At 43.1% G+C, this 144,179-nt stretch overlaps 4 protein-coding genes across 5 annotated transcripts; 1 reads left to right on the forward strand and 3 right to left on the reverse strand.

Annotated features, from left to right (window-relative positions):
* Positions 1-20,460: 20,460 nt before the first annotated feature.
* On the reverse strand, positions 20,461-44,583 carry LOC140468065 (UV excision repair protein RAD23 homolog A-like). Of its 2 annotated transcripts, none has more exons than XM_072564250.1 (9): positions 44,306-44,583; positions 37,755-37,913; positions 34,784-34,926; positions 33,133-33,290; positions 31,226-31,353; positions 29,999-30,083; positions 28,775-28,905; positions 26,945-27,100; positions 20,461-21,368 (listed from the first exon to the last, which is right to left on the reverse strand). In XM_072564250.1, exons 1-9 carry the CDS (start codon positions 44,369-44,371, stop codon positions 21,255-21,257), a joined length of 1,140 nt encoding a protein of 379 aa, XP_072420351.1. In that variant the 5' UTR covers positions 44,372-44,583; the 3' UTR covers positions 20,461-21,254. The 2 variants fall into 2 exon arrangements, with proteins under 2 accessions (XP_072420351.1, XP_072420352.1); XM_072564251.1 differs by having other exon boundaries at positions 44,476-44,581.
* Positions 44,584-47,807: 3,224 nt separating this feature from the next.
* LOC140468064 (calreticulin-like) lies at positions 47,808-67,820 on the reverse strand. The gene is made up of 9 exons (XM_072564249.1): positions 67,559-67,820; positions 59,763-59,864; positions 55,937-56,140; positions 54,201-54,295; positions 53,120-53,329; positions 52,896-53,009; positions 51,722-51,865; positions 50,440-50,532; positions 47,808-49,117 (listed from the first exon to the last, which is right to left on the reverse strand). Exons 1-9 carry the CDS (start codon positions 67,644-67,646, stop codon positions 48,923-48,925), a joined length of 1,245 nt encoding a protein of 414 aa, XP_072420350.1. The 5' UTR covers positions 67,647-67,820; the 3' UTR covers positions 47,808-48,922.
* A 9,303-nt stretch (positions 67,821-77,123) lies between these two features.
* On the forward strand, positions 77,124-104,832 carry farsa (phenylalanyl-tRNA synthetase subunit alpha). Its single transcript, XM_072564252.1, has 13 exons — positions 77,124-77,301; positions 81,071-81,208; positions 81,381-81,479; positions 82,962-83,080; positions 85,890-85,982; positions 86,864-86,992; positions 87,561-87,676; positions 88,878-88,962; positions 90,374-90,473; positions 92,674-92,842; positions 93,682-93,759; positions 95,590-95,704; positions 104,085-104,832. The coding sequence occupies exons 1-13, from the start codon at positions 77,152-77,154 to the stop codon at positions 104,188-104,190; spliced, it is 1,497 nt and encodes a 498-aa protein (XP_072420353.1). The 5' UTR covers positions 77,124-77,151; the 3' UTR covers positions 104,191-104,832.
* Positions 104,833-105,217: 385 nt separating this feature from the next.
* LOC140467916 (small integral membrane protein 44-like) lies at positions 105,218-112,724 on the reverse strand. The gene is made up of 2 exons (XM_072563991.1): positions 112,173-112,724; positions 105,218-106,426 (listed from the first exon to the last, which is right to left on the reverse strand). Exons 1-2 carry the CDS (start codon positions 112,405-112,407, stop codon positions 106,278-106,280), a joined length of 384 nt encoding a protein of 127 aa, XP_072420092.1. The 5' UTR covers positions 112,408-112,724; the 3' UTR covers positions 105,218-106,277.
* Positions 112,725-144,179: the final 31,455 nt, after the last annotated feature.

Genomic DNA, 144,179 nt, shown 5'->3' on the forward strand with positions numbered 1-144,179 from the left:
TCCTCCATCTCCACACCCCTCCACTCCTTCAACCACTGCCCCATCCCCTCCATCCCCACACCCCTCCACTCCTTCAACCACTGCCCCCCATCCCCTCCATCCCCACACCTCTCCACTCCTTCAACCACTGCCCCCCATCCCCTCCATCTCCACACCCCTCCACTCCTTCAACCACTGCCCCCCATCCCCTCCATCCCCACACCTCTCCACTCCTTCAACCACTGCCCCCCATCCCCTCCATCTCCACATCTCTCCACTCCTTCAACCACTGCCCCATCCCCTCCATCCCCACACCCCTCCACTCCTTCAACCACTGCCCCATCCCCTCCATCTCCACACCTCTCCACTCCTTCAACCACTGCCCCCATCCCCTCCTTTTCCACACCCCGCCATTCCTTCAACCACTGCCCCTCCATCTCCACACCCTTCCACTCCTTCATCACCCAATCCTCCTTCCCCCAGATCCCTTCAGCATCCCCCCTTCCTTCACTCCATTCTTGATGATCTTCTCATTAGTCGTCTTTGCCCTCAGCTCTCAAATTCTCCCCCTCAAATACTCTGCCCCCCTGCTGCAATTCACCTTTAAGAGGTGTTGCTCTGTTTCTGATGTACTGCTGCGTCAGAGGTGTGTTATAAAATGTATGTTGGAAATGTAATCACATCTCTTAAAGGTATATTGTAACACACTGCCCCTCTCTCTTCTCCTTTAAGACTCCTGTCTTTGGCCAACCCTAATGTCTTGTTCCAGTTAGTGTGTGTTTTACAATCCAGCCCAGTCTCAGGACATTGCAGGTCGGAGTTCAAGTAATTATTGAGCCATAAAGAGCAGGAAGATCCCAGAAGAGTCAGGCCTGCGTTAGTATTGGGAGTAAGATTAGGTCTCAGTGCCCCGTGTAACTAATAGGTCAATTGCCCACTTCAGGTGGAATTTAAGATGGTGCATGAGGACAGGATCTAGGTTTGCAGTGATGCCACCTACAGTTCAATAGCTTACACATGGTCACTTGGGGGGGTGGGGGGGGAAGGCTGTGCAACAAGGGAGCTGAACAACCTGCCACATGATGTAAGGGAGATGATGAACAAAAATAAAATGAAACTAAACATTGTGTCAGCTCAGACAATGTGTAGAATCTTTACATTACTGCTATGTCAGGATGACCTATAAGGTTAATATCGTTACTCACCCAAACCACTGAGTCACTGATGCAATTCCTCTTTCAAAATGTAGATAAAAGCTGCCAGACCTGAAAAACAGGATCTCGAAGAGAAAAATCTCCTCGTGGGGAAATCACATACAGCAGGAGATTTATTTAACAGCACGAGATCAAACACAGAAAGACCGAATGAGAGACACATCAAAGCTGAACTCTAACCCCAACAGTTTTGCAGGTAGACACGGTGAATTCTCTTTCTTCCACCCCCCTGACCCCCACCCCGCCAGCACTACTTGCAGCAGAACTGATTTTAAAAGGTGCCAATTATTCCTGAAAAGGAATGTCACGGCAGCGACTTCAAGGAGCATAAGGCCAAGATTAGGCCAATTAGCATCTCAAGTCTATCCCATCATTCAACACAAATGTGGTTGCTCTGAAGACCCTTTGGATCTCTCTTCCCAACTTTAAACAGCCCTTCCAGTGTGGGAGATGTGATGATTGGGTGACTCAGATCTGGGACAGACAGAGGGTATGGGCAAGTTCTGAAGAGATGGGTGATTCTGGACATGAAACGTCAACTCTGCCTCTCCCTCCACAGATGCTGCCAGAGCTTCACCACCACTTCCTGCTTTAATTTCAGATTTCCGGCATCCGCGGTATTTCGCTTTCAGTAGAGGCGTGGGCATCATCTTGTTACAAGGATCACTGGACCTCCTCATCTTGCCTTTGTTTCATCAAATGCCCCAGCGCCACGACAATTTCCCAAAAATAGTTGAAATGCTAAAATAAAACAAAGAACTGTAGATACATAAGATCTAAAACACATCGGATTCGAAGTGTTAACTCTGTTTCGCTCTCTCCACAGTTTCTGACAGACCTGCTGAGTTTCTCCAACAATTTCTGCTTTTTGTAAAAGTTCAATATTCTGGATTTCACATTTCCCCTTTTTCTCTGTCAAATGTAAACTGGGTTCTCAAGTGGGGAAGGGGTACAATATTTGAGTGAAATTTCATCCTGTAGATATCCATCATGTCACATTTGCCCTGCAAGCGACAGTCCTGATAGTAAAGTTCAAACAATGCACAGAATAATGCCAACCCTGGCCGGGCATAATCCACGAGATATCATCAAAGAACCTTGCACCCGCAATTGCTCCTCTACCCAGACTCCTGCCACTGACCCCATGACATGTCAATCACCACAGATACCTTCCCGCCTTCCTAATTGACTTTGGAAACCAACACAGAGAACGCTGGTGAAACTCAGCAGGTCTGGTAGCATCTGTGGGGAGAGAAGATTAGATTCCCTAAAGTATGGAAACAGGCCCTTCAGCCCAACAAGTCCACACCGACCCTCCAAAGACTAACCCACCCGGACCCATTTCCCTAACACGATGGGCAATCTAGCATGGCCAATTCACCTGGCCTGCATATCTTTGGATTGTGGGAGGAAACTGGAGCACCCAGAGGATGGGAAACCCACGCTGACACAGGGAGAATATGCACACTCCACACAGACAGTCGCCCGAGGCTGGAATCAAACCTGGGACCCTGGCGCTGTGAGGCATCAGTGCTGACCATTGAGCCACAGTGGGAATGCTTTGAGTCCACTGTGACTCTTCATCAGAACACTTTGAAAATTTGGTCAGTGCTGCTGAAAACAATCCCAGATGGATTCGGGAAAGCCAGGGGATAAAAGTTGATTAGCTTTCATTGCAAAGGTGTTCTAATACTTGCATTAAACCCTGCAATTTCTTTTTTAAATTCATTCATTGTTGCTCCATAGGCCGATATTTATTGCCCATCCTTAATTGTCCACAAGGCAGTTAAGAGTCAACCTTGGCAGTATCTGAGGAGCAGGAGAGTCAACGTTTCAGGCAGGACCCTTCATCAGGAATTCTGACGATGGGTCCTACCCGAAACGTCAACTCTGCTGCTCCTCAGATGCTGCCTGACCTGCTGTGCTTTTTCCAGCACCGCGGTCTATCTACTCTGACCCTCCAGCATCTGCAGTCCTCTCTATCTCCTAGTTCAGAGCCGGCCACATTGCTGTGCGTCTGGTGTCATAGGTAGGACAGACCAATTGAGGATGGCAGACTTTCTTCCCTAATTAATGAACCAGACAGGTTTGTACAACAGTGTCCACCTTTAGGCCAAGTTTCTAATTGAATTCACCACCTGCTCTGATGAGATTCAAACCCTGTGACTGCTGTTCTGGATCACCAACCTAATGACATGAACACTACACCACTGTTATGAAGGGTTTTGGAGAGATCAGAACCAGAGCTTGTCTACAGTTTCCTCCTTGGCTTCAAGAGAGATGGGGGTAGGTTAGCTCAGTTGGTCGGATTGTGGTGCAATGTGACACTGACAGTGTGGGTTTATTCCCTGCATTAGTTGAGGGTACCTCCTGGGAACAGATTGAGTGAAATATGTTTTTACTCTCTTCAGGTGACCTAACTGTTTAAAAATCTGTCTGTGGACTGTGGGCATTGCTGGAAAAGGCAAATTAAAATATTAAAAAAACTCTTAGCTTTAATATAAATCGGTTAGCAAAGGCTTGTTGACTTTATAAAGAATGGAACACTCAGTCCAACATTGAAGGGGACGGAAGGGAGAGGGGTGTTGCTACCATGTAGCCCATAATATTTGATGTTTAAACCAACAACAACTTGCATTTCTACAGCACCCTTAGTGTGATTGGATAACTCCAAGGCAATTCACAGCAGTGTTACCTTACAAACTTTGAAACTAAGGAGTTAATACAGCCATGGACCCAGTGTCTGGTCAAAAAAAAAAGTCTGCTTTTGAAAAGTTTCTGAAGGGTGGAGAGAGAGAGTTGGAGGAGCATAGGGAGGAACATTCCAGAATCTAGGGGTAGGGCAGCTGAAGGCATTGCTGCCAATTCGAGAGAGAAGTAAGCAGTCAGGTTGGAAGAGGTCATCAGGATCGGGAGACGAGAGTTCATGGAGGCATTTGAACTCAAGAATCAGAGTCTTAAAATGGAAGCATTGATAGAATGGGAGCTAATGTAAGTTAGTGTGCACTGGGCTGATGGGTAGGTGAGACTTGGCACAAGTTTCGATATTTTACAGGGTAAGTCACCAGTAACTTTAACCTCATGGTTCTAGGGGAAAACGTCATTGCTTTAATGAAGGAGTGTAGTGATGAAATACACCTGGGAGTATACAGAAGCTTGTTTGTCTTCTTATAATTGTACCTTGACAGCAAGGTTACTAAAGTGCAATCTGACACTTGATTCACCTGTAGACATAAATGGACCCTATTTATTTGTCAGTTATTTTTATCTATTCTAATTTCTCTCTCTGACAATTTATGCCCTCCAGTCACCTTTCCCTAAGTTGGCATTCTTTAAAGGCAACTCTCGGCAGTCTATTTGACTGTGCCAGGCATCACCACTGAACTTGATCATGTAGGGGAGTCCAAAACTAGAAGGTATAGGATGAAGGTAAGAGGGGAAAGGTTTAAAAGGGGCAACTTTTTCAGGCAGAGGGTGGTGTGTGGATGGAATGAGCTGCCAGAGAAAGTGGTGGAGGCTGGTACAATTACAACATTTAAAAGGCATCTGAATGGGCAGCACGGTGGCTCAGTGGTTAGCACTGCTGCCTCACAGCACCAGGGACCTGGGTCAAACCCACCCTTGGGTGACTTTCTGTGTGGAGTTTGCACATTCTCCCCATATCTGCGTGAGTTTCCTCCCACAGTGTGCACAGATTGACTGTGCTAAATTGCCCGTAGTGTCCAAGGATGTGTAGGCTATGTGAGTTAGCCATGAGAAATGCAGGGCTATAGGGTCGTGGGGGTGGAATGCTCTTTGGAGGTTCGGTGTGGACTTGATGGGCTGAATGGCCTGTTTCCACACTGTAGGGATTCTGTGAATAAGAATGGTTAAGAGGGTCACTGGTCAAATGAGAGACTAGATTAATTTCGGATATCTTTAGATTAGGTTACTTACAGTGTGGAAACAGGCCCTTCGGCCCAACAAGTCCACACTGACCTGCCGAAGCGCAACCCACTCAGACCCATTCCCCTATATTTATCCCTTCACCTAACACTACGGTCAATTTAGCATGGCCAATTCACCTAACCTGCACATTTTTGGACTGTGGGAGGAAACTGGAGCAAACCCACGCAGACTCGGGGAGAATGTGCAAACTCCACACATTCAGTCGCCTGAGGTGGGAATTGAACCCGGGTCTCTGGTGCTGTGTGGTAGCAGTGCTAACCATGTACCACTGTGCCGCCCGTATCTGATTGGGATGGACAAGTTGGTCCGAAAGGTCTGTTTCCGCGCTGACCTTGACCCTTATGATGTATGCTTCATCCAGCAGGGGTGACTGGGACAACATTGGGAGTGGGAATTCAGCCTTCCTGTCTGATGCCACTCAACGGAATTGTGACTGAACTAGAGATGTCCAGTATATATGGTCTTAAAGTGCCAGGCATAATGCGTGATACAAATAAAACTGGATCCCACTTGATGTTATCATGCTGCAGCAACATTTCAAGAAAATGCAAGGACCATGTTTGTGTTGCCCTCCTGCAATGTGACCAGGTGGAGTGGGTAACCAACTTTTACTGAACTGAGTGAAAATTGGCAATTCGTCAGCACTTGACCAAATAACATCCTGCCACATATGCAGTAAAATTGAAAATGATATCTCAATGACTCTTGTTATGAAAACAAACACAGTAAGGGTGTCCTGGATGGTAAAGTTACTGTCATCACACTCGCTTGTTAGAGAAAGACAGAGATACATCTGACGGTGAGTTTAACCTGAGGGTCACCACACCTCAGGTGAGGTGCAAGGTTGAGAAGGTGGGGCCTTCAGGCTAACTTCAGACAGTGCAGGAATTGAACCCTCGCTGTCCGCGTCACTGCATCGCAAACCAGGCGACTGAGCTAACTGACCCTCAGTAAAGCCTGCAAAACCACCAAGAAATTGAACACGTGCTTAAAGGTGAAGAGGGGACTGATGGTCAGCGCTGTGGGGAAAACTGCTTCCTCTGTCGGAAGACAAGTCTGACCCCACAGTGCCCCAACCTCTCCCACAAGCCAGCAGGTTCCGAATGGATCCCAGCTGAAATGGGAAGCCAACTCCACTAATCTGACCCACATCGGGAAAACAGTGGGAAATCAGCCTTCCTGTCTAAGACTAACTACAGCACCCCTGGTGCCACTCAACGGAACCCAGGGAGTCCAGGTTGCTGCGACAGCAAACACTTTCACATTCGTGTTGAAGCGGTTAAGAGGTTCCACACTCGGTGGAAGGGTCACCGGGCTAAGGTTGCCCACGTTCTCATTAATAGCTTGATCCCTGCTGGGAGACAATAGACAATAGGTGCAGGAGTAGGCCATTCTGCCCTTCGAGCCTGCACCACTATTGAATATGATCATGGCTGAGCTGCTTCTGGGCCTCATACCAGGTGCAGCCCCAATGGGAGGAGATGGTTGTACCACCATTACTGAAATGGCAGGCCTTTGGCATAGGAACACCGGGCTGTGGGCTGCATTGGTTAGTGCTCTCACTGGCTCTCTGTCTGATATCTCTCCCATTGTTACAGTTCCAGCCTTTAGAGTGGGCATCATTATCCTGGAATAACATAATTTTGATTTGATTTTTATAACTTTCCCTTCCTAGTTTTAGTACTTTTCTGTTAACCTTTAAATGTTGTCTTGGTTGCAGTGTCGCACCAGGGGCTGTTGAATGGAAATGAATATTTTCTTCAAAAGAACAGAAACACTGGGATCGATGCCTGATCAACATATTTCCATCTGAAGAGTCAGGAAAGTATTGGATACCTCTAAGGCTTGGCTTCATCTTGTTTTAGAGTCAGAGAGATGTACAGCATAGTAACAAACCCTTCGACCCAACTCATTCATGCCGACCAGATATCCTAAATTAATTTAGTCCCATTTGCCAGCGCTTGGCCCATATCCCTCTAAACCCTTCCTATTCATATACCCATCCAGATGCCTTTTACATGTTGTAATTGCACCAGCCTCCCACCACTTCCTCTGGCAACTCATTCCATACACGTATCACCTGCTGCGTGAAAAAGTTGTCTCTTAAGGTCCAAATTATATCTTTCCCCTCTCACCTTAAACCTACACCTTCCAGTTCTAGACACCCCACCCCAGGGAAAAGACCTTGTCTATTCACCCTATCCATGCCCCTCATGATTTTGTAAACCTTTATAAGGTCACCCCTCAGCCTCTGACGCTCCAGTTTGAAGTTAGACATTTTGCAAAAGGATGCTCTTCAATATTTTCTAAGTGTATCTTTGAAGGAACCTAGGATCTGATAGACCTCCAAGAGACACACAGAAACCTCCGAAGGTGGAAGGGCAAGTTGAGAAGGCTGTGGAAAAGGTCTACAGGATACTTAACTTATCAATATTGAAGCAGAGGACAAAAGCATAGAAGCTATATTAATACCATAGAACCATAGAATCCCTACTGTGTGGAAACAGGCCATTTGGCCCGACAAGTCCACACTGACTCTCTAAAGAGTAACCCACCCAGACCCATTCCCCTACCCTATTACTCTACATTTACGCCTGACTAATGCACGTATCTTTGTATTGTAGGAGGAAACCAGAGCACCCAGAGGAAATCCACGCAGGAGAGAATGTACAAACTCCACACAGTCGCCCAAGGCTAGAATCAAACTCGGGTCCCTGGCGCTGTGAGACAGCAGTGCTAACCACTGAGCCATTGTGAATAAACATCTAGAGGAAGTGGTACCTTCTAAATCATTGGTAAACCTCACCCATAGCATTGTCTCCAATTCCTGAAACCAAAGTTTGGAATTAATATCAAGGCCTTCGTGAGGCTACAGAGAAGGTTTGTATAATTTCTTATTTATGTTTATTTTTGTTCATTCATGGAATATAGTATTGCCAGCTGGTACCACATTTAATGGCCATAACTAATTGCCCTGGAGCAGTGGTGGTGGTAAACACGTTTTGAACTGCCGCAGTCCTTAATTGGTAGGATTACCTACACAGTGACTGTTAGGGAAGGAGTTCCAAGCTTTTGACCCAGTGACACTGAAGGAACGGTGATATATTTCCAAGTCAGGATGGGGAGTGGTTTGGAGGGGAACCTGCAAGTGGTGGTGTCCCCATGTATCTGCTGCCTTTGTCCTTGGAGATGGTAGATATCACAGGTTTGAAAGATACTGTCAAAGGACCTTGTTGAATTATTCCTTTCCATCTTGTAGATAGTGTACATTGCTGAAGCTGTGTCTTTGTGTTGAAGAGAATTAATGTTGAAGTTAGTGGATGTGATGCCAATCAAGCAAGCTGCTTCGTCCTGGGATGGTATTAAGTTTCTTGAGCGTTGCTGGCCTGTACCCATTCAGATAAATTCTCTGCTGTACATTCACGATAAAAGCTACAAATCATGCAACACCAGGTTGTAGTCCAACAGGTTTAATTGGAAGCACTAGCTTTCGGAGCACTGCTCCTTCACCAGGTAGTTGTGGCTGATGAACCACCCGATGAAGGAGCAGTGCTCCAAAAGCTGGTGCTGCCAATTAAACCTGTTGGACAATAACCTGATGTTGTGTGATTTGTAACTTTGTACACCCCAGTCCAATACCGGCATCTCCAAATCACGATAAAAGTTGGTTCCCTTACCCATGACATGTAATTGTGGTATTTCATGATCCCATTTTAGCACCCACTCTCAAGTGCTGAGGCATTTCCTGTGTTTGAACAGTGACCAATGCCACTTAGGCAAAGGCAAACACAGGAATCAATAGCAACTCAGTGTCAGGAGGTGTATTTTGGTTATAGAAAATGTTACACCCATACATAATAGTTCTTGTTTGTTCAGCCTGCTTGTGAAAGAGAGGCGCATTTAACTTTGACTCAGTGTTTAGCTGCTCAGGTTTCAATCATTTAATTCCTATAGGTCACCCTGTGATATTTATGGCGCACATGAAAAAAAGGGTTAGCCAATGAGCTACTATCTGTTTTGTGGTTTACTTTGCAGGCTTTATCCCTCTGGCTTGGCTTCCCTTAATTTCACGCCACTCCCCCACTTCCTGGTCCAGTAGCCTCCTTCATCTTGTGAAATGTTTGCTGTTCAAATGTCCCTGGGTGGGGTGCGAGAGAGAAAGGCACATCTCCCTTTGATTATCTTGTCCACCCCAGATAGGTTGTTGAATCTCTTGTGGCCTGCCAGTGGGTTTAGGCAGACTTCAGGAATTGAATGGGAGTTGGTTAGTTCGGATGTCAAGCTTTGTGTACAAAATAATGCTTTTTTTAAAATTCATTCACAGGATGAGGGCATCATTGGCCAAGCAGCATTTATTACCCATCCCTAATTGCCCAGAGGGCAGTTAAGAGTCAACTACTAACATCCTTACCCACTTTGCGAAGAACGTTCTAGTGAAATGGGCGTTGGAAAAACCGCCAGGTCTTATGGGGTGGCATAGACTGGTGATGGAGCATCTCCCCCAAGATTACCTCACAAATATGGTACACCACAAAACAGAGCAGTTTTACAAGACGTGACAGCCGTTTCTAAATTATATTGATGCAGGCTTATTAGCAATATTAATTAGGGCCATGGTATAGCCATGGAAATCAGTATGGGTGCCTGTGGGGCCCTATGAGGGGGAGGCTGGGGGATAAAGAGTACGGGTACTATAACTAGTGCTCCCAGGGATGGGAGCCTCAGTGGAGGTGTGATGAGTGAGATAGAATAAAGTAGTGAGATATAATTTAATTTAAGTTACTTGAATTTAGTTTCAGTTAATATTTATTTAATTTGTAAGGTCCCAGGTTCGATTCCAGCCTAGGGTGACTGTCTGTGTAGAGTTTGCACATTCTCCCCGTGTCTGCGTGGGTTTCCTCCGGGTGCTCCGGTTTCCTCCCACAGTCCAAAGATGTGCAGGTCAGGTGAATTGGCCATGCTAAATTGCCCATCGTGTTAGGTGCATTAGTCAGGGGTGAATGGGTCTGGGTGGGTTACTCTTCGGAGGGTCGGTGTGGACTCGTTGGGCCGAAAGGCCTGTTTCCACACTGTAAGGAATCTAATCTAATGTGGATGTTCTGGTAGAATAGTAGGTGGTTCACTAATAATAGTATCACATTATGACTTTGTTGTACTGCCTGTACTTTTCTTTTTTTTTGGTGTTATTCTTTTATTGTATATAGATGTTTTGTAAAAGATTTGAAAAGGTCTTTAATAAAAATATTTATAAAAAAAGTCAACAACGTTGGATCTGGAGGGTGGGTCTGGAGTCACACATAGGCCAGACCAGGTAAAAACAATAGACAATTAATTCATGGTCATCACTCAGCTCTTCATTCCAAATTTTACTGAGTTCAAATTCCACAACCTGCCATGGCAGGATTTGAACCAAGGTCCCCACAACATTACCTGGATCTCTGGATTAACAGTCTAGCAATAAATAATACCACTAGGCCATTGCCTCCCCTCCGAATGATGGTTTAGTCCCTGTGCTGACTGCAGTAAGATCCCAGTATCTCTCACTGTTATGCTGCTGTGATATCGTGACACAAGCCATGATGAGAAATCCTTGGTTAATGAGGACAATACAGAGAGGGAGAGTTTGAGGGGCATGATATACAATGTTAAATATCTGAACTTAAGTCTTGTCATCATCAAATGCCATGTTCTTTCCAGCAGTGATCAGGAGTGGGAATCAGAGTGACTTTGCCCAGGATACTGATCAATTGTAATGTCCCATAAAGGTTCAACTACAAAGCAGAATTTAAACCTGCAATCTTCATCACCTACAATATGTCAGACTACATTTACTCATCAAGAAATCTACAGCTTGCTTCTCACTTTTAGGAGTTAAACTTTTGCTTTAAGATGCACAGTTAGCCTCCAAAATGTACAAAAGGCCTGGAACTGTCCCTGTGACATTCATTTTGTCAATATTGACTCCATGGTGGGAAGGGGATTTGACTGAATGAATTTTCTGCATGGTTTTCTGATAATCATGAAGGAAGAAAATCTTGCATTTGTGTCGCGCCTTTAATGACTTCAGGACACCCCTCAGCATTTGCAGCTAGCTAAATGCAGTGTTGTCACTGTTGTAACGTAGGCAATGTGACAGCCAAGTTGCAGGCAGCAAGTTTCCACAAACTGCAACATGATATTGACTGGGATAATCTTATTGGTTACAGGATAATTATTAGCCAAAACGCCTGGGTAACTCGCCGCCCTCTCTAAAATAGTGCCGTGAAGTATTTTATATCTACTTGGAAGGACAGATAAGGCCTCAGTCAATGTCTTATCTGAAAGATGGAATCCCTAGAAGTGCAGCATTCCTTTACCCTTACTTTGGGAGTGCCAGCCTAGGTGCTGTGCTCAACTCTCTGGAATGTTTATATATTGTCACTGATGTCTGCATTCCTTCAATTCTAGCCCCTTACAAGTTTACCATTTTAATTAATAGTTGTAATTTCAGTCACCTTGGCCCTAATCTTTAGATTTCATCCTGTAAGTCTCTCCATCTCCACCTCAATGCTCATGTGTTTAGTTATCTGTTCGGATTCCTTCTCCTGAGCCTGAGCATCTTTTAATGTTATCACTTTTCTTCCCTCACACGGCTGAGTGCCTTTGGAACACCTTGCCACAGAGAGCTGTGGGGACAGAGGCCTTGTGCATATTTAAAGCAGAAATAGATAGATTCTTGATCAGCAGGGGAATCAAGTGTTACGGGGGAAATGCAGGAAGGTATCATAGAATCCCTACAGTGTGGGAACAGGTCAGTCGGCCCAACAAGTCCACACTGACCCTCTGAAGAGTAACCCACCCAGACCCATTCCCCTACTACTCTACATTTACCCTGACTGATGCACCTAACCTACACATCCCTGAACACTAAAGGCAATTTAGCATGGTCAATTCACCTAACCTGCATATCTTTGGATTGCGGGAGGAAACTGGAGCACCAGGAGGAAACGCACGCAGACAATGTGCAAACTCCACGCAGACAGCTGCCCGAGAGTGGAACCGAACCTGGGTCCCCGGTGCTGTGAGGCAACCACTGCGCCACCATACCGAGATGTGATCTCAGACCACCCATGATCCTACTCAATAGTAGAGCAGGATCAAGGAACAAAACAAACACGTTTACCGTTATTGCTTTCCTTCTCTCATATGGTTGTGTTTCTTCAGAATATCTTGCAACAGAGAGCTGTGAGGACAGGGTGCTTGTGCATATTTAAAGCTGAAATTCTGTTCCTCGTTCTTACAGTCTAAGCATTTGGGACATTTTTCTATGTTAAATGTGTTACATAAATACACAATGGTGTTGTTGCTTGCTTGCTTCTGGACAAATGCAGCAGCCAACCTACACTCGAGGAATGAGACTCAAACCAGTTCATCTGTGTTTAATCTTGTGAAATGGGATTGATTGAGGGATTAATGCAGGTCAGGAGAACTCCTCGTCCAGAATGTGACACTCCCTCAGTCATGCACCACAATGTCATTTTAGATTAATTTCTCAAATGGAGGAGTGACATTTGACCCTATGATTTTCTGACTCATGGACAAAGTTGTTAAGCAGCTGTGATGAGCTTTCAAATGGATTTCAGAAACCAGGCCAGAAAATAAACATCAGAAATTATCAGAAATACGATAAAGCTTGCATTTATTTTTTCAGCAAAGGATTGCACTCAAATTGGTACACTCAGGTTTGCAGCATTCATAGAGTCATGGAGGCATACAGCACAGACACAGACCCTTCAGTCCAACTCATCCATGCTAACCCAAATTTCCCAAACTAGACTGGTTCCATTTGCCTGCATTAGGCCTATATACCTCTAAACCCTTCCTGTTCATGTATCCATCCAGATGCCTTTTAAATGTTATAGCTGTGCCTGCACCAACCACTTCCTCTGGCAGTTCATTCCACACATGGGCCACCCTCTGTGTGAAAGAATTGACTCTCAGATCCCTTTTAAATTTTTATCCTCTCACCTTAAAGCCACATCCTCTAGTTTTGAACACCCCTACCCTTTGGAAAAGACCTTTGCTATTCACCTTATCTATGCCCCTAATGATTTTATAAACCTCTATTAAGGTCATTTCTTCCTCTCCACTGAAAGAAATCCCAGCCTACCCAGCCTCTCGCTTTAACTCAAACCTTCGAGTCCTGGCAACATCCTGTAAATCTTTTCTGAACCTTTTCCAATTTCGTAACGCGTATCCTTCTTATAGCAGTGCGATCAAAACCGTACACAGTACTGTAAAACTGGCCTCGCCAATGTTCTGTACAACCTCAACATGATATCCCAATGGTCTGAGCAAGCATGTTAAATATCTCCTTGATGATCTTATCTGCCTGTGATGCAAATTTCAAAGAACAATTTGCCTGAACGCCTCGGTCTCTCTGTTTGGCAACACTCTCCAGGGCCTCACCACGAACTGTGTAGGTCCTGCCCATGTTTGTCTTACCATAATGCAACACCTTGCATTTATCTAAAATAAACTCCATCTGCTGCTCCTCAGCCCAAACGATCAATATGCCTGTGAAATCTTCGGTAACCTCTTCAGTCCTGCCCCAGAGTTTGAGCACAAATCAGTGGGATTACTTCAGTACAGTGATCAGTGAGTGCTGCATTGTCAATGGTGCTGAATTTCACAATAAGGTCACACCAACCTGCTTGGGTGGATGAAATCACGTGATTCCACATTCCTCTTTTAATTCAAATATTTTTCCATAAGATCCCAAGGTACTGTTTCATAACAGGGAAACGATCCCCACATTCAATACTTATCCCTCATTCAACATTACAAAAAAATATAGATTATTTCATCTTTAGTACATTGTTGTGCACAAACGGATGCTGTGTTTCAGAGTTATGGTGGCAGCGAAAACTGACAGCAAACAAGTCAATAACGATGGAAACAATAAAACATAGAAAATAGCTGCAGGAATAGGCCATTCGGCCCTTCGAGGAGGGGAAAGTGAAAACTGCAGATGCTGGAGATCAGAGTCAAGAGTGTGGTGCTGTCAGGAGAATCAACGCTTCAGGCAACAGCCCTTCATCAGGAATGAGGCTTTGTGAGCAGAGGGGGGTGGAGAGATAAACGAGAGGGGGTTGGAGCTGGGGGAAGGCAGCTCTGAGTGTGACAGATAGATCGAGGTGAGGGGTAATGGTGATAGGTCAGAGAGGAGGGTGGAGCGGATAGGTGGGGAGGAAGATGGACAGGTTATGAGGGTAGTGCCAAGTTGGAGAGCTGGATCTGGGATAAGGTGGGGGGAGGGGAAATGAGGAAACTGGTGAAGTCCACATTAAGCCTGCTCTGTCATTCAACATGCTCATGACTGATCCTTCATCACAATGCTTCGTTCCCGCTTTCTCTCCATACACCTTGGTGCCTTTAAGATCTAAAACTCAAATCTAAATTCTTTGCTTGAAGATGTTCAGCGACTTGGCCTCCAGCGCCTTCAGTGGTAAGGAGGGCCACAAAGCCACTACCCTCTGACTGAAGAAATCCTTCCTCATCTCAGTCCTAAATGGTCTCCCCTGTATTCCGAGACTGTCCCCTGCCAGGAAAAACATCTTCCCTGTACCTAGTCTGTCTAGCCCTGTCTGAATGTTATTAATTTCAATCACAGCCCCTCTCATTTTTCTAAACTCTGGTGAATACAGGCCCAGTCCATAGACCAGAAGATCTTGGATTCGATCATTCAGCTCATCAAGTCTGCTGTGCCAATCAAGCAGGTCATGTCTGATCTGATTATCCCCAACTCTACCTTTCTGCCTTTTCCCCACAACCTTTGATTCCTTTACTGATAAAAGATCTACCTCAGTCTTGAATTTGCTTAATCACAGAACCTCTGCATGCCCTTCAGCTTATCAAGTCCACACCAACCCTTCGAAGAGCATCCCACCCAGACCCACTCCTTCCCTGTAACCCTGCATTTCCCAAGGCTAATGCAGCTAACCTGAATGTCTCTGGACACGATGGGCAGTTTAAAATGGCCAATTCACATTTTGGACTCTTAGAACCCCTACAACATGGAAACAGGCCATTCAGCCCAACAAATCCACACCAACTCTCCAAACAGCATCCCAGCCTTTCCCTGTAACCCGACACCTCCCATTGCTAATCCACCTAGCCTACACATTCCTGGATACGATGGGCAATTTAGCATGGCTAATTCACCCTAACTTGCACATCTTCGGACTGTGGGAGGAAACCGGAGCACCCAGAGGAAACCCACACAGACATGGGGAGAATGTGCAAACTCACACAGACAGTCACCCGAGGGAGGAATTGAACCTGGGTCCCTGGCACTGTGAAGCACCAGTGCTAACCACTGAGCCACTGTGTCTTCCTAATGACTCAACAGCCCTCTGTGGTAAAGAAATCCACAGATTTACAACCCTCAGAGAAGGAATTCCTCCTTATTTGTCTTAACTGTATGATCCCTTATTCTAAGATTATTCCCTCTGCGCCTAGACTCCCTACAAGGGGACTCAACTTGTCCAAACAAACCCTGTCAAGTCCTCTAACCAGTCAAAACTTATCACTCCCCATAGGATAGTCCTGCATCCACGGTATCAGCCTAGTGAACCTCTGCTGCACACCCTCTAACACAAGTATATCCTCTCTTAGGTAGGCACACCAAAATTGCATGCAATAATCCAGCTGTGGTCTCAGCAAGGCTCTCTATAACTCCAGGTTATGAAGCTATCCAAACTTAATGTGATATTGTATTCTGAAAGTGGCCAGAAGAGGGAGCCCAAGGAAAACTTTCCTCCAATGCTTGGGTCCACTTCAGAAAGAAATGGACACTGTACAAGTTCCCTATTAAACCCACTCTGATACACACTATATGATAATGGTTTATTTTTATGAATCAGTAATGAAATAATGGGGGGAGGTGGCAATTCAGGCAATGGTATTGCATGAATGGGTAACTAATTAGACAGTTGTTAACTTAAGTCAACTTCTGAAACTTAATACACTTTGCCTGGCCCCTCTCAAGGTACAACTTTTATGGCTACACTAACTACTCAGGCTCTTCTCAATGCAGGAGTCTCATCTCAATATTCAACTGGGGGGGGGGGGGGGGGAAGAGATAAGGTCACTGCCACAAAACAGCAAAGCACTACAGGTGCTGGAAATCTGAAATAAAAACAACGCTGGTGAAACTCAACGGCAAGAGTAACGGAGTTAATGTTTCAAGCTTAAAGACTTTTCATTGGAACTGAAGGAAGATGAAAAATTATGGTTTTTTGCACTGTTGACAAAGGGGAAGGAGGAGCGAGTGGAACAGATGGTGAGGGCACCTAAGGCAAAAGACAACGGGAGTGCTAATGGAGGTATAGGTGTTAATGATGGGTTTGAATTAGACATAGTGAATTAGACCTGCTGGGAACAAGACATTTAAAAAAAGACAGCAGTCGTGGGGGTGGTGGAGAGAACCAACATGGAGGACAGTGTTCATGGTCTGAATTTCCAAAGCTGTAAACTGCTTAAGCAGAAAGTGAGGTGCGTTTCCTCCAGTTGATTTTGAGGATCCCTGGAACACTGCAGCAGGTCTAGGCTGGAAGCAGTAACTTGCGAGCAAGACGATTTATTGAAATGGAAAACGTGGAATCACAGCCAGGTTTGGCCTGATCTCCCCTCCAATATCTTTGTGCATGCATTTTCCAGCAAAGACCAAGAGTTCACAGCTCAGGTCCAAAAGGTGTGTAAATGCAAACAGCCATTCAGGGAACAAAAATATTTACCCCTTCCAGCACAGAGCACAGTACACCACAATGTGCTTCTACTTTCCATCAGAGATCATCAGGGATTCAGTCAACCCCTCGTTTAGTTTGGCAATCAACCAAACATTGTAGGAGAACTTGTGGCACAAGGGGTAGCAAACCTACATAGAAAATAGGTGCAGTAGTAGGCCATTCAGCCCTGCACCTTCATAACTGGTCATGCAATTTCATTATTCCACTCCCACTTTCTCTCCATACCCTTCAGCTGCAAGAGCCTCATCCAGCACCCTCTTGAATATATCTAAAGAACTGGCTCCAACTGCTTTCTGTGGTTGAGAATTCCACATGTTTGCAACTTTCTGGGTGAAGAAATTCTCCCTTGTCTCTGTCCTACCTCTGGGGTTAAAGCTTCATGTCTAAGTACCACAGCATGACTTGTGGACAGTGTTTGTCACGTGGTCTCGTGAGCTGATAATCAGCCTGGAAATCCTTCCATCACCAGCCAGAAGTTGTATGCAAATATGGAAAAAAAACTGTACTCTGCCCCCACCTGCTGGCTGACTGAGACAGGCCGAAGACAGCTCAGAGTCACACTATGTGACACTCTTATCCTACTGCAGTGGCTGGGACGTCCTGCAATCTCTCTGGTTAATAACAGTGCTACAGTTTTCTTAGAGCTGGGTACGTGAACGAGGTTCAGGAACAAATTACTGCAGATGCTGGAATCTATACTGAAAACAAATGCTGGAGATCACAGCGGGTCAGACAGCATCCATGCAGAGACAGCTGGGTGAACAAGGTTACATGTGCCTACCATGGCTGTAGGATACAGTTTTATCCTCAGCAATCAACATATTATAAAACAATGTAGCTGATGTTTGGATTGCACTGATTGTTTTTCTCTCCATCCTATTCTGCTTCTTGGAATCAAGTTGCAAGTTAGTTAGCGCTATATCTAGCTATTCCAAGGACAAATGCTTCAATAGTGGAAGTGACGGATTCAGGACGTGCATGCAGAATGAGCTGCTGTCATACTAAACCTTAAAAACTAGGAAGTCATGGTTTACTATCCAACCAATGTAAAACACCTGCTAATATCGCAGTAGGTGACCATTAGCTTAATGGACACAGTTGTAATTAATTAGAATGGCAGAACAGAGGTGATGGTAATTAGCTTTTCAAACACAATTGATCATTTGTAAGTGACAACTGGCCTGCTCAGCTAAACCTCTCTTTTACACATCATAGGTTTTTAAAAATATTTACCTGTTTGGACATGTTCTGATGCGTCTCAACGCCATCACATCCTGAGGTAGGACTTGAGCTAGGTCCACTACCATTGTACCACAAAACCCAACTTGCACATTATGTGAGCGAGACCAGCAGTTATAACCCCTCTCTAATTACCTTTCACTGCCATCTTTTTGACCCACCACCGGGTGTAGTGCCTCCCATGGTGATCAAGGGATTTCCAGGATTTTGACCCTGTGACACTGTAGGAATGGTGATTTGTACCAAGACAGGATGGTGCGTGACTTGGAAAGGAACTCACAGGCTGTTGCACTTCTTCTGGGTGGTGGAGGCACATATTTGGACAATGTTATCGACAGAGCCTTGGTGAGGTACCACAGTGTGTTATGTAGATGGTACGCACCGCTGCCATTGGTGGTGATGGATGCAAATGTTGAAGATGGTGGATAGGGCACCAATCTTGTTCACAGCCAGTGGAGGGAAAGCAGAGATCAGTAGATGGAGTGCTGATTAAGCTTCAACAGCTTTGTCCAGAATGATGTTGAGTTAAGGAAGTGCTGTTTGTGCAGTGCTCATCCATGCAAGTGAGAATTAATCCTAATTAACGGAAACCTAACACTTGAAAATTTTTCAGTTATGTTGGGCTGAAACAAACATCTTAAGTTTTCTTCATTACCAAATATTTCATCATGACCTGAAAAGTGTATGTTTTGTTTCACAACAGCAGTCCACTCTCTATCTTTATCACACTTATTAAAAATTAAACACTTGTTAATGGTTTAAATGTGAAAGGTTACCATTAAATATACCCTAGATGGCTTTTAAAGCAGTTCGGTAAGCAGAAAAATAAACAGCAGCAGAAAATGGAAAATGCTGCACACCGCAACACACTCAGGTTGCAACAGGACCCTTGTAAAATTCCCTTCGTTGTTGGGGGGGAATGAGTCGACAGTCATAGGCCCTGGAATTTAAACAGCCTGGAACTGGGGGTAAAAGAATTATAATAATCAAGATATCAAAATTGGAAGGGAATGAAGTTGCAGGGATATGGCAAAATAAAAAGTGGATTCAGGAATTAATTGGATAGATCTACCAAAAAGCTGTACAGGTAGGATAAGTCAAATACACTTTCCACGCAATAATTCTTTAAAGATCTAAAATAAACAGATTCTAGTAATGAACTTAACACTGTTAAAAATCACACAACACCAGGTTATAGTCCAACAGGTTTAACTGGAAGTACTACCTTTCGGAGCGCTGCTCCTTCATCAAGCGGTTGTGTGATTTTTAACTTTGTACACCCCAGTCCAACACCGGCATCTCCAAATCAGAACTTAACACTCTTATTATCAAATGTATAAAACAAACATTCAGTTTAGAGTCTTATTTTAGGCAGTTGATACGTTTGTTACTGGGTAAAACAATGTCGAAAAAAATTAGCTTGGAAATTCATTTGATTGATCGATCTCTCTATCTTTCGCTATGGTTCTTATGACTGAGAGAAAGTATTTTGTGAACAGTGGCATTGCTAACAGGGATGAAGGTGAACTCAATCTTGAATTCACAAGCTTGCACAGTTCCCCTGGCCTTTTATCTTGCTTAAGTGGATAAAGTGAGAGGAAAATGAAAGATTTCCCTCTACAATGCATCACTCAGGATGTCTCAAAATGCCACATTTCTGAAACAGTCATTGTTGAAACCCAGCAGCCAATTTACACGTAGCACGGTCCCACAAACAGCAAGACAACAATGACCAGATGATGTTTTAAAGTTGTTGATTGAGGGATAAGTGTCCAGAGCACCAGCATTAACATCCCCTGCACATCTTCACAAAGTCCAGTGATATCTATCTGGTGGTCTCTGAGGGCCTCAGTTTAACATCTAGAGTGTCAGCACAGATTTTGTGCTGGGGTTTCTGGACTAAGACATCAACCCATAGCCCTTTGACTCAGAAGTGAGAGTGCTACCATTGTGTGGCACAGCTAACATCTGTCTACAAGGAGAAAATATGGAAAACACTGGAATTCTAATACAAAAACACAAAATATTCAGCAGGCCAGGCTGCACCCATTTTCTCTCTCTGCAGATCTCTCTAAACTGCTGAATATTTCCAGCACTTTTGGTTTAATACCAATAGTACAGAAATTATTTAACACAAGGGACCACCTGTCTGAGCACTGCTGCTAACTTTTAACACCCATTCAAGATCACAGAATAGTGAGGAAGTCAGGCTATAAAAGTCCAGATTATTATAGATATTATGTGTCCTTTAATAAAACAGGCAAAAAGTCAACACACAAGCCATTTCCAAATTAATTAAAAATAACTTTTAATTACACAGAAACTCTTGAAGACAGGTGTCTTTGCCAATGACAAAGCAATAATGACACTGTAAAGAAAACAAAGTTCTATCCCATCAGTCTTAATCTATTTTAAGTGGGATAACAAGAAAAAAAAACATATTTCAAAGGTGCAGAGCCCATGCCCTTTTTCTAAGAAATAAACCACTTTGTAATGCGAATGCGATGACTTGGCTGTGCACAGTTACCACACGATGGTCCTGATGCAAGATAGTTCACTAAACACATACACACAAAAAAAAGGTGTACATGAAACAAAGGTGTGGAAGCTAAACTAGCAACAAGGTCCAGTCATGTACCCATTTTTGCTGCATACATTGAGAAGCATCTGCTATTAAAGCAGGTAGTTAGTGCACTGGTGCCCAGGGTTCTCAAACTTATGGTGAACCCTTTTAAATATTCAATTGAATATGGATCGTCTCACACCCTCATGCTCCCCATTTCTGAGCACTTAATTTTGTATCACTTCAGGTGAAAACAAATCTTTAAACCTAGTAAACAAGTTATATTTACACTTTTATTTTGCTTTAATATTGAAGATATTCTCTCCCAGTTTAATTTGCAGCCATTACAGGTTAAAATTAGTTGTGTTTCTAGCCCCACCTTAAACTGTAATGTACAGTCTCTAATAGTTACTTCTATCATTATTTACGTACACAGCTGAAAGACAGCATTTCAATTGAAGTTGGTTTGCGCACTGGAGAGCAGATAATCAAACTCTATGCCTAGAGTTTCTTCCCTGTTATTCATTCGTCGTCAAAGTTCTGCTGCAGCAAGAAGTTTGCAGCAAGATTTTCGTTCTTCTCACAGGCAAAGTAAGCCTGAATGACGAGGCCTTCAGGAAAACCCAAGGCTTTTAACTGTGCAAGAGACAGAAAAGGAAAAGCAAACGTCAGACAATAACAACTTGCATTTATGCAGCACCTTTGACACAGTCAAGCATCACAAGCTGCTTGTAGTACCCGTTTTTAAGCAAAATTTGATACCATACCACATAAGAAATTAGGACACTGTAGGTTTCGAAGACACCTTAGGAGAAAAAGAGGTGTAGAGCTGTAATGGTGGAGTGACAAGAAATCAGGAATGCTTCAGAGGCCAAAATTGAAGAGACACAGATATATCAGAGGAGCTGAGAGATTAGTGGGATTTGCAAATATGGGCAAGAATGTTTAAGATGATACAAAATTAAAATAAGTTCCAATCCACAAATACAACAAGTTGGGAGAACAAACACAGTTCAGGCCCACCAGAAAGGCTTAGTCTAGGCACCTTACATTACTTCTGAACAAGGTTTTTAATTGAAATATAGCCATCTTTTCAGATGCTGAAGTAAGATCTTTGTATAGAAGTTGTATTTAAATATTACACATTAACTGAACAATTTCCCTTCAATCATCATCTCTCTTTCGTTTTTAACAATCATAAATAGGTAGGAGTAAATTATGAATGTGTTACCAACTGCTTATAATGATCTACTGACAATAATCAGATCTCAATGCCAACAATTTATTGATGTACTGAATGGACCCTTGTGGACACGTCTGATCAATCACAGGTCTGTGACGACTCAGCTGATCTTATCTGGCATAGTTGGAGATGACACAGCAATTGTCTTTTGTTCCCATAGCAGGGTCAGAGCAGAAAATAATGCACGGCTACCATTTCAGTGATTAACCATAGGAAGTGATGTATACAGATGTCAGGAAAGAATATTAAATTATTTGTCTATCAAACTGTAATATGATAGTCCCTTAAAAAGCAGGATGGAGGGAAACTTTTGCCTCCACAACACTACTTTGGGGACAGGAAAGGAGCAAAAGGAATCAACTGAAGGTTTTATATTCTTGTTGGTAACCATTGTGATTTCAAACCCTGAAGAGGCCATAGTTCAATAAATTCTGGGCTGGCATAAGAACATGATCATGAAAACTGAGCATTTAGCTTTTTAACACTTATTCATGAATATACTCAGAAGGAAACCTGCCCATGTTTACCTGATCTTGATGTGTAAAAATTGCTCCTGCCTCTTAGCACCTTCTGCTTTGCTTTCTCCAAGAACTAATAAAGGAAAGTAAATAAACATACTACCCAGCCTTCATGCTGGTGACTCGTATCACCTGGTTATGCTCCAGCCTCATATTATCCTGCCATCTGTCCTGTCTCCTTTACTTAGCCTGTATTACCCAAGCCAGAGTGAGCCCATATGTTGCCTTTCAGCAACTATGCTTTGCAAGAGTAATACCTCTCATTGAGGGTTACTGCAGTATTACTGGACAATAGCCAAAACAAAAAAAACCGTTCCAATGTTCAGTCGAAAAACATGGTGCAGGTAAACACAGAAAAAAAGGAATATTATATTTGCAAGCATCTGTAAGGACTATTTCTACCTTAGTTGGTTACAAGAAATCTGAGTTTGAGATGTAATAGAAAGCTACAAAATCTCCACGAATTGCAGTCACAGCTAAATATTACCAAAAAGAGAAAGCTGCTTTCCTCACTACTGACTGACCCAACGAGTATCTCAGTTTGAAATGAAGAAATGCTTAGGACAGGCAAAAATACGATGTGGCCCCTAATTGTTTACTGCACTGTTAGTCTCTGCCAGAACAGCCATTTGGTTTTATCTCCCTTAAGGTAGAGAAAATAAAGGGATCATAGTTCCATCACATCCAAACAACAATCAGGAATATACTGTGCCAGGGATTAATGAACCCTGCACAAGCACAGTCCACTGTAAGGTGCATTGGCAGCAATCTTGAAGGAAGTGGGCAGTCTAACAAATAAGTTGTGCACAGCCAAGCGCATCAGTGGGAACACTGACTGTGGCACTGGTAGTGACGTACGTGCATTAATTGTGGGCAAGGTTAGGATGGGTTTGGCTATAACTGAATGTGTCAAGGTACTGGAAAATGTCAGGTGCTTTATGTAAACATAACTAACACAAGTCAGTAGCCTCACAAAAAAAAGGGGTAGGAAAGATAAAGAAATTGCATCACTTTTGAGAAATTTCCATCCTGATAATATTTGAAGAGTCAATGGAAACACAGGAAATTGAAGAAGTAGGCCATTTGGCCCTCAGATTAGATCATGCCTCAATGCCATTTTCCCCGCACCATCCCCATAACATCCCATTATCCCCTAATGTCATTAGCAATTAGAAATCTATTGATCTGCACATCCTGAACATACTGAATGGGTCTGCCTTCACAGTCCTCTGAGGTTGAGAATTCTAAAGATTTACCATGCTCAGAAGAAATCCCTCCTCAACTCAGTGTTAAACGGCCTGCCCCTTATTCTGAGATTGTGCTTCTTGTATCTCAATGCAATGCCCCATCCTGCTCCCCCAAACAACACAGCTGAGGAGAGAGAAATATTTGGTAATTTTCCCTTCACAGCCCATTATTAAACATTCAAAGAGATTTTGAACAAAAATAAGAATAAAAGAACTCGGAGTAGGAGTAAGCCATCTGGCCCCTCGAGTCTGCTCCGCCAGTCACTCAGATCATGGCTGATCCTTTTGTGGCCTCAGCTCTACTTACTGCCCTCTCACCCTTCACTAAAATCTATCTTAGCTTTAAAACATTTACTGAAGAAGCGTCAACTACTTCACTGGGGAGGGAATTCCATAGATTCACAACCCTCTGGGTGAAGAAGTTCCTTTTCAATTCAGTCCTTAATCTACTCCTCCTAGTTTTAAGGCTATGCCCCCTAGTTTCAGTTTTACCTGTCAGTGGAAACATCTTCTCTACGTCTACGTTATCTACTCCCTTCATAATTTTATATATTTCTACAAGTTCCCCGCTCATTCTTCTAAATTCCAATGAATATAATCCCAGTCTACTCAGTCTATCCTCATAAGCCAAACCCTTCAACTCCAGAATCAATCTGGTGACCCTCCCCTGCACCCCCGAATACCAGTACATCCTTTCTCAAGTAAGGAGACCAAAACTGCACACAGCACTCCAGATGTGGCCTCACCAGCACCCTACACAGCTGCAACATAACCTCCTTCCTTTTAAACTCAATCCCATAAGCAATGAAGGAACAAAATTCCATTTGCCTTCCTGATTACCTGTTGCACCTGCAGACCAACCTTTTTTGATTCATGCACAAGGACTCCCAGGGTCCCTCTGCACAGCAGCACACTGCAATGTTTTACCATTTAAGTAATAATCCCTTTTACTGTTACTCCTAAGAAAATGGATGACTTCACATTTGTAAACATTGTATTCCATCTGCCAGACTTTGCCCACTCAAAGTATCTATGTTCATCTGCAAAGTTTCATAGTCTTCTGCACACTTTGCTCTGCCACTCATCTTAGTGTCATTCACAAACTTTGGCACATTACACATGGTCCCCAACTCCAAATCATCTATGTAAATTGTGAATAATTGCAGTCCCAACACTGGTCCGTGAGGCACACCACTAGTTACTGATTGCCAATCAGAATAACACTCATTTATCCCCATCCTTTGCTTTCTGTTAGCCAACCAATCCTCTATCCATGCTAATACTTTACCTGTAACACCATGCATCTTTATCTGATGCAGCAGCGTCTTGTGCAGCAACTTGTTGAAGGCCTTTTGGAAATCTAGGTACACCACATTACTGGGTCCCTGTTGTCCACCGTGCTCATAATGTCTTCATAGAATTCCAAAAGATTAGTTAAGCATGACCTGTCCTTCATGAACCTACGCTGAAGCCTTGGTATTTCTTCCTTGATAATAGGAAGCATCTTCCCTACTACAGAGGTTAAGCTAACTAGTCTTTAATTCCCCATCTTTTCTCTCCACCTTTTTTTAAACAGTGGTGTCACATATACTGTTTTCCAATCTGCTAGAACTGCCAGAGTCAAGCGAATTTTGGAAAATTACAACAAATGCACTGGCTATTTCTCCCGTATTCTCTTTTAGTACCCTGGGATGCATTCCATCTGGGCCAAAAGACTTGTCTATCCTTATCTCCATTAGCTTGCCCAATACTACCTCTTCCGTAATAATGATTGTTACCAGGTTCTCACTTACCTTTGTCTCTTTATCAATTACTGGCATGTTATTAGGATCCTCTGCTTTGAAGACCGACACAAAATACCTTTTCAGTGCCTCTGCCATTTCATCATATCCCATGAAAGATGTCCCTTCTCATCCTCTAAAGGTCCAAAGTTTACTTTAGCCACTTTTTTTTAATATATATTCATACAAACTTGTGCTATCTGTCTATATATTCTGTGCTAGTTTTTTCTCCTACTCGATCTTACTTTTCCTTTTTGCGGCTTTCTGTTAACCTTTGAAGCTTTCTCAATCTCTAATTTCCCACTGATCTTGGCCACTTTGTATGCCTTCTCTTTCAATTTGATAGCTTCCCTTATTTCCTTAGACACCCATGGCAGAATATCCCTTTTCTTACAGTCCTTCCTTTTCACTAAAATATACTTCTGCTGAACACATTAAAAAATTGATTTGCAAGCCTCCACTGCTCGCCAACTGTCCCAGGATAAAGTCTTTGTTTCCAGTCTACGTTAGTCAAGTTCTCCCTCATCCTATTATAGTTCCCTTGTTTAAGCACAGGACCCTGGTATTGGATTTTATTTTCATACTGTCCGTTTGTATTCTAAATTCAACCAGACTGTGATCGCTCCCTCAAAGAGGATCCCTAACTATCAGATGATTAATTATTCCTGTCTCATTACATAGGACCAGATCTCGGGTAGCTTGCTCCTTCATCAGTTCCATTACATACTATTCAAGAAAACTATCGCAGATACACTCAGCAAACTCCTCCTCAAGGCTACCCTGACTAAGCTGGTTCGACCAATCGACATATAGATGGAAATCCCCCCCATAATAATTGCCATACCATTTTTACAGGCATTAGTTATTTATTTGTTTATTGCCCATCCGAATGTGATGTTATTATTTGGTGGTATATAGACTACGCCTATCAGTGACATTTTCTGATTAGAATTTCTAATTTCCACCCAAATGGATTCAAACTTATTCTCCATAGAAACTGTATCATCTCTCAGCACTGCCCTGATGTTGTCCTACACTACCTCCCTTACCTTTCTGTCTGTCCTTCCGAATAGTCTGATACTCCTGGATATTTAACTACCAGTCATGACCAAACCGTAACCATGTCTCCGTAATGGCTACTTAATCATATTCGTTCGTGATGATTTGTGCTGTTAACTCATCAACCTTGTTACGAATGTTACAAGCATTTAGGAGAAGTGTCCTTATGCAAGTTTTCATACCCTCATGTTTTCCAACATCTCTAATATCCCCTGAGTTTTCCTTCCTTTTTACTTCCTTCACAAGTCTGCCTTGTACTTAAACCCTCCTGCACACATGCTAACTCCACAGTATGAAGTATGTTTTCAAAGTAATGAAAATATATTTTCTAATTTAGCAAAATTCTTTCATTGTGTTCACTGACCCGCTCTATGGCTTCTTTTTCTTGGGGCGTAACTTGAACGTAGCTTGACTGCGATGCATCTTCTCCAACTGCTCCCATCTCCCCTTCAATCTCAGTTACATCCTCTATAGGTTCATTGAGCATCTGGATGAAGTGTTCTTGGTGCTGGCTGATTTGCTGCAGGGAAGTCATTACCAATGATTATATTTGTGTTGATATAACATCCTATTACATTGGAACATCACAAAGCATTTCATATACATAAACCTGTCTTGAAATGGAATGACTCCTTTGACGTTTGTGAAGTATATATTGGTCTGAAGACAAGGAGAATATCTGGCTAAGAGCAGAAATGTACCATCAAGGCTACCACTTCAAGCTGAGAAAGGAAATTAAACCCTTTTGTTTATATATCGGCAGGATATATTTTACAATAATTCATTTTTGAAGATTAACGACTTTTATATTGACAAACAACAGCTAATTTTTCAATGGAAAGGTCCTACAAGTAGCAGCAACAGTTTTTGAAGGTGAGAGTTATATTTGGAATGCCCATGTTCTTCTGCAGGTAGTGTTATATGATCTCTTAAAATTCATTCAAAACCAGAAGGAACGTCAGCTTAATGTCTCAATCAAAAGACAGTTCATTTAGCGATGTAATAATGCCCCAGTGACATTCGAATGCAAGACTACAAAACATGCTGAAGCAGACAGTAAGGTTAAAGTGAATGTATGAATCCGAACAGGAATAGGTCACTCAGCCCCACAAGCAAGCCACCCCATTCTATAAAATCGAGGCTGATCTGACTACTCCACATTCCTGTTTACTCCCAATAAACTTTTAGTTCCATGTTTATCAAAAATCTATCAAAATCTACCTCAAAATATTAAAGCTTTTGCATCCACTGTCTTTTTAGGCAGAAGTTCCAAACTCTCAAGAGAGAAAAAAAAAACATTTTTTAAATGGGCAACCTTTATTTTTAAACAGTCATCTCCTCAGGCTACAATCTCCCACAAGAGGTAACATCCTCTCCAAACGCAGTCGTGTAAAACTACTCAGGATCTCGTATGTTTCAATCAATTCACCTCCTAATTTTTTTTAAACTCCAGCTAATACAGGCTAGTCTGTCCGACCCTTCCTCCTAAGACAATTTGCCCATTCCCAGTGTTAGATTAGTAAACCTTCTCTCAATTGCTTTCAATTCATTTACATCTTTCCATAAATAAGGAGACTAACACTGTACACATGACTCAAGATGTGGTTTATTGAAATGCCCTCACAATAAACAATAGCATTATATTAGTTTTCTAGTAACTTGCTGCAACTGCACATTGACCTTTTTGTGACTCAGGCAAACAGCGACCGACTAAGCTAAGTGATACTATAAAAAGACAGCACTGTAAGGCCACCCTTTCTAAATTATTTCGATTAATGCTGAAATCAGTGTTTTTGTGATTAAGGGGAAAATATGAAGTTTTTAACATTGTTCGGTTTCTCCAACTCATTCCTTAGCAAAACTAAGGCTTCTAATTTAATACAGTTGAGCACATATTGATTATATGTTGTTAACTGCACTAGGTTGAGAAACTACAGACTTAAGAAATATTGAGAAAGGTCACTGCTCTCTTAGCACAGTCAGATTAAAAACCTGACATTTTTTTCTTCGTCTCAGTCATAACATCAAACTTTTTCCTTACTTCACTCTTGTTACTAGACACATATCCATCCTAACACTTCAGTTTAACTTGAAGCATATCCACCTTCCTTGCACCATTAACTAATTTATATACCTCTCGAGTCAGATTGTTGTAAAGAATGCATTAAAGTGGCCAGCAGCTTTTCACTGTTACCTGCAGTAGTTGTGGGTTCTCTCTGCCCAGCTGTTGAAGCAGGGCTGGTAACATTGATGGATTCTGCTGAAGTACTTGTCTCATGTTTTGGAACTGAGGCAGATCCCGGAGGAAGTCCAAAGGGTTCTCAGCTGAGCAAGAAAAGACATTTTTAACATTTGAATCAGCAATGTGACTGGGAGTCTACAAGCAGCAAATGTGCACTCTGTAACAAACTGCTAAGTTCCTCAACTCATGTCAGTGCAAAGAACAAACAAGGCAGGAGGGAAAAGACAGAAAATTAGTTCTGAAGAAGGATCACTGAACACAAAACGTTAACTCTGATTTCTCTCCACAGATGCTGCCAGACCTGCTAAGGTTTTCCAGCTATTTCTGCTTTTGTTTCTGATTTCTAGCATCCGCAGTTCTGTTTATTTTAAAACACAGTTACCCTCCTCCTATTGGCTGTTTTCAGGGCATTGTTGACAAGAGGCTTGAACTCTGGTCCTGGAGCAATTGTGACACAGGATGCAACCATTTGGCCCATCTTGTCCATACTGCCTCTACTGGGCATAAATGAATTGCCTGGTGAAGCACCACCACAGACACATTGACTCCCTAGACCTACTAATATGCACTCCAAGGCGGCAACAGTGGGGTCACAAGAAAGATTTTGGTGCCTTCAATTTCCCTGACACGAAAAAAAAAGGCTAGGGCTCACACTCCTATCCTAATCCAGTGACCTCATGGGAACTCAGCAGTGATGCTCCCCAGGCTTTACTGTTCACTGTTGAGGTCCCAGCTTGCAATGAACACTGTCACACAAGGAAGAAATACCAGCAGTGAGTATGCAAATCTCAGCAAGGACACAAGCAAAATCAGTTCCAGCATCAATCATCATGCGGTGACATTATACATCTGGCTATCATGTTTACTGAATGCCCTAGTCAGATAACCGATCATCTTCAATGTCCCGACTTATGCATAAATAATAATCACACAGAGGCTCCACAGTGTCTATGGCACCCCCATCCCAGAACCTACAGCACTGTACTCCAGCAAGGAGACACTGCACCAAGAAACACTCAAATATTTCAGCATGGTAATCAAGGAGCAGCTTTGTCAAATAAAAGAGCAAATGCTGAAAATACTCTTTGAAGAGAAAAAAAAACAGGATTAATGTTTCAGGTCAATGATTTTCATCAGACGTTGCTCATCAGCAAAATTGCACACAGTGTCCTTTACCTTGTTGTTCTGGCATTGATAGTGGACCAGAATCGTGACTATCATGGGACATCGCACTCTCCTGCACTGGACTATGGGGTATACCCTGTAAAGATTAAAATGGAGGCAAGACAGATTCAATTCAGCTCTACAGCAAGGTCAATTAAATACTTTTACAACATTAGATCTAATGATACAGCATAAATACTGCATTCTCCCGTCATTCCCTCTCCCACTTTCAGTTATACCATTGTGGTAGCCTATACAAGAAGAAAACATACAAAATGTACAAATCTATTGATTATTATTGAGAAAAATGCACTGTAAACACAGGAAAGATTACAACACTTCTTCATTGTCAAGCACAATATTACAATTTAAACATGGTCGATATAGTTAATATACAAAGAAAAACCACTTAGATGAGCTATTTTTCCTTCCTTTTCATTTATATATTTTTCACAGATCATGAGCATGACTGGCTAGGCCAACACTTGATGCCCGTCCTTTATTGCCGTCGAGAAGGTTATGGTGAGCTGCCTCTTTGAACTGTTGCAATCCATGTGATTTAGTTCGATCCACAGTGCTGTTAGGGGGAGGGTTCCAGACATTTGACCCAGTGAGAGTGAAGGAACAGCCAACATTGATCCAAATTAAGTTTTATTTCACCTCTTATTCACTACCACCTTTGTGTGACTACAGGTTAATTTACTTTCCACAGACTTAAATTAAAAAATTCAAAAGAAACCGCTTTACACAAAATGTGTAGGGGGCCCTCTTGTGGCGCAGTGGTAGTCCCCCCACACCTGGACCAGGAGGCCCAGGTTCAAGTCCACCTGTTCCAGAGATGTGTTATAACATCTCAGTACAGGTGGATTAGAAAAATATAGGTTTTTTTCTTTAAATTAAGAATGGGAAACTCAGTACCACAGGGAATGTTTAAAGCAAATACTATACAAACATTTAAAGGAAAGGTATGCAAGGATGAGGGAGAAGGAAAAAGGGGATTACAATGGGAGGCAGATGAAGTGGACCACTATTCAGGTGATCTGAATGATCATTGTTTCTATGCTTCATATCTTATGTATTCTTATATAACTAATGGCAAGTTAACTAATACCCCTTTCTGAGGACAGCAGCCAAAACCTTCCATCCCCGCAAAATCCCATTACTTTGTCAGGTATAGTCCGATAAACGTGCAGCAAATGGGGTGTACCGCACCCACCCGTGTCTACACACACCCCCTACCGTTAGCAGGTACTCTACAGCTCTGTGCGGGTTGTTGAAGCTTGCCCTTAATGCTGCCACCACCTGTTCACGCTCATAACCCATTGATATAATTTCTGACAGCATGGTTTCGTAAGCAGTGTCCGTCACTGAAAAGGAGAAAGTGAACATTTTATTATAAAAACAAGACTTGTGTGGTGTAATGGCAATTGTCTACAAAATCACAATCTTCTTTATAACCACCAACATTCAGCATTAACAAAGGGCAACAAACTAGTCAATGATCAACATGACTCTCATCAGTTAACAGATAGAATACATACATACACCAACAAACCTTCCATGATGCTGCCCAACGTCTTAAAATAATGTTATGACACAGGGTGAACCACGCCCCACACCCAGTTAATTTAAACTAGCAACACAGAAATTATTTAACCCAAGGTTCGTGAAGGTTTGTAGCTCAGGTTGAGGTTTACTCGCTGAGCTGTAGGTTTGATATCTAGATGTTTCATTACCTGGCTAGGTAGCATCATCAGTGGCGACATCCAAGTGAAGCGAAGCTGTTGTCTCCTGCTTTCTATTTATATCTTTCTCCTGGATGGGGTTTGTGGTGATGTCATTTCCTGTTAATTTTCTGAGGGGTTGATAGATGGCATCGAGATCTATGTGCTAGATCTATATAGATCTAGATGCCATCTTTCAACCCCTCAGAAAACGAACAGGAAATGACATCACCACAAACCCCAGGAACCCCATCCAGGAGAAAGATATAAATAGAAAGCAGGAGACAACAGCTTCGCTTCACTTGGAGGTCACCACTGATGATGTTACCTAGCCAGGTAATGAAACGTCTGGATATCAAACCTACAGTTCAGCAAGCAAACCTACACCCTAAATGATTTAACCCATGCTGTAATCCGCTACAATTCAAGAGGCCAAGAACTACACAAACGGTCACTATTTAAAGTAGAAATTAACAACTTTTTTTTAGAAAAGTCTAACAGAATAATTAACTAGCAACTATTTACAACTCCTTTGTCTAACCTATCTTTTACTTTCCCTTCTATAATACTGGTCCAATAAAACCCTTGATTAAGTTTTACCAAAAATTTCAAATTGCAAAACCAGCCAGCTGTCGAATCTTCTCTTTGCACCTTCTTGTCATCTTCTTAGGGTTTCTGTTTCAAAGGTCATTGATAGATAAAGGTACCTTTAAGACAGCTATTCTGCAGGCAGTCTGCATGTGTTGGTGGCTTGGCAGTTCTCCCACAACTGTTCAACTTGTTTAATATTTATACCCCAAAGCATCGGATCATTTCATTGGATTTAATATTGTCAAAATAATAAATTTAAACTTGATTGGATTTTAGTATCTTGTGGCATAATTTAAACTGATTGGCCAAATTTGAATTTGTTTTTGTCACATAGCAACCCAGGTACTGCTAACTGCTGGACCAAATGTTACATTGTAAATGCTCCAGCAGTCTGTGCGCTTACTAAGTCCTTCAATTCTTAAAAGTACAGAACCCCTTACACCTTCACAACAATAACAAGGCGTTACCTAGGATAGGAAGAGTGACCAGAAATAAAAGTGACACTGGAAACGGAAACTATAGCACAAGACTTTTCATATTTCATGGATCAGATCAAATTGATAAACAAGTTAAGCTCCTTCTACAAAGAGATCAGACCGTGCTGAATATTTAAAGTTCCCTCTCACAATTCATGATTGTAAAATTCTGCCATCATCTGATTTATGTTTATGCCAGTCGTGGAGGGCATTTCTCTATAATAGCAAATTGTAAGTTAACAATATGATTTCTAACAGTAAATATTTGTAGACTTTAGGTTTTCTCCCCACCCCCTAAGTCCTATTCTTTGTGTTTATTTATTTTAAAAAAAAGGAAAGTTGTGGATTTACTGACCTGTGGTTGTGTTAGCATCATCATGGGGCAGGTCCTCAGACATGTCACTCTGCAAACGCGGTTCTGACATTAAATCGATCATGGAAAGTTGAGCAGGGTGCAGATCACTAACTGACAACGGATTGGACAGTATGTCACTCCCTGAAGAAGGCATTGAACTGCAAATATAAATTTAAGATGCATCTTTAACCAACAGTTCAAATATTATTCTGAAGTTCTAATAGCATTGGTGCATATGATACAGAAGCAAAATTAGGCTATTTGGCCCATCATATCTGCTCCATTTGATCATAGCTGATAAGTTTCTCTTGCCTTTCCCCATAATCCTTTATCATCTTACTAATCAGCTTTATTCGCGATTCCACAATACCAATATCACTATATTGGCACTGGTATACTGCTCTCCCATCCTATGGTTGAATTACAGAATTGGGTATTTGAGAGGCAGATAATTTTGAAGGCAGGATAAGGGATCCAGGTTTAGTTAACATCGAGAGCTGACTCTCAGAGTCTTGTCTCCTCGAACTGATATAAATTACAAAGTATTGAAGATGTTGGAAATCCAAAATAAAGGCAGAAAATTCCAGAAATATTCGTGTCAGTAAGCACAGAACACTGACGGTTTTTATGAAACACATTCCTGTGCATTCAAATCCTAATGGCTGTAGCAGAGCCTACTGGAGAACTGCTACATCATCAACGGAATGTCTACTGTGCTTGCTATAACTGACTTCCACAAAACAACAGCCAAAAAGGAACCTTTTGAACCTACCCTAGACACAGTGTTCCCTCTTCCCTCTCTTTTCTCCACTCCTCTTGTAAAGGTGTTCACTGATGTAGGGCAGAGGTTTGTTGTTATTGGTTGCTTTCACTTGCTCAGACAGTAGGCATTTCTTATATTCATGCCAAAAATTATGTGCTACTTATCCATGGAAGGTACAAGAGCACAAACTGATTGCGACAATCACCCACTTCCCAACAACGGCGGTGGAATAGTGATCAGAAACCAGAAGCAGAGATCACTTCATTGTTCACTGCTCTAGACCAGGGCATGAAGGCTGAGTGTAGATAACTAAGATGACACTGCAATAGATTTTACCAAGGAACTTTCTAATATTGTTTCTAAATTCCTCCAAGCTCTGTCTCTCCCTATCTTGGAGATCTCCTCCGTCCTCAAAATCATTCAAGTGTCTGGACTCCTTTAATTCTGGCCTCTTATGCATTCCTAATAATAATTGCTTGACCAAAGTTGGCATGTCTTCAGTTATCTAGGCAACCCTCAGTACTAAAACTCCCCCGCAAAATCTCTCAATGTCGCTCCCTCCTTTACAGACTTCATAAAACCTACCTCTTTGAGCAAGTTTTGAGTGTCATATTTTATTTTACATTGCAGGCACAATATAAATGCAAGTTGGTAGTAGTGGTGTTGTAGTCTGCACAGCTCGGCAGTGTACCTGGGAGTGAACTTACCTACCGACCAAGATTCATAGCTTCCCCTGGAGACACTTAACAGTAAATCCGCAAGTGCCTCTACATTTTTCATCAAGTCTGAGTCTTTTCCACACCTTGGGAAAAAAACACATTAGAGCATTTTTCCTTTCTCTTCATGGGAAGCTGGGAGTTACTGCTAGATTTTGTTACTATCTTATACCTGGATATTGAAACAGAGCTGGTAATAGTCTGGGCCTGGCTTCCATCATCTGTATTCTGTCTCTCCTCTCCTTCTAGCTGCGACTGTGCGGAGGATGGCGCAACTGTAGAAACAGATCCAGTTTCTGCGGGGGTACTCTTAGGCTGCAAATTTGTAGAGAAAAGGTTGCACTTTTAATTAAGCATCTATTCAAAGTCATTGAATTAATTCAGAATTAGGCATCTAATAAGTATAAAGAATGCATAATTTTACTGCAATATTGTGTCAGTGATGAGACAAAGGTAGAAACTTGCAGAAAAAGAGACACAAATGCAGCTATTGAGATAAAACTCTTCAGTCTCTGAAGATAAAACTCTGCAAATACACAACACAGATATGCAGATTAAAGTGTGTTTCAAATCTGTAACAAAGGACAAGATCACCTCAACAACAGTACAAATAGTGAACGCTACAATAATGTATCAACTATTTGTCACGTTACTAATCATCACCTGATCTTGAATACACTTCCAAATATCCTGCTCAGGGGGTCATTTTGGAATGGGGTAGGTGGGATCTAGAAAATGATAATACATTTTTCATGTGGAGGTTCTGGAAATAACAGATGAGTCATGGAAAGGTGCCCTTCGATCTATCATGTCCACAACAGTCATCAAGCACCTATCTACTTTATTCCCATTTCCCAGCAATTAACCCACTGTCATGCTTGCTATTGTTTTTCAAGTGTTCATCTCAATACTTCTTGAACGTTGTAGTGGCTCCGGTCTCTACCACCCTTTAAGGCAATGAATTCCGGACAGGGAGATTATGCCAATGCCTCAGTGGTATTATCACTAAACTATTAATCCAGAGACCAAAGTAATGATCATGGGACCCAGGTTCGAATCCCTTCAGGGTAAATCTGGAACTAAGAGTACAATGATTATCATGAAACTGTTGTTAATTGTTGGAAAAATCTATCTGGTTCACTAATGTTCTATGAGTAAAGAAACTGCTATCCTTAGCCTACATGTGACTCCAGAATCAAAGCAATGTGATTTTGACTCTTAACTGCCTTCTGGTCAATTCGGGATAGGAAATAAATGTTGGCCTAGCCAGTGACACCTGCATCTCATGAATGAATTATAAAGAAGTATAAATTCCCCTTCAATCCCTTCTAAACCTCTTGCCCCTCACCTTAAATCTAAGCTGCTTGGTAATTAACACCTTTAGTAAGGGAATATACTCATGGGCTCAGTTGACAGGGTGGCTACTATGCAACAGAGTGATACCAACAGCATGGGTTCAATTTCCACACCAGCTGAGATTACCATGAAGGGCTCACCTGAGGCATGGTGACCCTCAGATTAAAATGCTACCAGTTGTCTTTCTAATGAGACAGGAAACCTGATGGTCCAACAGGGCTGTGGGGACTTTCTTTGCTCATTTTTCTGACCGTCATAAATTTTTAAAGTGTCAATCAGATCTCTCCTCAACCTTGACTGCTCCAATTAAAACAGCCTCAGTGTAGTTGCTTTTCACAGTTGAAACACCCCACCCGAGGCAACATTCTGGTGGATTTCTTCTGCACTCTCTCCAGTGTCATCACATCTTTCCTGGTAACCAGGACTGCACACACTACTCTAAGCAGGGGCCTAACTCATATCCTACACAGTCCCATCGTAACTGTCTTGCTCTTATATTCAATGCCTCACCTAATAAAGGCAAGAATTCTCCATGCTTTTTCAACCAACCTACCTACTTGTCTTGGTACCTTCAAGCTTGAAATTCTTGGTCCTTCTAAATCCTCAGCACTACACAGAATCTTACTATTCATTCCTTACACCTTGACTTGTCAGTCCTCTCAAAATGCATCACTTCACACTTTTCAGGATTAAATTCATATGCCACTGTTCTGTTCATCTGTCCAGCCCATCTATATTCTCTTGTCTAAAGCTTTCCCCTTCGCTCCTTACCACACCACTAACATCTGCAAACTTACTGACAAATTTTACAATATTCGTTTTGAAATCATTAATGTACACCATAGGCATCAAGGGATCAAGCACTAAACTCTGTGGTATGCCACTGGACACAGGATTCCAATCACCAAAACAACCTTCAACCAGCACCCTGTACCTCCTGTCATTAAACCAGTTTTGGATCCAATTGGCCAAACTGCCATGGATCCTAAAGACTCTTACCCAGTCTCCCATCCAACACCTTGTCAAAAGTCTACTGAGATTCATGTAGATCACATCAAATGCACTATGCTCAACCAGACATGTGGTGATCTCCTCAAAAAATTCAACTGAATTTGTTCGAATGATCTCCCCAATCAAAGAGACAACTTGGGAAGGTTCTGAGGGAATGAGCCAGAACACTAGCATAACCTCTCCTCTATGACATCTTATTTTTCAACTGATAAAGCAGGTATCAACACATTCTAAATACCTCACACAAAAGTCAGTGTTTCTACCCAGAAAGATGTTGTAGCACATAAGTCAGAGTTGTACAGTCATTATGGATCAGAATGCCAAACAAGTGCAGCTCTCTGCAGAGTAATCTAGTTAGTCCCTCAGCCCTATAAATTTATTTTCCTCAAATATCCATCTAATTGCCTTTCAAATTCATTAATTGCTTCAGTTTCTACCAGCCTTGCAGGCAATCATTACCATCAAATACATGACACATCACGATCACCCCGACCCCCTCATGCTCACATTCCTCCTTCATCTCCCATCCAAAGCCTTCAAAGTATACACCGGAATCTTGTACCATTAATTAATAGGAGCAGTTTTTCTTTGTTTATTTTTCCTAAACCAGTCACATAATCTTGTACACCATTAGATTTCCCCCTCAATCTCCTTTGTTGGAAGAGGAAATACCATAGCTTCTTCAACTTAACCTTGTAACGAAAATCCATCATCCCTGGAACTATTCTGGTAAGAAAAAGACACCCCACTGCTGGAAACCCAAAAATATTGCACACCTTTGTTACCATAACGACGACAAAATTCTTCTCGTCAATCTTGTATTCCTTGAGCCGCACATCGTTGCTTAGAATCTTTCCAGCATAAATGAGTTTCTGACCAGCAACAGGGAAACCAGTGCCCTTTTCTGCTTCAATACACTCTTTCAATGCTTGCACCTGCAAAGTGAAATTTTGTAAGGACAGGAATAAACAGTCAAGCACTAATGACATGACTAAGAATAACTTAGTCAAGAGGTCAAGCTAAACGTTTGAGACCTTAAACGCCGTACTTAACATTAACTTTATCCACTTCACAGACCTATTTTTTACAAATTTAAGAAGATACATTTCAGGCATCATTCGTCCAATTTCCATATTAGAAACACTCTATTTTAAAGAGCTACATCAACCAAAAGTTACCAGTTTCAATTTCTGGCCTCTACCAAGTTAGCTGACATCAAAGACACAGTCAGGAGCTCTATAACTGACTTCGATGTCAATGAGTGAGGATTAACCCAGGCCATGCTGACTGAAAACTCACAGGCAAATAGAACGGTAAACATAGACAAAATAGAATAGTGTTTAATACTGGTCGCTACATTATGGGAAGGATGTGGGAACTCTGGAGACAGTGCAGAAGAGGCTTAGAGGGGATTGAGCTACAATGAGAGGCTAGAAAAACTCAGGTTATTTTCCCTGGAGTGGCGGAGGCTGAGGGGAGACTTGATAGAAGTCAATAAAATTATGAGATGCATTGATAAGGTTGATGGTATGAATCTTTTTCCCAGAGTTGAAATATCTAATATTAGGGCACGTGCATTTAAGGTGAGCGGGGAATGTTCAAAGGAGATGTGAGTGGTCAGGTTTTATCTTACACAGCGAGTGGTAGGAGTCTGGAACGCGCTGCCAGGGGTGGTGGTGGAGGCAGATATGACAGGGACTTTTAGATAAGCACATGGATATGCCAGGAATGGAGGGATATGGACCATGGGCAAGCAGAAGGGATTATCTTAATTTGGCATCATATTTGGCATAACATCATGGGCTGAATGGCCTGTCCCTGTGTTGTACAGTTCTATGTTCTATTAACAGGGCTGTTGATGCCATTGCAATCATCACATAACAGGCTTCTCGACAGCAAGGGGAAAAATCCACAACTGGACAAAACATTATTTTAAAATCAGAAATACAATTTCAACAGAATAGTATTTAGTGCCAACTGGAAGTGAATTCCATTTGTTATTCTTCAAATGGTAATTTAAGAAATACATTCTTTCAAATACAGTTGGCACATAACGTGATGAACACTGTTTAAGGTGATTAATGCACTATTAAAACTACCAAACAAGCAATAATGATGCTGGCTCATTCAAGATCCTACACAATTTGTGCAAAGGAGAAATGAAAGGATGAGTAATTAATGTGTGAGAGTGTGTGTGTGTGTGTGTGTGTGTGTGTGTGTGTGTGTGTGCTATTTTGAGACTCACCCCCCCACCCGCCCTTAAAAGTCAGCAACAGCAACAGTCTTGTTGTTGGTTTCCGGGGGAGGGGGAGGGGGAGGGGGAGGGGGGAGGGGGAGGGGGAGGGGGGAGGGGGAGGGGGAGGGGGAGGGGGAGGGGGGAGGGGGAGGGGGGGACTGCACGCTGTATGCTGCTGCCTTGTTTCTGAACGGGGTGGACTTAACAAAACGCTCCTAGCTCCAGTGGAAAGGCATTTAATCGATTTACCAAATAATTGATTATCCAAATGAAATAGCGCCCGCCCATCTCCTGCAGATAATCGAGGTTCCTCTGTATATTGATTTGTGGGTAGAGGTGGATGGATTGGCAGGAGGTGAGTATGGATGAATAAGGCAGGTTTGGGGCGGGGGGGGGGGGGAGGTGGTTGTGGATGGGTGGGTGTCAGTGTGCACGGATTGGGGAGTGGGGTATGGATGGGGGTGGGTGGGGGGCAGTTAGGGGTTTACCTAGAGACATAGAGTTTTACGGCATGGAAAGATTCTTTAGTTGAACTCATCCGCGCCGACCAGAAATCCCAATCAGACCTAGTTCCATTTGCAAAATTTGGTCCATATCCCCCTAAACCTTTTCCATTCACATAACCATCCAGGTGCCTTTTAAAAGTAATCATACCAGCCTCTACCACTTTCTCTGGCAGTTCATTTCATACTTGTACCACCTCTTGTGAAAAAGTTACCCTGCTGGTCCTTTTTAAATCTTTCCCCTCTCACCTTAAACCTGTGTCCTCTAGCTTTGGACTTCTTCACCCGAGGAAAAAGATCTGGGTTATTTATTCTATCCATGCCCCTCATGATTTTATAAACCTCTATAAAGGTCACTCTTTAGACTCTGAAGCTCTGGGGAGAAAAGGCCCAAGTCTCTCGCTCGAGGTCAAAACCCTCCAGTCCCGCAACGTCTTTGTAGATCTTTTCTGCACACTCTCAAGTTTAACAACATTCTTTCTATAGAAGGGCGATCAAAATTATATTCAGTATTCCAAATATGGCCTCACCAATATACAGCTGCCACATGGTTGCCATCGTGTTATGACCAATAAAGGCAAGTGTACCAAAATGCCTTCTTCACCACCCTGCCTACCTATGACTCTAACTTTCAAGGAACAATGCACCTAGGTCTCTTTGTTAGGCAACTTGCCCCAGGACCCTTCCATTAACTGTACAAGTCTTGTCCTGGTTTGCCTCAATAAAATGCAACACCTCACATTTATATAAATTAAACTCCATCTGCCAGTCCTTGGCCCATTGGCTCATCTAATCAACAACCTGTTGTACTCTGAAATAATCTTCATGTCCACTACATCACCTATTTTGGCGTCATCAGCAAACTTACAAATCATACCTCCTATATTCATATCCAAATCATTTAATTAAATGACGAAAAACAGAGAACCAGCACTGATCCTTGTGGCATACCACTGGGTACTGGCCTCCAATCCAAAAATTAACCCTCAACCACCACCCTCCATCTCCTACCTTAAAGTCAATTTTGTATCCAATTGGTTAGCTCCCACTGCATGTCATGTGTCTAGCCTTGCTAACCAGTCTACATGCAGAACCTGGTCGAACACTTTGACGAAGTCCATACAGACAACACCTTCTGCTTAATCTTCATCAATCTTCTTTGTCACATCTTCAAAATATTCAATCAAGTTAGTGAGATGCTTAAAGCCATTCTGACTATCCCTAATCAGTCCTTGCCTTTCCAAACACATGTAAACATTGCCCCTGAGAATCCCCTTTAGCTACTTACCCAGCACTGATGTAAGGCTCATCAGTCTCTAGTTCCCTGGCTTTCCTTACAGCTTTTTTAAAGAGCAACACCACATTGGTCAACTTACTTGATCACCCATGGCTATTGATAATGCAAATATATCAGCAATCTCTTCCTAGCTTCCCACAAAGTTCAGGGAAACACTTGATCAGGTCCTGAGGATTTATCTTCTACCTTTATACATTTTAAGATCTCCAGCAACTCTTCTTCTGTAATATGAACTCCTTTCTAATGTCACTATTATTGTCATGTTATTGGACATGTGAGAGTGTGTTATTGTTGTGGGGGAATGGTGAGTGGTGCTGTTGTTGTTGTGGGAGCTTTTGAGTGCGTTGTTGTGGGGGTTTGTGAGTGTGTTGTTCTGTGGTGTGTGTGTTGTGGGGTGTGAGAGTGTGTTGTTTGGGGGGGGGGGGAAGAAGTGTGTTGTTGTTGGGGGGTGAGAGTATTGCTGTGGGTGTGAGTGTTGTGTGGGGGTGTGTGAGTGTTGTTGTGCGGGGGGGGTGAGAGTGTTGTTGTGCGGGGGGGGGTGAGAGTGTTGTTGTGCGGGGGGGGGGTGAGAGTGTTGTTGTGCGGGGGTGTGTGTGTTGTTGTGAGGCTGTGTGTGTGAGTGTTGTTATGGGTGTGTGTGAGTGTGTTGTGGGGTTATGTGAGTGTGTGTGTGTGTGGGGGTATGTGTGAGTACTGTTCTGGGGTATGTGTGAGTGTTGTTATGAGGGGGTGTGTGTGTTGTTGAGGGTGTGTGTGTTGTTATGGGGGGTGTGAGTGTTGTTGTGAGGAAGTGAGTTGTTGGGGGGGTGTGAGTGTTGTTGGGGGGTGCGAGTGTTGTTGTGGGGGTGCAAGAGTTGTTGTGGGGGGGTTGTGAGTGCATTGGGTATGTGTGAGTGTGTTGTTGTGTATGTGTAGGGGGGACAGCGTGAGTTGTAGGGGGTGCGTGTGTTGTTATCGGTGGTGTGTGTGTGTGTCTTGTTGTAGGGGGGTGTGAGTGTGTTGTTCTGGGATGTGTGAGAGTGTTGTGGTGAATGCGTGTGTTGTTGTGAGGTGTGTGTATTGTTGAGGGGTGTGTGAATGATGTTCTGGGGGATGTGGATGTGTTGTGGGGTTATGTGAGTGTGTGTGTGTGGGGGTATGTGTGAGTGTTGTTGTGGGGCTGTGTGTTGTTATGAGGGGGGTGGTGTGTGTTGTTGAGGGGGTGTGTGTTGTTATGGGGGTGTGAGTGTTGTTGTGAGGAAGTGAGTTGTTGGGGTGTGTGAGTGTTGTTGGGGGGTGCGAGTGTTGTTGTGGGGGGTTGTGAGTGCATTGGGTATGTGTGTGTGAGTGTTGTTGTGTATGTGTAGGGGGGGACAGCGTGAGTTGTAGGGGTGCGTGTGTTGTTATGGGTGGTGTGTATATGAGTCTCTTGTTGTAGGGGGTGTGAGTGTGTTGTTCTGGGATGTGTGAGAGTGTTGTGGTGAATGCGTGTGTTGTTGTGAGGTGTGTGAATGTTGTTCTGGGGATGTGGATGTGTTGTTGTGAAGGGGTGTGAGTGTGTTGTTGAGAGTATGTTGTGTCAGTGTATGTGAGACTGTTTGGGATGTGTGTGAGTACTGTTCTGGGGAGGGTGTGAGAGTGTTGTTGTGGGAGGTGTGAATTGTTGTTGTGGGGAGTGTGTATACGGTTCTGGGGGGGGGGGTGAGTATTATTATGGGGATGTGAGGGTTGTTGTGGGGAGTGTGTGGGAGTCTTTTTGTGGGGGGTTGTAATTGTGTTAGGGCTATGTGTGTGAGTGTTGTGTATGGGATGGGAGTGAGAGTTGAAGGAGTGTGTGTGAGTGTTGTTGTGGGGGGGGGGGGGGGGGGGGGAGGGGGAAGTGTTGCCGGTGGGGGGGGTGTGAGTGTTGCCGGTGGGGGGATGTGAGTGTTGTCGGTGGGGGGGGTCTGAGTGTTGTCGGTGGGGGGGGGTCTGAGTGTTGTCGGTGGGGGGGGGTCTGAGTGTTATGGGGCGTGTGTGAGTGTTGTTGTGGGGTGTGTGTGTGAGTGTTGTTGTGGGGGGTGTGAGTGTCGTTTTCGGGGGGGGGGGTGAGTGTTGCTGTGGGGGTCTGTGTGAATGTTCTGGGGGGGGTGTGTGTGTTGTAGGGATGCATGAGTGTTGTGTAGGGGGGGGGTTGAGAGTATTGTTGGGGGGGCTGTGTTGTTGTGGGAAGTGTGTGTTGTTATGAGGGTTGTCTGTTGTTGTGGGGTGTGCAAGAGTTGTGGGGAGTGTGTGTTGTTGTGGGGGCGATGTGAGAGTGTTGTTGTGAGGGGTATGTGCGTGTGTATGTTGTTTGGGGGGTGTGTGACTGTTGGGGGGGTGCGTGAGTGTTGTGGGGATGTGTTGTGGGTGTGTGTATGTTGTTGTGAGGTGTGTGTCTGAGTGTGTTGTTGTAGGGGTGTGTGAGTGTGTGTTGTGGGTGTGTGTGAGTGTGAGTGTGCGAGTGTGAGAGTGAGACAATGTCTGTTGTTGTGTGGTGTGTGTGTTGTTGTTCTGACAGTGTGAGTGTACCGTGCCCTCTCTCCCTCCGCGTGTGTGAGAGTGTGTTGTTGTGGGGTGTGTGTGTTGTTCTGACAGTGTGAGTGTACCGTGCCCTCTCTCTCTCTCTCTCCCTGTGTGTATGAGTGTGAGTGTGTGTGTGTTGTTGTGGGGTATGTGTGTGGTGTTCTGACAGTGTGAGTGTCCCGTGCCCTCTCTCCCTCTGTGTGTGTGTTGTTGTGGGGGTGTGTGTGTGTGTGTTGTTGTGGGTGTGTGTGTGTTGTTCTGACAGTGTGAGTGTACCGTGCCCTCTCTCCCTCTCTGTGTGTGTTGTTGTGGAGTGTGTGTTGTTGTGGGGTGTGTGTTGTTCTGACAGTGAGAGTATATCGTGCCATCTCTCCCTGTGTGTGTGTGTGTGTGTGTGTGTGTTGTTCTGACAGTGAGAGTGTACCATGCCCTCTCTCCCTGTGTCTGTGTGTTGTTGTGGGTATGTGTTGTTGTGGGGGTGTGAGTGTACCGTGCCCTCTCTCCCTGTGTGTGTGTTGTTGTGGGGGTGTGAGTGTACCGTGCCCTCTCTCCCTGTGTGTGTGTGTTGTGGGGGGGTGTGTTGTTGTGGGGGGGTGTGTTGTTGTGACAGTGAGAGTGTACCCTTCCCCCCCCCCCTCCCTCCCTCCTCCTCCCCCCCCCCCCCCTCCCTCCTCCTCTCCCCCCCCCCCCCCTCCCTCCTCCTCCTTCTCGCTCCCTCCCTCCCTCCCCCGCTCCCACTCCCCGCTCCCCCCTCGTGCCCTCCCTCACCGTTTGCTCGGGGTCGATCTCGATTTTGAACGTTTGCTGCTGCAGCGTCTTCACGGTGATAAACATGGTTACGGTCTCCTTCCCCTTTTTACCTCCCCTCCCCAGGGAGAGAGAGAGAGAGAGGGGGGGGGGGGAGGGGTGAGGGGGTGGCAGGAAGAGAGCGAACCCACCGGGTAAATAAAACGAAAGTACAGTAACCCCCGCTCCGCCGCCTGCGGCTTGCTGGAAGATTCCACCGGAGACCAGCTTCAGGCCGCCGCCGCCATCTTGACGCACAGGCTACGCCGGCGTAACGTCATCACCATGGTAACCAGGCCGACTCACGTGGTGTGCAGCCTTCACTCCCTCTCCCCAAATAATGTCTGGGTGGGGGTGAAGGGAATACCCCAGCCACAATTACAGATCTTTCAATACCTTAATCATGCAATCAACTTCTTTGAAGTTGCAATGCAAATTATACTGGAATTTTACAAAAATTGCAGGGGGGAGGGGGGGGAGGGGGGAAACACTGACAGATACTAATGTCACAAACAATTATGCAGAAGCCCAGGCTAGTCATACAGGAACATGGTGGTTTAAAGTCATTTCTCCCCCCGCCAAAAGAAATACAAATAAAACAGCACCCAAAGCATCTGACAGAATTTAAGTTCTAATAATAGAATATGTCACTGAACTTGCAGCAGAATCCCCACTGCTGGGTCAGCAAACCAGGGTTCAAGCCACACCTATTGCAGATGCAATATCTCAAAACACATTGATCAGAAAATATGAAGGATTAGTCTCCATCATGGCAGATTCCTCAAGGTGGAAGTGCAATAAAAATGCACTGTACTACCACAGCCTCATCATACTGAGCACTCCACCTTTTGAAACAAAAAAAAAGGAAAATGCTTTAATAGCTCTGAAGATGAATGCCACTCACTGAAACACGGAAGACCAGTGTGTCAGGGACTTTTGGCAAATTTACTTTGAATGATAGAACAGGAGTGTTATTGGAAGATTATACACTTAATGGTAAGATCCTGAGGAGTGTTGCTGAACGAAGAGATCTTGGAGTGCAGGTTCATAGCTCCATGAAAGTGGAGTCACAGGTAGATAGGATAGTGAAGGCAGCGTTTGGTATGCTTTCATTTATTGTATGGAGGTCATGTTACAACTGTACAGGACATTGGCTAGGCCACTGTTGGAATATTGCGTGCAATTCTGGTCTCCTTCCTATCGGAAAGATGTTGTGAAACTTGAAAGGGTTCAGAAAAGATTTACAAGGATGGTGCCAGTGATGGACAATTTGAGCTATAGGGAGGCTAAACAGACTAGGGCTATTTTCCCTGGAGCATTAGAGGCAGAGGGGTGACCTTATAGACATTTACGACATTGAGGGGTATGGAAAGGGTAAATAGGCAAAGTCTTTTCCCTGGGAGTGGAGAGTCCAGAACTAGAGTAAGAGGGGAAAGATAAAAAAAAAGAGACCTACAGGGCAACTTTTTCCACACAGAGGGTGGTATGGGTATGGAATGAGCTGCCAGAGAAAGTGGTGGAGGCTGGTACAATTGCAACATTTAAAAGGCATTTGGATAGGAAAGGTTTGAAGGGATATGGGCCAGGTGCTGGCAGGTGGGTTGGGATATCTGGTCAGCGTGGACAGGTTGGATCACAGGGTCTGTTTTCATGCTGTACATCTCTATGACGATGACAAACTAGAGGAGTGTGTTAGAAAAATACTTACCAAATTCATCCAGTGACTCCATTTGGAGGCTTCAAAGCTGTTGGAGCCCATCTTTGAATAGTGGGAAGAGGGGTAGGACCTAGATTGCCCCCTCACTCTGTCTTCACTGCCAGTGCTCAAACTCAGTTCCAGCTTACAAACTATTGGGGTTCAGCTGTCACCTTTGAAAGGCTTGCAGTAGAGTTTGAAAACTCTGTACAAGTCTTTAAATTTGAAATAACCATTGTCTGGGACAGGCAGGAGTACAAGTATTGTGTCAATGTGCAACATTTCAAAACATGTTAACTTTGGAGTTGCATAAACAAACTTCAGTAATGTTATAACTTGCTTTTGTTAATCCACTATTTTCTCTCTACCCATTTGTAGGGCAAGATCTGTTTTACTAGAGGGCTTGAACTGGGACTGAAAACCACAGCCCATGGAACAGTTCTTTGAAAGCCAACATTTCATATTATGTGCTTCGAAAATGGTTTTTGCACAAATAGCAGTGGTTCATTGCTATCTAAAAATCTTGTAATGTGTAAAAATGATTAGAATTGTACATTTTGGAATTGACAGTTTTCATAACCAAAAATGTAGGTCTGGTAAATAACTAGGGATATGAAAAGCAAGCTCTTAATCTTTATTTGTAAAATTTAAAATTAGAGGACAACAGAAAGTGGAATCAGAATTCAATAGCTCTTATGTAAAATTATTTTCAATATTATTCAAGACAGAAATTGGACTAGGGGTTAATGAAGGGATGGCATGACAAATTCATTTGGACTGTGCTGCAAAATTCTCCGAATGAGTTAAAAGGTCAGCTGAGAAGGCAGTATGTGAAAATTGGTTAAATCACAGGAAGGCAAAAAAGTGAGGACTGCAGATGCTGGAGATCGGAGTAGAGAGCGTGGTGCTGGAAAAGCATAGCAGGTCAGGCAGCAGAGGAGCAGGAGAATTGAAGTTTTGGGTAAAAGCCCTTCCTGATGGAGGGCTTTTGGCCGAAGTGTTGATTCTTCAAAATCACAGGATGTGCCAACCAAAGAAAGTGAACAGGAAAACCGCATTGAAAGAATAGCCATCTAGCCAGTGCACTTCAAAGAGTTCAATTGAACTTAGTATTACTCAAGAACACAGTAGTTTTAAAGTATTATAGGAGGAACTAGATCTTTAGCCCCAGCTACACAAAGTTTTAATAACAGGAATTAATTTGTTTTCTGTACATGCCAACTGTGATGAATAGAAATGCACCCAGGTCCCCCTGAACAGAAGCTTGAGGTTTTAACCATGTTTCCTCCCACAGTCCAAAGATGTGCCAGTCAGGTGAATTGGCCATGCTAAATTGTCCATAGTGTTAGGTAAGGGGTAAATGTGGGGGTATGGGTGGGTTGCGCTTCGGCAGGGCAGTGTGGACTTGTTGGGCCAAAGGGCCTGTTTCCACACTAAGTAATCTAATCTAATCTAATTCTTGATCCCCAAATCCAAAATGATAACTTTTTATAATTAGCATCTGCCAAATTCTTACCCATTGATGTTTGTGCAGTTGGAGATTTATTCAAATTTACTTTTCCACCTATTATAATATCAGCAATCTTGGTTAGGATTATCCTGACCCTTTATTCATTTATAGATTAAAATTAGCTGAAGTCCAAACATTGATTCTTGCATTATTGCATTGCTGTAGCCCAGCAACTCTAATGGCTTATCCAACTCCTGCTTTGTTCACCAGCAAATTCATGTTTACATCACCCCCAAACCCCATACTAAAAGTCCAAGAAATTCAAAGGACAAGAAAAATGTCATTTCACTTCCATTGGTATTTATTGTAGAAATGTGATCAAACGTATTTCTGTATTGCACGCAGAACAAGTTTTCCAAACAGTCATCGATTAAATCACCAATTTACAACATTTAAATAACGGATTAAAATGACAACTTTAGACTCTGTCTGTACAGAAATTTTAAGTCTCCTTTTGAATGTTGTTGGAAATAAAGAAACCTTTTCCCTTCCTTTCCTTGAAACCCCTATAAAGAATGCAAAATACAAAGGCAAAGTTGACCCTGGATTTGGAAAGAGCTGATAAACATCCATTATATATAACCAGTGCAGTCCTGCTCAACCCAATTGTTCTGAATGGAAAAAGGCAGCTATATAATTACAGTTGAAGCCTGTTAAATGGGGAACTCCCAAATGGAAGTGAAATTGGTCAATTTAAATCAGATCATCCCTAATGTTAATTCCCATCACCAGATTTTAATTACACTTGGGAAGAGTGGTTATCAAAAACCAAACAAATAAAAACTTATGAAGTAGTAGACCCTGGAAATTAACTGGCATCAACTGTAGAATCTCAAACATGCTCAAGTACACTGTTCAGTGTATCATGTTTACCTAGACAAATAGACAAAACAAGCTAATCTAACAGCATTGGAACCCAAATTTGGAAATTATTGGCAGCAAGCAAATAGATAAGGGCTTCTACCAAATTTTAACCTGAGGGGTTGACCCACTTAAATGTTTAAAAATGTTAACGCCTCAGTTTAAAAAAAAAGCATAAAAATGCTCAGATGATTCCCAGGATCACCATTAAGTGTTCAGTCAGGGTGACATGCTCAAGATGCAAAACACATCAATCCAAGTTCCACTCGGGTTTGAACTCTCCCTCCTCACCATTAATGAAACTGACCTCCAGCTACCAAAGTTTTGATAAGAAAGGTTTAGAAATTTCAGAAGTCCCCTCCTCAGTGGGTATCCTCATTTTCACCTTCTGCCCCAACCCTGAAAAACCTGACTCATTTTTCTAAATTTGTTCGTAAACAAAAACATTCCAATAAGGGGTCCCAATTGCTTTGTGTAATTCTTTTCTGCACATTGCCCTGCTGCCATTCATTCTCAACATTTATTACAATCTTTATAACTCATCCTTTTGAATGGTCTCAGTTTCATCTTCCTCCTCTTCCTCATCTTCCTCTTTTTCTTCCTTCTCTTCATCCTCATCCTCTTCCTCATCACCTTCAGCATCATCTTCCTTATCCTTTTCTTCCTCCTCCTCCCTCTTTTTTCTCTCCTCTTCATCCTGTTGTTCCTTCATTTTCTTTTCTGGCTCCTGAACAAAGACAATTTAATATATAAAAAAAAAGACACAGGAGAACAGATTTAACAAATACAAAAAGGCCATTAGAACTTCAAAGCACAAAATCAACCTCAAAGCATTCCATTTAAATGAGTGTTCTATGAGAATTTTGATTCTCAAAAAACCTGGATTAAAAAAAGCAGCAGTGCAGCTAACAGGAAAGTAAAATTCCTGTTCAATGAGTTCCGATTCAATGAGAGCCAAAGTGCCTAACAGGATTCCTGAAGAAGGGCTTATGCCCGAAACGTCTATTCTCCTGCTCCTTGGAGGCTGCCTGACCTGCTGATCTTTTCCAGCAACACATTTTTCAGCTCTGATCTCCAGCACCTGCAGTCCTCACACAACATTACTTTGGAGCAGGAGAAAGTATCTGCCATAGGATTACATTGAATGGGAGATTTCACTTTTCAAAAGGCAAATCAAACCACAAATGGAAAATTCTGCCACAAATTGTGCAGGGGAGTTAAAGCTTCTTTAAATGCTACCTTGGAGATTGCTGTAAGAGCCTTTCAATGCACAAAGATTTTCCCAAAATTCCCAGCTCCAGAATTCCTAAATTGTAGGTCATGGCCAGAGATGAGATTTTGGGTTGCAAATTCTATCGCCAGTAATGACTGCTGTTGAATTGAGACTGATTTCAGACAGCTAAAGGCTCTTAAAATTGTGCTTTTTACAGCCACGCCGCCCCCAAAATTGGTGGGGGCAGCCTAATGGATTGGGCCACAAGCCTCATTTGTCACTGCAACACACAGTAGATTTTTTTCCCTTTGTGATATAAGCCTTACCTTTTCACTAATTCCAAACAATTTCTATTGCTCCCCTCAGCACAACCAATGAAGTCTCCACGTAGGCCCCCTCCATTTCACCCAAGTCTTGGGCATAATCTTTCACCCCAGATCACACACGAGACAGTAAAATGGATCACACTAAGATGATGCTTGGGAAGCACCCATGGCTTCACCTGCACAGTATTTATTATAAAAGTGTTTTTTATTTTTTTTTTAAAAACTGTCAATTTCACTGTTCATTCATTTTTGACAGTATTTACTAAGAAGCAGGATGTAACAAACTCAAGTAAACTCCATATAATCATTACACCTTCAGAGAGATTTTCATTCTAGTTCCCATTGGGTGAGAACAGGTCTCAAAAATAAGTGGTCAAAATATCAAGAGAAGAATGCATATTTCAAAATGAAGCTGATTTTGTAAACAATTCTGCTCCCATGCAGTTTTCTATAGCCAGCTTTTTGAAACAGTGGATTTAACTGCCTGCAGGGAATGTATTACACCTTTACCTTAGTTGCTCCCCAGGTTTCTGTTCCAAACTTTTCAGCAAACTTTTCATCATCTGTGATCAGGAAGTTATCAAATATTGTTCCAGATTTAACCTGACAAAAAAAAAAAAGCAAACAAGTGATAGGACTTGGAAAATATCAACTCACACCCAACTATGCACAAGTTAGAAGGCAGTGGGGCAAGACAGAATACCAGCAAAGCATATGGTGCATAATAAATATTTACTTCGTGCAGATGGAGGTGGACATTTCAATTCTGAAATGTAATTTTACCCTAAAATGCTCCTTTCCACAAAGGGAAAAAAAACTTAAAGGAAAGGAAAGGAAAACATTTAAAATGTTGGCTCAGCTCTCCTTCTGCAAGTTAAAAACAGCTTTGCCTTATTGAAAAGCAGATTTTAGTGACTTCAAAAAACAGCTAAATCTTTAAGCAGAAAGATTATAGCTCATTGTTTAAACTGATGAGGAATAACATTTTTATTTAGATTAGATTAGATTAGATTACTTACAGTGTGGAAACAGGCCCTTCGGCCCAACAAGTCCACACCGCCCCGCCGAAGCGTAACCCACCCATACCCCTACATCTACCCCTTACCTAACACTACGGGCAATTTAGCATGGCCAATTCACCTGGCCTGCACATCTTTGGAGTGTGGGAGGAAACCGGAGCACCCGGAGGAAACCCACGCAGACACGGGGAGAACGTGCAAACTCCACACAGTCAGTCGCCTGAGGCGGGAATTGAACCCGGATCTCTGGCGCTGTGAGGCACAAGGAAATGCCATGATTTTTGGGTGTGATTTTTCCTTTTTAAAAGAATTGTAATCTCAGATTCATGGCCAAGACTCCATAATGATAATGCAGAAACTAACTATTAAAGTACATGAACAGAGTCAAACAGTTATTCATTGTGGCCTGACCAATAACATCCTGAATGCAAGTCACAATCCTCAGTTTTAATGAGTTAATTATGAGCTTATGAAGCACTGCAGGACAAGTTTAAAATTAACATTTGCATTAAATTCATCATGTCCCCAGATGGAAATAGCTTTTAAAAACTTGCCAATAAAGGAATAGAAATGTCCATACCTGTGGCTCATGAACTTGAGAACGAGATATAAAGACCCAAAGTTTTGCCAGCCACAAAGGCATAGTATGAACACTATTACAGACATCCAATTAAATGGCTGGAGCACAAGAATAAGTGATTTCTTCAAGAAATATTAATACTAAGCTTAAAAAGTTCAGGCATTTTGCTAAGGGAAACAAAATGTAAACCAACCTGCCAGAGGTCCAGACCAATCACACCAATATCTTTGTAAAGGTAAAGGTTGTTATCTGGAGTGTACTCAGGATTATCAATTTCAGGATGAATCCATTTGCCCTTGTAATCTGGATTATCAATTTGACGTGGTTTCCATTCACCCTAGGTCGCAAATACATTAGAATTATTAATAATTTCAACATCATGGCCTGACTGAACCCAATTTGGTTAATTGCATTTTCAACTTAAAGCCAGAGAAGGTACAGTATGCAAGTTACAGAAATAAAAAGCACAATTTTAGTCAAACAGCAAATAATGAATCAGATGTGACCTTCTCTAAAGTGTACAAGACCTACAAGAGATCAAGTTTGAATCATTACTTGCTGCTTGTCTAAAAATTACACCTTGAGTGGAGGAACAGCAGAATGGAGTTGAAAGTATTGAGATATTAATGCGGTTGTGTCAGTTTTAAAAATCAGAGACAATCTAGCAAATACACCTCAAGTGAAATCACAGAAGTATGCCAGTTCAAAAGTTAAGAATCAAGATCATTCTAGAATTTTGAATAAGATACACCACAGCACTGATGACTGGTGGCAAGCAATTGTAACAGACTGGATAAACAGAATTGTGGGTATGACATTGTAAGTGTTGCTCTGGCAGTACAACAAAACAAGAACAAGTCATGTGACAAGATAGAGAAGTACAATACCCAGAAAACTCAAATTCTCAATGGGTAGAGTTTTAATGCTTCAGTTAAGCTCAAAACTGGTAGTTGTAAAGCATTCAACAATAAAAAAAGGAAAAAAAAATTGGCGGACAAGTGCCTGATTTACTTCTGCCAGTTTTTGCAAAGGGGCTAGTGAAATTAACTTCTTGTTCTAGTGAACAGAGGTCTCACCACACAGTGGGCAAAGAGCCGGAAGCTCCAAATTGGAGTCTAAGTCCAAACAGCTAAAGAAACAGCCACACTAAGAATCAGACAAATTTTATGGTAGGAAAGATTTCCTGTCATGTGCACACAGAACATCTTGCTTTCAAAACAACGTTCAGATTCAACCTTCTGGTTGTCAATTTTCACAAATAAAATATTGCAACCAGCAATAGATTCCCAAGTATCACCAAGGGTAACAATACAGTCAGGAGTCAGGCATCTTAACAATTCAAAATTTTTGATTTGATTATCCATTACCTTATATTCACTGTTCTGAATCATAGGTGGCTCCCATTCACCATCCATCTCATCGTCCCAGTCTTCAGGTTTCTTGGCATCAGGGTCAGGAATATGCTCAGGTTTATCCCAGTCCTGGAAAAAAAGAAGAAAAGAAAAAATAATTCAGAAATGCAGTTGGGCAAGGACAGAGCACAAAAAGTTAAACTTTTTCAGCATTACAATTTCTGAAAAGCTTTATTTACATCAGGTTTCTTGTCCTCTGGATCATCGATCTTTGCACGTTCATCCCAGTCTTCTGGTTTCTTTGCTTCTGGATCTTTAATTTTCTTGGGTGGAAGGAAGTCCCAGTCTTCTTCCAAGCTACCAGATTCAACCTTCTGGTTGTCAATTTTCACCTCATAAGTATTGTCTGGCCGGACAATGAGGGTGTAGAGATGTGAAAATTCATCATCCTATAGTTAAACATTAGGACAGAGATTAAAAAATGGGTTACAATCCATTTTAACCAAAGCTGGTCAAGTGGTTAAAACTGTGGATTGCCAAAAAGGAGTTAAGATACATTTTAAATGCAAATCAAAATACTATGGAGGGGGATTAGACAAACTGAGTTCAGACCACACCAGATCTGCCATAATTTTGGTCAATGGCAAAGCAGAAGCCCTAATAGTCAAACCTGCTCCTGTGTCCCATTGCTCATGACTGGAGTTTGGCAAAGACAATGTTGAATTACTATGCTGCATCACTATAGCAGCAGGCAGGCTGCACATGTGGTCAAGCATGCTGGGTAGGTCATAACATTCAGACTGGAGTGTAAACTAAACATTAAATATCATAATTAACCCTTTATTCAACTTACTGTTGTGACCTCTTCCTACACAATTTATTTTTCTATCCATTACAGCAACTGGTCCTAACAAATTATTCTGGTTGCAAGGAACCCCACAAGGATAGTCTATTTCGATTACTAAAAGTCAATTGAAAATAGTCTCCAAACAGTTCTGCACACAATCTATCGACTCAAAGACAGATGTATATGAGCAACAAAATAGTCAATATTCAAGGTGAAAAACTATGGACTGGTGTAGGAGTGGACTTTACATACCATTTCTTATCAGACCATTAATGTGATACAAATCTGGATACTATAATGCAAGTGGGAAAAGTAATCTCAGCTCTTTCTTCAATTCTGACAAAAGGACCACCACACAATATTAGCTGAAGTTTGTCATCTGCTCAGATACATTTGTACATTTAGCCTCTTTTTGTCACAGTTTAATCAAAACTGGTGTCACTCGCAGACAAAGTGGCAAAGCTGTTACTCACTTTGCAACGAATATCCTTAGAAATCAAGTGATTCTTCCCTTTGTAATTGAAAATCACATGGACTTTCTTTGTTCCTGGACCACAAATGTCAGGACCTGAAATTATGAGAAAAGCAACACCATTATTTTGACTCACGATTGAACACTTCAATATCCTACAACATTTGGCAAACAGAATTACACAACCACTTCCTTAACACCAGAATTGTGGCACATCAAATAAAATTGAAAATACGTTAGCGAGTTAAACTATTCAGTCACATTTAAGGTAAAATCAGAACCGTTTTGATCCAGTACATGCCCAGACAACTAGAAACATGATGCACACTGTCCTCATAGGAGTAGGGTAGGCCAGTCAGTCCATGGAGTCTGCTTCACCATTCAACAGGATCATGGGTTGATCATTCACAAGAAGCCCATTGCCTTCACTATCTCCAGATCCCTTAACGTTATGGGCTTTTGTAAATGTTACCTCAATCTTAAATACAGAGAAACCTCAATTATCCAAAGGACTCGGGAAGGGAATACTTTGTTTGGTTAATTGAATTCCAGATAACAATTTAGCCAAGCATCAAGACCTTGCGATCTTGCTGCATAAACGAGGTTTCTTTCTACCTTTTGAGTACGTAGAATTGAGAATCTTTGGAACAGAATTTTTTATTTTAAAAAACCCTTACTGAATTCTGTCCAAAGTGCCTTTTTTTTGGAATGGGTATATTCCCTAGTTCTGAACTCAACTGGGGTTTGGGGTGGTGGGGGGGGGGGGGGGGGGGGGGGGGGGGGGGGTGGGTGAGCTTACTTGCTGCTATCCCTGGAGGTATTTCACAATTTCCAACAAGACTACCTTCTATTCTTTGACATTCTGGAAAATAAAAGATCACTTTGCCCAATTCTTCCCCCCCACCCCCAAGACAGTCCTGCTAGGAACAAATCCCCTGAACTTCTGTTGCATTTCCTCGATGGTAATAACATCCTTAAATGTAAGGAGACCAAGTACAATCCAACCATGCTTCTTTACAATCAAAGCAAGAGTGAACTACACCTACACTCAAACCCTGAAATAAGGCTAATGATACTATTAGCCTTCCCAATTGCTTACTGGAAGCACCTTCTAGCCTTCAGAATCTTATTGATAAGGAAATTCAGATCTCCTTCCATTTAAAAAAGTTACTCCACACATCTGTCCCTCTTTCCAAAGAAAGTAACCTCATTTATCCCCACATTGAACAAGGGTGTAACATGGCATACAGTAATCAAGTCGTTTAAATTCTCTTTATGCCACTGTCTCTTTCTCACAGAGTAATCACGAACTTCAAAACATTGGTAGAACCTGCTGGCACCCTGGAGCATGTGCAGTTGCACCAAATTTGGAATTAAAGAATTAAAAACCTAAATGAAGTGTAGAAATGTACATTACATAGAAAAAAGGTAAATAAGAGCTTTTTGTAGGCCACATGTGCATGCAAAGGTGTTGAAAAAAGTTCAAAGTCTTTTCATTTTACTATTGATGTCAGCTTTGGCAAACATTACACTTGATCCCCAGTGATCAGCTGGGAGGCCCCCACTTGAGCCACAGATAACCAATCTGTGCTTGCTGTTTTCTGCCCATCAGCCAAATACTTAATCCATGTGCTTTAATTTTGCTAACCAATCTCCAGTGAGGAACACTTGAAAATATTGAGGGAAGAGGGAAACTGTAGTAGTGAGAAAAATATAATACCACCCAAAAAATATTACCAAACATAATATTGTAGTTTGAGTCTCCATGCATATCAGTTTGATCTAGGGTTGAGGGAAAGATCTTCACATATCCACCACCACAGTCAATGGTCTGCTCATGCTTCACCGTGAACTGAACAACAAAAGTCTTCCCCTCATTACTAAAGGGTTCAAACTTTGCAGACATGGCATAGAATCTGGCATCCTCACTTGTCTGGAGTCCTGGAATTGAGGAAAAACAGTTAATGAGTGCTGAGAGGTTAAGTAAATTCAGCTCTGAAACAAAATTTAAAAAACCAAACAAACAAACAGAATAGGAAATAAAGGCATGTTGCAGTATTCCAATACATACAAGATGGTTTAAGATGTTCACCCTAGTTGGATTAATAATTTGCGATAATACTGAAACCCCGGTAACATTCTGGGGAACTTGTGCTCAAACCCTGCCATGACACAGTGAAATGCGAAATCCAGATTTCTAAAAACAAAAATCTGGAATTGAGAATATAATGATGACAATGAAACCAATGCTAATGGTTAGAAAAACCCTGGTCTGGTTTAGGCTCATGGTAATATGGAATAAGTGGTGGCTTAGCCAGTAATACCCACATCCCATCAAAACAGTTACAGAAGAGTGGGTGCCACTGGCTATATCAGCAATTATTGCCTATTTCCAATGACTCATCTGAGTCAAGCATACCACTGTGGGAGTAGAGTCACATATAGGCCAGACTGGGTAAAAGCAGTAGATTTCCTTCCCTAAAAACAGGATTAGTGATTTACTTGTCTTTATAAAAGGCAATTAAGCTGTCAACATTAGATTTGCTTCTTTTCCATATATTTGTGGAAATTAAATGTAACCATCTATTATAGTGGAATTTAAATTTACGTGGAGCTGGAGCACTACCATTTATTAAATGCCCCTGATTGTTTTCGCAGATTTTCACTACACAATTACAATATACATATAACATCTTTACTATGAGAGCATAGCATTCATAACCATAGGTTCATGGCCAATTCTCCAAGTTTCAATGCACAAAACATTTTTTAGAGCAACGACTTAAAATCTCACGCTGCATTCAAAATTCGCTAGAAGTTTACTCCAGGTAGTCTGAACCAGCTATTGATTTGCCATGTATCACAGCACTAACATCAGAAGACCAAGCCAAGCAAAAGCTACCCAGTACTCACCCAGCAAAAACTCCATGAAGTACCAATTCTCAGCCTCTTGGCAAGAGGCATCCTTTCTGAATGCCTGAGATGACCTCACCCTACACGAATTCTACTTCTGACCCAACTAGCCAGATAGTGAGTACCTTTAGTACAAAGATTTCAGCTCAGATTATCTTGCTTCAGAGTTGATAATTGATCTATGGATGCAGAATCTTTCAGAGGGAAAAGAGTGATCAACAAAAAAAAAAGGCAAGACAGAAGCTCAATAGAAACTATGGCAGATTTTACTTTCAGCCTGTCGACATGGCAATCCATTGGAAGCCATTTAGACTGGAGATTTATCCCAGCATTCACAGCAAGACAATACATTAGGAACACCACTCTAGAGCACACTGCAAGGCAATAATTAAAGATATTGAAGACAAAGACTACTACAGCTCATCTTAATCTTTTCAACCTCAGGCCCGCTGTGCCATTTAATGTGATTATGACTTTTTGTTCAAAATTCTAAATTCCTATCTACTCAATCTTAGGTCCCATTACAAGAATCAACTAGTCCCACCATAAAAATTAAGGACAAGCTCCACTGCCATCCACCAGAGTTACAAAGTCAACATACAAATCCCATTCATTTCTGTTCCAAAAAACAACAAAACAAAAAAAAAAAAGACCCTTAAAATTGTACCCTTTAATTCTACACTCACAAAAAGGAACATCTTTTCCACATCCACCTTGTGGAGACAGTTGAGAATCTGGAATGCTTTAAATCAAGTCACCTCTTATTCTGCTGAACTCGTGACAATAAATCCAGTCTGCCCAACTTTTCCTCAAAAGACAACCTACTTATTCAAGTAAATATTCTCTGAACCACGTCCAATGCACTCAACATCCTTCTTTAAAATAAAAAAAAAGACAAACACATGCAGTATTTGAGATGTGGTCTCACCAATAACCTGTATAACTAGAAGCTCAACATCTTCAATGATCAATTCCCCAAAAACTGACTATTCCATTAGCCTTCTGATTACTTGTTGTACCTGTATACAAACTTTGCAACTTGTTAATTTGAGTTCTGCAGTCACTACTTTTGGTCATACCTTTTTCCTGCCAAAGTGAAGAACTTTTAATTTTTTTTTGTCCCCTACCCTCACATTCTCCTCTATTTCCAAAACAAGTTGGCAACCTCTATCCTCTTCACAAATACTTTCCTCTTCACACTGGTCTCATCCACAAATATAGTTAGCATGCTTTCACAGCACAGACCCCAGAGGGATTCCATTTGTCATGTTATGCAAATCAGGAAAAGGCCTAAAGTGTACTCTGTGAATCTTTTATCCATGCTAGTATATCATGCCTATGCCATGCCCTCCTATTTTGCAAAATAATCATTTAATTAACAGTTGGTCATCAAAACAGCTTCTAGAAATCCAGATACAGTACATCAACGAGCCTCCCCTTTATCCACACATTACTCCTTTAAAAAAGTCCAAGAAATTGGTTTAAGAGGATTCCCATTTCATAAAACCACACTAACTCTCCCAGATTACTTACAGTTTTCTTAACTGCCCATCTATAACCTCTTTAAAATGACCAATTTAAACTCAATACAATTGAAAGTTCTTATCAAAGTCAGTGTGACTACAAACCCTTTGTCAGTTGTCAAAATGGATCTGGATCACTTAACTCAATAGAAAAGCCTACCCTTACCTGGTTTGTCTACATGCAACTGCACAATGAAGGGCTTTTGCCTGAAATGTCAACTCTCCTGCTCCTCAGATGCTGCCTGACTTGCTGTGCTTTTCTAGTACCACACCTGACTACATGCAACTGCAGATCCACTAAGTGCAACTGCCCTCATATGGCACAGCGAGCCACTCCGTTCAAGGACAATTAGAGAGACAATAAATGCAGCCCACACAGCAGTAAAGGAAAACATGCTGCCTTGAAGTATGTTCCACTTTAATATCGATAGGCAGAATTCCCCTTCCCCAAATTTAGTTATTTTCTTATCTCACCTTCCCAAGGAGAGGAGGAGAAAGTGAGGACTGCAGATGCTGGAGATCAGAGTTGAGAGTGTGTTGCTGGGAAAGCACAGGTGAGGCAGCTTCCAAGCAGGAGAATCAGCATTTCAGATACAAGCCCTTCATTGAGAAACACCTGTCCTTACCTGGTCTGTTTACATGCAACTGTCTGATGAAGGGCTTATGCCTGAAACATTGATTCTCCTGCTCCTCGGATGCTGCCTGACTTGCTGTGCTTTCCCAACAACATACCCCCCCACAAAGTAACTAAATCGTTTTTTTTTAAAACCTTCTCTGCATCATGCAAGGGTTCAATTCAATACCAATATTAGACAGAAGTCAGACCTATTAAGGGCAAGGGAGGGCTGGATCTATTTGCGATGTCTTAATACTCCTTGCATTCATAAACCTCCCCTTGACTTAAAAATCAGCATGTGAAAGGCTGATGGGCCATTTTGGTCAGTGACAGACAAGAGGTCACATAGGCTAAAGTCTGCCTGATGCCAGAAACAATTTGGCTTGCCTTAGGGAAAGACTGGTTGGAGCAACACTATACAAGGGCCTCTGTTTTAACTACAACTGGAAGTAAAAGTCAGGAAACAGCACATCGGTCTAAACCCTGATAGTGAGCAAAGAAATTTCCATACCTTTGTCTTTCTCAGGGTCACCATAAAATTTGCCAGAAGTCAGCTTGAACTTTCCATAGTCAGATTTGTGCTTTGATTCAATCCATCGCTGTGTCCAGGTATCTGTTGCACAAAAGCAAAAACACTAGTGTAAGATGTAAAATGCCTCAGATCATAAAATCATTTCAAGGAGTTTCAGAAGAACCTTTCATGCATAAGTTTTGAAAATGCAGACTGAATCCAGTATCCATTGCCACCATTTTGTCAGGCCTCTAGGTGGCAGCTCTGTAGGTTTTTCATTATATAGACAGCTCAGTTAAGTCACACCCACTGAAAGCTGAACAGGTGGAAAGAAGCACTTGACACCAATATCAATATAACTTGCTTTAACTTTACTTTCAATTTATTCCTGTAAAAGTAAAAAGTGTAAATATGGAGACTGGCTCAGCAATAAAACAGGAAGCAGCTTGTGTAGCCTGATTACTGAAATAAAGTGTGGATTACTTAGACTGCAAAATCCCAACTCAATTGAAACGTGAAAATAGTCAGCTAATTGTGGATTCAACTTTAAAATAGTCAAGAGATCCCAAGTTTTCATAATAAGCTTATCCAAAATACTTAACCCACATGGTCAAGAACAATCTAAGGCTTGATGCTGAATACAGGCGGATGAGAAAAGTGTTACGATGGGCTTTATGTTCTGAGCTCCAGAGACAAATGTGCGAAATCTCATGGCAATTAACCAGCAACTTATAGTGAAAAGGGCAGCATGGATCGCTCGCCAAAAATAAAAGGCAAATTCAGCTTTTTCCTTTGGTGATGGGGTGAGGAGGGAGGTTGCATTACTCTAAATTTTGAATGTTTTGAGAAACAGCAAAGTTACTAGCACCCATGGCATTGCACAACATACTCCGGGCAGGGGGTGGCAAGGTGGAAAGCACAAGGGAAGTGATTGGGATGGCCATGGTAAAACAAAATTATAGAGAGTCATAGAGATGAACAGCATGGAAAGACCCTTCGGTCTAACCAGTCCAGATATCCCAACCCAATCTAGCCCCACCCACCAGCACCTGGCCCATATCCCTCCAAACCCCTCCCATTCATATACCCATCCAAATGTTGCAATTGTACCAGCCTCTGGCGACTCTTTCCACACACGCATCACACTCTGCATGAAAAAGTTGCCCCCCAGGTCCTCCTTATATCTTTCCCCTCACCCCAAACCCATGCCCTCCAGTCCTGGACTCCCCAACCCCAGGGAAAAGACCCTGCCCATTCATCCCATCCATGCCCCTCATAACTCCGTAAACCTCTAAGGTCACCCCTCAGCCTCCGACACTCCAGGGAAAACAGTGAAAATGAGGACTGCAGATGCTGAAGATTAGAGTCGAAGAGTGTGGTGCTAGAAAAGCACAGCCGGTCAGGCAGCATCCAATGAGCAAGAGAATCAACATTTCAGACATAAGCCCTTCATCAGGAATGAGGCTTGTGGGCCAAGGATGCTGAGAGATAAATGGGAGGTGTGGGGCTGGGGGGGGGGGGGGGGGGGGGGGAAGTAGCTGGGAGTGTGATAGGTAGATGAAAGGTGGGAGTGAAAGTGATAGGTCAGAGAGGATGGTGGAGCAGATGGTTGGGAAGGAAGGAAGATGGGTTTTATATTTTATACTAAGCAAGCTTTTTAAGAAAAATTGATTTCCAAAGTGATGTGAGAAATAAAACAAAATAGACAATCATTTTATTTAGAACATTTAACAGAGCAGAAAATATTTCTAGAGAAGTAGTGAAATTGGTACTTGATTTTCCAATGTCAGTGACCCAGTTGATCAGGTACAAGGCCCAAGTGAATGTTAGCCCACTCATATGAATATGGACCAATTAATTTATTTTAAAGCAAATTAATGCAGAAATGTAATATGCCAGTGTTAGCATATATTACAGGAGATACTAAGCATCAGGCAGTACAGGGGCTTAGTGGTTAACACTGCTGCCTCACAGCACCGGGAACTGAATAGGTTCTAGCCTTGCACGATTGTGTGAAGTTTCCACCTTCTGTGACTGCGTGGGTTTCCTCCCACAGTCCAAAGATGTGTGCATTAGGTGGAACGGCCATGCTAAAATGTGCCTGTTGCCCAGGATTAAGCAAGCTAGGTGGGTGAACAATGGGGAATGTTGGGTTACAGGGATGTGGGTCTGGTCAGTATGGTCTTTGGAGAGTTGGTGCAGACTGAATGACCTCTTTCACCACTGTAGGGATTCTATGATTAGGGAATGACAAAAACAAACAGTTATCCTTTCAGAACAATCACCCATAAATCAGACTGATGAAGCAGCTTGGCGCCAGTTGCTACACTGTACAACAGCTCCAAACACAGGTAGCTAATTTCCACAATTTGAAAGCCAACTACTAGTTTCAACATTCTCTTCAGATAGCTTCTATTCACTGTAACAAATCTTCCAGCAAGACATCGAATCAAAAGTGCAAAGATTTAAAGAAATAACAATGCTCTATGTATTATCCCTTATTTCTTATACTGATCCAACTCCTTTGCTTGGAGATTAAAGCAGATGGGATCCCTTGGAGTGCTGGTAATTCACCAGGACTAGCATGCACAGCAAGTGGGTACTTTAAACTGGCAACACTTCAAAGCTCCATGCAAGGTAGGGATCTGGTGTTGTGTAATCCACCACTGATGTAAACTTGGCCCATGTGTGTCAAACAGACAAACTTCTAAATGAGAAGAACAAGACAGAGGGATTCCAATCCTTTGAAAGAGGGACAACTTGAGGACTAGTACTACTATAAAGCAACTCAGCCAAGCTTGGTCCACAAGTATGCACTTCTGGATTATCGTCTACAGGTTAAACTGACAAGGAAACCACATATGACTCAATTAGCATCCACCATGCAATTGTTGTAAGCTGCAGCTTTCATTTTAAAGCTAATTTATAATGCTCTTTTAGATCGGATGCCAAAAGCAGAGTTTACCAGTCTTAATACTGTCCTGCATTCAATACCAGATTTCCTGCTCCAGTTTAAAACCGGGTCTACAAGTACTGGGGAAAATAGGTTTTGTTTAAGCCCTCGTGTGCACACAGGGCAGAAACACAACTTAAAAGAGAGATAAAATGGTCTCGAAACAGATGTTTTAGGTTTATTAAAAAAAAACAGGAAATGCTGGGAATGAGGCAGATCTCTATGGAGAGAATTAAATAGTTTCAGTCTTGAACTGGATGGAAGGTCATCTGTTTGAAACATTAGCTGTTTCCCTCCCAGAAGTTGCCCGACCTGCTGAGGCTTTTCTGGCATTTTGTGCTTTTGTTTCATATTTCCTGTAAATTACTTCAGCTTCTAAAAAAAGAAAAGCAGACCTGAGAGAGAGGGCTCAATTTTCTATTTTTTAAAAAAAAAGCTATGAACACTTGCACCTGTTGTAGGGATGCTCTTATGGCAAAAGTGAAAAGCATCTTTGCTCTAAAAAGAGAGATTCTCTGGGTTGAAGTCCCATTCCAGGAAACAATGGCCTTGGAGAAACAGGTTAATCAACCATTCAAATCCTTCCAACACATGACAAGGGGGAGAAGTTCCTGGTTAGCCACATGATGGTCCAAAATTGAAGCCTCTACCATTCCAGGCTGGAAGTACATGCAAAAACACAAGAACAGAGTACTTTAAAGAGGTTAAACCCAACTGGTCAGCTGCACAACAACCAGTGTTGTATGGCTACACACTATAGCCTGCCTGGAACCAGATAGGAAATCTGATTTAAAAAAACAAATTGCCACAGTAGAAACAAATAGCTTGTGAGAAATGGTTGTCTAGTCCATGAGATAGATGATCAAATCATTCATTGGTAGTAGTCTTGGCATTTGTTCTAGTCAGACACATGTGATTCAGCAACCTTTGCCCACACAGTAATTAATGTTACAACATTCAAGTAAGGATATTCCTGTCTGGAGGGGACACCAAGACAAGCAACAGTTGCTTATTCTTTCTGACAAAAGAGCTGGCTCCAGTACTAAGATAGCTTAAGACCATAAGACATAGGAGTGGAAGTAAGGCCATTCGGCCCATCGAGTCCACTACGCCATTCAATCATGGCTGCTGGGCACTTCAAATCCACTTACCCGCATTCTCCCCGTAGCCCTTAATTCCCCGAGACAACAAGAATCTATCAATCTCTGCCTTGAAGACATTTAGCGTCCTGGCCTCCACTGCACTCTGCGACAATGAATTCCACAGGCCCACCACTCTCTGGCTGAAGAAACGTCTCCGCATTTCTGTTCTGAATTTACCCCCTCTAATTCTAAGGCTGTGTCCACGGGTCCTAGTCTCCTCACCTAACGGAAACAATTTCCTAGCATCCACCCTTTCCAAGCCATGTATTATCTTGTACGTCTCTATTAAGTCTCCCCTTAATCTTCTAAACTGCAATGAATACAATCCCAAGATCCTCAGCCGTTCCTCATATGTTAGACCTACCATTCCAGGGATCATCTGTGAGAATCTCCACTGGACACGTTCCAGTGCCAGTATGTCCTTCCTGAGGTGTGGGGACCAAAACTGGACAGAGTACTCCAAATGGGGCCTAACCAGAGCTTTATAAAGTCTCAGTAGCACAATGGTGTTTTTATATTCCAACCCTCTTGAGATAAGTGACAACATCGCATTCGCTTTCTTAATCACAGACTCAACCTGCATGTTGACCTTTAGAGAATCCTCGACTAGCACTCCCAGATCCCTTTGTACTTGGGCTTTACGAATTTTCTCACCGTTTAGAAAGTAGTCTGTGCTTTTATTCTTTTTGCCAAAGTGCAAGACCTCGTATTTGTTCACGTTGAATTCCATCAGCCATTTCCTGGACCACTCTCCCAAACTGTCTAGATCCTTCTGCAGCCTCCCCACTTCCTCAGTACTACCTGCCTGTCCACCTATCTTCATATCATCGGCAAACTTCGCTAGAATGCCCCCAGTCCCTTCATCCAGATCATTAATATATAATGCGAACAGCTGTGGCCCCAACACTGAACCCTGCGGGACACCGCTCGTCACCGGCTGCCATTCTGAAAAAGAACCTTTTATCCCAACTCTCTGCCTTCTGTCAGACAGCCAATCCTCAATCCATCCCAGTAGCTCACCTCGAACACCATGGGCCCTCACCTTGCTCAGCAGCCTCCCATGTGGCACCTTATCAAAGGCCTTTTGGACGTCTATTTAGGCCACATCCACAGGGTCTAACCTGCTTGTCACCTCTTTAAAGAATACCAACAGGTTTGTCAGGCATGACCTCCCCTTAGTAAATCCATGTTGACTTGTTCTAATCAGACTCTGCTCTAAGAATTTAGAAACCTCATCCTTAATGATGGATTCTAGAATTTTACCAACAACCAAGGTTAGGCTAATTGGCCTATAATTTTCCAGCTTCACTATCAGGATATGGTACAGGCACTGTTCAAGATTGAAGAGTTGATTTCCTAATAATTCTGCAATCAAGAGTGTAAGAAAAAAATAACAGCTTACAGGAATTCAAAGAATTTCTTACCCGAGGTGGTTTTAAATCCATGTAAACAGCATTTCCTTATTACAGAATACAGATGTATTCAAACTGCCCTCAAAATAGAGAAGGTCATGAACTCCTTACATTCATGAAACTCAATTCATGAGTTTTTTCTGACAAGAACTTATGAATGGGAAATAACCGATTGACAATGACCATATGTTTTATACTGTAATCAAACAATTAGAATTTTTGGTTTGACATTCTATAAAGTCACTCCAGACCATAATTTGTGTTCTCTTCGCAAGTCCCCACTTTACTCACGGTACCATTACTACACTTGAGGGATCACACCCATGTCACTGTCAAAAAAGATTTCCTCACTTCTCTTCCTCCTTAATATGTTTCTAAATCACTTCTCTGCCAAAAATATACTCATTGCCCCCAAGGCAAAAGTGAGGACCGCAGATACTGGAAACCAGAGTTTAGATCAGTGGTGCTGGAAAAGCACAGCAGGTCAGGCAGCATCAGAGGAGCAGGAAAACCGACGTTTCGGGCAAAAACCTTTATCAGGAATTCCTGCTCCTCGGATGCTGTCGGACCTGCTGTGCTTTTCCAGCACCACTCGGATCTAAACTCATTACCCCTAACTTTACCATCTTCAGCTCGGAGGTGCCCTGGACTGGTTCATGATAATTAGGGTAATTTACAAGTATACAGGTTGTAAGCAGCGAATGGAGATATGGCCTGATTCTCCCACTGCCACTATGTCAATGCTGCATAGGTTTCTTTCAAAAGACAACAGGCAGCAACAGCACAAACTCCACAATATTCCAAAAACAGGATTTTAGTTTACACAAGTTGGCAGCAAAGCTCGCCAAAAACTAATTTTAAAAAAAAAAAATCATCCATGACAGGATCTTTCCTCCGTTTAACAAGGAAATCTATTGCCTACTTTGCTGTAGAAGTTCCACAGCCATTCTGCATTTCACAACTTTGGAATTAGCTTGTGCAACATTACATATTACGTGTCTTCAGGCTTTTTGACAGGGGAAAGTAGGTGGAGTTGCAAAGGGGTAACCTTTGCAAACAGAAACCACTTTGCAGGAAATATTGAATATAGCGATCACTATCCAGCATGTAGCCTGCTTTTCTGGTCTTCCCCAATACAATGATCAAATCGGCACCATCCTCAGTAGAGATTAGATCTGTCTCAACGTGGTACCTAAAGAAAACCTAGGACATCAAGAAAGTCAAAATAGCTTCTATTTTCCCTTAAACAAACTAGAATAGACAATCTATAAAGGGCAAGTAGACTTACTTTACCTTTCTCCATTGGTAACTGTTTAACATTCAGGGTCTAGAGAGTTTTGAAAGATCTGCCCCTATACTTACCTATTCACTTGATAGCTTGCAATTTAACAATCTTGCAAACAGCACATAGCCAAATAAACTGGATTAAGTAACTGTTACTAATATAAAATATAGATCAAAATAGAAGACAAAATGAAATGCTTTATGATCACATTCATAAGTCCTTTTGGCAAGTTTGCATACCACCTGGTTAAAAGGACATAAAAGCCAGCACATTTTATGGAGATGGACATCATTGATTCCAAACTAACATCCCTAAACAAAAAGGGAAAATGCCAAGTTTGTGCACAATGTTTTGAAAAGGAAGGGTTTAAATCCTTTCCAAGTTTTACATTGGATGGATAAATAAAGACATACTTAGAGTGAGCCAAGCGCCCCAAAATGTTGGTGTTTTAAAGAAGTTTAAATGAAAAACAGTGAAAATTTTAAAATTCAACAAAGTGGTAATTCTAATTTTTAAAATGTTGGGTCCTTTAAATCAAAGATCTAATAGCACCACACAAAACAAAAATGGGGGGGGGGGGGGGGGGTGAAGAAAGAGATAAATTCCATACGCCAACTGCACAAATTGAAAGAAGAAAAATAAACTTCAAGTCTCAAAAAACTTCCATTTTTGATATAAAAAGAAAACCGAAACAAAAAGTTCACTGATCTCCCCCATGTTCAGTTCACATACACACAAAAAAAACTGTTGTTACACCAGGAAATTATTTCTTTCCCCCAAAAAAATAGTTAGGGAGAAAAAAAAAATAAGGTCGACACTTCCCTAATATTTTGCTCCCCAACCCTCTTACCCCCAAATCTGGATTGATCCAGAAAGGCTGGATAAATAAATAAGGAGTTGCAGATTCAGTCTCATTCACACATACATCAATATCAGATTGGGAACACTTTTGGGAAAGGTTTACAGCCAAGGATGGCCTACTCCTTCTCCCACCTCAAACTCACCTCCATCAGTAAATTCCTCCTTAAAATAAACGGTGGGGTCTGCAGCTGCCAAGGCAACCAGCAGGCAGAGCAGCAACCTGGTCTTCATCTTCGAGAAGGGGATGTATTCGACTATATGGCCTCCCTAAAATTACTTATCGGGGGGGGGGGGGGGAAGGATGGACGGGCGCGGGCTTGTACTTGGGGGTTGCTGAAAAGGGGAAGAGTTTAACACGTGAACCGAGGAGCCTCTAACAGAGCTGAAGCCACCAGGAATGAACAAGCCCCCCCGCGGTCGCTTTTATACCTCGCGCGTCATACAAACCTCACAGTCGGCCAAAGCGCACCGCCCCCGTCCCGGCGGCGTCCCCCTTTGATTGGTCGCCTCGCCACTGCGGCGGATTGATCCGGCTCCTGATTGGTCCCGGCCGCCATCACTCAAGGACCTGACGGCCCGTCCCTCCTCCCCACCCCCCACCCCACACCGGGCCGCAACCCACCAGCAAGTTAGGTTGCGCAGCGTGCCCAGATGGCCAATGCCGATTGGTCGCCCCGAACGTCAAGGCGACCAGGGCTCTCGGCCAATGGGCGACGACCACATGTTCGGTCGGCGGAAGGAGTGGGGCGGGACCAGCCCGGCGCATGTGCCCGCTAACCATTGGTGGACATGTCTGTCAATCAAACATGAGTCATAAAGGACATGTTGCTCCGCCCCCACTCCTCCAACTCGAGAGATATGGCTAGAGTTTGCAAACCAGCTGCAAGGCAATGTAGGAACATAAGAGTAAAACAAAGAATTGTGGATGCTGGATATCTGAAACATACACAGAAATTGCTCGACAATTTCAGCAGATCTGGCATCTGTGGTGAGAAAGCAGAGTTAATGTTTTGGGTGCAGTGACACTTCTTCAAAACTCTGCTTTCTCTCCACAGGTGCAGCCAGCCTTGCTAAGTTTCAACAGCAATTTCTGTGTTTGTTTCTGGAACATTAAAACATAGGAGCATTATACCATAGGAAAACTTGGAACATTGAAATATAGGAAGATGGAAACATTGGAAGATTGGAACATAACACTATAGGAACAGCCAGGCACGTAGGAACATGGGCCAGCATGGTTGTACAGGGGCTAGCATTGCAGCCTCACTGCACCAGGAGGGACTGTGGTGTTTGCACCATGTCTGTGTGGGTTTCCATCAGGTGCTCTGTTTCCTCTCTCAGTCCAACAGTGTGCTAGTTAGGTGGGTTCCTGAAGAAAGGCTTATGCCCGAAACGTCAATTCTCCTGTTCCTTGGATGCTGCCTGACCTGCTGCGCTTTTCCAGCAACACATTTTCAGCTAGTTAGGTGGGTTGGCAACGCTAAATTGTCCATGGTGTCCAGGGATGTGCAGGCTTGGATGGATTAGCAAATAATGATTCCTTTCACAGGAAACAGCACACTGGGGACCAGTACAAGCTAAAGGGTGATATGCATTTGTGTTGTGCAATTCAGTTTTAATAGAGTATGCCATATTTTTATTGAATAGGGCCAAACAAGCTTGAGGGGCTATAGAATCTTGGCTAAAATACTCCACTTCATTGAAACACAGGATCTGACCATCACCATTAGTGATTTCGACTAGCATTTAAACGGTACACAAAAACAAAGAATAAATATCATAGAATCCTACAGTGCAGGAAAATAAAAATCAACCCATACCAAACCTCTGGAAAGCATCCTACCCAGACCAGCCACCTACATTATTCCCATAACCCCACATTTACACAGCTAATCCACCTAGCCTACGTATTCTTGAATGATGCAGATAATTTTTTTAGCACAGCCAAACACACCTAACCCGCATATCTTTGCACTGTGGGAGTAAACCTGTACATCCAGTGGAAACCCACATAGACACAGGGACAACTTGCAAACTCCACACAGAAGGCTGTGGCCCAAGGCTGAAATTGAACTCAGGTCTCTGTTGCTGTGAGGTAGCAGTGCTAACCACTGAACCACTATGCTGCCCATGAGGAAGGTAAGCCTTACAGTCATAAGAGTTTTACAGAATGGAAATAGACTCTTTGGTCTAATTCATCTATGCCAACTGGATAATAAATCTAGTCCCATTTGCTAGTATTTGGCTCATATCCTTCTAAACCCTTCCTATTCATAAACCTATCCAGATGTCTTTTAAATGTTGTAATTGTACCAGCCTCCACCACTTCCTCTGATAGCTCATTCCAGCCTTCAGGTGAATGTTGAAGGGCTTCCTTTGCCTTCCTCTCATTTGAGTGCCATCCTCAAACTGGGCAAAGATGTGCTTTTGCAGTCAGAATCCAGGCATCCTAAGCACATGGCCAGAGTTAGTTTTGGATGATCATGACCTGGTGCAATTGGCTCCTTCAAGGACACTGATGCTAAAATACCTGGTCATCTGATCTAATAGCTCCCTTCTATCATACTGTCTTTTATAATGAAGTACCCTGGGTGTTTTGCTACAATAAATACACCATCCAGACACTACATAAATACAAGCTCTTGTTTTTGGTTGAAGGACACCTTTAAGATTGGAGTAACAATTTATTTTATTACTTGCTTATACGTTGTGGGCATCAGTGTTCAGACCAATTTTTATTGTTTGTTCCTAATTATGGGGTTGTTGGTTCCTTCTTCAACCGCTGCAGCCATATGGTGTAGGTACACCGATCATACTATGAGGGATGGAGTTCAAGGATTTTGACCCATGAATCACAACCCTGTGATGGAGGAAAACAGGGAAATGAGGGATGGAACACTAAAGAGAATGAGAAGAAAGTATATTAGAGTAGACTAAGTGTGGGAGCAGATCACAGTGGAAGCTTGCACATGACTTTGTTTAATATGGGATCTTGAGCCGGTTGGTGATCAGATTTTGGTGATGTGCCAAACCACTACAAGCAGGACCACTTTGCAGCTGGTGAGAGGCTCAGCCTCTCTTTACCTGGTCTTCCATTGAGGGAAAGACATGTGAAGGCCTTTGTAGAAGTTGATAATATGTCTGAGTGCACAACTAAATATGTGAGACTTCATATTGGATCTGCACATCAATAACATTCTTTTATTCCAATTAATCCTAATAAATTGTAAAGTGCTGCCTGCTTTTACTGAATCAAAGTGGAATTTGCATATGGTAATAGTTGGTTGATATGATGAATTGTCTGGAACGAAACTTGAAATACAAAACACGGTCTGCAAATGTAGTATAGTAGATATGGGAATATTATAAGGAAACGTAGTACCATGCTGTCATTAGGAGACATAGCTAATGATTTAACTTGAGGATCACCATAGCTCAGGTGAGGGGAGCTGTTGCAAAGGAGAGTCCCTCATAGTAACCTCAGCTTGTGAGGGAATTGAAACCCCCGATGCATCGGAATTGACAAAATAAAGCTATTATGCAACTACAGAATGTTGTTGAACCTGTTCTATTGAAACTGATTCTGATTCAGCGCAAATCACTTAAAAACTAGCTCCATTAGGTAGGGTATGTTGTCTGAATGTCTGACAACACACTTCCAAAGCACTTAGAATTCAGTTGCAGAAGGACACACCTTACAGGGATGGCCTCCCTAAAGAAGTCAAACATTCCTCGTGACCCACGGGAGACCCTGACTGTGAACAACCAAAATCAGTAAAGCTCAGGTACAGAAGTCAACATTTCATTAGGCACACGCAGAAGCAAAGTCAGGGGGAAATCATAAACCTCCAAACAACCTGTTTATCCAGCCCTTCAGGCACCACCTGACCAACATGTAGCAGAATCTGCAAATCACACATTGAACATCATTGGCCAACTCAGAAACCCATCATATTGCTTTGGAATTGCAAGTCATCCTCAATCCCCACAGACTGTCTAAATAGAAGAAGGATGTTATCAAATATTAGTCCCCAGTTGGAGCTTTCTGGGCATCAAATTTTCTGAAGAATCTCACTTTACAGAGGGGCCACAGCAGATTATTAGAAGGAATGAAAGACTACAGTTACGTGAGCAGGTTAGGTTAGAGAAATTGAAATTATTCTCCTTTGAGCAGAAATTGTTATGAAAGATATGATATAGGGGTTCAAAAATCATGAAGTGTTTGGTAGCATGAGTAATGATAAGCCTTAACAAAAGGGTCAATCCAACAAGCACAAATTTAATTCTCAAAATTACATCCCTTAACTCATCATGCTGTACTGATCCAATGAAAGTCAGCGCAAGTTTACAGAACAGCAATCCATTTTCAATTAGGCCCATCACCACTTTCCTGACTCGATATATTTCAGGCCATAATCTTAGTGGCCATGTTGTTTCCTTTCTTTTAAGCTTCATAGTTTTGCACATTTATCTGTATTCAGACCAAAACTCACCTGTTCGGAGTGCATCCTTTGTTTCTTTTCTTGCCCCATTACCATTCAAAAACAAAAAACAAGATCTGCCAGAAGAAGTGGTGGAGGCTGGTACAATTGCAACGTTTAAAAGGCATTTGGATGGGTGTATGAATAGGAAGGGTTTGGAGGGATATGGGCCGGGTGCTGGCAGGTGGGACTAGATTGGGTTGGGATATCTGGACGGCATGGACGGGTAGGACCGAAGGGTCTGTTTCCATGCTGTACATCTCTATGACTCTATGTTTCTAAGGAATTGGGACGTCTTGTTGAGGTTGTACATGACTTTGATGAGACCACTTTTGGAGTACTGTGTATAGTTCTGGTTGCCCTGCTATAAGGAAGAATGTTATTAAACTGGAGAGAATTCGGAAAAGATTTACCAATATGTTGCCAGGCCTGGACAGTGAGTTATAAAGATAACTTAGATAGGTTGGGACTTTTTTCCCTGGTGCACAGGAGGCAGAGGGTGACCTGATAGGAGTTTATAAAATCATGAGGGGTATAGAGAAGGTGAATAGTAAAGGTCTTTTCTTTAGGTTGGGGGAGTTCAGAAAGGGGACAATATTTGTGAGATGAGAAAGATTTTAAAAAAGACCTAAAGGGCAATTTTTTCTCACAGATATTTGGATTTGTACATGATTAGGAAAGGTTTAGAGGGATATGGGCCAAATGCAAGCAAATGGTACTAGTTTAGTTTGGGAAACCTGGTTCAGCACGGGTGAGTGGACCAAGGAGTCTGTTTCCAACTCTGACTTTAATACTTGGAAATTATTGCATTGGGGCAACCAGAGTTTCATTTTAAGGTACACATTATGATTTTGACTCTTATCTGTCATTCACGAACTTGACTGTTTTGTTCTTTTGGGCAACTGAAAGACTGATTAGGTTAATCTGGGCAAAAGTGAGGAATGCAGATGCTGGAAGTCAGAGTCAAGATTAGAGTGGTGCTGGAAAAGCACAGCAGGTCAGGCAGCATCCGAGGAGCAGGAATATCAACATTTGGGCAGGAGACCTCCATCAGGAATCTCTCCTTCCTTCGCTTCTCTTTGGTCTACTGACCTTCCTTTATTCAAAACCTATTCCAAACATAAGAAACAGGAGAAGTAGACCATTCAGCCCCTCAAGTCTGCACTGTCACTCAATAAGATCTGGCTGATTTGCTGGGTTTTGAATTCCACATTTCCATCTACTCCTGCTAAAACATATATATATATATATATATATAAAAAAAAAGAGTTTATCTACCTCCACCTTTAAAACATTCAATGAGGATTCCGAAGTTACATTGCTAACTTACCCCACTTCTGATGAAAGGTCGCAGAGCTAAAACATGAAATCTTCACAGACGCTGCCTGACTTACTAAGTATCTTGCATTCTCTGTTTTTATTTCAGCTTTAAGGTAATTGGGAAAAGAATGGCATCATGGACAGCACAGACATGGTGGGCTGAAGGGCCTGTTCCTGTGCTGTATTGAGAGGAAAACGTGTTATGCAGCAGGTTACTATGACTCTGGAATGCATTGTCTGACAGGATGTAGGAAATGAACTTAATAGATAGGAGACAGTTACAGAACTTGGCCTGGACAATCACAAAGGCCAACCTCCCATCTATAGAATCCATCTACCAGGCCCTCTGTCAAGGAAAGACCACCAGCATTCTCAAAGATCCATCCCACCCTGGCAATGCTTTTCAACAACCTCAACCATCACGGAGAAGGTACAGAAGACTGAATGCATGCGCCAGCCAGTTTCGAAACAGTTTCTATCCTACTGTTGGTAGAATACTAAATGGTCTCACAAACTCTTAACATGCGCCTGTACCTGTGTTTTTGTTTTTGCCGCTGTTCACCTATTATTTACTTATCTATGCTGCTAAACTCTGTGATCTGCATGTATTGTTTGCAAGACAAAGCTTTTCACTGTGCCTCAGTACACGTGACGATAATTTCAATTCAATTCAATAGGGATTGGGCAGATGTCCTTATAAGTAAAAAAACTGTAAGGCCATGGGGAAACAGCGTGATTTAAGTTGAACAGCTCTGTATGTTCAAAAGGTTGAGGGAATAAGAAATTATTAGAAAATAAAAGGTCTCACGTAGAAAGAGTAATCTTGCAAAGTTCTGATCTCAGCACACAGACTCACTGATCACAAGCTTCAATTTTCTGACCAATGTTCACTAGCAGCGAAATTTTGCAAAGAAGCATTTAAGTAGAGGAGTGCAGTATAATTAAAGATAGGATAAACAAATCAGGGTTAAAATGTAGTATGATCACACCTGCAGGAATACTGGTTAGCATTTATAGTCCATCCCCAAATGCCCTTTAAAAGATGGTGATGATGAACCAACTTGTCAATGTAGAAACATTGAAAATAGGAGTAGATCATTCAACCCTTCATGCCTGCTCCTCCGTTCAGTACGATCATCTGGCTCAGTACCCTGTTCTTACTTTCTCCCTGTCCCCTATGATTCCTGTAGCCCTAAGAACTATATTGAACTCCTTGTTGAAAACATTCAATCCTTTGGTCTCACTTGTTTTCTGTGGCAGAGGGTTCCACAGGCTCACCACCCTCTGGGTGAAGACATTTCTCCTCATCTCAGACCTTCCGGTAAGATGGCGATGGAGTAAGGCCTCTGAGCCAGGCTCATCCACTCTGTTCACTCTCCTTTTTTGCTTTTTTCCTTTTTTTTATTTACCTCTTGTTGAAGAGTTCGGTTGCAGTGAGGGCATCGACGGTGAGTGGGCCCAAGTCAGAGGCGAATTTGGGTTCCCATGGGCTTCTGCATTGACAAGAACATTGTGATGCTGACTCACGGCTGCTGCAGAGGCAGGTTGGGCTCCAGGCAGCATCTGTGTCCAGCACAGATTAGTGGTGGCAGTAATGTGTTTGAGCTGGTTCAGCACCTGGTTGCATCATTGGCATCTGCACTGGTGAGTTCCATGCAGGACTAATAGTGGCGAAAGCATTGGCAGAGGCAAGATGGCATCGAACCAGTGGCACCTTTTATTCCAACTTTCACTAAGTGAAACACAAAATAGCCTAATTTTACCTGACTTAACTCATCTGCTACTGAAACCCTTGTTCATGCTTTGTTACCTCTAGACTTGATCCCAATGCACTTCTGTCTGGTATTCCAGGTTTCAACTTCCATAAATCTGAGGTCATCCAAAATTTTACTTCCCTCATCTTAACATTGCTTGTGACCAGCAGCCAGTGCAGGTTAGCAAATGCTATCTCCCAACAAAAACTCTCTTATCCTGGCTTTCAAATCATTCCTCTAGGAGAGAGTGAGGACTTTCAAATCATTCCTGTCTCTTTAATCACCATCAGGCCCAAAACTGACTACTTCAGCATCTGAGAGTTAAATTGCAGGACACTGTCAGTGGTTGTGCCTTCAGTGACCAAGGCTCTTAACTCCAGAGTTCCCATAAAAGCCTTTACCTTTATCCCAGCTGGAGCTGTTGTAGTAAAGTCCTTACTTCTGAGTCAGGAGACCTGGGTTCAAGTACACCTACTCAGGTAGATTAAAAAATATTTTAAATATACACAAGGGGTCTGCACCCATAGCTTTATGTTGCAAGGAGTTCCTAAACCACTAAATGTCTCTTTATAAAACAGTCCCATTCAACTCTGGAATCCATCGAGTAAATCTCATCTGAGCTCACCCTATATATCTATGATGAGCTATAACACCCTGGATAAGGGAAGACGAAACAGATGGGGTGACCACTTTGCAGAACACCTACGTTCTATCCATACTAATAGAACATAGAAAAGTACAGCACAGAACAGGCCCTTTGGCCCACAATGTTGTGCCAAGGATTAATCCTAATGTAAAACAAAATAACTTAACCTACTCACCCCTCAATTCACTGCTATCCATGTGCATGTCCAACACTCGCTTAAACGTCCCTCTAATGTCCCCTCTATTCCTTTCTCCTAATATCTTAAAACCATGACCCCTTGTGCCAGTCAATCCTACCCTGGGGAAAAGTCTCTGGCTATTGACTATCTATGCCTCTCATTACCTTACATACCTCGATCAGGTCACCTCTCTTCCTCCTTCTCTCCAGAGAGAAAAGTCCAAACTTAGTCAACCTCTTCATAAGGGAAGCCCTCCAGTCCAGGCAGCATCCTGGTAAACCTTCTTTGCACCCTCTCCAAAGTCTCTGTATCTTTCCTATAGTAGGTCAACCAGAACTGGACACAATATTCCAAATGTGGTCTCACCAGGGACTTGTAGAGCTGTAGCAAAACCTCGCAGCTCTTAAACTCAATTCCTCCTCCCCCCCCCCCATTAATGAAAGCCAAAACACCATATGCATCCTTAACAATCCCGACCACTTAGCTGGCAACTTTGAGGAATTATGTACTTGTACTCCAAGATCCCTCTATTCCACCCAATGATCCTGAGCTTCCAGTCCTTACGAAACACCACAGAGTTCCCTGGCCACAATTTCTGTCTTGGGGCCTGCTGCAGCATTCCAGCAAGGCTGAACAGAAACTGGAGGTACAGCATCTCATTTTCCACTTGGGAAGCATGCAGCCTTCATAAATCAACATTGCGTTCAACAATTTTAGAGCTTTTTTTAGAAAAAAAAGTTTCCTCCTTGTCTTTTACCAACCTCACAGACCCTATCATGACTTCAACACAGGCAACCCATTCCCACCTACTCCTGGTCCCCAATATCAGCATTCGCCGACCCTGGAGTATCATAAATTTTGGTTTCTTTCTTCATCTCCGTCTCACGTTCTGGGCTTCATTACCTACCTACCTACCTACCTACTCACTCACTCACTCACTCACTCACCCTTCCCAACCTCATGTCTTCATGTCTTCAACATACATACCATTTCCCAACTACTATTAGTTCTAAAGAAGGGTCACTAGACTTGAAACATTAACTCTGCTTTCTCTCTCCAGAGATACTGTCAGATTTGCTGAGCTTCTTCAGCAGTTTCTGTTTTTTATTTCTACCCCAGAAAGTTGTAGTTGCAGGACCAGGGACAGCATCACGTGACCAAGTGAGCCAGCCCCGCCCCCCCCTCACGAAAGGTTAACATTTTTAAAAGCGTTGTAAATTTATACGGGTCGGGGCTGTGTCACCTCGGATGCTCGTGGAAAGCGTTTATTTGCGGGTTGGAGTGGGGTTTATTTTGTGTTTTTTTAAATTGTTGCGGTGGCGGTTTGCGGGGTCAGGGGTCAGAGTGACGCCGCAAGATGGCGGAGCCGGCGCTGCTCGAGGAGCTGCTGCGGAGGCTGCAGGAGGCGGGTGGAGGGGGAGCTGACAGCGGGGAGCTGGCCGCCCGCCTCGGAATCGATCACCAGCTCGTGGTGGGCGCCGTCAAAAGCCTGCAGACGCTGGGCGATGTAAGACCGATGTGTCCTATTTTACCCCCCCCCCGCCCCCCAGAACTGATGTGATGGTGGAGGAGGAGTGGTGTGGTATGTTGAGAGTGGGGGGGGGGTGCAATGGAGCGGTGAGAGTGGGGGGGGGAGGGCAATGGAGCGGTGAGAGTGGGGGGGGAGGGCAATGGAGCGGTGAGAGTGGGGGGGGAGGGCAATGGAGCGGTGAGAGTGGGGGGGGAGGGCAATGGAGCGGTGAGAGTGGGGGGGGGAGGGCAATGGAGCGGTGAGAGTGGGGGGGGAGGGCAATGGAGCGGTGAGAGTGGGGGGGGAGGGCAATGGAGCGGTGAGAGTGGGGGGGGAGGGCAATGGAGCGGTGAGAGTGGGGGGGGAGGGCAATGGAGCGGTGAGAGTGGGGGGGGAGGGCAATGGAGCGGTGAGAGTGGGGGGGGAGGGCAATGGAGCGGTGAGAGTGGGGGGGGAGGGCAATGGAGCGGTGAGAGTGGGGGGGGAGGGCAATGGAGCGGTGAGAGTGGGGGGGGAGGGCAATGGAGCGGTGAGAGTGGGGGGGGAGGGCAATGGAGCGGTGAGAGTGGGGGGGGAGGGCAATGGAGCGGTGAGAGTGGGGGGGGAGGGCAATGGAGCGGTGAGAGTGGGGGGGGAGGGCAATGGAGCGGTGAGAGTGGGGGGGGAGGGCAATGGAGCGGTGAGAGTGGGGGGGGAGGGCAATGGAGCGGTGAGAGTGGGGGGGGAGGGCAATGGAGCGGTGAAAATGGGGGGCAATGGAGTGGTGAGAGTGGGGGGGGAGGGCAATGGAGTGGTGAGAGTGGGGGGGGAGGGCAATGGTGCGGTGAGAGTGGGGGGGGAGGGCAATGGAGTGGTGAAAATGGGGGGGGGCAATGGAGTGGTGAGAGTGGGGGGGGGCAATGGAGCGGTGAGAGTGGGGGGGGGAGGGCAATGGAGCGGTGAGAGTGGGGGGGGAGGGCAATGGAGCGGTGAGAGTGGGGGGGGAGGGCAATGGAGCGGTGAAAATGGGGGGCAATGGAGTGGTGAGAGTGGGGGGGGAGGGCAATGGAGTGGTGAGAGTGGGGGGGGAGGGCAATGGAGCGGTGAGAGTGGGGGGAGGGCAATGGTGCGGTGAGAGTGGGGGGGGAGGGCAATGGAGCGGTGAAAATGGGGGGCAATGGAGTGGTGAGAGTGGGGGGGGCAATGGAGTGGTGAGAGTGGGGGGGGGCAATGGAGCGGTGAGAGTGGGGGGGGGAGGGCAATGGAGCGGTGAGAGTGGGGGGGGGAGGGCAATGGAGCGGTGAGAGTGGGGGGGGGAGGGCAATGGAGCGGTGAGAGTGGGGGGGGGAGGGCAATGGAGCGGTGAGAGTGGGGGGGGGAGGGCAATGGAGCGGTGAGAGTGGGGGGGGGAGGGCAATGGAGCGGTGAGAGTGGGGGGGGGAGGGCAATGGAGCGGTGAGAGTGGGGGGGGGAGGGCAATGGAGCGGTGAGAGTGGGGGGGGGGAGGGCAATGGAGCGGTGAGAGTGGGGGGGGGAGGGCAATGGAGCGGTGAGAGTGGGGGGGGGAGGGCAATGGAGCGGTGAGAGTGGGGGGGGGAGGGCAATGGAGCGGTGAGAGTGGGGGGGGGAGGGCAATGGAGCGGTGAGAGTGGGGGGGGGAGGGCAATGGAGCGGTGAGAGTGGGGGGGGAGGGCAATGGAGCGGTGAGAGTGGGGGGGGGAGGGCAATGGAGCGGTGAGAGTGGGGGGGGGAAGGGCAATGGAGCGGTGAGAGTGGGGGGGGGAAGGGCAATGGAGCGGTGAGAGTGGGGGGGGAGGGCAATGGAGCGGTGAGAGTGGGGGGGGCAATGGAGTGGTGTAAATGGGGTGCAATGGAGCGGTGAGAGTGGGGGGGGCAATGGAGTGGTGAGAGTGGGGGGGGGAGGGCAATGGAGCGGTGAGAGTGGGGGGGGCAATGGAGTGGTGAAAATGGGGGGCAATGGAGCGGTGAGAGTGGGGGGGGCAATGGTGTGGTGAGAGTGGGGGGGGAGGGCAATGGAGCGGTGAGAGTGGGGGGGGCGGGCAATGGAGCGGTGAGAGTGGGGGGGGCAATGGAGTGGTGAAAATGGGGGGCAATGGAGTGGTGAGAGTGGGGGGGGGGAGGGCAATGGAGCGGTGAGAGTGGGGGGGGGAGGGCAATGGAGCGGTGAGAGTGGGGGGGGGAGGGCAATGGAGCGGTGAGAGTGGGGGGGGGAGGGCAATGGAGCGGTGAGAGTGGGGGGGGAGGGCAATGGAGCGGTGAGAGTGGGGGGGGAGGGCAATGGAGCGGTGAGAGTGGGGGGGGGAGGGCAATGGAGCGGTGAGAGCGGAGGGGGGGAGGGCAATGGAGCGGTGAGAGCGGAGGGGGGGAGGGCAATGGGGCGGAGAGAGCAGGAGGGGGGAGGGCAGTGGAGCGGTGAGAGCAGGGGGGGGCAATGGAGCGGTGAGAGCGGGGGGGGGCAATAGAGCAGTGGGAGGGAAGATACAGTGAGAGTGGCGGGGGGGAGTGGGCGGGGGCATGGTGGGAGTGGGGTGGAGAGAGGTGTTATATGGTGTAGGATAGTATACAGTGATTAACGGGAGGGAAGGGGAGGTGGGGCAGAGGGTAGTAGGCAGCATGTGGCAGTTGAATGGCAGCGATGGGAAGGGGAGCTTGGTGTCAAGATGCTTGTCACTGATTAATTTGCATACCAGAGTGAGCATGACTTAGGCAGGAATGAAGACTTGACCTGTGCCCAGACAACCAGCTGACCCAATATAAAAGCTGAATGCTGCCAGTGGTGGAAATCTGAAATAAAAAGGAAAAAAAAGTTGTAAAAACTCTGCAGGACTGGCAACATCTATGAAGTGAAAGAGATGGAGTTAACATTAAACAGAAAAACTGGAGTCCAGTTCTGAAGAACAGCGACCGCACTCAAGATGTTAACTCTGTTTTCTCTCCACTGATGCTGCCAGATCTGCTGGGTTTCTTCAAAACTTTGTGTTTTTGTGTTTCATATCTCCAGCATGTACAGTTCTTTGTATTATCATAGAACTTACATTGTGACTGCTGTGATTCTTCAGGGCAATAGATTGACTTAAAAAAAACTATAACGATCCAAATACAGAGACATCTCTCCTCCCAATCCATTAAGACAGACATGTGGTAGATCAACCCATCCAGGCAGTGAGTGGACCTGTCCAGCAGGTGCACTATCTGAGAGTGGACCAATTCACCTGGGCAGATAGACAATGGTGGACTAACCTGTCTGAAAGGATGGTGGATGGCTTAACCATCTGGGCTGTCATATGGCAGGCCAACAATTAGGCGTTAGGACCTCCACATATTTTTATTTGTTGGAAAAATCGTGTTGGAAATATACGAGATATGGGGCCTTATTTTAAAATATTAAAAGTTCTAAGTAACTTTGCTAAATACTTGCCCCAAATTATTCATTCACCTATTGTATGGGGACCATTGAAGTCTGTATGGAAAAGGTGTTTCCTCAGCACTGGGCAACCAGTTGACTGAGTTCATATTGAGTTATTGAGATATAGACTGTATTGCGACATGACCTTCCCTATGTATGTGCGTATTCCACAACAGGATTATGAGTTAATGAAGAAGGGTAGGAATGTTGTTGCCATGTAACTTGAGCTCATGTTGCATGCATCCAAAAGTCTGGATTACTTGCCCAGTTGTATAATTATGTCATTCCCACCAGCATTTTCCTGCTGACTAAAGCTCAAACTGTATTTGTTTGTTTGTTTCTTTCTTTCTTTCACTGCAGGTGATTGAGGCTGAGCTGCGATCCAGCAAGCGTTGGGAGCTGACAGATGAAGGGAAAGAGATTGTGGAGAAAGGCAGTCATGAAGCTCGGGTCTTTGATGCCATTCCACCAAATGGAATTACTCAGAGTGACCTGATGGTGAGAGTGTTGCAAAGGGTTGTTGTCTAATATGAAAAGTCTTGGCCCTGTCTTGAGGGGCTCCCAGTCATGCTGTTTCCATAAACATCATTAATTTTGCATTTCTACAGTCTGCATTTCAAAGGATAAAATGCTACTTTCAACAAACTGACCTTTTTTTCATTTTTACTAGAAATTCCCATGTGGGAAAGTGGGATTCAACAAGGCCATGTCCAGTAAGTGGATACGCATAGACAAGAATGCTGAAGGAGGACCTCGGATCTTTAAGGCTGTAGGTAGTTGCAAATTCCCTAGTGTCTGTGTAACTTTACTCTTATTATACATATAGAGCTATCAGATTTATTTGTCCAAGGGTGACAGTCTCCTTTTGAGAAATAGATTCTGTCATCACGAAATTGAATTGAATTTATTGTCCCGTGTACCGAGGCACAGTGGAAAGCTTTGTCTTGCGAGCAAAACAGGCAGGTCACATAGATAAATAGCATAGATAAGTAAATAATAGGTAAACAGTGGCAAAAACAAAAACACAGGTACAGGCGAATGCTAAGTGTTTGTGTGTCCATTCAGTATTCGAACAGCAGTAGGTTAGAAACTGTTTTGAAACCGGCTGGCGTCTGTATTCAGGCTTCTGTACCTTCTCCCCAATGGTAGAGGTTGTAGAAGAACATTACCAGGGTAGGATGGATCTTTAAGAATGCAGGCGGCCTTCCCTTGACAGTGAGCCTGGTATAAATGGGAGGTTGGCCTTTGTGATTGTCAGGGCGAGTTCACCACTCTCTGTAACCATCTCCAATCCTGAATGGGACAGTTGCCATACCAGGTTGTGATACATTCAGACAGAATGCTGTCAATGATGCACCTATAAAAGTTGGCAAGGGTATTTGCCATCATGCCAAATTTTCTCAGCTGCCTGAGGATGAAGAAACATTGTTGGGCCTTTGTAACCAGTGCATCCACATGAAGAGTCCAAGAAAGCTTGTTGTGGATGACTACTCCCAGGAGCTTGTCACTCTCCACTAGTTCCACCTCTGTGCTGTTAATGTGTCGGGGGGTATGAGTAACATCCCGCCAAAAGTCAATAATGAGTTCTTTGGTTTTGCTGGCATTGAGAGCTAGGTTGATTTCAGTGCACCATTTTTCCAGGTCTTCCTCCTCCACTCTGTAGTCTGTTTCGTCGCCATCTGAGATTTGACCGACTATGGTGGGGTCATCAGCGAACTTATAAATGGCATTAGTCTGGTATTTGGCGACACAGTCATAGGTACATTAGGGGGCTGAGTAGGCACCCTGCGGGGCTCCAGTGTTGTGTTAGTGAGGATGAAATATTAAGGAGGATAAATGGCCCCCAACATGCAAATGCAGGTTAGGTATAGGAAGTTGAAGGGGCTTCATTGCAGCACACCCACTTTTTCCAAACAGTGAAGCTTAGAATGAAAGGAAAAGCACTGCTTCCCCTCGCAATCAAACAGGTTTTCATATTTACTTTCAAGGCCATACTTAAACCTGTCCCATTCAGATGTGACTATAACCATCCATCTCCTGACACAACTGCTGTTCCTTTTTAAATTTCTTTTCAAAGGTGTTAATCAGTATCGTGCTAACTACACTTTCTTTTAAATTGAGTAACTGCTGTCGGTTGATTTCTTTCAACAGACAAATTTGTGAAATTTGCCATCTCGCAATGCAGAGAATTCAGATGAAAGATTCCTCTGTTTTCCTGATATCTTAACAGTCACTTGCTTTCTTCTGATAGACTGATTGCATTGAAGATGCTGTCAAAAACAAGTTGCTGCTGGTCCAACAGGGGAAGGACAGCAAACTGGATGATAAGGAAAAGAATGAATTGAAAAAGAGAAAGCTGCTCAGTGAGGTGTAAGTTTTCCAAGCCCTTTGCATCTTGCTGTTTGTTCATGTCTGTGCCGTGGTAGTCTAGGTCTTCCCTCCTGCTTCAGGTGCCAGCATGCTGTTTGGCCACAGGAGGCATCAGGGCCATGGTGTGAGAAATGCACCTTTTGCTTATCCATCGGTGAGAAGCTCCTTCCTAATGTGGGCAGATGTGTGTCGAACTCCTTCCCCGTTTTCCCCTTCCCCATGATGGCACTGCAAAGTTGAGAGGGAGGATACAGAAGCTGTAGAAGAATGTGGAGAGGGAGGTATCAGAGTAACTTACCGTGCAGGATATGCTGCCCTGCAAGGCCAGGGGAACAATGAGAAAGATTGAGCTCCTTGAGATGTAGAAAGATCCTTGATAATTGCAAGCTATTTTCTGTGGATGGCAGTAAGTACTATGTCGCTTTACTAATTTTACAGCCAATGCTTAAAGTCATAAATACAAGAGGAATGTAGGAAGGGGTGGGGTCATTCAGCCCCTCTAGCCTGTTCCATCATTCACTGAGATCATGGGCTGATCTGTGACCCAACTCCATATACCTGCCTTTGGCCCATATCCCTTAATACCTTTTAATTTTAACATATTTTTCTCTCACAGATTTAAAAATAACAACCGATTAAGTGTACGCTGCCATTTGTGGAAGAGTGTTACAAACTTGTATCACCCTCCATGCGTAGAAATGCTTCTTATCATCTCTCCTGAACAACGCTTGGTGTATGCACTATCCCCTAGTTCTAGATTCCCCAACAAGTGGAAATAATTTATATATCCTGTCTTTTCATGTTAATATCTTGAAAACTTAAACCTATGTTGTAATGGCGGAATGCCCATCGTAGTAATACAGAGGTTTCAGCAGTCCATCTGAAAGCAAAGCCAGTTCTGAAATCTAACCACACAAAGCCAAGTGTCTCTAAGCAGCCATTTCTCCCCACGCACCCCCCCCCCCCCCCCCCCCCGATCTGAGCTCAACATGCACATTGTATGACTCGTCTAGTTCAAAGCTGCATTTTAATGTACTCAAATGGACTATTAAAGCTTCTGGAAGCTTTCTAAAACTTCCTGTGGTGCTGTGACACCTTACAGTCTCTGCCTACACATTCCTTCCCAACATTACTGCTCCTGCTGTGGCAATTGGAGCTGTAAACACATCTGTGCATTTGAACTTTACTTTCCAACTGTCTGTTAAACTAAACTGAGTTCTTAGTTCCTCTAGGACCTCTTCTGATGATAAAGTCAGCAACTTTACTTGGCATCTTTTGTCTGAAGGAGTAATGTTGCTCATTAATTGAGCAGGTGAATATTTATTGGAAGTAATCTTAAAGAATATTTTACTACTTTGTGACTGTTTTCCATTTCAAACCTGTTTGAATTTTGAATGGCTTGCATTTCTTTTCAGATTTCTCCTTATCAGCATGGTACTGAGAATTTTGACCTGTTATAGTTGCCTAACGTCCTTCTTTCTCAATCCCTCACTTCCATTCTGATTACTCCTTTATCATATATGAACACGTTTTCTTATCTTGAATTTGTTCGTTAATGAAGGGCCTCTCTGAGTGTGTTGGTTTTCAGGATGTATACTGAGCGTTATATGCTATTTTAAACAGTTCTGTTCCTTGTGCTGACAGCTATAGGAGCTGATAAATAATGTTGCAGTTTTCTTAAGGCTAATCTTCAAGGCCATTCTAAGGTTACTTTGTACCAAACAGAGGGGTGTCACTGCAACTTTTCATAATAAGTAGATCTCCAAGCTGTACCAGTTTTGTTTATTTTATCAGATGTGGGTATTGCCCCCAGGGCAAATACTGATTGTGCATTTCTAACTGTTATCAAGGACAGTTAAGAATCAACCACGTTGCACTGGCTCTGGAGTCAGATTTCTTCCCTAAAGGATATTTGTAGGGTTTATAATATGTTGGACAGGTAAGTATTTTAAAACGATCAATGATAGTTGTCATGATTACGGTCACTAAGAATAGCTTTCATTCCCCGATTGATTCATTGAACTGCAGTCCCACTCGCTGTCATGGCAGAATTTGAACCCTTGTCCCTGGAGCATCAGTGACTTCACCAGTACATTATTGTCTTCCCAACTACTCACCACATTTGGTCCTATTGTCTACAGTGAGAACCTTTACTCAGCTCTGTACAATGGTATATAGCAAGCAGCAGATCAGAGACCTGCCAAACCCCCTTATCAGGAAGACATTTTGCGATGCCAGACAGATTGGGCTGTTTTCATGGTAACGCTGTAGCCCCTTCAGTACCAACTTTGGGTTCAAGTCCCACTTCAGCAATAACCTAACCTAGGTCTGACACTTGAAGATGCTGTTTGTTGGTTGAGAGTTAAGAAAGTTTCCATCTGATGTCTGTGCTTGAGGTAAAAGGTCACAGCATAACTTTCAGAGGGCAGGGAGTTTCCCAGATGTTCTAACCAATGTCACTGGAAGAGCCATGGATCTGGGCATCAAATTGCTGTTTCAGGGAGCTTAATATACGTAAACTAGTTTGCTGCAATTCTTGCATTCACGACACTTCAAAAGTATTCCATTTAGTTGTAAAGCATTTACACACCTTTAGGGTGTCTCTAAGTCCTTTAGTGAAATGCCCAAGTAATTCATTTGATATTTGGGAGTTTGGTCTTTGCCTGATTTCATTGTGAACCTAAAATGCCACCGGCTTGCGTCTCAATTTAAGTCACTGTGGTCAGAACTTTAAAAGCAAAATGAGTAATGGGAAGAACCACAAGGAATCAAAGTCACAGAAATTGACTTTAGCTCTTGTTTTCTACAGGACTGTGAAGACCTACTGGATCACCAAAGGAAACTCATTCAGCACCACAGTGGTTAAGCAGGATACTGAACTTACACCAGAGATGATAGCCAAGTAAGATGTGAGAACTAATCAAAATAGGCAGTCAAAGATTTGGCAGTAGTTAATATGTCTAGTATGTTGTGGCATAAGCAGCAACACAAGATCAGACATGTCCCTCCCACATTGTGGCATGGTAACACCTCAGTCCCATTGCAGCCCAACAGCTAAAGAATAAAAGATGCCAACCAAATACACAATTGCACTATTGATCAACTGTGGAGCATGAGTTTGAGCTTCAAGAATTTTTTTTTTTTTTTGTCGTTTGTCCAGCTGTTTTCATCCCTTCCCCAAGAATCTGCAGCAATAACCTCTGTTGGAATTTGGTCTGTGGAATGCAAGTGGAACTTAGTATGTAGTCAAAGTAACTTTGGTGATTGTGTTGGTGATGTCCATGTGTAAAACGGTGTTGCAATTGAGCCTGGTGCTGTTTGTGTGATTGGTGAGTGAACACACTACTTCAGTGACCAGTAATTGGGAGCAGAATTGGATGATCTTGTTTGTTTCCCCCCCCTCCTCGTTTTGATAATATTCCACTTGATGGTGTTGGGAGATCATTCAGCTTCATTAAATGGGCATTGAAATTATAACTGTCCTGCTTTGAATGGCTCTGTGCCACAACACCTAATACACTTCCAAATAGCAGTCTGAATTTGAAAATTCCTTTTCATTGTGCAATTTTAGCAGCTTGCTACTCCACCATAGAAATTTTATGTCTATTCTGACTGAGAAATATTTAATAATCCTTGTACCCATTATAATCTACACATTAAGTCTCAACTTGCCCCAAATAAGGTTGAGCCTGATTGTCAGGTCAGCTTTTTCTTTTGGTGTTACTGGTGCTGAAGGTAACACTGTAGTGTATAAGATGTGTCCCTGTGAAATTTTGTTGATAGTGGATCGTGGAAAGAGAAGAAGTTCAAGCCGTACAACTTTGATGCTATGGGTATCGTTCCAGAATGCGGGCACCTGCACCCCTTGATGAAAGTCCGAACGCAGTTCAGACAGATATTCCTGGAAATGGGGTGAGTGGGATTTATTTTCTTAATTGTCTAAATTTATCCACTTTTAGTCATCTTAGCTGCTAGTGCTCCCAATGTTGCTTGTTACAAGAGGACTGCTTATTCAATTGTAATTAAGGAATAAAATATGAAGGAGGTTTGTCATGACCAATTTTATAGTGAGTATAGAATGATACATCACAATGTGTTGCTCCATTATGTAGTGCTGGCTCTTTGACAAACCTACACAATTTGCCCTTCCTCTTTGTATAATTTTATTAGAGTTTATCTTGGCAGAGTGTAACAATCAGGGGAAAAATGTTAATGATCATTTAGTTGGTTCTGCATTTGGGGAACCAGGGGTTCGGTTGACAGGAGGAAAGGAGCAAATTTGAAATGGAGTTCAAGGGGGAAAGAATAATTTTCAGTAATGATGGCTATCCAATGTTACCTTGATCCAATACTCTATTTTCATTTCACTACTTCCCACACTGGTGCCTCCCTGCCACCTGCCCGTCCCATTATTGAGCTGTCTGGAGCAACTGCTCTCATACCATGAGGATGTTTATTAAAAATTTTTGAATCTTTTCAGTTTCACAGAGATGCCAACCAATAATTTCATTGAGAGCTCATTCTGGAACTTTGATTCCCTCTTTCAACCCCAGCAACACCCAGCCCGAGACCAACATGACACCTTCTTCCTGTCTGGTATGAATTCTAAATCGTGTTTTTGGTGAATTGAATGTGGCAAAGTGGTTGAGTGAATTAAAACACCATCTTTATAAAACTACTGGCATGACGCAGTACTGAGACAAAGGGGAACAAAAAACAAAAATACTGGAAATGCTCAGCAGTCTGGCCACGTAAGTTGGTAAAGAAAGTGTTAACATTTCAGCTCAGCATACTCTTTAAATCATAGAGATGTACAGCACAGCAACAAACCCTTCGGTCCAACTTGTCCATGCTGACCAGATATCCCAACCCAATCAAGTCCCACTTGTCAGCATCTGGCCCATATCCCTCCAAACTCTTCCTATTTATATACCCATCCAGATGCCTTTTAAATGTTGCAATTGTACCAGCCTCCACTTCCTCTGGCAGCTCATTCCATACATGCACCACCCTCTGCATGAAGCAGTTACCCCTTAGGTCTCTTTTATATCTTTCCCCTTTCGCCCTAATCCTATGCCCTCTAGTTCTGGACTCCGCCACCTCAGGGAAAAGACCTTGTCTATTTATCCTATCCATGCCATTCATGATTTTATAAACCTGTATAAGGTAACCCCTCAGCCACCAACAAGCCATGGAAAACAGCCCCAACCTATTCAGCCTTTCCCTGTAGCTCAAATCCTCCAACCCTGACAACATCCTTGTAAATCTTTTCTGAACCGTTTCAAGTTTCACAACATCTTTCCGATAGGAAGGAGACCAGAATTGCACGCAATATTCCAAAAATTGCCTAACCAACGTCCTCTTCAGCCGCAACATGACCTCCTTACTTCTGTTTTTAATAAAACAGCCTATGCACCTCTTTGCTTTGTGTAGGTGCACACCTCTCTCTGCCCACAACTCAGTGTCACTGTTCCTCCTAGATCAGATTTCCTAGCTATTCTGTTTATTGTGCTTCATATTTACTTCCTGAACAGCTACACTTTAAAAGTAATGTCAATCTGAAATGTTTGAGATGTGTACAGTATTGTGCTGAGTAAATAGCAGCCTCCTTTTAATTGTTTATTCCAATATTAATATATTTTGCACTCCTGTACACAGAATCCCTTGACTCCAGTGGTATAAGGGAGAGGGTGATTGAACTATGTCTGCACAGTTTGTGCCACATGACGGAATAATGAAAACTTATATTTTTAGAATTTTAAGTATCCCTGCTTTTCCCCTTTCTAACCACACGCAGACCCAGCCAGTGCAACCAAATTTCCAATGGATTACCTTGAAAGAGTAAAGAAAGTTCATTCAGAGGGTGGATATGGATCCCTGGGGTAAGTCTGCACTGATTATTTAAGCTAACTTGGGAGATGCAAATTTTATTTGTCTTTGTGCAGTGTTGTTGAGGAATAATGTACAGTAAAGAGTTTTCACATTTGTATTTGTTCACGTCATCCAGTACCACTGAAAATAAATACTTGCTACTATCACATTGCCTTTTGTGGACGTTTATGATATGCAATTTGGATGCTGTGTTTTCCACTTTACAGTGAACACATTTTTGAAGACCTTTGGCTGTCTCGCAGCTTGTGATTGTCTGATTAAAGGTGCAGGTCATTTGGCATCTTGTGGAGAAGCATGTTTAAATTTCAGGAGCTGCCCTGTGACAGACTGTGATATTAATTTGTCTCTTCTCTCCATAGATACAGACTGACTGTGTGTTTGGAGTGATTTTATATGCATCTGTTACAAATGATGTGGTTGGGTGTGCTAAGGTGGCAGGGTTGGGAGCAGAGGTGAGGACAGAGCCCCCAGAGAGGAGCAAGGCAATGATTGGATGCGGGATGGAGGAGAGAATTCAGCAAATTAGTTTGGGGGAGGAGAAAATTGGGTGTGATGGCATGCATGGGGGTATCGACTGTACTGCTATAGGAGAGTGTGAGGGGAAGAGGGTGCACAAGGGCGTGGGTGCATATTTGCATGCCAGGGTGGCTTGAGGTTGGTGCACTGGCAAGTGGGGCGGCATAGGTGAACAAGGGTTGGGGGGGTGGTGTCCAGGCTGGAGTTTGTTTGTGCACAGTCTTTGGCTTTTTTTGCTGTGAATAGGGCACAGGGTTGGCATTGTGTATACTGCCCTGATGAGGGAATTTAGAGCACTGGCATATGTGGGCAGGCTATTCTTGCATACGTGGCTTGTGCTGGGCAGTGCACAAGGAGAGGCATTTTTGTGTAAAAACGATGGACAGTTGGCTTTTCAGACAGAGTAGGTTTGTCACAGCGTGGGTTTATCCCCTCTCAGGGATCAAACCTCTGTCTCCAGTTGAGCTGACCTATTTTTTTTAAACCAAGTAAATTATCAGAATTGTCCAGTGAACTAGTTACGCTCACTGCAGTTTAAAGAATTTCTTCGTAGTCCCCTGGGTCAAAGCCCAGGAGGAGTGATTTAATTCGAAGTCAGGATGGTGTGTGACTTGAGTTTGCAGGTACTGGTGTTCCTATGTGCCTGCTCAGTTTGTCTGTCCTTTGTTTGAAAGGTGCTGTCAAGAGTTGAGTTGTAACGTGTCAAGTTGATGCTGCACACTGCTGCCGCCATGCTCTGGTAGTCCTGGGGAAAAAGAAAGATTTAATCATTTTAAAACTGTTTCTAATATAAGTTTGAGGAAAAGTGTGCTGTGTTTAAAGTTGTGCAAATGTTGCAGTCTTTAGTTCCTTGTGTTTTCAGTAACTATTTATGTATGTATCCAGATACAAATATGACTGGAAAATTGAGGAAGCACAGAAGAATCTCTTGCGAACACACACTACAGCTGTCAGTGCACGAATGCTGTACAAGCTTGCCCAAAAGGTAAGATGACTATTTTCTCCCTCCTCTTTTTTTTTTGGAAGTATCTGCTCAGTGCTTCGCCATGATGGCTACTCTTTCCGTCTAACTCCTGAGCCCCCTGTGTTTGCAGTTTACCATTGTGATCAGGATGGAGAATCCCAGATCCATTTGATTTTCTCTTCCCAGTTTCTGGTGTGCTAAAGTGAGTATGCCTCATGACAAATGTGCCAAGGTCAGGGTGAAAGCTTACATATCTGTAGTTAACTACCTTTTTTTTTAATCCAAATAGATTATCAGAACAGAACCTCCAAATTTTTATTATGTCAATACTTTTATAGTTGTTCTAAGATCAGCACATTTGTCTGATCTTGGTATTGCTCATACTCAATCATGCTCCAGTCACATGTAAAATTGTTTTAAAGTTAATTTCTGGAGATGAAAAGGGGACAGCATGGATTCAAAGTGACATTACTGGTTGAGTCCACTTTTGTACAGTGCCTGGACAGCAATATTGAAATGAGATCATTTTTTAAACTGTACTGTCTGAATGGTGTTGCCGTTACTTACAATGTAGTCCATCTTCTCTTTCTTTGTCTTTGTATCGTTCGGTAGGGAACGTTTATAAACATTAGTGTGTAGAGGTATTGACAGACATTTGATTATTGCTGTGAAACTAAGTTGGTAAAAGATAATGGTTCCATTAGTGAAATGGTCAGCTGGAAGCATCTATATAATCTCCTGAAGATGGTTAATGTGAAATATGCACGAGGGCAGTTTGCTGAAGCATGCTATCATCATGCAGCCATTCTTTTTTTTTTAATCTCCTGCACTATAAAATCTGGTGTGGGACTCCCAGCTTTGCGAGCTCCCGCAGTGCTCCCCTGCCTAAGGGACATCATGTCCTGCCCACAGGGTTGTTTGTGTGTGGTAGAGCTTTATCGGGATGACAGCAGGGCACTATTTAATTCCATCTCTAGCCAGCTGGTGAAATACAAAATCAGACGCATCAATAGTATCCTGCTGTTTTACAGAGAGTGCATTCCCAGACAACTTCGCAGTCTGATTTTTGTTTTCCACAAGTTGTCAGACTGCACATGTGCAGTGTACACCTTTTACTCAAAGAAGCAAGATATGTTTTGTTCTTATCCCATTTTCTTTAAAACCACAGATAACCTGTCTGTGTTAGTTTCCTAGTCAGCGTGAAATAAGCATTGAGAGTTAACCAAATTTGTGAAATGCAGACACAAACAGCATGGCCTCCTAACTACTGCCTGCTATCCCAGCGATATCCCTATTTTGATTGGTCTCACCAAAAATACCAATTTAATCCACATTAAAGGAGTACTTCCTGAATAAGTTACTTTAAGGGGGCACTGTGACCAGAAAAATCGAGTGGAAGCTGACAAAGTTTTAAAATAAAATTTTTGGTTTTGAGGAATGTTAGTCTCAGAAGGTCCTCAGACTACTATTGAACACTGTGCTTCCCCCTTCACAGACATGCGCACACAACTACAGGAGAGAGGCAGGAAGCCCAGTATGGCTATCCCTCGAGGGCCCAACTGCTGATCTTGTCAGGCCCAGCAGCATCTCCTCGTACTATTTTAAATCCAAATTTTAAACTGTTAAAGGGCGATGGTGACAAAGGTCAAATCACTAGTGAAACGTGCAAAATTTAAAATTGAAGTTTGGTTGTGGGGATATTTTAAGTAGCCAATTAAAAAGCTATGAAACTAATTTAAACCAAATCAGAAGTATCTGTGTTCCAAATACTTAACAAAACCATGTGCTTGCTTGTCAAGATAAGTATCCAGTTAACAGGTGTCTGAAAGTATAGGGATTCTTCCACGTGAAGCAGAGCGGAATGCTGAGGTCAGTAATCCCTGATATGGATTGCTGGTGTTCCCGGTTCCTGACATGTGGATTTCTCTCTCTTGTGCTGGGTTAGCAGGGTGTTGTGAGTTAACTGCTCATAACCCTCATGTTAATTTGCCAGTTGTGCACTTGGGAGACCTATATGAAGGCAATATTAAATTGTTGGAGGTCGGTCTTTTTTTTTGACATAGTGGGTAAAGGCGAGGAGATGAAGCACAAAGGAAAATTGTGTTGTGCGACCTTCATGCTGTGCTTGCAATATGTCCAAAGCTGTGTTCTCTCCTTCCCATCCTCCCCCACTCCAACATGATTGCATTTTTTGATAACGGTTTTCATTGTAACTGTGCAGGAAGCGTTTACACCCGTGAAGTATTTCTCTATCGACCGAGTCTTCCGTAACGAGACATTGGACGCCACTCACTTAGCAGAATTTCACCAAATTGAGGGGGTGGTAGCAGATTATGATCTGACCCTGGGCGACCTGATGGGAGTTCTCCAACAGTTCTTCAGTAAACTTGGTGAGACCTTATCTTCATGTGGTTCTTCTCTGTTCCTTCCTGTAACTGACTTTAGTCCAGAAAATAATTGCTCCTGCTGATACACAATGTAGTGTGGCCCTTTGTAAACTTTGAAGGGGTTATGTGTCACTGGAGCCCATTTAAAAATTATTTTTGTAAGGTTAGAAATCTATTTAATGGAAATGTATGTATTTTTATTCAATTCTTGTTTCTCCACTGCTGTTCCAATACTCAAGACCGTTATTGAAAGGAAGCTTAGGATGGGTAGTTGCACAAATGAGGAAGTTGAATATTTTCATCTGGAGGGATTGCTGGATACTTCAACTGACTGTGTGTTAATTCAGTGATCACACTGTACAACTGGATGTCATCATTGAGTCACTCTTCTTCCTCACTCCTTTTAGCCTACACCTTTTTAAAAAAAACCCAAGTGAAGGGTCAGCATTGATCAATTTTTAAAGTACTCATTCTTTGGAGGTTTGGGTGTATTGGGAGGTGATGATGGTGGGAGCTGACAGTAGTTTGAAGGCAAGTGATTTGTTGAACCTCTTCAGGTGCTTTGAATTGATAATATTTCATGTGTGACTGAAGTCAACTATAATGAGGAGGAACTTCATGTTTCCTTCTCCAAAGGGCGTCGAGTGGGATTCGAACTCTTGTTCTTTGGGTTAATGACCTTGGCCTTTCAAATGTTTGTCCAGTATCACAAGTACCTTACAAACAGATCCTACCTTCTATTTCTTATCTTTCTGTTGAAAATTCAGGTTTATGTTTTATTCAAAATGCTTCCATTTCAAAGGTTGAGTTTTTTTTTTGTGTGGTCTTTCTCCTGTTGACAGGTATAACCAAACTGCGTTATAAGCCAGCCTTCAACCCCTACACAGAGCCTAGTATGGAGATCTTCAGCTATCATGAAGGTAAGTGTTAAGGTTTGATCTAGAAGATCATGAGCAGTTCAAGGTTCATGTAGTAGTACACTCCTGCTCTTTAATAACCTTCAGTCCCAATGTTGGCATTGTTGCTTTCAGCTTCTTTGTCAATGCTATGTCGGTTATATGAATCAGAAACAGGAATCGATTCAAACCTGCCCTGCCTGCTCTGTTAATCTGATTGTGGCCTGAATACCACTTTCCTGGCTACCCTCCAATAATTGTTGATTCGCTAAACATCTATGCTTCTGTCTTTTAAAAGTATTCAATGACCTTGCCTCCTCCAATATGGAGAAGAGGATTCCACATTCCCAAGACTTTTTAAAAATAAAATAGTTCTCCTCATTAAATGGGAGACTATTTTTAAACTGTGCCTCCCTGTCTCACAAGGGGAAGCAGCCGTCCTGTCAAGGTCCTCCAGGTTCTTCTTCAATTAAATTACTTCTAAACCCAAATTTATGAAATCCTGAACTGTCATACTTTTCCTCATAAGATACCTCCCCACTCCCTAACCCCAGGGAGTTCTTTAAACTGCTTCTAATACATTTCCATCCTTCCTTAAATAAGGAGGCCAAAACCCTCTGCAATACTCAAGATATGGTCTCCAAAACAGTATAGAACTGTATCAAAACATCCCTACTGGTATTTTATTATTCTCTTTTTGTAACTACACAACAGAACTCATATTAATAGTGAATGAATTTGCAAGACTTAACCAGTTTTTGATGATGGAAAAATAGCAGGTGGATTCTGGGAGAGTTGCCCACTTATCTGTAGACACTTATTTACTTACTTTTGGCACAACAGGCAGGCAGATGTGGCCTCATTTAACATTTGAACTTAGCACCACCATCACTGAAGCAGTCCCTCAGCGCTGCCCTGGTGGTAGATTACATGGCCCATTCTGTGATTAGGCTTGAACTTGCAGCCTCTTGACTCGAAGTGACTGCATTACCAGTAGCAACGAGCTGATGTTCAGAAGCACTATTGCACTGAAAGGTTAATGGTTTCACTGTCCTTTTGAATTTTGTTGGCTTTTTTAATCCACGATTGTATGACATGTTAGTTCACTCAAAGGCCCATATATATAATGAGGACAAAATACTGCAGATCTGAAAGATAAACACAGTCCTGGAGATGTTCAACAAATCTGGCATCATCAAGACAGTAAAAAAAAAAGTTAATATTTCAAGTCCCATATCATTGGACACATTGTTCTCTTTGTCTCCCTCGCCATTGACCCCCACAAATGCTCCCAGACCTGAGTCTCTCAAGCAATTTGTTTCCATTTGGCTCTTGCTGACATCCAGATTCATGAGCATATACGTTAGCAGCAATATCTCTCATTACATATATTTAAACAGTGTCTTGTACCTAATGATAAAATGTTGGAATATATGTGATAAGAATGTGTTAAAGCAGAATTTTAATTTTAATTTTTAAAAAGCTAATTGAATACGCGTGTGTGCAGATGCAATTTGGCAGTGGGCATGGAGAGTCAGCGCACATCACGTTGTTGGTGTCAGCAAACTTACTGGTTTTGTTTTTAATCCATTACATTCACTCCTTCATGGTCACCTTCAGTTTCCTGTCCTCTGCTGAATACAGGTACTGTAGCTTTCTTTTTGATGCTACAGTACTTGCAAAAACATTCCAAACCACATTCCAAATCCTCTAAGTGATGAGCAGGGTGGTTTAGGAGGCATCCCTCCTTCTATTTTGTCCTGATTGAATTCTTCTCAACTCCAGGCACTCCCTCAAATTGTTCACTTGCGCGGTGTCTCGTGCTCATTTCGAGAAATGTTCTGTTTTCTCCAGGATTGAAGAAGTGGGTGGAAGTCGGAAACTCTGGGGTTTTCCGTCCTGAAATGCTGCTTCCGATGGGTCTACCAGAAAACGTGACGGTGATAGCCTGGGGCCTCTCACTCGAGCGGTAGGTAATAGCCCGGCCTGGCACAATTGAAAGAAGGTTGAAGACCATTTGTGAGAATATTTGTGGCCTTCTGTCCACCTCCCCGAACCCGCGTACTGCCTCTACAAACTTATCTAAATTGGTGGGGTGGGAGGGATTGCAGAATTTGCAGTTCTGAAGCGCCTATCATGATCTCTCTTGTTCAGAAGCACTATTATCCATGTTGAAATGTAGGAATTAGAAGTAATGAGAAACTGGAGCTAGGAGAGTTGGTGAAACAGCTTTTAAACAACTGATGGGATTTAGCAGTTTTATTTTAATACTGAACAAGACTGACTCAAATTAACACTTGTAATCAAGCTGTTGAAGTCAAGCAAGTTATTTTTTACTCACGCACTTTCATACCCATGAGTGCTGTTAGCTGTAACCTTCTGATGGTCCAGCTGTTTAAAGCAGTAAAATAATTGGATTAGAGTCAGTCATACAGCACAGAAATAAACACTTCAGTCCAACTCATTTGCACTCACCAGACATCCCAAACTGACCTAGTCCCATTTGCCAACATTTGGCCCATTTCCCTCTAAGCCTTTCCTATTCATATAACCATCCACCTGCCTTTTAAATGTTGTAATTGTACCAGCCTCCACCACTTCCTCCGACAGCTCATTCCATACACTCACCACCCTCTGCTTGAAAAAGTTACCCCTCAGGTCTTTATAAAATCTTTCCCCTCACACCTTAGGAATTTTGGACTCTAATCACCCTATCCGTGCTTCTCGGAGTCACACGGCATGGAAATACAAACAGTCCCAGCTGATCATAATCCAAAACTAAACTAGTCCCACCTGCCTGCGCCTGACCCATATCCCTCCAGACATTGCTTATTCATGTACTTATCCAAATGTCTTTTAAACATTAGAACTGTACTCTACAGACAGCTCCTGTTCCTAGTTTATGGTCAAAACTGGGGGTGTAGAATTTGTCTGTATACACACCGGGAAAGAGAGTGGAAATCAGACAGGTTCCTGATGATCGGAGTGACACACATACATACAAGTACTGGCTTTGATCCCCAAACATGCCCCAGTTTGTGTCCAGTTATAGCAAGACCTGAATAACATCCAGGCTTTGTCTGACAAGAAACGAATAACGTTTTTGCCACAGGTGCCAGAAAATGACCATCCCCAACAAGAATGAAACTATCACTCTTTGACAATTGATAACATTGCCATTACAGAATCGTCCACATCAACACCTTGGGGGTTATTATTGACTAAATTGAACTGGACTGCCATATAAATACTGTGGCTTCAAGAGAAGGTCAGAGGCTAAGAATCCTGCAGCGATTATATCCCCTCCTGACTCCCAAAGGCCTGTCCACCATCTATAAGGCCCAATGAAAAAGAATACTTTCCATTTGCCTGGATGAGTGCAAGTTCACCAGCACTCAAGATGCTTGACACTATCTGGGACAAAGCTGCCTGCTTGATTAACACCACATCTGCAAATATTAATTGAATTTATCATCACACAATAGCAATGTGTCTCATTGACAAATCATACAATCCCTACAGTATGGAGCAGGCCATTTGGTCTATGGAGTCCACACTGACTTCCCTACTCAATTCTTGTAACCCTGCATTTCCCATGGCCATTCCACCTAGCCTGCATGACCCTGGACACCACAGGGCGATTGAGAATGGCTAATCCCCCTAACCTGCACATCAAATGTGCTGCAACAACTCGCCAAAGGACCTTAGAGACTTTCAAACTGTGACCACTAACATCAGGAAGGAAAAGGGCAGTAGCTGCACTGAAGTACTGCCATCTGGAATTTCCCTTCCAAGTCACTCACCATCCTGACTTGGAAATATATTACTGTTCCTTCAGTATCAAATCCAGGACGTTGCTTTCTGGTAGCACTGTGGGTGCACCTACAAATGGCTGCAGTTCAAGAATACTAGTCATTAATCACGGGAGGGCAATAATTGCTGGCCTAGTCACCAATGTCACATCTCATAAATGAAAATTAAAAAAAAACACTGACCAGCATCCTGCTTGATGCTCACACTGGATACCTGAGATGGAGAAGTGTTTAGATTAGATCCCTTTCAGTATGGCGACAGGTCCTTTGACCCAACAAGTCCATGTGACCGTCCGAAGAGTAACCCACCCAGACCATTCCCCTACCCTATATTTACCACTGACTAACACGGCCAATTCACCTAACCTGCACATCTTTGGATTGTGGGAGGAAACTGGAGCACCCAGAGGAAACCCATGCAGACACAGGGAGAATGTGCAGACTCCACACAGTCAGTCACCCGAGATGGGATTCGAGCCTGGGTCCCTGGTGCCGTGAGGCAGCAGTGCCAACCACTGGGCCACTGTGCCAGTCTCTTGTTCCAGGTTAATATCCAGATTGCCCCATGCAAATGAATGTGGTATTTTTCTTATTCCTGAATCAATGGCAAATGATGGGATTTTCAAATCTTATGAACCTAACACTTTCCATAAAATGTGAGCAGATGTAACTTGCAGCCCTTGGTCAGTTAATCTCTCATTTCCAGTTTTGAACTTGGTTATTTATTTGGTCTTAGCCTTGAGAATGGCATTCATTAACAGAAGAGTGATTCATCCATCCACCAAAATTAGTGGATGAGGTTTCCAGAAACTAATCATGTACATTGTCCTGTAAATCTGCAGTTCAGCACTAATCCTCTTTGAATTCTAGCTGAAAATGTGTTACTGGAAAAGCGCAGCAGGTCAGGCAGCATCCAAGGAGCAGGAGAATCGACATTTCGGGCATGAGCCCTTCTTCAGGAGGGCTCATTCCTGAAGAAGGGCTCATGCCCAAAACGTCGATTCTCCTGTTCCTTAGATGCTGCCTGACCTGCTGCGCTTTTCCAGCAACACATTTTTCAGCTCTGATCTCCAACATCTGCAGTCCTCACTTTCTCCTCTTTGAATTCTACCATACTACAGGAATTAAAAGCCATTTATCATCTAATTCCTAGCGATTCATTGCAGCTTTCAGAGCGCAAAGCATTAATTAAGAATCAGTCCCTAAACATGTAATTTTGTTTTTTGCAATTTCACTTATGTCAAACCTTCTGGCCACAACCACACTGACCTTGTTCAGATTTCTTGTGAAGGTGCATTAAATTTGCAGGTTAGATAATTGATACCCAGGTATGTTCTAAACACTGTCTTTACCTGTACTGTGATCAAATTGCATTTCTCGTACTTAAGATATTTGGTTAATAGATCTTTTGCTAAAAACCAGAGTACAACACAAAGGTATTTTCTGTGGGAATGGGTGTGGAGACATCTAGTGGCAGATCTGTTCAGTGCATAGATCTGTATTTGGACATGACTTTCATGATCCTTTGTCCAAAGTGACTTTTTCATTCCAATGAAGTTTAACTGAAGTCTCTTGGTAAGACAGAACTTCTCTCCTCAGCAATAGTCATGTAGCTGCAGCGTTTCATCTTGCATTCATCAGAACAATTTCAAGAATACCAATATTCCAGCTGTTCGAGGGGGATTTTAAAGAGTTGGCAGAGTCCTGTGTTTCAGTAGCACAAATTGATTTTTATTCGGAGAGGTCCCCAGGACCTTTACCTTTTTCAATAAAGTCTGGGATATTTATACATTTTATGTTAGTGATTACATGCAATGTTGACATCGCACTTGCAACCTCTCCTCTGCCTATTATGTCCCTCCCCAGAGATTTGCCAACTGCATGATACCACGTGGATGCTGTTTCTTACCTGTGATGATTTATCGTGACTAATGTTTTGCAATTTCCACCCCTATGATACTATATATTTTCCATAATGTGGAGGTGCCCATGTTTGACTGGGGTGTACAAAGTTAAAAATCACAACGCCAGATTATAGTCCAACAGGTTTATTTGGAACCCCTAGCTTTCAGAGCGTTGCTCCTTCATCAGGTGCTTTTGGAGTATACTGCACAACCACCTGATGAAGGAGCAATGCTCTGAAAGCGAATGCTTCCAAATAAACCTGTTGGACTATAACCTGGTGTTGTGTGATTTTTAAAATTTGTTTTCCAATGTTCTTTCAAAAGGATATCTGTTTACACCCTTTGTTATATATCAATAGGTCCTCTATTTGTACCATTCATCCTTCAATCCCTCTGCTGAGGCAATGGGGGCTTCTCTCTACTATCTACAGCCATTTGTCCAAATGAATTCAGCTAAATTCCTTAACATTAATTTGTTAGTTGCACTTATAATTTCAGTATAGCTACATTTTAAATATGTAATGGCAATTACTTATAAAGCCTTTGATTATGGGATCTCTGATTATGTAAATGGGATCTGACTTTCCAATTTATACTTTACTAAGTAACAAGTTTTTGTCATCATTTCTGTGAGGCACTTCATTATCTTATCTAGTGGCCATGATTCCGACTGTGGAAACTGTTGCCTCAATTAACAATTGTCTTCAGCCATTGGCAACTCCAACACCCACCATCACAACAGTTTATATGATAGGATAAAAGGGTATTGATTGGTTTGTACATAGACACTGGTTGTGGTGTTGCCATGGAGATCATGATGGAAACTTGTCTCATGTTGCATAAATTGTTGTGATGGTTTGAATTTGGCATTCTCACATATAGTCCCAATGCGTGAAACAAGAAGCATCAGCAATGCACCTCTTTTTAACTATACATTTTGTTGGCTTTCTTATGCTCTAGGAAACAACAACAACCAATTTGCACACCGCCAGCTCCCACTGGCAGCAATATGACAAGGATCAGATAATCTGTTTAGTGGTGTTGGTTGAGGGCTTAATATTGGCTGTATTTCAAGTTGCACCCTTTGTGTATCCACCCAAAAGGACAAACCTGGTGGATTGACCATTTGAAAGGCAATAGCTCCAATATTCCTACATTGAACGAGTCCATATAGATCATTAGCTCAGCTGTTAAGTCACTGATTATCCAACTGGGGCATCCAGGATGCCAACCCTTTGAACTAAGGATAACCAGATTAAGAAGAAAAACGTGAGCAGAAGGGTGAACTTATTGTAACCTCTCAGTTGCGGGAATGGGTTGGAGTAGTAGTAAGATGGTATCAAATGAATAGAAAGTCTGCGTGTGTCCCCAATCTGGTTTTGCGCAATCCCACCTTTGTTCATAGGTTAGCTGCTTGATGGTGTACAATGTACTAAATTGGGGGATTGTTTTGCTCCAAAAATGGAAGTAACTGCAGGCACGAGCAAATGAATCTTGGCGAAGGTTCCACAACCACTGGAATTTAATACAGTGATATAACTTAATTTTAGGGCAAAATGTTTTCTACTGGGGCAGTGACTTCCAGCCAAGGACCAATGCAAGGCATCTTGAGTAACAGTCCTGGGACTTTTATTGTATGGGTCCCTTGCGCCACTCTCATTCCCTTTCTTCATTAAGATGCTTTTACTGTCTATAGGACTTTGACTAATTACCAATTCTTATATTGAGCTGGTGCCAAGAGTATGGAATGTTAGAAACTGACTATGGGTGAGAAGGAGCTTGGGGATTACTTGTCTTAACTTATAGCGGTCACTGGGCACACAATCTAAATATAAAGAACGTCCTCTGCACAACTTCATACACGTTGTCAGATCCTCTTCTGTTCAGTTTATAAATAGCACTAACATATTCACCTGATAGTGTTTTCTGCTGGGCAAGAAACTGCAGTTTTGTCCTGTAATCTTATAGATGCTGACATCATCTTCAGATATGGGCCAGAATCAATTATTCTCCATTGCCTGATCAGAAGGTTTTATTGGACAGTGAATTTAAAGCAATTTGTCCTTAAATCCTCCTTATAGTTGCCAGCGTGAACTGAACTTTCTCCCTCCTTCCGCTGAAAACACAATCTGCAAAGTTGCAAGCACGGTATTCTAAAATCAAATTCTATTTTGTCCATTGTGTTTTATCCCAGCTCTTCTGGTGTTCTTGTTCCTCATAATATCACCTGGCTGGTTAGGAAGGTTCGTAAGATTTTCTTCGACCCCAGTCCTTAATATCACTTTGAATGTTTTCAGTTTTGATTCTTCCTGATTCCATGGTACTGTATGTTTAATCAAAACAAGTATGACCAGCACTTACATGGGTGGAACTGGTAAGCTGCTAAGCTCCATTCCTGGTCTGAGTTAAATTAATTTCTGCACCTGTAGAGCTGGAAGGATGAAAATGTATTTGTAGGTTAGTTGTTTTGTGTTGCCTGACCTGAAGCAGTAACTTTTCAAAAGATCATTGGATATTGTGTGTATTTAGGTGGTGAAAACAATCCAAAGATGTGCAGGTTAGGTGAACTGACCATGCTGAATTGCCCATAGTGTTCAGGGATGTGTAGCATTAATCAGGGGAAATGTAAAGTAATAGGATAGGGAAATTGGGCTGAGGGGCCTGTTTCCACACTGGGGATTCTATAACTGAAGAGGTATTTCAAAGTGCTAGTGCATAGGTGATTGGCTGAAAGACCTCCTAAATAGGAGGAGCAGGTTAAGACCATACTAGTGCTTGCTGTACCTTCTCAGAATGATAGCTGACCTTCTTTAATTCTACTTTCTTCCTCATATATTTTGATTCTCTGAGAGACTAAAAATGTCTGTCCCACCTTTATCTATACATAACAGTGGAGCATCCACAACTCTCCTGTGTAGAAATATTTCCACATTTCCTGGATTCTAATATTCTACATGTACGTAGTGACCTTCTTGCACAATACAATACATTCACAATTACATTCACTCACGGCAAACTGATACAAATTTTCTTTATCATCACCATGCTTTCCTATCTCAGAACATTAGTTTGTATAAACGCCGTTACAACACTGGGTAAAACCTCCTGCTTAATTTAAACCCAGCAACACGAAAAGATTTATCTCATGCAGTAATCTTTAAAAAGAAAAAATTTGAGTGGCAACGAACTATTTAAGGTTAAAAAAACCTTTATTTCTTAAAGTATAACAGAATAATTAACTAACTACTATTTACAATTTCTTTCTCTAACCTTCCCTTCTATAATACTCATCTGATAAAACTCCCAATTAAGATTTACAAAACAATACTACTTATCTCAAAACCAGGCAGCTGTAAGTTCTTGTCTTTGGATCTTCGTGTGTCTTCTTTTCTCCTTGTTAGTAATTTCTGTGTCACCAAGTTACTGATTGAAAAGATACTTTTAAGAGAGAGGTTTTTTCAAGCATTCTGGTACATGTTAGGCTTGGCAGTTCTCCTCTCTACTGTTCAATTTCCCCCGGTCTTATATCCCAGAGCATCAGATTATGTCATTGGCTTTTAAGATTGTCAACATACTCAGTTCAAACTTGATCGGTATTTTTATCGGGGTATAATTTAAACTGATTGGCCGAATTCAAATTTGTTTTTGTCTCCAGGCAACAAATATTGAGTTGTTCAACCTAGTGTTACATATATTGTTGCCTTATTGAGAACACTTTGTTGTGTCTAGTTGTTCTGCTGCTTTTAGCTCTCTTAAGGGTACACCCACATCTTCATAACAACATGACAAGTATATTCTTTTGTTTGATACCTTGTAATGCAAGCTGTTTGTTGAATGGCCATTGATCTGTAGTTGACATTGAGGCTACTGTAGTCAAGGCACTTGGTATGTTTGCCTTTATTGGTCAGTGCATTGAGTATACAAGTTGGGACACTGTGTTGTGGTTGTACAGGACATTGGTTAGGCTACTTTTGGAATACTGTGTGCAATTCTGGCCTCCCTGCTGCAGGGAAGCTGTTGAACTTGAAAGGATTCAGAAAAGATTTACAAGGATGTTGCTGAAGTCTGAGGGTGTGAGTTTATAGGGAGAGGCTGAATAAACTGGGACTATTTTTTTCCCTGAACTGTTGGAGGCTGTGGAGTGACCTTTTATAGAGGTTTATAAAATCATGAGGGGAATGGTGAACAGTCAAGATATTTTCCCCAGAGTAGGGGAGTCCAAAACTAGAGTGTGTAAGTTTATGGTGAGAGGGTAAAGATTTAAAAGGGACCAAAGGAAACGTTTTCACGCAAAAAGTGTTGCATGTATGGAATGAGCTGCCAAAGGAAGTGGTGAGGCTGGTACAATTACAACATTTAAAAGGCATCTAGATGGGTATATGAATGAGAAGGGTTTGGAGGGGTATGGGCCAGTTGCTAACAAATGGTACTTGATTAGGTTAGGATATCTGGTTGGCATGGACAAGTTGGACTGAAAGGTCTGTTTCAGTGCTGTATCTTGGGTTGTGCTTCAGTGCCTTTCCTTCCTGATACCTCTTGCCTTCACCTCTGTCTCAATCCGACACCAGAAATGGAATAGAATATCAAAATCAGATCTTAAGTTTTGCTATTTTTTTTTATGATTGCTTTCTAGGCCAACCATGATCAAGTATGGCATCAACAACATCCGTGAGCTGGTGGGACACAAGGTGAACCTGCAGATGGTGTATGATAGCCCAGTTTGCCGCCTGGATCCCTAGCATTTAGTGCAAACGGACTCTTTCTGAAGTGTGCTCTGCACGTCTTTAGCCTGAGGAAAGGTTTCACTATGTTTAAGATTGGGGAGAGGCAGAATAAAGTTTTGGGCTTTCTAGCCCTGGGAAATGGTTTACTATCACTTGCCATTTCATTGTCTTGTTCATGTTCCACTTATTTTTGAGTTGGCCCTTTTGAGGTGTAGCATGGACATGACACGAACTTGTGGTTGTTGTGGAAATGAGAGACATCACATTGAAATAGAAGTGGAAACTGGAATTGAACTGCAAGTAAAAGTTAAATTATTACTGTTTGGACTGTTACCAAAATTGTTCTTATTGTAGGTATATTGGAACCCTATCTACTTACCACTAGACAGAGCAGAGTATGAAATCATGAAACCAGCAAAAAGAAGCAGTGGTTTTAGTCATTGTGCAATCCTCCTTTTTATAATTACTTGTAATTGTGGTCCTGGCCCCTTTTTTCCTTTCTTCATTCTGAAAGGCGGTCACTGTGGCACATACCTCATTGTCACATGCTTTAAATGTCTTGATTCCTGGGCAGTATGGTTATAACAGCCACCTTGTATCACAAATTTAAATGGGAACTGTAATCTAAAGCAATAAATGGAGCAAAACTAAAATGTATTCCATGGTGTTTCACTTTTTGGCCAATTAATCTCAAGATCAGTTGTTTGATTGAGAAGTCAGTCTTTACGTTGAGTGACTGGAATACGTTCAGATTGGTTTACTCTTAGCTCTTTCACTGGAGAGACTGTAACATCCATGGGGAGGTTATCACTGCTCTCCCAGGCTTATCCCTGCTGAAATTTAATTATTGATAAGAGGGCACTGTTGAAAAAGGTGATGCAGCAGCACTGCAAACGTTACACCTGAGTAATCAGACACCCATGTAAAGTTTCTTTATAAAGTATTGAGACCAACAGCCAATGCAACTATTGCAGATCAAGAATGTTTAATAAAGCATCTTGCTAGGTATAGGAACAAATGCTTCCTAGAAGATATTGTCAACATTTCCTTGCACAACTGCAACAGTTTGGAAGAGCAGCACATGGTAAGGAGGGAGTTATATATTAATTGACTTGTTTGGTTATGTTCTGAAGCACCTGTGGTTCAGGTAGGACTTGAACTTGGACATTCCAATTCAGACAGGAACACTGTCATGGTGCCATAAGAGCACAGGGACTCAGGATATTGCAGCATACTCATTCAAGTTAACAATCAATGTTAATAATTTTTAAGTGCAGCTTCACTTTACTAGGCTAGGTCCCTTTTAACCCATCACCTTTAATGTCATCGCCTTTACTTGTATGTTGCCAAGTGCTGCCTTCGTGCCCATCGGTTAAGTGCTGCTAAGAAGCTCCGATTAATGTGCATGGAAACTGCTGGGAGGATCACAAAACCTAGAACATTTGCTTGGAGTAAACAAAATTCCACGGGTGTGAAATTATTCCAAATATGAGGAGAGATGAGCTAAGAGAAAGGGCTGATGCTAACTGCAGCCTTCAGAGCAAGAAAATGAAGCAAGCCATATAAAATGTTCTGAAGATAAATTCCAAATAAGGAAGAACATTGGAACAAATTGGTTTTGAGGCTAAGCTAGAGAAAAATAAATGCAGAAAGAATGCATTGTGTGTACAAATATCTGGAATAATCTGACCAGTAGGGAATTGTGACCCAGTACAAATTGGATTCTCGACTGGCAGAGTTTATAATAGCAAAATATGAGATTTGACTGGTAAATTCATTCAATATTCACTTCAACGAAGTAGCTTGGGATATTTTGCCATGTTAAAAGATATTATATAAGTGCACAGCTTTCCCTTGAAATCTTGCCATTCTATTCCTAAATGTATTTATCAGGTGTTATATATAGTACAGTTATCTCTCCTACATGAGGAAATACATTTTAAGGTTTTGAAATGTCGCAAGTTACATTCAGTTACAAGAAACTGAGTGGTGATGGCAGCTGACTCCATTTGACTGAATTCAGTTGGTGCTACTGAGGGGATGAGGATTTTGCTGTGCGACGACTCTTTGGTGAATCCATCCCTCTGTTCCTAGTTGTGAAGTCACGTCTCCTGCGGTGGATGCAGTGTCTCCTCTTCTGCGATTCGGATTGCCTCTTGATTCTGAAGTGGGTACAATGGTGTTTCACGAGTGATGCACTTCAGGTCATTGCCAGTCCCTGTGTCATGCTGCCTTGGACCAAATGTGCAATCTGTTTGAAAACACCATGTAAAACGAAAACTTTTGAGTGACTAATTTTGATATAATGTTATAGAATGATACAGCATTGGAGGCCATGGAGAGCCACAAATGCGTCCCATTTTAGCTGTCCTCTCCACATCCCTAAAAATAGTTATTCAAATTCTATTTCATAAGCTACTTAATCTTGCATGTTTTGCATTCAGCACCCTTAGGCTGAATGGAAAACATGCAAGACTGGAAATATCTCTCCTGGGGTTCATTTACCAGTAATTTGAAAGATTGTTCAAGGATGCAGGGTAAAATTGCATTGCACCAGCAGCTTTAGTATTCACAAAATGTCCCAAAGTACTCCACCTGATTTTTCTCTAAATTGGTTACTTAATTTTCTTAACTATAACAATTTGCATTAAGCATCATTTATGCAAGATGCAATGAGAAATTACCAGATATGGATATGATTGTTGAGAGAGAAATAGTGGATAGGAAGTAGGACAGACTCGCTTACCTTTGAACTGTACCATGCAGGTTGTCCTAACAACTCCTCCAGTTCAGTACTGCATCACAGCTTTAGCCTGGATTCTATGCTGGAACAGGCTTTAGCTCCAAGACCCTACAAAGCCATGCCTATCACCAACTAAGTATATAACCACAGGGCTAGAGAACATGAGAGCTAATCAGACCTATTTTACTTAGGAAATTTTGGATTCTAATGAGCTGTAGTAACAATGAATTGTGATTAATGTTTGTCACTTAGCATGGAGCAGGCAATTTTGTTTCAGCATTGCTAAGTGAAATAACTTGGAGAAGGGGTCAGCAATTGGAATGGGATAGGGAGGTTCCAGTTACTATACCCTCCTTAAACTTTGTAGTCTTTATTTTTTCATGGGATGAGAATATCACTACCAGAGCCAGCGTTTGTTGCTTATCCTTAATTGCCACAACTTGAGTGTCTTGCTTGCTATTTCTGAGAGGGTTAGGAGTCTACCATATTGCCATGGGTCCAGACTGGGTAAGGATGGCAGATTTCCTTCCCTAATGGACAATAGTGAACCACAAGGGTTTTTGCAACAATTGAGTATTGTTGTTGTCACCATTACTGATGTAATTATATCTGGGTCCAGCTCTTTCAGATGTTAATAGTTGAAGTAAAATGACTGCATTCTGTGGTTAGGGGGACATGATACATTCAGGCAAATGAAAAGTTTTATGGAGATTAATGTTTAATTGTACACTGTTATAATGTCTTGATCATACATAGTTTGGGATATTGGGGGTGATCTGGTTCCTCACAGGGTATAGTCATCATCACGATGATTTTGCAATGATATTTCAGGAGTCATTTATTCAAAAACCTACATGGCAATTTGCTGAATTCAGCAAATCTGGTTCCTTACAGGCTAGCACCAGAGAATATAATCATAAAAAGCAGCCAAATTGTTACAAAATCTCAGTCCTTCCACCACTTCTTAAGTCTGGTATCCCATAGCTCTGTGACATTCTGCCATCTTAGACCATAAGACAGAGGAGTGGAAGTAAGGCTATTCGGCCCATCGAGTCCACTCTGCCTTGGCTATTTGGCCCATCTTATTTGGATAGCACATTCCCAATCTTAACTTTTCTTTGGAAGAAAACAACAATTCTTCCTTTGTCTCTATTTCTTACCCAGTCACCTTAAATGTGTTTGCTCTCCTGCCCATTCCTCTTTTTTTATTGATCACTCAAGATCATCATAGAGTCATAGAGCTACACAGCACGGAAACAGACACTTCAGACCAACTTGTCCATGCCGTCCAAATATTCTAATTAATTTAGTCCCAGCGTTTGGCCCATATCCCTCCAAATCCTTCCTATTCATATACCCATCCAGATGCCTTTCAAATGTTGTACTTACACCACCTCCATTAATTCCTCTAGCAGCTCATTCCATACATGCAGCATCCTCTGCATGAAATTGTTGCCCCCCCCCCCCAGTTCCTTTTTAAATTTTTCCCCTCTCACCTTAAACTTATGGCCTCTAGTTTTGGACTCCCTTAGCCTGGAAAACAGGCCTTGGCTAGTCACCCTCTTTATAAACCTCTATCACATCACCCCTTATCCTTCATGCTAGGGACTGCCTTGAGAATAATAGTTCTTTTAATTTCCTTAACACAAACACAGGGGTTACTGTTATTGGATGTTAATATTGTACAACTGTGGCTTTTGAACCTGGGTCCCCAGAAAAATACCTGATTAACAATATTATGACAATATCAATCTGCCATTGCCTCCCATTAACATCTTTTTGACAATTATAGAGAATCTCTGCTAAATAGTCCCAAGAGGTTCCATAACCACCTTGGGGCAAGCAATCAGTACAGCATTTTGTCAGCACTAACCAGTTCCCAAATGCAGATTGCCCAGGATGAGACTGGGTATTGGATGATTAAGGTTCTGATCACATTAATGACAACAAACTGCTGCTTCAGATTTATAAACTGCGTTATGGTGCCTTTTCCACAACATAGCTGGATTAGCACTTCAAATTAAAATCCATTGTTTTATAAATGTAAAATCAAGGTGCTGGAAAAACTCAGCAGCCTTCATAACTCAATATCCAGTTTAATAAATTTACAGCCTGAACACTTCATTCCATGTCTTATACCAACCCTGACACTCTATCAATGACATGCGCTGTTTTCAGCACAGCCACCCCATTCGATCTCTCTCTCTCTCTCTCTCTCTCTCTCTCTCTCTCTCTCTCTCTCCCTCCCTCTCATGGCCACCTATCCTCTCCTCATCCCCAGCTATTATCAGTGCTGAAGAAGGGTCACTGGGCTCAAAACCTTAATGCTTTCTCTCCACAGATGTTACCAAACCTCCTGAGTCTTTCCAGCAACATCAATTATTTGGCTGCAATGTATCTGCGGGAGAGGTTGAACTGGATGCTATACACATGTAGTATTCTGCTGCTTTTGTGAGCTATCTGAAAATTGGATTGTCTTTTTAAGATCATAGCATTGAATTGATATAAATAGAGACAAACTACTTTTTGTTCTGTGACTAGTGAGTGTGTTTATACACATGTGCAGTCATTCTCTACACTCTCTATGGTTTACCAACAATACATTTTTCAGATCAAGCATCATTTTTTGATCAGGTGTAACACAGAGCAAGAGCAGATACCCCTGAATGAAGCTGTTAAACAAGACTTTGAGATCTTTTAGTCCAAATGCGTGTGGCTTAAATAAAAGTCAGCCAGCTCATTGGTAACTAATCGCATTGATTTATCAGGGTGCGACTGAATAATTCATCTCAGCAGATCACACAATTTCAAGTATAAACCCTCTTCCAGTGTGTTGCAAGACAGGGCTGGGAATTATCCAGGAGCAATTCCGAGGCAGTGCTGTGTTTGTTGATGACAATTGTTGCTGAAGTCTCAAAGCATTGGTCTGAGACAAGAGCCATTGGTCACTACATGAGGTCATAACGTACCTAATTACATGAGCTGGATTTTGTAGCCTTGAAGGTGACCTAACCTAATGCAGGGTCGACATAGATCAGTCAGTGGCCACGCTCATGTGTTCTGCCACACAAGGGCATCTGTTTCATATCTATTAAGATAACAGGTCACTGCTTAGATATTAGTAGATATGGTACTATTGGAAATGACCTCCCAGGGGTAAAAGCTATGGATCATCTTTGGGTCAGTGCAGCAAATTAGAATGGGAGCAGCATCAACTGTGATGGTCCCTATGGTTAAGTAGCCAGTTATTCAAAGGCTGGGCATTGACATGAAGCTAGCCCATGTACAGCTGTGCCTCTGTGGAAGTTGTACCTTGAGGAGGGAGAGAGGCCATTAGAACAAAATGCTGATCCAATGTGATATTGATCATGTTCCTACTGGCAAAATAGCAGCTAACAAAGAAATGTGCATCTTGCTTAAGCAGGTACCCTTTGAGATAGCAAAGAAAATGTTGCCCCAGTCTTAATTCCTTTCAAGTGATGGCCAGAGAATGTTTTGCTGTGTAGACAGCACCTCCTACCACACTGGTGAATCTAACCCAGTGACATTCCTCAGCCAACCCAGTTTGAGAAGTTACTGTTACTGGGTGTTATCACAGTGGAGAGCTAACCCAGCATCTACTGACAGCTGCAGAGATAAATCAGATAACCATAATCAACTAGCCTCATAACACTACAAAGCAGTGTTGAGAAAGGAAATCGACGTTTTACATATTGGATTGCAAGTAGTTAATTGCTCGGATTTTTAGAACTCTCTGAAAAGTTAACATAACGAATCTTTTTTTGGAGTGTGTTATTTTTTTGCAGGCGCTCGGTATGGTGATGTTATTCATTCTTGCTGATTCTTAGGTGTTGCTGATTTATTGCTTGTACCCATGTGTTTTTGAAACTGCTGCAGTGTGTGGGGGTGGGGGTGGGGGTGGGGGTGGGGGTGGGGGTGGGGGGTGGGGTGGTGGGGAGGTTATCGGTACGCCCACAGACCTGTCCACGAAGGGATTTACAGTGTTTGATCTCGCAATGGCGAAGAAATGGTGATTTAGTTTCCAAGCAAGCTGGTGTGTAGCTTGGAGTGGAAATGATAAGAGTTGGTGTTCCTGTGTGACTGTCACCCTTAGCCCAGGTACTAGTAGAGATCGTGGGAGAGGAAGGTCTGTCAAAGGCATCTGCAAGCAAGTTTCAAGAAAATGACATGTTAATCCATCTTTCCTGCTCCATCGATTGAAGAAGGAAAGGTGGCCAAGACACAGAGAGACTTCTTATCTCACTGGTTTCTTATGATCTAATTAGATAGTTGGGACCAAGAAATATTTAATCCTAGATCTGACAAAACAGCAACCTCATAGCCTTGTACCAGATTGTCAACTGTGGGGAAAAGAGGTAGGAACATAAGAGTTAAACAGACTCTGGGACTTCAGTCCCCTGGTTGATTTTGAGAATGACCGTCTCCAACAACAGTGAATCTGTCACCCCTTGACATTCACTAGCATTACCATCACTGAATTCCCTACTATCAACATCCTGCAAGTTACCATTGACCAGAAACTCAAATAGACTAGCCATGTAAATACAGTGGCTACAACAGCAAGTCAGTAATGCTGTGACACTGTCCATCATCTAAAAGGCACAAGTCAGGAGTTTGACTCCCCACTTGCCTGGATGGTTGAAGCTCCAACTATGCGCAAGAAGCTTGACCCCATCCAGGACAAAGCAGCCCGCTTGATTACATTACGTCCACAAATATCCACTCCCTTCACCACCGATGCTCAGCAGCAGCAGTGTGTACTAGCTACAAGATGCACTGCAGAAATTCACCAAGGCTTCCTGGACAGCCCCTTACAAACCCACAACCACTGCCATCTAGAAGGTCAATGGCAGCAGATACATGGGAACACCACACCCTGCCAGGACCCTTCCAAGCCATTTGCCATCCTGACCTGGCCGTTCCTTCAGGGGTCACTTGGTCAAAATGCTGGAACTCCCTCCCTAAGGGCATTGAGGGTTAACCCACACCAAATGGACTGTAGCATTTCATGGGCGCTCACCTTCTCAAAGGACATTATGGACAGGTAATAAATGTTAACATATCCCCTTTATGAATTAACAAAATAGGACACGAATCTCCCTGATTCCCTGCTCTCTGGACTTCTCCACCTCCTGTGTTCTTCCAGCCTCCTGCCTTAAAGCTGCAAATCCCAAAACGAGAAGCATTTCAGCCCCGGCCCCGCGATACGAGCTAAACATTGACCTGAACTCACCTGCAGAGTCGTGGGCGAGGTCTTTAAGAAGATGTCCCACGATGGCATAAGCCACTGCGACCACCACCAGGGCCGCCATGAGCAGGTAGAGCACAGCTTTGGGGAGAGGGATGAGTTCCTTCTGAGGAGGTGTGTAGTCGCTGTAGAGCACGTCGCTGGAGGACAGCGAATATTGGAACGCGTGGCCCTGCGCCTCTGTCAAATTGGTCGCGTTGCCTGGGGGCAGTTGCTCCATCGCTCTGGGTCCGTCCAAGGCGTGACCTGAATACCAGGGTTTTGGGGGGGGGGGAAACTGTTTTTACAAAGTCAACTTGGCTGGGACCCAGCTTCGCTTCATTGTTGTGGGGACATTAAAACTTCGGGTCCTTTCCCCTGTTTATAATCTTTCTCGTTACAGTTTTTCGTTACAGTTTGGGAACATTCACCTGGCCGTTAGCAAACTGTGGATAAAGTCTGTTCTGGGGATGCCATCTCCTTCAGGTCTGACTCTCCGATGCCAAGCTCAGAAACCCCGGCGGCGCTCTGTCTTACCGAGGTTTACTGTTGACTTGCTTATCAGCAAATCACATCAATCCTGGGCGGTATCTCCTAAAGTCGCTTGGATTGCAGGGGGGAAGTGAAATATCGAGAGGGATAAAGGCACAAGATCAGAACGTTAAAGATCCAGCAAGTAATTTAAGCGACGATTACATCGTGGAATTAGTACAATGCAAAGGAAGAGACAGGCAGGAAAGGGGAAATCATCAGCAAAGCCAAGCGACAAGTTGATAAGTTTTCTTTTCCTCAGTAGAAAGTGCTGGAGAAACTCGGCAGGTCGGGCGCAGAGAGAAAGCAGAGTTGACGTTCCAGTGACCCTCCCTTTCGTTTTAGTTGTACGCCCTCGTTGCCTTCTATTGATTAGATTAGATTCCCTACAGTGTGGAAACAGGCCCTTCGGCCCAACCAGTCCATACCGACCCTACGAAGAGTGACCCACCCAGACCCGTTTCCCTCTGATTAATGCACCTAACACTATGGGCAATTTCCCATGGCCAATTCACCCGAACCTGCACATCGTTAGACAGTGGGAGGAAATCGGAGCACCTGGAGGAAACCCACGCAGACACAGGGAGAATGTGCAAACTCCACACAGACAGTCGCCCGAGGCTGGAATCGAACCTGGGACCCTGGTGCGGACTCAGTGATGTGGAGGAGCCGCTGTTGGACTGGGGTCTACAAAGTTAAAGATCACACAACACCAAGTTAGAGTCCAACAGGTTTATTTGGAAGCACTAGCTTTCGGAGCACTGCCCCTTCATCAGGTATCCCCCTGTTGGGACTATAACCTGGTGTTGTGTGAGTTTTAACGCTGTATTGGAATAACCTAGGATGACTAAAAATCAGAATATTCTTTTGAAGATGTGAAGCTTGAAGCTTTGGACGGCACAGTGGCTCTGGTTAGCACTGCTGCCTCACAGCGCCAGGGACCTTGGGCGACTCTCTGTGTGGAGTTTGCACATTCTCCCCGTTTCTGTGTGGGTTTCCTCCCACCGTCCAAAGATTTGCAGGTTGGGGTGCATTGGCCGTGCTACATTGGCCATAGAGTTCAGGTTAGGCGCATTAGTCTAGGAGAAAGTGAGGACTGCAGATGCTGCTAGAGATCAGAGTCGAGTGTGTGTTGCTGGAAAAGCACAGCAGGTCAGGCAGCATCCGAGGAGCAGGAGAGTCGACGTTTCGGGCATAAGCCCTTCATCGGGCATCTGTCACATAAATCAGGGCTAGATGCATTAGTCTGGGTGGTATACTCTTCGGAGGGTCGGTGTGGATTTGTTGGGCTGAAGGGCCTGTTTCCGCCCCGTAGGTGGGGCATTCCCGAGGTCTGAGCTCTGACTGGAGAGTTCCAGTTCCTCACTGATGTCCACACACTAATCTTCATTCATCTTCACTCAAGGTGGGATTACAAACAGTTGGCGATGAGTTTCCCTCAAACCGGGGCACACCTGCTCATTGTTCCCCCCTGTCAGTGCCTGACTCAGAAAGTCTCACGTCGGTAATTCTAACTCCCTGACAGTTCAGCCTCTCACTTTAAAACCAGATACTAACTACCGCACACTCTTTTTGCTTAATGTTTGCTGATCTTTCATTTGTTCAATCCACTGCTTCGAGGAGTGATAAAAGCCAAGTTCCGACATTTAAAAATAAGCAAAGAAATCACTGGAGAGACTCAGTGAGGAGAGAGAGAGAGAAACAGAGTTAATGTTTCGAGTGTGGTGAATTCTTCAGAACTGACTTGGGAATGGAATCGGGTTTATCACATATGCACTCTTTAATTAACCCTTTTCGGTCACTCACCGAAGTTACTGGGAAACCCAGCTCCCAACTGGCATTAAAATGTGTTTAAATTCAGAATGAGCCATGATACATTAAACCAGATGTGAGTTTCATTTGGACGAAGCGTTTTTCTATAGACCCAGTGGGCTATGTGTTTTAAATCTCTCAACCGCCGAAGGAGTGCTGCATTGATGGGCTTTGGGATGAGTTATTAAACTGAGTTAAAAATCACACAACACCAGGTTATAGTCCAACAGGTTTATTTGGAAGCACCAGCTTTCAAAGCGCTGCTCCTTCCCAACCACCTGACGAAGGAGTAGCATTCCAAAAGTGCTTCCAAATGTTGGACCATAACCTGGTGTTGTGGGATTTTTAACTTTGTACGCCCCAGCCCAGCACCGGTACCTCCCAATCACGTTAAACCGAAGCTCTGTTTAATCCAGGCACGGGGAGCTGATGCAGCAGCGCCCATTGAGGAGCCAACACTTATGACTGCACTAACAAGCCACACGGTAGATCAACTGAACACGCCGTGCACTGCGTTTGTGGATCTTTGCTCCAAATTCCAACCGCCTGGTGGATAATAGCAAGTGGCAGCTAAACATAACGCCTTGCTTACAAAACTCGTGGAATGTGATGAACGATTGCATGCATACAATGTCAAATTAAAAGCACAGGAACTTTGTAATTCTGGTGCTGCTTTGTTATAAATTAGGTAAAAGCCATCTGTCTCATAGCTCATTATTATTCAGCTCACTTTGCCCCATCTGTCCAGGCCATGTGTCGTCTGCAGAATATAATCCAGGGCGACATTCTCAAAGCAGCGCTGAAGGAACCTTGCACTGTCAGAGGGGAGGTGATAAAGAGAGACCCTAACTGCCCTCTCACGTGGCCAACAATATCATGGGAGGCGGACAGTGGCCTAGTGGATGTGGGCTAATGATCCAGTGATCCCAGACTAAAGGCTATGGTGCCATGGGTTCTAATTCTATCCTCAGAGAAGGCAGTGAAATTTTAAATACAATTGTTTGTGGATTTTTTTTTCCCACTGAAAGCAGTTTTGGCCAAAACATTGAATGTTTTCAAGAAGGAATTATAGTTCTTGGGGCTAAGGGGATCAAAATCTATGGGGAGAAAGATTACTGAGTTGGGCTATTGGTCACAATCATATTGAATGGCAGAGCAGGACAGAAGGGCCGAATGGCCTACTCCTGCTCCTAGTTTTTATGTTTCTAAAATCTAGCAGCACGGTGGCATGATGATTAGCACTGCTTCCTCACAACACCAGGGTCCCAGGTTCAATTCCAACCTTGGGTGACTTTCTGTGTGGAGTTTGCCATTCTGCCTGTGTCTGCGTGGGTTCCCTCCCACAATCCAACGATGTGCAGGTCAGGTGGATTGGCCAGGCTAAATTGCCCATAGCGTTAGGTGTATTAATCAGAGGGAAATGGGTCTGGGTGGGTTACTCTTCAGAGGAACAGTGTGGACTTGTTGGGCTGAAGGGCCTGTTTCCACACTGTAGATAATCTAAAGTTAGTCTCAGTGATGGTGACCATGATAGTTGTAAAAACCCAACTGGTTCACTAATGCCCTTTAGGGAAGGAAATCTGCCATCCTTATCCAGTCTGGCTGACATGTAACTCTAGGCCACAGCAATGTGGTTGACTCTAATCTGTCCCCTGGTATGGCTGAGTAGACCACTCAGTTAAATAGCAACAAATGATGGCCTTGCCTGTGATGCCCATATCCCAAGATTTAAGAAAACCTATTTCAAAGGCTGGCGGGGAATTCTCCTTGACGTCTTGTGGGTAGTTAACCAACCTACTCAGATATATTATGACACACCTCTGAAGCAGATGGGTCTTGAATCTGGATTGGGAGACAAGGATGCTACCGCTGCACCATAAGAGCCCTATTAGTCTCTGGCCAGATAGTTTTCTCGCCAACCTGTCAGAGACATTATTGCACACCTCTGGAGCAGTTGGGACTTGAACCTGGGCCTCTCAGTCTAGAGGTACTCTGGTAGTCCAGAGGTACACTGCTACTAGATCCTTATTTTTGTCACTGGCTATTTACTGTATACTAATTGGTTGCCATATGGTCTACATCATGGTGACTACACTTTATAACATGCTTATTGGATTTAAGGCTCTTTGGAATGACCATAGATTGTAAAAGGTGCTACACAAATTCATCTGCTTCTTTTTTTCCTCCTTTCAGAGCGCTGACAGCTGCTGGTAAACCTGGCTCAATGTTAGGGTAATGGGCTCTGTGTTAAGGCCACAGTTTTCATTCTGTGCAGTCATCCACTCCATCAGTGGGAACTTGGCTGATTTGATCCAGTGTTCCGAAACTGAAAAAAAAACGATGCAACATTCATTTATGTCAGACAAGACAACTCAAACCACCAACGATTGTTTCAAATCTCATTCTTATGGAAGTGCGATAACTGTTGTAGTGCAGCATCTTGTTTGTACACAGCAAGGTCCCACAATGAGGTAAGTGACAAATTCATCTGTTAACAGTGGAGTAAGTTAGGGAATGAAATGTTGGTCAGGGTGTTAGGAGCGCTCCTTGCTCTTTTTATACCAAACTGGTAGATAGACTCTCAGTTTAATATTTCACATGAAAGGTGGTGCCTCTGACAACACAGTACTTTTCTGCTCTGAAGTATCAGCTCAGCTGACATGTCTCAGGGTAGGCGAAGTGAGATGGTAACCAGCTGAGGCCATGGAAGGTGCTTTACAACTTAAGCTTGTAATCTCTGCATGGGTCCTCACTTAATCGGGGCTTCACCTTTAACTGTTTGGGCCAATGTGTTTCTAACAGATGGGGAGGAGAGAATACCACATATTCTATCAGTGTGTCACAGGCACTGCCTGTTCCAGTAATGTCAAAGAGTATTACAGCACAGATGAGGCCCTTTGGCCCATTGAGTCTGAGCTGACCCATGTGCACTAATCCCACTTACCAGCATTTAGCCCACAGCCTTAAATTTTATGACATTCCAAGTGCTCATCATAATTTTAAAAATTATGAGGTTCCCCTCTTTCCCTCTGGGTGAAAAAGATTTTCCTCAAACCCCATGCTTTTCACCTTAGAATTATGACCCCATCGTTTTTACTTTTACCTATTTTTTAAATCAATCTGTTCAAAGATATCATTATACACCTCTGGAGCAGGTGGGACTTGAACGTAGGCCTCTCAGTCCAGAGGTAAGGACACTACCACTGCACCACCAGAGGGGCCCTAACCCTCTTGGTATTGATCCTTCAACGAAGATGAAACAGCATCTTCCTAGTTCTGGACTCCTCCAACCCAGGGAAAAGACTTTATCTATTTACCCTCTCCATGTCCCTCATGATTTTATAAACTTCTATAAGGTCACCCCTCAGCATCCAATGCACCAGGGAAAACAGCCCCAGCATATTCATTCTCACCCTATAGCTCAAATCCTCCAACATTGGCAACATCCTTGTAAATCTTTTCCAAACCCTTTCAAGTTTCACAACATCCTTCTACTAGGAAGGAGACCAGAATTGCACATAATATTCCAAACGTGGCCTAACCAATGTCCTGCACAGCCACAACATGACCTCCCAAATCCTATACTCAATGCTCTGTCTAATAAAGGAAAGCATACCAAATGCCTTCTTCACTATCCTACCTACCTGCGACTCCACTTTCAAGGGATTATGAACCTGTACTCCAAGGTCTCTTTGTTCAGCAACACTCCCTAAGACCTTAAAATTAAGTGTATGTCGTGCTCTGAATTGCCTTTCCAAAATACAGCACCTCACATTTATCTAAATTAAACCCCATCTGCTACTCCATGACCCATTGGCCCATCAGATCAAGATCCCATTGTACTCTGAGGTAACCTTACAACATGTAATAGGATGGGTATATGAATAGGATGGGTTTAGAGGAATATGGGCCAAGTGCTGGCAAATAGGACTAAATTAGGTTAGGATATCTGGTTGGCATGGATGAGTTGAACCAAAGGGTCTGTTTCCGTTAGGTCTATCCCTATCCCTAATCCTAATCCTATTTCTATGACTCTATGACTCTATCCACCCTGTCCATGCCCCTCATAATGTTATGCATCTCAATCAGGTTCCCCTGCCTCAGCTATCTCTGCTCTGAGGAAATTAACCTGAGCCTATCCAACCTCTCTTTATAGCTAAACAGCTTCATCCCAGACAACATCCTGGTGAATCTCCTCTGCACCCCCTCCAATGCAATCACATCCTTCCTTTAAACTCCTTAAAATTATGGAGGAATTCCCCTGAGTGGATGTGGAGAAGACAAGAGAGCGTGCAAAAGAATGTGCAGTGACCAGAACTACACACACACAGTCACTCCAGCTGTGACCTAACGCCTCTGAAGAAGAGCCGGTTGCTGAGGAGGTTGCCATGGCAATGAGTTGGCCTGCCAGCCTGCACTTCCCACCTCTTGAAGTTGCTGTCACTCAAGGCGCGAACGAGTGCAGCGTGTCAGAGTGTGAAATGAAGAGACGCGGAGGAAAGTAAGTGCGAATGAAATCCATGACAGATCATCCCAGAGGTAAGGAGGCTGACTTTTAACCAGTGACAGCCTGAAATGAAGAGGAAGCTTTTTTTTTAACCAATCTTCAAATTTCTTCCTTACTCTCATTCCACGTCGACTGTGCAGAATCTGGCCATTCAGCCCGACAGGTCCTTGCTGCATAGAAGCTTCCTTCTTTTCTAATTCATGTACAGGTCCCCTGAATGCAGGGTTACAGGGATAGGCTAGGAGTGTGGGGTCTGGGTGGGATATTCTTTGGAGGGGACTTGATGGGCCAAATGGCCTGCTTCCATACTATAGAGTTTCTATGATTCTATAAATATGTCTTTCTATTCCTCATTCTCCCCATGGATTTATTGAATTTCCCCTTAAATACAGCTAACTCCCAACAGCAGTAAATTTCACATTCTCACAACTCCCCTGGATTTCTCCTGAGTCCCCCATCAGATTTTATTATTGCTTGGCTCTATGCATAGCCTCTAATTTTGCACTCTCATGTCTTCTCCACATCCACTCAGTGGAATTCCTTCATAATTTTAAAGTTTACTTGGGTCACTTCCATGTAAGTTTCATAGAATCCCTACAATGTGGAAACAGGCCCTTCATTCCTACAAATCCACACCAACCCCCTGAAGAGTATCCCACCCGATTCCCCAACCCTATTATGCTACATTTCCCCTGACCAATGTCCCATAATCTAGACATCCCTGGGCACTATGGGACAATTTAGCTTGGCCAATTCACCCTAACCTGCACATCTTTTGACTGTGCGAGGAAACTGCAGCACCCCAAGGGAACCCATGCAGACACAAGGAGAATGTGCAAACTCCACACAGATGGTCACTCGAGGCTGGAATTGAACCCAGATTCCGGGTGCTTTAAGGCACAGTGTTAACTACTGAGCCACCGTGCCGCCTCACAATATGTATCTTTATCAAAGAGAAGCTAATTGCTTTTTGTTGCTCATTATTTGGTCCCCATGATTTTTTTTTGTCTCTTGTCCAGACTTCATTGCTTCCATGTTATTTTTCTATTCAATGGAACTGGGCACTGTGCTCTGTCAGTGCACTCTGACCTTGATCCTATACAAGTTTCAGGGAACAGTGCTGCGCTGCTTAAATTCTGTGATACCAGATGTCAGATACCACTCCAGTGGGGTTGCTAAAGGAAAGGATTGAGGCGCACAGTTTCGGCAGGGTGGTGGAAGCTTCTATGACGTTGTTGTACCTAACCCGAGAGCTCTTCATTACTGGAACTACACTCCAAACCTGAAATCAGTCATCCTGCTTTGCCTGACAGAGGCACAGCAGTCAGATAACGTATCTATTAAAGACAGGAAAGCCTTTTAGTCTTTCTTGTGACTTCTGAATAAACCTCTGTAGCTTCTACTTTGACTACCAAAGCCAGAACAGCTGAAGTATTCATCAAACTTGGTTTGGTGTGAACAATTCTTTCTTTAGTTTGTATTACATTCAGTTTGCCCTATTTATCCTAGACTTACCTACTCCAGATTTACCTCACCCTCACCACATTCTCCCTTATCTTTCTACAGTTGTTTCTCCCACCCGCTGATCTCCTGCCTAATGTCACTGGAGATGGACCTCTCTCTGGGCTACCTCTAGGGATTGATTTTGTGTCTTTAAAGAAAGACTAAGGGGAACGAAGGAACCATTCAGCCCATCAAGCCAGTCCTGCCATTCCCAGACCGTGTACTGTCTGAAATACCTTGGTCAACAAAAACGGAGCAATCTCAGTTTTAAAATTAACGTAGCACCAGTTCCTAATGCTGGAGAGAGCTCCAAGCTTACGTACTGCCTTTTGCAGTTAGCATTATTTCAGATTTTCCCTCCTGTCTCTGGGTGGATGGGATACATTCCCAACCTCCTCCATTCCTCCTTTTGATTATATACTTGGCTTCCCGAGCCATAATTGTAAATTGGAAGGTGTCCTGCTGTGCTCAAGATGTGAGCAATAACTTAATCACATCAGATGTGACTTGAAAGGATTCTTCTGTCCTGACTTAAGCCCTACCAATTTATCATTCTTGTTTGCTATTCATCTTTCTTCATTAGTTGTAGCACTAGGTGCCCTGGAAAGAAACACTCAGAGACAACGTTACCTCAGCCTGAACCAATACACGTTCTTTTATTGCCGACCTAATTTCCGACTAGCTCACTCAGCGTGTTGTTGGGAATCATCACTTCCCGTGAGGTCGGTATTGTCACGCACTGGGGACTGCCGGTTGCACATTTCCTGTCATGTCCACGGTTTGCAGCTGTGTCTAGTTCTGTCTCCAAACAGTGAAACCAAGAATAGGAAAGAGTCCCATCCCAGAATGGACCTCACAGTGGTTTCTGCTGATGCTCAAGTCGGTTTGTGTTCTCAGAGGGGGGTCTCTCGTGTCCATCCACGACTGTATCTGCTGCCGAGGTCAGAAAGGGGTCACTGATGCACTACGGGCTGATTCTTCCAAGACTGAGTTTTCTTGAGGTGAAGGCTGATTGAAGGAGTGGCAGAGGCTATGGTTTGGTTCATAAATGAGCAAGGAGGCGATCAAATGGGTTGGACAAGGTTCTTTGTCCTCATCCAAAGATGAGCTTGTACAGATATTTTGTTTTGTGCAGGGTGGAAGGCATCAAACTGCCTTCAATATGATCTCGATGCACCTTAAAACAGCCCAGTCCATAATGTCTGCTGCTGTGAGATAAAAGTGAGAGGCAAGTACGGGGACGGCAAATGATACACTGGATGTTGGAATAATGGCAAGTTGGCAGAAGAGGGTAAGGAAAGGCATTTAAGGGATATGAAGCTAAGATAGCTGGGTGGAGTTGGTGTATATATCAGTATGCAACTACATAAGTGGCTGTCTGACCGACTTCTTTGCATCTAAATGTACTGTTCATCTCCGGGAATCCTTGCTGCTAAGATTCGGACATTGCAACGGAGTGGGGGGCGGGGGGGGGGGGGGGGTCATTGTAAATCCAAATGCATGACAGAAGAGCAGTAAATGGGGGGGGGGGGGGTGGGAACAGCTGAATATTTAACAATACACTTGACATCTCTTTTCATTTTCCGAAACCTGCACGCTCTGGAACTGCACCCGAGTGTGGGCACAAACGCAGAGTCTCGGAGTGCACTCTTTTTGCTGCAAAGACAGGGGCAGATTCCTGTGAACGGCAAGGGGGGTCCAAATAGAGTGCTGGAATCTGGAAAAGGGTGATATATCAGGGGGCTGAGGTTGACAATTGGGCTATTGTGGTACTTGTTACCTTGCCATCTTAACAGAGTCCGTTTTCAGATATTCTAACCTCCCTCCCTCTGCCATTCATCCATGTAACATAATTGACTTTAATGTGGGAGTGGTGATTGGAGGGAAGGCAGGGTTGTGGTTCTGGAGAGAATTTGTTTCTGTCTGTCAAGGTTTTTGGGAAGTAGGTGACCCTCCTCTGTTCTCTACTAATCAAAAGCCAACTTTGTTACATTCTTGCATTTTTCTGTTATGGCACTGATTTGTTGTCACTTAAAAGCTAATTGCTGAGTAATATTGCCAAATTGGAGGTTGCTCTCTACCTCATGGCCATTCCCTACAATGAAACGATGGGCAGACTATCCCTGAATCCATTCTATGTTGGACCCTCCTGCTGTCTAATGGTAAGAGTGTCCACAGGATGAGGACTCGGAGTGTTGGTACCCACAGCTGCAGGCACCTGATTGGGCACCTGCACAGGTCTTGGCTCCGGGATCCTTTGGGCTCCCACAGCTACAGAAGGATTCATTGCCTTTCGAGCACTGGTTAGAGCTGGCTGAGGTTTCCTTTGGTTCTACCCACTTGCAGCCTCCGTTTGCTGGCTTCGAGTCTCGGCACGTACAGATCTTCCCTTCCTCTTTTGATTTCTCGCAAGCTTCTGCAGGTTTCGGTCTCTCTTCAGGCTTCGGTTTGGCACAAGAACTTTCCGTGGGTTTTGGCTGCTCTTCCTTGGCTTTCTCTGCTTTTAGTCTCTCACATTCGGCTTTCTTGGCCTTTTGTTTCTCCTCTTTCTCTTTCTCCTCTTGGGGCTTTGGTTTCTCGCATGTGTCCGTGGCTTTCTTGGCCTTTTCCTTCTCCTCCTTTTCTTTCTCCTCTTGGGACTTTGCTCGCTCACATGTCTCTTCACCTGCCTTGGCTTTTTCTTTCTCCTCTTGTGGCTTTGGCTTTTCACAACTTTTGTCCGCTTTCTTCTCTTCCCCAGGAGGTACTTCACAGCTCTCTCCCTCTTTCTTGGCTTCGGCAGGTGGTTCCTCTTTCTTGGCTTCGGCAGGTGGTTCCTCTTTCTTGGCTTCGGCAGGCGGTTCCTCTTTCTTGGCTTCGGCAGGCGGTTCCTCTTTCTTGGCTTCCTCAGGAGGTGCTTCCTCCTTGGCTTCTGCAGGTGGTGCCTCCTCCTTGGCTTCTGCAGGTGGTGCCTCCTCCTTGGCTTCTGCAGGTGGTGCTTCCTCTGGGGCCGGTTCAGGTGGAGCCTCTTCTGGGGCCGGTTCAGGTGGAGCCTCTTCTGGGGCCGGTTCAGGAGGGGCCTCTTCTGGGGCCGGTTCAGGTGGTGCTTCTTCTGGGGCCGGTTCAGGAGGGGCCTCTTCTGGGGCCGGTTCAGGTGGTGCCTCTTCTGGCGGCGCTTCAGGTGGTGCCTCTTCTGGGGCTGGTGCCTCAGGTGGTGCCTCTTCCTCAGGTGGTGCCTCTTCTGGGGCCGGTTCTTCAGGTGGTGCCTCTTCTGGGGCGGGTTCCTCAGGTGGTGCCTCTTCTGGGGCTGGTTCTTCAGGTGGTGCCTCCTCGGGCTGCCCCTCTTCCGCAGGAGCTGCAGCTTGCTCGTCGTCCGCCATTTCCACAAGAGTTGGTTGGCTTACAGCTGACACAGGTCTTCATGTGTGAACATGGGCCCTGACTGCTGGCAACTTGATGGACCATTGGGGCATCACAATGAAGCTTAGGCCTTTTGTCACCTGATATACACCTTGTTCTGACTGCAGCAAGGTGGGGGGTGGGTCACAGGTGGGGGTGGGGAGGAGGGGAGGAAGACAGAGGGAGGGGTAAATTTGGTGTAATTACTTCCGTTTACAGATGCCGAGGCCTGTTTTAGTGACCCTTCCTCCCACCCCAGTTCCGAGCAGCTAAAGTTCAAATCGGGGTGGGGGCATGTGGACATGCGATTGGAACCTCCCCTGAGCTCACTAGGTGATGCTTATTGCATCATGACAACATCATACACAGCTTTGTTGCTGGTTCCTTAGCAACCTTCTCTCTAGACACTGTAATTCTAGAATATAGATACAGATCAATGACACTAACTCCTATATATGCCTTGTTCAATCCTTTATCCTGACCTGGTCATCATCATTTTCCCTTCATTATTGATGATGGCTATTTCTTGCATTCACGTTGTCACAGCTTCTAATGTGGTTGTGGTGCCTGACCACCAATTTACAAGGCTTTCCCATTTGTTGGCAAGAGTGAATTGTCCGATTGCACTGTCTAGCCTTTCTATCTTGCCCTCTGGTCTGTGTAACTTGAAGGAAACAACGTCATGACTGAAGATTGCTTGTTCTCATGCATATTTCCATCAGGACATGATGGGAATGCCACATTTCCGGACATTTGATTTCAAGGGGCCCTTGAGTTGAATATGTGACTACTTTTAGGGATGTTATCATCATTCGTACATAACCACACGTCCACTCCATCTGAACTGGGCTTTGATGATTAATGCTTCAAGTCCAGAACTTTCTGCTCTTTGAAGTTCCCCATTAGGCACTTCATGGTGTTCTGAATGCATCTCATGTGGAAACCTGTTGAATTGTTTAACGTCTTTGGAGTGGGTAGACTGTGTCTCACAGGCATACTGTGGAGTAGGAACTACCATTTGACTTTGCAAGTTTTGTTGTAAGTTTGATGCCTCATTTTACTCAGAGTCTCTAATGTTAAATTTGAATTGAATTAGAATTAGAGTTCCTACAGTGTGGAAACAGGCCCTTCGGCCCAACAAGTCCACACTGACCCTCCAAAGAGTCACCCACCTGTAAGAAACAAACTCAATAAAATTTTTAGATGAGACCAACAAATCTGGAAACAAGACAATTTATTACGAACTTGCAAGTATGGGCTGCAACTGCACAAAGCAATTGAGCGAATTAGACTTGGGTTAGTTTACAATTATACCTTTGAGCTGAGTGAGATCACCTCTCCAGATTCCTACTTACCCAATCTCTCTTACTAGACTATACAACTGCTCATCTTCGCTCCACCCTTGTTACTTCCCTTTCCCCATATTGGCAACCTTCCTCCCTGTTAGTGCTGACATTTTCATTATTTTGTCACTAGTACATCAAGATATAGTTTAACATTTTGTATCAATACTGCTGGTACATTCCATTCTCCGGACACTTCATCAATTTTGTATCATTTTTGTACAGCTCAGGCATTTTAGTTATCTCCGTTTTTTTGCTGAAAACTTATGTTAAAAGAGTTAACTTGACTCCAGAATTACTTTTAATTATGCTTAATTAAATACTAAAGATACACTTCCCTAAGTACCTGCAGAGTTAATAGTTTTTCTGCTGGACCCCTTTTCTTCATGTTTTTATATACCTGCAAAAACAACAGTTCTTTTCATTTCTAACAACTCCCCATTTCTTTTATTTTACTATTTGTTGTTCTTGCAATTTTTATTCTCTGCCCTCTTTTCACCCTAAGGTGTAGAGGTTCACAATCTTACCGTTTCTGCTCTCTTAAGTCTGCCTTTTTTTCAATCTCTATGAGTAATCTATTACTCTCTCTTTCTTGTGTGTTTAATGTTGTCATGATCGTCTTTGATTGTTGACCTCCCAAGGACATTATCAAGTTACTCATTATCCACTTTAACACGTTAAATCCTATTATTAGTCCTACTATTATTAGTAAGACATAAGTGCCTAAATTAGCTAACCATTTTCCCGAACTGGTCAGTCCCCAGTCACCCCATTCCCATCTCTCATCTTTTCGAAGTTTATTCTCAATTTCTTTTATATTCTTTATCTTTTTCTTTACTATTTCTGCCTTATCTTCCACTAGGGAAGTGGCGTCTGGGATGAAGGTGCAACATTCCTTACCAATTAGTGCACAGGTTCCCCCTTTTTCGGCCAAGAGATAATCTAGAGCCATTCGATTTTGTAAAGCTGTTAATCTTGTGGTAATCATTTCGGTGGTTGTGGCCAATATTTGGGTCTGAGTTTCTTCCGTTACATCGGCGGTATTATTAATTAATTTCTCAAGGGCAGCCGCCAGTTTATGTATCTCTCCCCCTGCCCTTGCAGTACCGTAGCTTGGGAATAATGTCCACAACAGACGGTCAGAGACCTCTCGGGTCTTACGTTTTACTCCCCCTTCATTTCTCAGGTTGTGTTCATGTTTTTCTAATCGGAGGTGAGGAATTATATAAGCAAGGTAACAGCAGCCACTCCAGCTTTTCTTGTTTTGGGGCAATGACTCATCAACATCAAAACATGCATTTCTTCCTATACATTCGGTTATTCAAATGTATTTCTCCCCGGGAATAAATGGATAGGCCTTCCGGCCGCATGCCCAATATGTTCCATTCAATATTTGGGGAACGGTATTGGCCGTGGCTTGGCTGGTGTAGACACAAGATGATTTTCCTAAGTGGAAGGGTGCAGCATTATTCTGATTACAAAAGCAGGTGGTATTCACTGCTCCTTTCGGTGGGGCAATTATAAAGCCATCGATAATACCCTTGGTTCTCGGAGCTGGTCTAGGGAACCATCTTGCAAAGTTGTATTTACCCTTTTCATGACTCCACATTGTGTTATTTGTGCCTGAATCAAATTGTTGCACATCATATACTCCTTTTTGGTAAGTGGTATTACCGAGGTGGGGATTCCAGATTCACCATGGTGTGGGATCTCTGCACAAACCCAACAATTAGTAAGTCCTTTTTGTTCAGCATAATTTTGGCATAGTGTAGTAAAGTGATTTCTCCCGTTTCCTCGAATAGTTAGTATTACTATTGTTATAATATGTTACCAATATCCACCCATTTCTAACAACTATCTACCTTCCTGTCTATCTATCTTATTTCTTTAGGCGCCAGGAAGAGGTGAGTCCACACAGCCCTTACAATCAATAACAATATATCAGCAAACTTTAAAAGAGTCTTTTGTCTCAATTCATTCTTTCTTTCTCAGCTTAATTTTCAGAGGATTTTCTGTAGGATGGGCGTGTCACTCCGCCACTGGGGCGTTCACACGACCTTTGACACGAGTGTGATGGCTCCACCCTTTCTCAGCAGTCCAAACAGCTGTTTCGGTGGTTAGAAGAGTTAGGAACGGTCCCTCCCAACTTGGGTGTAGTTTGTATCCTTCCCAGTTTTAATCAAGACCCAATCACCTGGTCGTACACGGTGTACTGCAAACTCTAGTGGTGGTGTTTGTACCAACAAGCCTTTGTTCCTAAGAACAGATAATGAAGAACCAAGTGCCATAATATAATTTTTCAACAATTTATCATTAAACTCGGCTGTAGGTATCTCTCCTTTCCCTCCTAGAAATGGTAGTCCAAACATCATTTCATAAGGGGAAAGACCTATATCATGCCTCAGGGCAGTTCGGACACATAATAGTACAATAGGCAAACATTTGGTCCACAGTAATTGAGTCTCTATGACTAATTTAGATAATTGTTTCTTCAAAGTCTGATTCATTCGTTCCACACGTCCGGAGGAGGGTGGGTGCCTAGGGGTGTGAAATTCCCAAGAGATTTCTAATCCTGCCATTACTCCTTGTAGGATACTGGAAGTAAAATGGCTACCTTGATCTGAATCTATATTTTCCACTATTCCATATCTTGGAATAATATGTTCGAGAAGGGTTTTTACCACTCCTTTTGAGGTGGCTGATGACATTGGGAATGCTTCTACCCACCCTGTTAAATGGTCTACTAAGACCAACAGGTATTTCTGCTTTCCCACTGGGGGTAGTTCAGTGTAGTCTACTTATATACTTTGGAAGGGACTCACCCCTGGTTTTCTTCCTCCTTTGGGTATTTCCCTTATTATTTTCTTATTAATCTTTTGGCAAGTTGTACATCCTATGCATATTTGTTTTGCTAATGTATAGATTCCCTTGCATCCATATTTCCTTAACACAATGTCGCACATAGCTTCGGAGCCCCAATGACTACCTTGGTGTAAAGTAGCTAGGATGTTTCTCATAACTGGTTTACTGACCAATTCCCTCCCATCTGGCAAGATCCATTTTCCTTCAGTGGTCTTATTGGCCCCTATTTCCTGAAATTCTTTTTCTTCTTCCTCCGTGTACATGGGGTTCACGGAAGAAGAATCAACTAGGGGCATTAGTACTTGCATTCTTGTTACTGTGTGTTTCATAGCTGCTTCTTTGGCTATTCCGTCTGCTAGCCTGTTCCCTTTGCTTCTAGTGTGTGTCCTTTCTGGTGTCCAGGTACATGGACTATAGCTATCTCCCGGGGTAATTTTAGGCTCCCCAATACTTGTCCTATCAATTCTTCATGCACTAATTCCTTTCCTCTACTATTGATTAGTCCCCGTTCTTGCCATATCTTTCCAAAGTTATGAGCTACCCCGTAAGCATACTTAGAGTCAGTGTAAATTGTTCCATCTCGATTCTCTAAGTGTTTTAAAGCTTGGTTTAATGCGTACAATTCACAAGTCTGTGCTGACCATGCGTTAGGTAGCTGGTCAGCTTCTACTATTCGGTTCTCATTACCGTCCACTATTGCGTACCCATTGTATCATTTTCCTTCCACTACTCTTGATGACCCATCTATAAATAATCTGTCTCCTTCATGTAAAGGAATGTCTCTCAGGTCTTGCCTGATCTTAGTCTGATATTCTATAATATCTAAACAGTCGTGTTCTTGTTCTTGTTTGTCTAGAGGTTCTCCCTTCCATAAGAAGGTAGCTGGGCTCAAACAGGTGTCTGTTGCTAATAAGGTCATTTTTTTCCATCAGAATGGCTTCGTATTTTAAAATTCGCGAATCTGTTAACCATCTTCCTGCCTTTTTGTTTAACACAGTTCTGACTTGATGGGGGGTACTAACTACCAGTGCTCCTCCAAAAGTGAGCTTCCGACTTTCTTCTACCAATATGGCAGTCGCTGCTATTGCCTGTAGACACTCAGGCCATCCTCTTGAAACTGGGTCCAAAACTTTGGACAGGAAGGCTATAGGCTGTCTATTTCCTCCTCCTTTCTGAGTTAACACTCCAAAGGCTGCTCCATCATTTACTGTTACAAAAAGGTGAAAGGGTTTCTCTAGTGAGGGAAGGGCCAAAACTGGAGCTTGTATTAAACTACGCTTTAACTCACATAATTTTTCTTTTTCTTCTTCTGTCCAGTGCAATTTTTCATGTTCGGACTCAGTCAATTTATAATATAGCCCCTTTGTTTTCTGAGCGTATGACTTTATCCATAATCTGCAATAGCCCATTAACCCGAGAAACTTCCGTAACTCTCGTTTGGTTTCCGGGAGGGGCAACTCTACTATCCCTTGAATTCTGTCGGGGTTAATGCGTCTAGTTCCTTTGCTAATAAGGTATCCTAAGTATTTCACCTCTTTTTCTGCATATTGCAATTTACTCCTAGTTACTCTTAACCCCTGTTGTCCTAGGAAATTTAACAACCCATTGGTAGCTGAGCTTACATCATTTCTATTTTGTTTTGACACAAGTAGATCGTCTATGTATTGCAACAGTGACGTTCCCCGAGGCATTTTATGTTGCTCCAGGACTTGTTCCAGTACTTGCCCAAATAAATTAGGTGATTCTGTGAATCCCTGGGGAAGTACCATCCATCGGAATTGTTGTTTTCTGCCAGTGTATGGATTTTCCCATTCAAAAGCAAATATATCACAACTCTCTGGGGCTAAAGGACAAGCCCAGAATGCATCTTTTAAATCTATCACACTAAACCAACAGTGGTTGCATGATATCTTACTAAAAAGGGTATATGGATTAGGCACCACTGGGTGGCGTGTCTGAACCAGTCGGTTTACTGATCTGAGATCTTGTACTAGTCGGTAAGTCCCATCTGGCTTCCATGGCTGGTGGTAAGAAGGGCTCTGCCTGTGAGATCCTTTATGCACGCCCAGACCCTCAGCCGCACCTGCCCTCGAAGCGGCTGCGGGGGGACGAGACTGTCACACACCTCCTTCTGGAATGTGCCTATGCAGAAGAAATCTGGAGAGGAATGGAGTGGTGTTTGTCGAGGTTCATCCCGAGCAGTGCTGTGACGCGGGACTCCGTGCTCTACGGTCTGTTCCCCCGGACGCACACCAACTGTGCCTGGAGGATCATCAACTCGGTGAAGGACGCTCTCTGGGCGGTCCGAAACCTGTTGATCTTCCAGCTGAAGGAGTTGACCCCGACTGAGTGTTGAAGACTGGCACGTTCCAAAGTCCAGGACTACATGTTGAGGGACGTGCTGAAGCTTGGGGCAGCTGCCGCCAAGGCGCGGTGGGGAAAGACCACCGTGTAACATCTGCCTGCCTAAGAAGAACTGAGGGCCCACCCAGTCATTTGGGCTCTGCTGACACCTCAGCTAATACTGTAATCGTACAGACCTGTAAATAAGAATGATTACTCGGTTTTCAGTATGCAAAGAAATGGAATGTTTACATATGTATGGCATGTCCAAGTGTACAGATCATCAAAGTATTTATGAATAAAGTATATTTTTGAAATTAAAAAAAATCTGGCTTCCAAACTGGTAGTATTGGAATATTAAAGGGTGACATACATGGTTCCAATAATCCTTCTTTTATTACGGAGTCTGTAAATGGTTGTATACCCTTGCGTCCCTCTAATGAAACTGGATATTGTTTAAGTCTGTTTTATTTTCTTGTGACAGTGTAATTACAATGGGATTAATGTTTAAATAACCTGTGCTCCCACTTCTTGCCCACACATTAGGAATAATCTGCTCTTTGTCACTGGTCGTTAATCTATTCATCATTACAGCTACCGAATTGTTCCCCACTCCGATCTTTAAATTTAGTAAAATTATCAAATCTCTACCTAAAAGGTTGCTTCCGACATCAGGGATATATAATAATTGTCCCGTTATTTCTTCGTTATTTACTTTTATTAAAGTTGGTTCGAAAACGGGCACTAGGAATTCTTCCCCTTTTGTTCCAGAAATCTTGAGACTTTTGTTAGTTAACTTAACACCACTAGGTCTAAAGCTTAGGGATAATCGGGCTGCTCCCGTATCCACTAGAAATACTGATTCCTCTCCCTTAGGCCCCACCTTTAAATTTATCAAGGGTTCCTGGTGGGTTTCAGGAAGAAGGAACCTCTGACTTCCCTATTCTTCATCAAAAGTCATCAACGAAACCGCTTCTTTTTGTCGCATTAGCTTTGGACAATCTCTTTAAAAATGTCCTATTATTCCGCAGTAATAACATCCTGCCGATTGCCTTTTTTTATAATCTGTTCTTTGTCTTTCTTGTCTTTCCTTGTTGCTTTCTGATTCTATCTTTCTCCATGCAACTTCCTCGACTGCTGCAACTATTATTTTAGCTTTCTGTTTCTGTTTCTCATCTTCTCTTTTTACATATACATTCTGTGCTTCATGTAACAATTCCTCCATCTGTCTCTCATTCCATCCATCTAATTTCTGTAACTTCTTTTGTATGTCTGGCCATGATTTGGTGACGAACTGGACCTTCAAAGGTCCCTGAGCTAACGGATCATTAAGATTCATTCCTCAATATTTTCTAGTGACTTCTTTTAGCCTTTGCAAGAAATCTGACGGGGCTTCATCTTTGACTTGTCTTACTTCAAAAGCTTTCATAAAATTTTGGGATCTAGGCGCTTCCTCTCTGATTCCTAAAATAACCATCTCTCGAAAGTCCCTCATTTCTTCTTTATCATGTTCATCCATACCCTTCCATCGTGGGTCTATATTGGGGAATTTGTTTTCAGCTAGTATTACTCCCTCGCCCACAGGGTGTCTCTTTTCCCATTCCCTAAACGCAGCTCTTCTAATCATACCCCTTTCTTCTCCTGAAAATAGTGTCCCCATAATACTCATCAGTTCACCCCATGTATACAAATTCCGCCCCAGGAATTGATCCAACTGTTCTGCCAATCCTACTGGATCTTCAATCAAACTTTTCATTTCTCTTTCAAAAGACCTAACTTCACTACTGGTCAGCGATGCATTAACATATCCGATTTCACCATTACCAACGGGTACTTCTCAAAGGGGATATATTTGTGCCTATGTCCCCCTCTTCCCTTCTTTTTACTACTGATCTCGTTCTAATCGGACTCAAGGGAAGGTCTTCTCCTGGACCTTTCTCAGGTCCTTGTACCGGAGGGGGTGCTGTGGGAGAGGGAAACGACCGGCCATTATTATCATTGTTACATGGGGGAGGGGGTAAACTTGACAAAGGATCCCAGCGGGAATCCTTTATTTCCTCATTGCCTTCTTCCGTTTTTGACTTTTTCAGAATTAAAACTTTCGGGCTCCCTATCCAACAGGCAGCGTAGTCAGATTCTTTGTAGGAGCACTTATGTTTCCTATTTACATATATATTTAAATCTTGACATAACCAATCCTTGTCTGACCCATATTTAGGCCAAAATACATTTGGGGCTTTAATGCTTTCCTTAGTCCACTCAAAACAACAACATTTTATCATTTGTTTTTTGTCTTTTCCTCGCGTCCGAGGATTGTATTTCAATCTCTTAGCATTTTTCCTAAAGGATTGTCCATTGGGATATAGTCTTCGGATGTCTTTCTCATGTCTCTTTTTAGATCTAAATTACTATTCTTATTTCCCATTTTAATACTTGGCCGTTTTCTTTATATAATTTCAATTAACCTCTCTGAAGTTCGGTGTTACCTTCTTCCACACCCACTTCAAGGTCCTAATCTCCACGTGGGGGTTTCCCCTCTTAATAACTGGTCTAAGGCTGGGTGTTCGAATCAATTAGACACCTTACTTGTTAGATTAATCTAGCCAATTAAAGACCTTTATTCTCTATTTTTTTTAAGTTGCCAATTCCCCCGTACTTCTCGTACGGAACTGACCACCAAAGTAATACTTAAAGGTCAATTTTCATACCTTGGTCTGTGCACAAATGTTACCTGGTCGAAAGCGCGCCCTGTCCCGCAGCAATACCAGACAGCAAAAACCGTTGTCAATCTAGGTCGCCTGAAATTTACCTTTACCCGGGTCTTATGTACATAAGAGTAACCCGACCGAACCACCACGTCTTAGTACCCTTCGCACCGCGGTGAAACAGCAAGTGCTGTTGCAAATCCCGGCCGCCCGCGAATGCGGGTCTTAAGTCCATAAGAGTTACCCGACCAACCCGCCGTGTCTTAGTGCGCCTTGGTCATGGCAAAGACTGACAACAAAACAAAACCCGCTGCCTACCTCGGTCGCCTGGTTAATACTTATTTAAGACCTTTTTCTTACCCGGGTCTTATGCACAAGAGTTACCCAATCGAACCCGCCGCGTCGCGTCTGCCCGTCTTGTTTGCAGGGTCTCTCAGTCTGGATCTCGCTCACCCGAGCCGCGGCGGCAATGGGGGAAAGTAGAGACCGCCAAAATCGGCGGGGTGCACCTTCTCCGATTTTTCCAAAATTGCCGAGTGACCAGAACTTGGGATCCCGGACGTGCCCCCAAATCTGTAAGAAATAGACTCAATAAAATTTTAGACGAGACCAACAAATCTGGAAACAAGACAATTTATTACGGACTTGCAAGTACGGGCTGCAACTGCACAAAGCAATTGAGCGAATTAGACTTGGGTTAGTTTACAATTATACCTTTGAGCTGACTGAGGTCATCTCTCCAGACTCCTAATTACCCAATCTCTCTTACTAGGCTATACAACTGCCCATCTTCGCTCTACCCTTGTTACTTCCCCTTTCCCATGTTAGCAACCTTCCTCCTTGTTAGTGCTGACATTTTCATTATTTTGTCAATAGTACATCAAGATATAGTTTAACATTTTGTATCAATACTGCTGGTACATTCCATTCTCCGTACACTTCATCAATTTTGTATAATTTTTGTCCAGCTCAGACATTTTAGTTATCTCAGTTTTTTTGCTGAAAACTTATTTTAACAGAGTTAACTTGACTCCAGAATTAATATTTAATTAACCATAATTAAAAGTAAAGATACACTTTTCTAAGTACCTGCAGAGTTAATAGTTTTTCTGCTGGACACCTTTTCTTTATGTTTTTATATATCTGCAAAAACAACACTTTTCATTTCTAACACACCCAGACCCATTCCCTACCCTATATTTTGCCTAATGCACCTAACCTACACATCCCTGGACACTATGGGTAACTCAGCATGGCCACCTAACCTGCACATCTTTGAATTGTGGGAGGAAACCGGAGCACCCAGAGGAAACCCACGCAGACACGGGGAAAATGTGCAAAACCCCACATAGATAGTCACCCGAGGCAGGAATTGAACCCCGGTCCCTGGCGCCGTGAGGCAGCACTGCTAACCACTGAGCTACCGTGCCACCATGCCACCGATGAACTCACAGTGGCAATTCTAATGCTGTCTCTCCACAGATTTCTGGCTGCTGCTTCTGTGATAGGCAAAGCTATATACAGCCTTCAGGGTTGACTCATTGATCGTTAGAGTAGGTAAGGCATAGTCAGAATTTGTTGGTGATTGATGAAGCACCTCTCTCTTCCTGAGGCTGATGGTCAGCGCAGTCTTCAACTTTGACACTAATTCTATGGTCCTCTGAAGTGAGAAGGGCAGAGTCCTCAGTAAAGAGATAATCTCATATTATTCTGTAATATATACTTTAGATATATCCATATTTTTGTGCATAAAATAGGGAAGATTGAGGGGAATAATGTAACAGAGGAGTTGGAAATCCTGCAGCATTTTGAAACAGTAAATAAGGAGAAGCTCTTTCCAATAGCAGAAGGGCCAGTGAGTCTAATTCTCACAGATTTAAGGTTATTCATAAGAGAACAAGACGCAAAATCAGAATTTTGTGTAAGGCAGTGAGCTGTACTTAATTGCAAAGTACTGTCTCAAAGAACTGGTAGCAGTTTTAGTTGTGAGTTTCTGGGGAGAATTGGATAAAAGCATGAAAAGGGGAAAATTTTACAGGCCAATGAGTTAAGAGCAAAGTAACTGAATGGATAGTTGCTCAGGTATGATGGACTGAATGCCTACCTGTTCTGTATCAATCTCTGATTCTATGTCTTGCAGCTATATAGGTGCACCTTAATTCTATTTAGGAATATATTGCATCGGCTTCATTCACTCGGTGTTTGCAATATTGTCACACAAAATATGGAAACCAAGAGTTAATTGGAATCCTTTATGAAGCTTCAGTAAGAATACTGGGTGCTGAATCAGGCTACATGCTGTAGGAAAATAAGGACTGTAGAAAGGGCATAAAGTAGACAAATGAGGATGCTGTCTAGGAGAAGGAAAGGTAACTACTAAAAATAGTTTGAAAAATTGAGGCTTTTTCCACTAGATGGTGTGTCATAGAGTCATACAACACAGAAGCAGACCCTTCGGGCCAACCAGTCCATGCTGACAATAATCCCAAACTAAACCAGTCCCACCTGCGTGCACTAGTCTCATATCCCTCCAAACCTTTCCTGTTCACGTACTTATCCAAATGTCTTTTCAATGTTAAAATTGTACTTGCATTCACCACTTCTTCTGGAAGTTCACTGCACTCATGAATCACTCTGTGTAAAAAGATTGCTCCTACGATGGAAATGAAATGACAGGTATGAAGAAAAGATGGAACAGACTGTTTCCAGTTGTCGCAGGTTGTAAAGAGAGGAAGCCATAGAATCCTTATAGTGTGGAAACGAGCCATTCGGTCCAACAAGTCCACACCAACCCTCCAAAGAGCAACCCACTCAGACCCATTCCCCTACCCTATTACTGTACATTTCCCCTGACTAATGCACCTAACCCACACATCCCTGAACACTATGGGCAATTTAGCATGGCCAATCCGCCTAACCTGCACATCTTTGGACTGTGGGAGGAAACCAGAGCACCTGGAGGAAACCAACACAGACACAGGGAGAACATGCAAACTTCACACAGACGCTCTGCACTCACTACACACACACACACACACATTCTCACACTCACAACCACCAACCCAGACAGACACACACACACAGACAGACAAAGACCCACATGCATATTTTGTGTGGTGAATTAGTACTTGCAGAGTTACATTGCACTTTGCTCAAAAACTGCATACATTCATGTAAAACTCCGTTATCTCACTTTTTAGATTAGAATCAATCTAAACATCATGGCATAGACAGAGAACACAGGGGGCCAACACCTTCAACATATTGTCTAGCTATCACCATTCTTAACAGCTAACCTGAGAATGCAACTTTTTTTAAAAAAAGGTTTGTGATTTACACATGAAAGTGAAACTGTCACTGTATTCTAACAGATGAAAGGCTTAACAGACCATCAATTTTTCAACGTATAGTTTCAGTTACATCACACTGTAAATTGTTACTATAAATTCTGCGTTAGGATTGAGCCCTCCACTATCACCTGATGAAGGGGTGTCGCTCCGAAAGCTAGTGTGCTCCCAATTGAACCTGTTGGACTCTAACCTGGTGTTGTGTGATTGTTAACTTTGTACACCCCAGTCCAACACCGGCATCTTCAAATCATTCACACAGACAATCACTCAAGGCTGGAATCGAATCCGGGTCCCTGGTACTGTGAGGCAGCAGTGCTAACCACTGAGCCAATGTGCCACCCTGAAACATTAGATTAAATAAATTAGATTTAAAACAGAAGACAGAAGAAAATACACACAGAGTTGGAGGATTAATTTCCCAGTCAGCCCCAGCAGCAAATGCATGACCTCTTTCCTGTAAGGGTCATCCTAAAGACTTGAGAAACGAAAAACCCCAGGCTAACACTGTACTGAGACAGCACTGTCAGAGGTGCTGCCATTCAAATGATTAAATTGAGGTTTTACCTTCTCAAGTGGACATACAAGATCCTGCAGACACTCTTTCCTGGAAGAGTTATCATGGATTATCTGGTCATTGACAAATTGTTGTTTGTCAGAGCTTGTCGTGCACAAATTGTTTGTTGCATATCTAGCATTACAACAGTGGGTCTGAGCGTGCTACAAGACATGTTTGATTTGGTTAGATTTATTGTTGTCCCATGTTCCTAAGTGCAGTGTAAAGGTTTGCCAAGAGTACAGGCAGATCATAGCAAACAAGGACATACAGATTATCGGATACTTAGGCAGAGCAAGGCATACAAGATATATAAAGCAAGATCAGCATTAGCCAGATTATTTGAAATTAGACGCACCATGTGGGTGTGAAAGACACTCACAAAGAAATGCAGATCTTTCTTTCTGTTGAGACTTTCTTCAACACTTGAGGCAAACGGGAGTGGGGGTGGGGGTGGTAGAGAGATTTGGGAAAAGGATGGATAAATGTAATTAGAGTTGCTCACTCAAATGGAAGTATGAGCTATCCCCCGGTTTATCTTCTATTTTCTAACCCTACAACCTCTCGATAAGACTGCATTGTTAGAATGAACTGCCTGTGCACCTCTAGCTTCATTGCTATACTGGCCACACCTTCTGCCAACTGGACTCTGAGATTTAAAATTCCTAAATCTCTCCACATCTTGGAGACCTGTCTCTCAACAGCCACTTGAATGTATTTCATGCCTTTAATGAAAAAAATCCACCCTTGGCATAAGCATTATGAATAAAAAATTGGACGCTGGGCTGCGGAGAACAGTATGAAGGCAGATGCCTGAAAGCTTGGTCAAAGATGTAGGTTTTAAAGAGGTGCTTGAAAGGAGAAAAGAGGGAGAGAAGAAATTAAACAAATGGAGGAAATTCTAGAACTTACAGCATGGCCAGTGAAGACATAGCTGCCAATGATGAAACAGCTAAAATTGGAGATGTCTGAATTTGAGGAGCGCTGATATCACAGAAGGATGTGGTGTTGGAGGAGATTGCAGACATTGGAAGATATGGGGCCATGGAGAACCTTGAGAACAAGTATTGAAGTTTTAAAATTCAAAGGATTGCTTCACCAGGAAGGGTGAACAGTCCTCCCTTTCAGATTCTACTTAGAGTCATAGAGATGTACAGCATAGAAACAGACCCTTCCATCCAACCCCATTCATGCCGACCAGATATCCCAACCCAATCTAGTCCCACCTGCCAACACCCGGCCCATATCCCTCCAAACCCTTCCTATTCATATACCCATCCAGATGCCTTTTAAATGTTGCAATTGTACCAGCCTCCACCACTTCCTCTGGTAGCTCATTCCATACATATACCATGCTCTGTGGAAAAAAGTTGCCCCTTAAGGTCTCTTTTGTATCTTTCCCCTCTCACTCTAAACCTATGCCCTCTAATTTTGGACTCCCCGACCCCAGGGAAAAGACCATGGCTATTTACCCTATCCATGCTTCTCATGATTTTATAAACCTCTATAAGGTCACCCCTCAGCCTCAGACGCTCCAGGGAAAACAGCCCCAGCCTGGTCAGCCTCTTCCTATAGCTCAAATCCTCTAATCCTGGCAATATCCTTGTAAATTTTTTCTGAACCCTTTCAAGTTTCAAAAAATCTTTCCGATTGGAAGGAGACCAGAATTGCATGAAATATTCCAAAAGTGGCCTAACCAATGTCCTGTACAGCCGCAACACAACCTCCCAACTCCTGTACTCAATGATCTGACTAATAAAGGAAAGCATACCAAATGCCTTCTTCACTATCCTATCTACCTGCGACTCTACTTTCAAGGAACTATGAACCTGCATTCCAAGGTCTCTTTGTTCAGCAACACTCCCTAGGACCTTACCATTAAGTGTATATGTCCTGCTAAGATTTCCTTTCCCAAAATGCAGCACTTTGTACAGTATGTATCTAAATTAAACTCCATCTGCCACTCCTCAGCCCATTGGCCCATCTGATCAAGATCCCTTTGTAATCTGAGGTAACCTTCTTCGCTGTCCACTACACCTCCAGTTTTGGTGTCATCTGCAAACTTACTAATTATACATCTTATGCTCGCATCCAAATCATTTATATAAATGATGAAGAGTAGTGACCCAGCACCGATCCTTGTGGCACTCCACTGGTCACAGGCCTCCAGTCTGAAAAACAACCCTCCACCCCCACCCTCAGTCTTCTACCTTTCAGCCAGTTCTGTATCCAAATGGCAAGTTGTCCCTGTATTCCATGAGATCTAACCTTGCTAACCATGGGGAACTTTGTCAAACGCCTTACTGAAGTCCATATAAATTATGTTTACTGCTCTGCCCTCATCAATCCTCTTTGTTACTGCTTCAAAAAACTAATCAAGTTTGTGAGGCATGATTTCCCACACAAAGCCATGTTGACTATCCCTAATCAGTCCTTGCCTTTCCAAATACAAGTATATCCTGTCCCTCAGGATTCCCTCCAACAACTTACCCACCACCGACATCAGGCTCACTGGTCTATAGTTCCCAGGCTTGTCCTTTCCACCCTTCTTAAATAGTGGCACCACGTTAGCCAACCTCACCTGTGACTATCAATGATACAAGTATCTCAGCAAGAGGCCCAGCAATCACTTCCCTAGCTTCCTACAGAGTTCTAGGGTACACCCGATCAGATCCTGGGGATTTCTCCACTTTTATGTATTTCAAGAAATCCAGGACTTCCTCCTCTGTAATATGGACATTTTTGAAGAAGTCACCATATATTTCCCTACGTTCTGTATCTTCCATGTCCTTTCCAACTTAAACCCAGCAACTTCCTAGTCGCTTGTCCTAACACTTCCCTCAGTGTCAATGTTTGAGTGCACCTTGGAATGTATTAACAGTGCTGAAGGTGCAGTATTGTTCCATATATATCTATGGTAACAGCCTGCTGTCTCTTATTGTTGAAGTTCACAGGGAAAGATGACCATTTGAGTGAGGTACGGCAGGCAACTGATGACAGTGGAACCTATGTATTTCCACTAAGATGCAATAGCTCGAAGAGAGGGAATAACAGACTTTGCACAGTAAATATCAAATCTTGTAAGTGCCACTTCGAAGTGTTTTTACTGGTCTCCTACTCTGCCACTGGCAGGTCAGTGATTTATTGAGAATAAGTTGTCAATTCCTGTTGCAGTAGCAATGTGAATTATTTATAAGCCTGTAACACAATATTTTACCTCTAGGTTAATTTCTATAGATAATTATTCCATCACGCTCCATCTCGTTCACAGTTAAGCTTCTCCATCTAAACATTTTTTTTTGTTTGGAACCCACAGGAGAAGGGGAACCAAGGTCAAGTTGAAAGTGATTGTCGGTCCCATGCATCTTGATAAATGTTTTAAACCTTTACGTGATTTCTCTGTTCTTTTTGCTCGGTTTTCATTCCTTGCCAGCTGCTCCTGGGCTATTGATCTTGGCAAACTTCACGTTACTTTGCTGCCACTGTCTCCCATTTGTTCTTCTCTGAACCATCTTCACTCTCGGAGTGATGGGCATATAGTCATGGACTGCAGCAGTTCAAGAAGGCATCTCACCCCCACCTTCTCAACGGGCAACTAGGGACAGGCCAATAAATGCTGGCCCAGCCAGTGACGCCTATGAGTGAATAAACAAAAAAATTCTGAACAAGCCGAGCATTTATCGCCCTCCCTATCTACACCTGAAAAACTCACAGTGAGCCACTTTTTTGAAATGCTGTGCTCCACCTACTAAGGATGCTCCTATGATGCTGTTCAGTAGAGAGTTTCAGGATTTTGATCTAGCGGCAGTAAAGGAACAGCCAAGTGAAGGTGGTGACTCAGTTGGATGGGAACTTGGAGAAGATCACATTCCCCATGAACCTGTTGGAATTTTGGTTGGTGGAGATTGTGGGATTGGACAGCACTCGAGAAGAAACTCTGCTGTGGACAGCACACACTGCAGCTACATTGCGCCAACAATGGAGGAGTTGGATGGTACACAAATATGAGAGCAGCAAGTCAAGAAACCCCATCAAGATGCAGCTTCTATTAGAACCTTTCTTTAGGACATTGACATTTTTCTTTCAATGTAATTTAAGGCACTGCCTCATGAGGACATTCCCATTTAATAATAATACAGATAGGGGGCCCAGCACTGAAATAGAAACTGCTAGAAATCCAACTTCTATTGGTCTTATCAAAGGGACTTCTGTAACATCCAATTCATTTTATACAGTTTTTTTTGCAATTCCAGGAATCTGGACAGAATGTCTTTGGGGATGTTATGATGTTGCATGTTATACAATTGTAGAATCTTTTGGTACGGGGTGGTGGGGGGGCACTGTCCTGTCTCTGTGAAAGCACTGAGTCCCATTTCATCACTATTTCCACATAACACTGAAACTTTTCAATAATGTATGCAATTCTCTGTAAAAATAGTATTGAATCTGCCTCCATCAGCCTTTCAAGCAACACACACCAGATCCTAACAACACATAACTCTTATGAACCACTTCTATGATTAATGTATTTCTGAGAACTCAAGTTGCACCTTGCTAAAATTGGTTTATTTGAAAGACAGTGAATGTATGGACCTTTTTTAATAAGGTCACTACAAAAGCATTTTGAACTTTAAAAAACTTCTTTAAAAAAACCTACATGAAGTGATATGTCTCAATTAACCTGCTTGAACTTTATGGAAGTCACATGTCTGAGCTTATGGCTGTCAAGAGTTGTGGTGACATGATATTGTTCGGAGTTCAGTTGGTGTGAAGACTGCTGAGTGATGTGACCCAACCCATCCTATCTATTTTGAAGAATCTCATGAGAATCCAGAGTGAGAACTGAGAGAAATCAGAAGGCAAATCAATTGAAAACTGCAACCGTGTCTACTTGCTGTCTGAATAGAGTAACCAGTTGCAATCTGAGCGGCTACTACTTCTAACCATGCGCCTGAATATATCAGGAGACCTCGCCCACCTCCATTCCCGAGAAGCTTCTGGAAGATCTCAACTCATTTTGTCTTTGGTTCTCTCGCTAAATCTGCAGTCACTTGTTGCTGACCATTCTGAAAGTAGAACAACTATTCCCTTAAAAACCGTAATAATTTTAAACCCTCCCACTAATTACACTTTGCTTTGCCTTAGCTGAACAATCCCAGATTCTATAGACTCTCCATGTAAGTGAAGTGTCTCATTCCCAGGAATTCAGAAATGACTGCTTAAAGTTGCAATCATTAGGTGCTGGATAAAGAGCAGCTTTTGGTTTGCTTCATATGTACTCTTCTTGTTAACCTTCACGATGTACTCGACTTTGAGCTGCTAGTTCTAATTCTGGCTTCTTAATGATAGATGAGGTGGATTTCTAAAAGAAAAAGGTCAAATTATTTTCTCCTCTGGTGAAGAAATCTAGGATTGGAGTCCCATAGATGTGAAAATTGATTCTTTTCGGGGCTTAATCACTTGGCTTTAAAACCAACTTCGCATCAATAGCTTGTGTCTATTCATTTCGAGGACTGGAGCCAAGGAGTAAGCTCTCTCTCTCTCTCTCACACACACACACACACACACACTCAAAACTGTCTCCTGTTTCATTCATACACACAGATTTGTGAATCAACGCACAGACCAACTGTTTAAAATGAGTGAAGGCCAGTGATAGGGCAGTCTATTTTTGCTGGCGGGTGAATCCAGAGCAAGGAAAGTATAACCCGAAAGTTACAGTGAGTCACACAGGTGGGATGGCATGGGGTACGATGGGATGGGGTGTTAGATTAGATTACTTACAGTGTGGAAACAGGCCCACACCACCCCGCCGAAGCGTAACCCACCCATACCCCTACATCTACATTTACCTCTTACCTAACACTATGGGCAATTTAGCATGGCCAATTCACCTGGCCTGCACATCTTTGGACTGTGGGAGGAAACCGGAGCACCCGGAGGAAACCCACGCAGACACGGGGAGAACGTGCAAACTCCACACAGTCAGTCGCCTGAGGCGGGAATTGAACCCGGGTCTCAGGCGCTGTGAGGCAGCAGTGCTAATCACTGTGCCACCGTGCCGCCCACGGTGATATGTTGTGATATGTCAGGAATTAGGAGCAAACCTGAACTGAACACAAAAACTGCTGGAGATCACAACTGGTCAGGCAGCATCCATGAAGACAAAACAAGCTAGCGTTTCAAGTCTGGATGACTCTTCATCAGAGCTGCAGTGAAGTGTGGAGGGGGCAGTGTTTATAGAATAGTGAGCTGGGGAGGGGTGGTGGTGGGATGTTGGAATTCTTTCCAGTCTGGCAGTTAGACACACCATTGTACTGCTATTCCCACATTCTGATAATTTAATTTGATTTATCAACATCTTTTCTCCCCCATCACTCCAAAGCCACCCCCACCCTCACTGTTGCATAAATGTTGCTCCCTCCACACTTCACTTCAGCTCTGACAAACAGGCATCTAGATGCGAAACGTTAGCTTGCTCTCTCTCCATTGATCCTGCTTGACCTGCTGTGATCTCCAGCATTTTTTGTTTTCAGACATATTGAGAAGTTTTTCATCACCCAAAGAACAATGGAAATGTAGAACTCAAGGCCCCCGCTGAAGAGAAGGAAGATTCAGACAGAGTGCATTGAGGAACTGGTAACACACCGAAACCTTCTGAATGAGACAATGTATATATGAAACTCATAAATTTTGCAATTAGACTGTGACAGCTCAGATTGCAACACGCCTACTGGAAGAAACGTATTTTATTTGTATTTTCCATAATGTCCAATATGGAAAGCCCTTCAAGATTTAAAAAAATTTAACCTATTTTTCTAATCAACCTGTTCAGAAATGTAATGATACACCTCCGGAGCAGATGGGACTTGAACCTGGGCGTCGCAGTCCAAGGATAGGGACACTACACTGTGGCACAAGAGGGCCCCATAATTTTTTTTATTTAATCCGTTTTTCTAATCAACCTGCTCACAGGCGTCAATACACTCCTGTAAAGTAGGTGTGACTTCAACCCAGGCCACCTGGTGCAGGGGTAAAGATACTACCACTGTGCGGGCCGAATGGACATCACTTTTCTTTGGAAAAAAAAACTGAGGCTGAAGATCAATTTTAGATTGAGATCCAA

The sequence above is a fragment of the Chiloscyllium punctatum genome, chromosome 46 (assembly GCF_047496795.1).
Source record: "Chiloscyllium punctatum isolate Juve2018m chromosome 46, sChiPun1.3, whole genome shotgun sequence".
NCBI classification, from domain to species: domain Eukaryota; kingdom Metazoa; phylum Chordata; class Chondrichthyes; order Orectolobiformes; family Hemiscylliidae; genus Chiloscyllium; species Chiloscyllium punctatum.

Bases quoted from the DNA above. Each gene is read 5' to 3' on its own strand.
- farsa (XM_072564252.1), top strand. From the start codon at position 77,152: ATGGCGGAGCCGGCGCTGCTCGAGGAGCTGCTGCGGAGGCTGCAGGAG. The intron at 88,963-90,373 runs GTAAGTCTGCAC...GTATGTATCCAG, and splicing joins GGTGGATATGGATCCCTGGG to ATACAAATATGACTGGAAAA. The intron at 93,760-95,589 runs GTAAGTGTTAAG...TGTTTTCTCCAG, and splicing joins GATCTTCAGCTATCATGAAG to GATTGAAGAAGTGGGTGGAA.
- LOC140468064 (XM_072564249.1), bottom strand. From the start codon at position 67,646: ATGAAGACCAGGTTGCTGCTCTGCCTGCTGGTTGCCTTGGCAGCTGCA. The intron at 53,010-53,119 runs GTAAATAAAGCT...CTTTTTTTCCAG, and splicing joins CAGAGGACAAGAAACCTGAT to GACTGGGATAAACCTGAGCA. The intron at 50,533-51,721 runs GTTGGTTTACAT...TTTTTTTGTCAG, and splicing joins TTGGTCTGGACCTCTGGCAG to GTTAAATCTGGAACAATATT.
- LOC140467916 (XM_072563991.1), bottom strand. From the start codon at position 112,407: ATGGAGCAACTGCCCCCAGGCAACGCGACCAATTTGACAGAGGCGCAG. The intron at 106,427-112,172 runs GTGAGTTCAGGT...GTTTTCAAACAG, and splicing joins CCTCGCCCACGACTCTGCAG to ATTGCACATTTGGTCCAAGG.
- LOC140468065 (XM_072564250.1), bottom strand. From the start codon at position 44,371: ATGTTTATCACCGTGAAGACGCTGCAGCAGCAAACGTTCAAAATCGAG. The intron at 33,291-34,783 runs GTATAAGATAGT...TTATATTTGCAG, and splicing joins AGCTCTGTTTCAATATCCAG to TTCAATGCCTTCTTCAGGGA. The intron at 28,906-29,998 runs GTAAAGGACACT...TTTCTTGCTCAG, and splicing joins ATCAATGCCAGAACAACAAG to CTGAGAACCCTTTGGACTTC.